At 38.3% G+C, this 144,179-nt stretch overlaps 7 protein-coding genes and 2 long non-coding RNA genes across 14 annotated transcripts; 5 read left to right on the forward strand and 4 right to left on the reverse strand.

Moving 5' to 3' along the window:
• Nucleotides 1-20,899: 20,899 nt before the first annotated feature.
• On the forward strand, nt 20,900-27,871 carry LOC136686625 (uncharacterized). Its single transcript, XR_010800339.1, has 3 exons — nt 20,900-20,950; nt 25,178-25,243; nt 27,291-27,871. It is a non-coding gene; the product is annotated as an uncharacterized lncRNA (long non-coding RNA).
• A 12,727-nt stretch (nt 27,872-40,598) lies between these two features.
• Nucleotides 40,599-53,917, forward strand: LOC136686621 (caspase b-like). Its single transcript, XM_066660522.1, has 3 exons — nt 40,599-40,876; nt 52,495-52,774; nt 53,487-53,917. The coding sequence occupies exons 2-3, from the start codon at nt 52,504-52,506 to the stop codon at nt 53,669-53,671; spliced, it is 456 nt and encodes a 151-aa protein (XP_066516619.1). The 5' UTR covers nt 40,599-40,876; nt 52,495-52,503; the 3' UTR covers nt 53,672-53,917.
• A 6,063-nt stretch (nt 53,918-59,980) lies between these two features.
• Nucleotides 59,981-78,640, forward strand: LOC136677340 (zinc finger protein 420-like). Its single transcript, XM_066654867.1, has 6 exons — nt 59,981-60,246; nt 60,919-61,282; nt 61,747-62,471; nt 70,382-70,567; nt 74,618-75,044; nt 75,532-78,640. Exons 1-6 carry the CDS (start codon nt 60,085-60,087, stop codon nt 77,040-77,042), a joined length of 3,375 nt encoding a protein of 1,124 aa, XP_066510964.1. The 5' UTR covers nt 59,981-60,084; the 3' UTR covers nt 77,043-78,640.
• Nucleotides 65,204-70,939, reverse strand: LOC136686618 (zinc finger protein 391-like). Of its 3 annotated transcripts, none has more exons than XM_066660512.1 (3): nt 70,801-70,939; nt 67,967-68,439; nt 65,204-67,488 (listed from the first exon to the last, which is right to left on the reverse strand). In XM_066660512.1, exons 2-3 carry the CDS (start codon nt 68,403-68,405, stop codon nt 66,776-66,778), a joined length of 1,152 nt encoding a protein of 383 aa, XP_066516609.1. In that variant the 5' UTR covers nt 68,406-68,439; nt 70,801-70,939; the 3' UTR covers nt 65,204-66,775. The 3 variants fall into 3 exon arrangements, with proteins under 3 accessions (XP_066516609.1, XP_066516610.1, XP_066516611.1); XM_066660513.1 differs by lacking the exon at nt 70,801-70,939 and adding an exon at nt 70,013-70,119; XM_066660514.1 differs by lacking the exon at nt 70,801-70,939 and adding an exon at nt 69,109-69,207.
• A 1,062-nt stretch (nt 78,641-79,702) lies between the features above and the next one.
• On the forward strand, nt 79,703-80,947 carry LOC136686627 (uncharacterized). Its single transcript, XR_010800341.1, has 3 exons — nt 79,703-79,801; nt 80,391-80,708; nt 80,868-80,947. It is a non-coding gene; the product is annotated as an uncharacterized lncRNA (long non-coding RNA).
• Nucleotides 80,948-94,068: 13,121 nt separating this feature from the next.
• On the reverse strand, nt 94,069-104,437 carry nlrp3 (NLR family pyrin domain containing 3). The gene is made up of 11 exons (XM_066660524.1): nt 104,380-104,437; nt 102,233-102,325; nt 101,874-102,101; nt 101,312-101,347; nt 99,277-101,077; nt 98,952-99,125; nt 98,688-98,861; nt 97,762-97,938; nt 95,881-96,051; nt 95,724-95,770; nt 94,069-95,532 (listed from the first exon to the last, which is right to left on the reverse strand). Exons 1-11 carry the CDS (start codon nt 104,390-104,392, stop codon nt 94,976-94,978), a joined length of 3,471 nt encoding a protein of 1,156 aa, XP_066516621.1. The 5' UTR covers nt 104,393-104,437; the 3' UTR covers nt 94,069-94,975.
• A 4,329-nt stretch (nt 104,438-108,766) lies between these two features.
• LOC136674633 (programmed cell death protein 1-like) lies at nt 108,767-113,619 on the reverse strand. The gene is made up of 6 exons (XM_066650736.1): nt 113,556-113,619; nt 111,757-112,086; nt 110,161-110,181; nt 109,962-110,066; nt 109,244-109,290; nt 108,767-109,086 (listed from the first exon to the last, which is right to left on the reverse strand). The coding sequence occupies exons 1-6, from the start codon at nt 113,569-113,571 to the stop codon at nt 108,904-108,906; spliced, it is 702 nt and encodes a 233-aa protein (XP_066506833.1). The 5' UTR covers nt 113,572-113,619; the 3' UTR covers nt 108,767-108,903.
• A 3,991-nt stretch (nt 113,620-117,610) lies between these two features.
• On the reverse strand, nt 117,611-127,394 carry LOC136687732 (CMRF35-like molecule 8). Of its 4 annotated transcripts, none has more exons than XM_066662270.1 (12): nt 127,315-127,394; nt 126,410-126,502; nt 125,954-126,283; nt 125,113-125,421; nt 124,617-124,910; nt 123,986-124,306; nt 121,676-121,728; nt 121,480-121,606; nt 120,106-120,213; nt 119,807-119,847; nt 119,627-119,723; nt 117,611-119,057 (listed from the first exon to the last, which is right to left on the reverse strand). In XM_066662270.1, exons 1-12 carry the CDS (start codon nt 127,355-127,357, stop codon nt 118,882-118,884), a joined length of 1,992 nt encoding a protein of 663 aa, XP_066518367.1. In that variant the 5' UTR covers nt 127,358-127,394; the 3' UTR covers nt 117,611-118,881. The 4 variants fall into 4 exon arrangements, with proteins under 4 accessions (XP_066518367.1, XP_066518366.1, XP_066518365.1 ...); XM_066662269.1 differs by lacking the exon at nt 127,315-127,394 and adding an exon at nt 127,060-127,185 and having other exon boundaries at nt 117,611-119,054; nt 126,410-126,688; XM_066662268.1 differs by lacking the exon at nt 127,315-127,394 and adding an exon at nt 127,060-127,185 and having other exon boundaries at nt 126,410-126,688.
• Nucleotides 127,395-129,373: 1,979 nt separating this feature from the next.
• On the forward strand, nt 129,374-137,908 carry LOC136687237 (sterile alpha motif domain-containing protein 3-like). Its single transcript, XM_066661563.1, has 8 exons — nt 129,374-129,489; nt 130,067-130,125; nt 130,937-131,009; nt 133,459-133,610; nt 134,002-135,018; nt 135,350-135,505; nt 135,910-136,002; nt 136,625-137,908. The coding sequence occupies exons 5-6, from the start codon at nt 134,008-134,010 to the stop codon at nt 135,470-135,472; spliced, it is 1,134 nt and encodes a 377-aa protein (XP_066517660.1). The 5' UTR covers nt 129,374-129,489; nt 130,067-130,125; nt 130,937-131,009; nt 133,459-133,610; nt 134,002-134,007; the 3' UTR covers nt 135,473-135,505; nt 135,910-136,002; nt 136,625-137,908.
• Nucleotides 137,909-144,179: the final 6,271 nt, after the last annotated feature.

Genomic DNA, 144,179 nt, shown 5'->3' on the forward strand with positions numbered 1-144,179 from the left:
GTGATGGATGCTATCTGTTTAAATATGGCTTCGCTAGATTCATCGGGGTTGCATAAAAATCTAGCAATCCACACTTAACACCGTCAGATGCATTAAATTACTGTGTATGGGAACAGCTGTGTATGGCCAGAACTGGACGCATCAGAACACACGGCAAAGTACATGGTACTGTACTTTACTCCCCCTGCTAATCTCTCTTTACTAAATGGTGCCAACACCTTCTCCGCTAATGCCTCACTTTTTGTTCTGCCACAGGACAACTAAGTTGCTATATTAGAATCACAGAATATTTTTGAACTGTTCTCACAGTCAGTGGACAGGTAGCTGTGGCCATGTCACACAACGTGATAAGTAGATGTTAATTCAGCGACAGCAATTTTGTCCCCCTCTGCCTATGTATTGTTATTGTCTAGATGTGTGAGCACAGGCTAACTGATATAGGTTCAGTGAGGGTTGTAGACAGTTAAGGTGTGTCGGAACCAAATCACTCAAAGCATTTAATAAAAATGGGTGTGTGCGCTTCAGCATGGCAGTCGTTCAGGAAGTTAGCCTAGAGTGTTTTGGCACTGGTACTATGGAGGTGGTTTTAAAGCATGTTGGTACAGTTGCTTGGACGAGGGACATGTTAAAGATGTTTGTAACGAATGAAAGAAACAATTCTGGAATTGGAGGCAGGTAGAATGAGATAATATCGTCTTCTCTGGAATCCCTGAATAAGCAGCGGACAACCCTGAAGATCAGATAAAGGATATTATGATTGAAAAACCTGAAGATCGCACTGGAATTAGCCACATCCATTTCACATCTAATGATTTGTAAAATGTATTACCACAAAAAAAAAGACTAACCAGTCCTTTGAACAGGGGCTGGAGGGTTGAAGTTAGGGCAATAGTCAAATAAATAAATAAATAATTAAAACAAACAAAAAATAATAAAATCAAGACAAATACATTTATCTGTTAATACTTCTTTAAGCTGCTTTCTCATATATGGGCAAATGTGATTTAACCTTTAACCATTTTGTTAATAAGACTATAAGTTAATAAGACTAATAAGACTATAAAATTATAAATAATAATTTTACAGTTATTAAAATATAAACAGAATTATATTATGAACTGGGCTGAACCCTGGACCTTTGCCTGCCCAGTTGAGGCACCTGAGTATGACTGGAAGCTGATTTTAAACCGTCCTGTTTTGTACATTCTCATTGAGACAAAATGACCACCGTCTCCACAGTGGTGTTGGACCCCTCAAACCAGTCGGAGGAGAGTGACTAAGGATTTAACAGCCCGACTCTGTTATTGTTCGTATTCAGAAAGTCATTTATAGTGAAAAATAAAGCTTTTATATAAGACGCTAGATACTGGCCAAAGTCAAAGCCACATCAGAAGTTTTATTTTCTCACTGAACATTAAAACCTGCAGGAGTGTGTCTCTAGACTATATTCTTTTAAACTGCCACGGGGCTATAGCCTCGTACAAATTTCACGGAATCAGAGACTGACTAAAAAAGTGGAAACTGGTATCAGACCAAACCTGACGAGAGCTATCGAGAGATCTCATTCATTTGTGGAGGGATCTGAGCTCAGTTAAAGGAATGAACTGGAAATATTTACCACAGTGTAGTGATGATCTTCTGGAACATGAGGAACACACTGTGGGTGTGAAACAATGATTAAACTCATGAATAAATTCTTCTGTCCTCCTATTTTCTCTTCTCTCACCTTCCATTGATTTTTCAGAGTGTAGACTCAAAAACAGTCTAATGTATAGATGTGTGTAATGACTGTTGTAATATAATGATATGAGGTTTATATGAGACTATAAAAGTGCACTGATACTAATCTCTTCAGGTATCACTCCGCAGAATACATGTAACCTAGCAACGACGCCAGCTCTCTGTCCACTTTGATACCCCACTGACTATAGGCCTCTGCTGGTCCACCATTGGTCCACTCAGATTACTGCCCTGTACAAGGTCTAACTTTAATCTCCTCAAAATGATTTTAACTTCACAGAGATTTTATTCTGGGAAAAAAAACTAATACAAATATTACCAGAAACTGTGAGAGATACAATCATGAGTAGGCCTCATAAAATAATGATGCTGAAAATGTTTAACATTGTGCTGACTGAATGTTATACTCATCTACTTTAAAGAAATGTTAAATATAAACATCTGTAAATTGGACTGTGAATGGAAAAGTGACAGAATGTGACATGTCGTCTAAAGCTCTGTTTAATCACTGGTGGTCCTCCGAGAAAGCGCTGTGCAAAACGCCAGTGGACCTACAAATTTGCCGGTGGACAGGACAGTGGAGCCATGATATTTTGCTACCAAGGAAAGGGTGGATGATGTGAGTGACTCTCTCAGGTAAAGCCCTGACTCGGGCCTCAGATGGGAATGTAAAGGTAGTGAGAAAGTGAAACTAGAAATGTAAAGAAGTGGAGGAAGTTTTACAGAAAGATTTCAGCCTCCAACAAGACCCTTTTGTTTCAGTGGTGAGTTTAAATGAATTCTCTTTCAGCTGAATTCAGTGAAATAAGATCATGATTGTGTGGTAAACAGGAATAGACTTGCAGTTAGCACTTCAAGTATTCATCTTTGTCCATGCCGAAATCCACCAATATTACAGCGTTTATTACACTACAACTTATAACTTCACCAGGTGAGCGCTCAGATTCTCACCAGGCTCACCATTCGTTTAACATTAATACAGGTTTAATTAATCATTTAACTAATTAATCAATTTGTCCCTCTTCCGTGGCCTGTACATCGCGAGCAACGAAAGTGAATCTGTTCAAACAATCGTGTATTAAACGTGATTATTTTCAGGTGATTTTCAATACAAATGCCACCCAAAACCCATTAAAATGTTGTTTAAATACAAACCTGATTCCAAAAAAGTTGGGACACTAAACAAATTGTGACTAAAAACTGAATGCAATGATGTGGAGGTGCCAACATCTAATATTTTATATAGGGAATAGAAATGCAGGGTCTTCCCTGAAAGAGATGACGTCTAGATGGGAGCATTTACTCATATTAAACATTTGATCTGTCATCTATGTTCTATTACGAATAAAATATTGATATTTGCCATCTCCATATTATTGCATTCAGTTTTACTTGACAATTTGTTTAGATTTTTGGAATCCGGTTTGTACATAAAGCTTGATTTGTGAACACTTTAAGTAGTACATCTACATTCAGGGCAAGTATACTGCATTCATTCATATAACTTTAATAACTGACCAACACAAAAGCAGACTCAAACTAAATTTTCCAGATGTGACATATTCCACAAATATATTTTGTATTAAAGTGAGATTAAAACTGTTGTGCAGAGGGACTTTGACTCCACTGGCGCAACACTAAATGATGGACAGCCAACTCTGGCTGCTGATTGGCTAAATAAGTAATGATTGATGAGAAGCACATGCTCTCGTGCTGTGGAATATTAGCCCCTCCCTCTGGCTGAGGGAGAGCTGTGGAGCTGCATCATTAACATTTTCACTTCAGGAAAATGTAAAAATACCTGGGGCACAGCAGCCAGGGCCTAGGCATGCCCCTGACCCTATTGTTACCAATCACTGCACTTTATTTACTGTCAGTTAACACACACTTATTTGTCCTCTCACAGTGAGCATCCTCAGAAAAATGCAAAAGACAAATCTTGCCGAGAAGCTGGAGGAGAAACTCAGGAAAGGTAACTGTATGTGCTGTGGTTGGTGGTGAAGCCCTAAAATTGACTGAATGTCCAGTTTACACTTAGCAACCATTATTTTTCTCAATGGATACAATTTACTGAAAGAGTTCTACATTTCTGTTTTTTTCTGTGAAGATGGGGTGGTGAGTGTACATTAATAAGAAATAAAACTACTTTTTTGATTTTAGCAAATGGCTGCAATGAAACAATGAGTGAAACATTTAAAGGGGTCTGAATACATTCCGTACCCACTGTAAAGCTATTTCACAAAATCAGAGACTGTGAAAATAATGGAAAAGAATCATAGACTGTGAAAATTATGGAAGTGTTGCAGTCACACGACTCCAGGGACCTGGAGGATGTGGGTTTGAGTTCCATTCTGGGTGACTGCCTGTGAGGAGTTTGGTGTGTTCTCCACGTGTCTGCGTGGGTTTTCTCTGGGTGCTCTGGTTTCCTCCCACGGTGGATTGGCGACTCAAAATGTGTCCGTGTGTGCCCACCTTGCGCCCAGTGATTCCGGATAGGCTCCGGACCCACCATGACCCTGAATTGGATAAGCGGTTTTAGACAATGAATGAATGAATGAATGAATGAAAACGATGGAAACTTATTTCAGATCCAACTTGACAAGAGCTATTCAGAGATCTTATTTCTTTGTGGAGGGATCTGAGCTCAGTTACAAGAATCAAATGGAAATAATTTACCAAGTGATGCTCTTCTGCGTAAACTCATGAATTAATTAAGATATGGTTCAGATTTCATAGTGCAGCTTTAACCTGTGCCCCAAATGATTCTATCTTCTCTTCTCCTCTTCAAACAGTTTCCAAGGGGTCATAGTATGAAGCACACCTGCCTTAGCTTTGATCTGAGCTGAGTTTAAGAGCAAAGATCTGGAGCTGAACTCTGGAGGAGAGGGTGTGGGTGACACAGAGAAGTACCTGCAGTTCTTCTGGGATTAGTCCATCACTGTTGCTGCTGAGTTTATTTACAGATGTTTGAGTAAGGAATCCCCTGATGTTTCACACCCAGATTCCAACAAAGCAAGAAATGGCTGCGTTTACACTATTGGATCTGTCCAACATGGACCTGAGCTTCTGTCAACAGAAGTCAACAGAAGAGCATTAGCCTTAGCTCGCCACACACAGTGGCAAGGGTGGCCTACAGGGGTATAGCATATGGAGCTTTTCCACTTCATGGAATCTACTCGACTCAGCTCCACTCTACTTGACTCTTTTGCTTCTTCACCAGGTAAACCTGGGACTGGTTCTGGAAGCAGGGTCTTGTTTAGTCGGTGTTTTGTCGTAGTTCAGAGCGAGCCGAGTACGGACTAAACCATGTGTGTAAACCTTGCAGAGCGCTGATTGTTCAGAGAGAGTCGTCACTCTACGCCACGCAACGCAGACGTCCAGCACGAACTCTCCATCTGTAAAATCTCCAGCTGCAGAAGAGATCACATTTGTTGGCGTAATTTTTCACGACGGCAGCTCATAAAATTACGCCATGGTCTTTTGTAGAGGTTCAAACGCTCCGTGGATCGGTGGCCGACGAAAGAATCCAGCGAGAGCTGGATGCTGCAACAAGGAAGGAACAGACTCTACTGATCTGTCTGAACTGATGATGGAGCTGTGTTCAGTCCCAAACAACCACAACACACCATGAGTAAACCCAGCTTAACATTTACTCTGCTGTTGTTGTGGTTTCCAAAGCCTGCTGTTCCCGGGATTTTGAGTCGACATCCGATACATTTCCCGGGGTGGGATGTGGGGAACTGTGCTAATTAAAAATCTATGAGGTACCAGGTCCCAAAAAATATATAGAGCCAGGTACCATGCAGTACAAATATACCAATTGTTTGTGGCACAGTAAAACCGAACCTTATATAGTTTAACACCTTCACTGCCAGATTGTTGTGTATTTAATTTTGTGTGTGTTTTCTCAGAGAGTTGGGGCTGATGTTCGAGGTGGAAGACCTGCCCACCATGGTGGTCCTGCATCCAGACTGCTCCGTCCTCTCGCAGAACACCGTGACAGAGATCACTACGCTCAAGCCGACTCCATGTTGCATGCGTAATTCTTCTCTTTTCTCAGCCCAAGTTCTGACAGAATGTGTTGGCAGTGCTTTCTTTCTCCACTCCAGCTCAGGCTCAAGCTCCAGCTCCAGGTCAAGCTGCAGCTCAGGCTCAAGCTCCTGGAGTGATACAGAACATCTCGGCTGATGATGGCAGCAGTGTTAAAGCCCCTGTTATCACCAAATCCACATTTAATGACCAAGTGACCTCTGGTGGACACTGATACATAAGAAAATTGCTCTCATTAAACAATAATAAGCTCTACATCACTGTGAACTGCCCTAGCTCTCCTGGATATCACAGCACAATAAAGCTAAAGCCTCCTGCATCTTTTACACAGTGATATGTAACACAGAGTACCACACTGAAGGCTCTGGCTCTTTGAGAACAGACGCTGATATTGACTTCTTGAGCAGATAATTTTAAGGGCTTTAAGAGGTCATACTGTAATCCTCACAATGTTTCGCCAGCAAGATGTTCGGTTCTATTGGTTACCACATTAAATAAGTTACAATATGTATGTACTGCAACTGAAACAATTCCTTTACTGTCCAGTCCAATTAAACTTTAAGAAACGTTTTTAAAGTCACACCTTTTGCTTCTGGGCACTCTGACAGAGGAGATCCATGTCCAGCCAGGCAATAAATATCTCAGTGAGTGTCTCTCATGCCTAAAAGTGAACAATCCAGTAAATATAGGCTATGTGCTATGTACATATATAATAGACATTTGTTTGATAAAACTTTCAGCAAAGACACAGATTCATGTTTGTAAAGTGATTGAAACACTTGTTGAATATCTAGTTTAGAAAAATGTAGATTTGTGTGTGAACCTTTTAGATTTTATCAATACATTGTGATTTTGAATAAAACAGTCAAGCAAACAAATCTGAGAGTCATTATTTTCAACAATGTTGTCTATAAACACATCAAATCTTATGAGATTGGTTTATTACACACTGTCTAATTCTGGTCCATTAGGCGGTAAAAATTGTTGGAAACGGGGTATTTTAGAGAATACAGTATTGCGTCTATCTGATCAATAGATAAATAGATCAAAACAGACTGGTTAGCTGGAGAGGATGGATACACATTCCACAAACTCATACACATAATTACAAAAGAAACAGGGTTATTCAACAAATATGCAAGCTAGATTGTTAAAAAATAGGTCAGGTTTGGAAGTCTCAAAGGTATTTGGGACCATATTAGAAGAAGGCAGAGTTCCTCAAAAGTTACAGACTCACAGGGGTTCAACAATCATTTTCAAAATTTAGTATCAAAAACCAAAATTACACATTTTGCTACAGGTACTCAGCTAAAAGCTGGTGTCATAGAATGATTTAATAGAACAATTTAATACAACAATAATTACCACTCTAGCATCAAAACCATGTCTGCTGATGTGACGAAAGAAAATGAATGCAATGTTTTTAAAACGCTGTATGGTGTGAGAAACAAACTAGACAAGAAAACTGCATTTAAGTACAAGACTGGTGACGTTGTGCATATTTCTAGTCAGGGGTCCATTTACAAAGGGGTATGAGGAGAACTATACACAGGAGTTTTTCACTATAACAGACTATATCCAAAGACAACCGCCCGTTTATAGATTGAACGATTATGATGGCGACATTATACATGGCAGTTTCTATGAAGAAGGGTTGCAAAAATTCTGTCTGCAGATAAAGCATTCAAATTTGAAAAAAAAATTAGATAAAAAAAACAAACAATGGATTTAGTGAAATGATTAAGTTGACCATCAAAATGTAACAGCTGGGTTCTTTAAAATGATGTAGTGGACATACAAAGGCCTTAAAATGTTTAGTATTTTGTGAACTTGTGAACTCTATGTCAGTGTACACTGATAATCAAATTTCTAATTATAGAACAAAACCAGCAAAACCCAATCGATCTAAAAGGTGAATGGGAAGCAGGGGTGATAGAGTTTCAATACCCGTGATCATGGACAACCTTTTGTGAGCTAGATGCTACATTTAGCATAACTGATAAAAAATTGGACAAAACAACACAAATAACGCTACCTACCGGGTATTATAACCATATACCAGCATTGGTTGCTGAGATTAATATTCATCTAGTAGACCATTCAATATGTCTTTTTTATGACAAAATAAGTCGCAGGCTATTTATTAAAACATTGTCTGATATTGGTTTGATATTTAATGGCAAACTAGTCATCATCTTGGGTTTTAAACCAGGTGTGATACTTAAGTGTTTTTAAAACAAATGACTCAGATGTTGTGCAGAAACAGTACACGCTGCACCCAGTCGAAATCTATGGAGGTTTCTACTCAATGTTTGTTTACACAGACATTGTTGATTATCAATTAATTGGAGACAACTTTGTACCACTGTTAAGATGTGTACATGTATCAGGGAACAACCATGATATTGTCACAGTTAGATACAGCAAGCCACACTATTTGTTGACAACAAAGTCGCAAATAAACAATATCGCTATAGAAGTGAAAACTGATCAGAACCAGCACGTACATTTTTCCAGTGGGAAAGTGGTTGTAAAGCTGAACTTTTTGTTCCTGTAAAACATGGAATTAGGTTTTGAAATGGAATCTTTCAACAGACTGGCCATGGATCCTGAACATTATGTTCCTTACTATTAAAATCAGGCCGGAGGTTACATGCCTGGCTATACAGGCAGCCCAAAAATGTATGGTGCAGGATTTTGTGGGATGTTTAGAATGTATTCAGAATGGCTATACCGTTGTTCAAGAAGGGGTTTAATATAGCCAAACGACATTTAAAACAGCTGCTAAAACATTGTAAGAGATGTTGTCAGTAATGGTCTGATGCGTATGATGGCACACAATCAAGACGGGTCGGGCATGTTGGTGATGGCTTGAAAATCTGTGAAATGACCTCCTAGTAAGTGGCGTGGCCGTCTTGCTAAGAAAACCAAACGTGAGATAAAAAAAAAAAATAGTGTCAAAAAGAAAGATTAAGGGGAAGCAGACGCCAACCCCAACCTGTAGAAAACCTGTTAATACCATATTCTGATCATGGCTCTACTTCATCGCATGTCTGAGGAGTGGATTAAATCAGAACTGGACTTGTTTATAGTACGTTTAACACAAACCGCTATTGAGAAAAACACGTCGAAATTCAGCCGCTGTGAGCAATATCTGACACAGACCCACTGGAGGGGATTTTTCATAGCCGGCCATGGTGAAGATTATATGGATCTAAATAACACATTGTTGTACCTTCGTCTTAAAATAACAAAACTTGACGGAGCCGCTGTGGGGTTGATAAACTATCCTGGAGCTACAATATTTTCACAGGTCGACGAGTCCCTAGGAGACAGGCTGGTATCGCAGAGTTCAAGTACCTACCCATACCGTAGCATAATAGAATGTCTCACCAACTATGGTCGGGACACCCTGGAAACTGTGTTCTCTGAAGGACTCTTATCTGGACACTGTAGGGCATATGGATGAAACAAACCCCGTAAAGAACAACCTCTGCTTGGCAAAGAGGGCTGCATTTACAAATGCTAGTAATGTGTTAGAACTGCTGACGCCGATTCATAGCGACATATTGTTGGGAAGTAATTGATGCTTAACGGCATTGATGTAAAAATTTGCATGAAACATAGTAAGGATGATTTCTGTCTAATGTGATGCATTGGCATACAAAGTAAATATTCTCTCTGCATCATTATTTGTCAAAAAAGTATCTGTGTCACCTGCTGTAAGGCTAGGTCATGTTCAGGCATTGTTGTTAACAACCACTAAATATCCTATTATGTATGTCTAAAATAGTCTAAAAATTTATATATGTCTAAAAATAAATTTCCATACCCTCTGGAACACACGTTTCTAGCCAAGAAAATATTTGTTCTTGGGGACTCTACCTAAGTCTATGATAATAGTGATAGTTGATAATGATGCTTTCACAGACGTCTGTAATAAAAACCCTTTCGCATGTAAACCTTACAACTTGGAGTTTTTTGCGGTCTATTTAGATGGCCAACAATTTCCTGTTAAACCACACCAGCCTGATTTCCATTCCAGCTTTGCTGTGCGCAAATTCTTCCAGTTAGCGCTTTAATCTGGAAGACATCAGAAAAAACAGGCATTGCCTATTGATAGACAGGATTTCCTATAATCATCAATTTCCTACTCATCCCTGATCTCTGATCGACATGTCTGTTAAATTCTAAGGCTTTTCACACACCATCATTTTCATAGTAATCGTCCACATAATATGCACCAAACTTCATTTGTCCGTGAGTTAAACCATGGTGCACATCAACATCTCTTACATGCTTAACAAACTCAAATCATTCAACAGCGACATTAGAGAATGTCTTGTGCTGGTTAATGTATGTGTTGTTGTGTGGCAGTGCCAGCGTGTCTTTTGGTAGAAAATGTACTTTGTATTTTACATTGCGCCACCTGATGTTGTTGTTGTTCGTGATCTTGATTGGATTTTATTTAATCCATAGCAGAGTCCCTAGGTTCGATCAAGGCGTCATTTAGTCCATCATTCGGCACAACAGCAACAGCGTTGTCCTCCATTACTGTAAAACTGGTATCATTCCATGTTTTCATTAACTCATGCGTCCAGCGGTTCAGCAGCTGCAGAGGTTCCAGGAACAACTTCAAACCTAGGCTGTATTAAGAGATTTGTTGCTACAACTAAACATATCAGCCCTACTACAGAGAACATATAAATTACACAGTATTATGCCACACAATCCAAATATAACACAACCATGAGTTATAAGACAAATTAAATAACTTACCAAGAGGATTCAAATGCCCTGTTGTGTCCACTGTTTCTGAAGAAATAATCTGATGAATAACAAGTAAAAAACAAAAGATGACCATATCAGGATACCCTGTACTGACCTGTCACCTAGGCCATAAATCAGGGGTCATAAATCAATCACAAAGGTATTTGACAGAAGGTGTAAGATACATACTACTAATGTGGACAAAGATATGCAAAAGAAGTATGGAGAAGCTTCCTTGAAGTATATGGAAATATGGGTCTATTGTTAGGGGTTTCCTGAGTTGGGAACATTAAGTGTAAAAAGGATGCATGCCTTTAAAAATAAATTTACAGAGACCCCTGAGGATAAGAAAACCAGGAAGTTATGGGAAAAGTGTAAAAATGAAATGTTGGGTATATGGTTAATTGAAGCCTACTACAGAGAAGAGAAAAATAAAACAGATAGAAGCAAAGAAGGGGGAGCTGATACCAATTAGACCTCTCAGTGTGTCTCTCTTAAGGCGGCCGATCCCAGTTTCGATGTAGTGGAGATGATTATGTTTTAATAATTTCTAATAAGAAATTTGACTTTTTGGGACTAAGTTTCCTAAGTTAACCTGGTGAACAAGTTGCATATGTTTACGACTGTGTGAAATGAATTCCATTTAGACAATCAAAACGGCTGGAATTAATTTACATCTATTTAAAATCACCTTTTTATAAGAACTTGTGTAGGAACCAAGGTAGCCACATACTTTGTGTGTCATTTGGTTAAGAATTATGTAAAACATGGTTTTTGTCTGAATGATATTACTTTGTGTTAACCTATAATCTTTTATATTGCAAAAGCATGATTCAGAGCTCTTGGATATTCATTCAACAGGAACCCTCCTTAAGTCGTTTGTCTTCTCAAGTGTCATAAATTAGGTACAGGAAACACCCAATCAGGAGCAAAAGATGCTCCAATCCTCAATTGCTGAGGACCAATCAGGCATTCAAGATGGGTTTCCGAAAATCTGGTTAAAACCCAGGGGCGCGAAACACTCACTCAGAGCAGAACAGAAAGGCAGAACTAAGAACAGAAAAAGAACAAGAGAAGAACAGAAAGAAAATGTAGGGAGACAAGAACAGAAGAGAGTAGAACAAGAACAGCAGAACAAGAAAGATGGAGAAGTTTTTTTCAGTCAGTTAGAGTTAAAGGAGAGCCCTGGCTCTCTCTAAAGCACTCAGTTCAGCTGTTCAGGCTTCTTCTGAAGCTTTCCAGACTCTCTTATTACTCTCTCTTAAAAAGTCTTGGGCTCCTCAAGCTGGGTCCAGATAGAACAAACCCAGAACTTCCAACCAGAATTTTATTTTTTTATTTCTAGTAGAAAACTATAGCTTAAGAAAAGCTATAGTTTAACTTCAGAAAAGCTCAATGCCATGCCAAGAGCATGAAGAAGACCTCAGACCTCTGATTCTCAAAGTGTTGACAAGAGCTTCAGGATGAGCGACGAAGAAGAAGGTCCCTCAGAATGATCTGAGCAAAGGTCCCAAAGAGACCTGCATGGACGTGTCTCTCACAAGGAGGCAGAAAACCGATGACTGAGAATCCCCACAGAGACCTTCAGAATGCCACCAGCTCAGACGGAGTGGTCGCCGTGTCTCTGGCCAAAAGGGAGAAGAGGAACAGTCGCTGCTGCAGTGCTCCAGGAAGCCTGCACCATGTGTCGGTGACATACTCCCAGCTATGTCCTGTGAGGAGCATAGTGAGGAATTGGAAGACCACAGGCACAGTTCTAGTTAAGGCCCGAAGTGACAGGCCAAGAAAAATCTCAGATAAGTAGAGGCAAAGGAGTGTGAGAACAGTCATAGTCAACCCACAGACCAGCTGCAAAGACTTACAACATCATCTTGCTGCAGATGGTGTCACTGTGCATCGTTCAACTATTCAGCGCACTTTGCACAAGGAGAGGCTGTATGGGAGAGTAAAGCAGAAGAAGCATTTTCTGCGCACACACCACAAACAGTTACTTGAGATACGCTAAAGCACATTTGAGCAAGCCAGCTTCATTTTGGAATAAGGTGCTGTGGACTGATGAATCTAAAACTGAGATATTTGGACATAAGGTCCATATTTGTATGTTATGCATGGCAGAAAAAAGAACACAGCATTCCAAGACAAACACTTGCTACCCACAGTAAAATTTGGTGGCACTTCCATTATGCTGTGGGGCTGTGTGGCCAGTGCAAGTACTGGGAATGTTGTTAAAGTTGAGGGTCACATGGATTCCAGTCAATATCAGCAGATTCTTGAGAACAATGTGCAAGAATTAGTGACAAAGTTGCGCCGGGGCTGGATATTTCAACAAGACAGCGACCCTAAACACTGCTCAAAATCTACTAAGTCATTCATGCAGAGGAACAAGTACAACATTCTGGAATGACCATCTCAGTCCCCTGAACTGAATATTATTGAAAATCTGTGGAGTGATTTAAAATGGTCTGTCCATGCTCAGAAACCATCAAACCTGACTGAACTAGAGATGTTTTGTCATGTCATGTCATATTTATTTATATAGCACATTTAAAAGACAGTGAATATCAGCCAAAGTGCTGCACAATAAAAATCAACTAACAAACATTCATTCATTCATTCATTCATTATCTCTAACCGCTTATCTAATTCAGGTGGGTCAAGAATCATGGAATCATTGGGCGCAAGGCGGGAATACACCCTGGAGGGTGCGCCAGTCCTTCACAGGGCAACACAGACACACACACACACATTCACTCACACATTCACACCTACGGACACTTTTGAGTCGCCAATCCACCTACCAACGTGTGTTTTTTTGGACTGTGGGAGGAAACCGGAGCAACTAACAAACAAACCAGATAAAATTTTAAAACATACATATAAAAGAATAAAAATAAATAAAAGAATCTAACAATTAAACATTGTGGATAAAATACTGATGGCAAGACAACATAAACCAAGGCAGAATAAATGGCTAAAACAATTTAGGACCCAAACACCAGAGAAAGTAAATAGGTTTTCAAATTAGACTTAAAAGTCACTATTGTAGGGGATTTCTTTATGAAGAGTGGGAGACCTTCTCCAAGACTTTTGACAAGAAAGGTAGCTTAGGGATTGGTCTAAAGTTTTTGAGGACTGATGGATCTAGGCCACACAGCTCAGGTTGTGGGTTCAATTCCCGCTCCAGGTGACTGTCTGTGAGGAGTTTAGTGTGTTCTCCCCATGTCTGCGTGGGTTTCCTCCCACAGTTCAAATACACACGTTTGTAGGTGGATTGGCGACACAAAAGTGTCCGTAGGTATGAATGTGTGAGTGTGTGTGTTGCTCTGTGAAGGACTGGCACCCCTCCAGGGTGTATTCCCACCTTGCGCCCAATGATCTCATCTCCCACCTCCTATCCTCACCACTTTTTACAGAGGAGTCATCGAGAGCATCATGACCAGCTGCATCACTGTCTGGTTTGGGAACTGCACTGTGGCAAATCGCAAGTCCCTCCAGTGGATCGTGAGGACAGCTGAGAAGATTATTGGTGTGTCTCTTCCCTACATCACAGACATTTACACCACTCACTGCACCCGCAAAGCACTCAGCATTGTGGGAGATCACACACACCCTTCACACACACTCTTCAACCTACTGCAGTCTGGAAAAAGGTATCGAAGCATTCGAGCCCTCACATCCAGACTCCATAACAGCTTCTTCCCACATGCTGTCAGACTCCTAAACACCTAGAGACTGAGACTGGACTGAAGAAGCGCACCCACACACCTTCACAAAACACTGGTTTGTTGGACTGAAAATGATATACGGAAAACGAGTTTACACATATCCTGTTTACATCCAGTTACCGTTTACAACACAACCCCCCCCCCCCCACACACACACACACACACACACTTATGGTATTGTATTGTATTGTATGGATATTGTTTTGTATTTTCTTAACCATGTCTTTTGCACTTTAATGTGTGTGCACTGTTTTATGTTTGCACTAGCTTTACACTAGTTGCACTTTAATGTTGTGTATTGTTTTATGTCTTTTGCACTTTAATGCGTGTGCACTGTTTTATGTTTGCACTAGTTGCACTTTAATGTTGTGTATTGTTATATGTAGCACGTTGGTCCTGGAGGAACGCTATTTCGTTTCACTGTGTACTGTAAACACTGTATACTGCTGAAATGAAAATAAACTTCTTGAACTTGATTCCAGGTAGGCTCTGGACCCACTGTGACCCTGAACTGGATAAGCGGATACAGATCATGGATGGATGAATGGATCCAGGCCAGACTTTTTTTTTTTAAATTAAGTGTCAGGAAACTGTTGTTTTTGGAAATGAAAAACCTCATAAATTTATCACATAGTTCTGAGTTTGCTTCAAGCGTGGGTGAAGCCAGAGGGTGCAATATCATTTTAATTGTATTAAAAAGAACTTTAGGACGGTGTGAATGCTTGGCAATGATATTGAAAAAGTATTTAGCTCTGGCTGCTTTTACCACATGCATACCACATAATTAGTCAGACATTCATTAAGAAGTTGATAGGAGATTGGGAGTCTATGTTTCTTAAATTTCCGTTCAGAAGTCACATTCTGAAGGGAAACACTCATACACTGGTTGTAGACAGGACATCAGCAATTGCAAAAACTCCCAAGCCACGAACCAAAAAACAACTGTTGTCTTTCCTAGGTACATGCTCCTACTGCAGATCATTCATTCTCTCGTATGCAGAATTGGAAACCACCCTGAGGGACATAATCCCAACCAAACAAGGTTCCACTACACACCTAGAGTGGACTCCTGAAGCCAAGGAGATGTTTCTGCAGCTTAAACAGGCCCTACAACAGGTCCCAAAACCTAAAAGTCTTTCATCCAAACAGTAGACAAACAGGAGGTTGCATGACCTCTGTGCTATGTCAGAAGCGTGGCGACAGATTGAGACCAGTGGCATGTTTTTTCAGCAAAATTACACACAGTAGTACGAGGCCTCCGTCTGTGCCTCAGAGCAGTAGCAGTGGCTGAAAAGACTGTGGTAGCATCATGACATGTAGTTGCATATGCACCGCTTACCCTAATGGTCCCACATGCCATACACAACATACTCCAGGACCAAAAAGTATTACATTTGTCGACCCAACGGTGGTTGAGATGTCACACCACCCAGCATCACTATTAAACGGTGCACCACACTAAACCTAGCCACTCTCTTTCCCATTGAGGGAGAGGGAGAACCATGATTGCGTGGCAACAATCACTGAGGTCTGTTCACCAGGGCCTGACCTCCCTGATGAACCCCTCCCCAACCAAGATGTTGTCTACTATGTGACTTTTAGCCATCTGTGAATGTGACGCACACACCAGAAAACAGGATGTGGTAAGCAGGGGAAATGAGAGAGCTGAAAAAAAAAAAAAAACTAAGCTACACCCAGCAGAAATTCAATCCACTAAACCACATGAAAAAGCAGTGTGGGCTAAAGATAACTGTGTCCATAAAGATGGGGTAAACAAACCCTGCTTGCCAGAATCCTACATGAAGGGCCTAATAAAGATTGCTCATAGACATAGCCACATGAGCAAAGGGGAATGGTGGAAACATCACACACATACATATACATATATATACACGCACACACTTTGGAACCTCTACCTACGAACTTGATCCGTTCCGTAACCCGTAACACTGATATATGTTTACAAAACTCTCAAATTAGTAAAAAAAAAATACATGTAACATTACTAAAAATAAAAAAGAATAATAGTAATAAAAAAGAAATAATACATTTTTAAGTGGTTACATATCGCTACCTTAAACATGTGACGACTGGCTGGAGGAGTAACACAGGCACTGGCTGTGTGACGGGAGGTGGGGGGTGGGTGGAACAACAGAGAGTAGGCGGGTGAATGTGGGGAGACGAAGTGTAGATACGGCTTAACTTAGCACGCAAATTTCGATGTCTGCTATTTACACTAATGCTAAATTGCTAAAACTACAATTTGCTAATCTTAAAAGCTCACTCAAGTCTGGGCGCGCTGGGAGACTCGCCTATTGGGGTCAGTGGCTATTTCCAGCAGCCGGCTCGGCAGAGGCTCGGGTTCGTTTCTAGAGTCATGGTTCATTGGTGGAGGCAAAAAATATTCAAATGCCCGGTTCGTATCTTGGAAAGTTCATTAGTATAGGCGTTCTTTAGTAGAACTGTTTTTGCAGTAATTTTTTCTGCTTGTGCCCAGTTTTCATCAGGGAGGCTACTATCCACTAAACTCTTCCAACAATCTTTTCTATAAACAGTGCTACAGGGCCTTGCATAGTGTCATAAACATATACCCCGCTCTAACATTGCCTCTGATCTCTAATTCTTCTCTTTTTTTAGCCCAAAATCAGACTAGTGACTTTGATGGCATTGTCTCCTCACACTCTCCTGGAAGCTTCTCATCTGACACATTAGATTTACGCTGATAACAGCAGCAAAGTTAATGTTACTTCTGGTGCCACACTCACTAACCCAGTGAACTGAACTCTCAATTCACAAAGAAATTATATAGAAATAAATGACCAAAATTAATCCTGAGCCCAGACTGAAAATAACTTCCAATGGAAGTCCATCAATGACAGTCCAGTGTTTTAAACTTGAACAACACAAACACAATGAAAGACTCCTTTATGAATCCCAGCATTGTATCACTCTGTAAGTCATGAAGTGTATCTCAGAGTTAGTCATTTTGTGAAACACCAGAAAGAATTGTAAATAAATAAAAGCAGCTTTATGTGCAGAATTTTTTTTAAATATATTTTACACAATTGAAAATTACAATAAAACTACAATAAAACTCGATTCACAAAATGTTTGTGAATCGGGCTTTTATTTATTTATTTATTTATTTTGACCTGGTGAAAACCCTCATTTGTAAAAACTGAATTTAGGTATTTATTATCCACAGTCCACTTTATCTTTGCACACTGTCTTTACAGTTTCAAAATGGTGTAAACTGATATCAAACCCAACCTGATGAGAGCTATTTAGATACCTTTACTGTTTGTGGAGAGATTCAAGCTAATTTAAATACACTGTGGGTGTCAATCATTGATTAAGCTCATTAATTAATTATGACAGACATGGTGCAGCTTTAATTTATTAACTTGGCTTGTCAGAGCCAAATTCCTGTTCTACGTATATTATCTTATTATTATACTTACGGATTCGAAATTCCTAAGTGGGAATTCTTCCTATAGGAATGCGTTGACCAAAATTTCAACCTGCTTTAACTTGGTCTATTCTCAAGTTATGACCACAAGTTTTCACATGGTGAGACCGTCACCTCAAATATCAGACCGATCACACTCATCCGTCTCATTTTATCCCTCCTTAAATATTTCTCAATTCATTTGAATGAGGACAACTGGAATGGATGATGTTATAATCCACTCTATCTTATGGTGTCTTTATGGATAGGCCTAAACGTTTTCTTCTTAAATCCTTATACTTTGTAGTGAAATAATTATGCCCCACGTTGTGGTGGCATAAATACTACATAGTGGAGTCAATGATAATTAATTATTATTTTAATTATATTATTATATAATAGATAATGATATTATTATTAATTAATTAATTCATTTTATTAAACTCCAGGTTTGGAAGTCATTAAATAATACGTAATGCCTTTACCTGTCCAATTTTAGCTTGGACATGAAGGTCATCATGTTGACTTTACATATTATATAGCAGAATTAGCTAGAATAAATTATTATTAATGAATTATTCTCATTGACCCGCTGTAGTTTCTTGGCTTCATTAATTGAACTGCCTTGTAACACTCTAGAAACCCCTAAAGATGCTACATCCATCAGTTAGCAACCACCTAGCAACACCTGTGAGTTATTAAAGCCACACATCCCTAATGATATTTATTCAGGAAATGCTCTTTGTAATTTGTAATATGTTATAAAAAAAAATATATATATATATATATATATATATATATATATAAGCCCAAAATATAACATTTGCTGAACCCAGTTTTCATGTATGCTGCTAGAGTTCATTAAACAGTGCCACTGGGCCTTCCACAGTGATCAAAATATTTAACACAAATCTCTCACACTGCCTCTGATGTCTAATTCTTCTCTTTTCTCAGCCCAAGGTCTGTCAGAAGATGTTGACAGTGCTGTCTCCACTCCAGCTCAGGCTCAAGATCAAGCTCAGGCTCCTGGAGTGATACAGAACATCTCGGCTGATAATAGCAGCAGTGTTAAAGCCCGTTATCATCAATGCCACATTTAATGATACAGTGACCTTTAATTAATAGAGAAATGAAACACAAAGAGCAGGTTTTCTGGAACCAAAATTCATTCTACGCCCAAACAAACTAACTTTAATCAAGGATTCATCAACCTCTGTCCAGATTGGTTCAAAACCAGGTTTAATCTGGGTCTGAGAAACCATCCACAGCATTTATCAGGACCATTTTTCATTCATTCATTATCTGTAACCGCTTATCCAGTTCAGGGTCACGGTGGGTCCAGAGCCTACCTGGAATCATTGGGCGCAAGGTGGGAATAAACCCTGGAGGGGGTGCCAGTCCTTCACAGGGCAACACACACACACACACACACATTCACTCACACCTACGGACGCTTTTGAGTCGCCAATCCACCTACCAACGTGTGCTTTTTGGACTGTGGGAGGAAACCGGAGCACCCGGAGGAAACCCACACAGACACGGGGAGAACACACCAACTCCTCACAGACAGTCACCCGGAGCGGGAATTGAACCCACAACCTCCAGGTCCCTGGAGCTGTGTGACTGTGACCAGATGAATCTAAATATATTAATGTACTATGATATTTTATACATTGCAATGTGTGGTCAGTGTTATTGGTTTAATCTGCTTTCTACAATCTTACCCCTGACTGCCCTCTGTTTCTGTAGTCTTTGTTGTAGCAGTGAAGCAGACTGACCTCCAGATTCTAGGGATTTCTTTCAACTTGAACAGCCCAAACCACAGTGAAAGACTCCCTTGTGAATTCCAGCACTGTATCACTCTGTGAATCCTGAAGTGTATCTCAGTCAGTCAGTCGTTCTGTGAAAAGGTCAGTCATTATCACCAGAAAGAACCGCACAGAAACAGAAGCAGCTTTATCTTTTAGTTTTACATTTCACACAGTTTAGTTTTATATTTGACACAATTGAAAATCACAATAAAACTTTGCCAAGCTGCTTGTGAAGTGGGATTTATTATTGATCTGGTGTGTATTTGTTTTATAAATGAATGAGTGAGTGATAGTTTCACTTCTAGAGCTTTTCTAAAGCACTTTAGATTTCAGCCTCCACCTGGACGATCAGCTCCTGTCCCCTCACCACACACCAGCTGTTAGAGAGAGAGGAGACGAGAGAGGGACAGAGCTGCTTTAGTGGAGATGGGGACAATCGGGAGGACTGGAGAGCGCCAACACAGGGCAGATTCAGCTGGATCAGGGTCACAGCCCGACTCTGTTATTGTTCATATTCAGAAAGTCGTTTATAATGAAAAATAAAGCTTTTATATAAGAAGTTAGATACTGACCAAAGCCACATTTGAAGTTTTATTTTCTCAATGAACATTAAAACCTGCAGGAGTGTGTCTCTGTAGACTATATTCTGTTAAACTGCTGTGGGGCTGTAGCCTCGTACATATGATCCATTGTGGTCGACCTGACATTCAGGGTTAACTCCAACTGAGGATAAAGTTAACGGGCTAATGAGAAAAACCTGAGCTAAGAGTCTGTCCTATCCACCCAGAAGCTCGAGCCAAGGTTTGGACCACTGCCCCACTCAGGAGCACAAGTGGCACTTGTTGAGGTCACATTTGTATTTACTTAGTTTTTAAATAATATTTGTGTCACTCTTATAAAAGTATATAATTTATTTACAAAATACAGTCACAGGAGTGTGTGTGTGTGTGTGTGTGTGTGTGTGTGTGAGTGAGTGACTGGGTGAGTGTGTGAAACATTCCACAGGTGTGAGTGTTATTTCTGGAGGGTTACATATATGTTCCAGCACACTGTAATTATTAAGCATCCTCTTCTGCAATATGATAAATGTTCCCTCAGATATTGATGGGAATCACTGAAAATCTCTAAGCAGTAATAAAATATGAATATTTTGGAGGTATCTCCAACCCTGATAAAGTGCAGCTATGATCTGTCTTGCACTTATCTTTATCAGTTGTATCTTTCACTTCTATTATATTTGTATTTAACGTGACTCCATTTTATATTACATGGGATTTTTTTTAAAACAATGTCCACAAAGGAAGTGTGGTTAACTGAAAATGAAAGTATCACTAAAGAATATTAAGGAAGTGGAGGGGCGTTTTACAGAAAGACTTCAGCTTGCAACAAGACGCTCTGTTTCCAGGGTGAGTTTAAATGACTAATTTCTGGTTTTGTGGCAAATAAAGGCCATTAATTCATTTAACTTTGAGAAATGATCATCTTTTGACATAAAAGCAGAGCCAGTCTCATTTTCCTGATTTGTGAAATATTTCACAAATATGTATTGTTCTGATGGCCTGTTTTTAGATATCTGTGGCACAAATATTTGGAATTTGTCTGTGAATTGAGTTCAGAGTTGAAAATTCATTTGGTTGAGGCATTATCTGATTGTGAAAACTTTCACAAAAACACTTCTAGAGCTTTTCTAAAGCACTTTAGATTTCAGCCTCCACCTAGAAAATCAGCCCTTGTCCCCTCACCACACACCAGCTGTTAGAGAGAGAGGAGACGAGAGAGGGACAGAGCTGCTTTAGTGGAGAGGGGGTGATCAGGAGGATGGAGAGAGTGACCATTAGACAACTATGTTTGATAAAAAACCTGGACACTGACATACTGACAGCTGATGGATTATACAAGCAAAAACACATGTCCATAAGGCCTATGTAACAGAATCAGAGAAGGTTTTGTGCTTTCTGAAGTAGGCTTGTTCATAGCACTGAATATGTTAAACATTTACAGCATCATTATGAGAATAAACAACTGCTTACCTGACATTTTCCGTGTCAGTAGCACCACACACAAATGACCAGACAATACTTTGGTAGTCGTCATATCCAAGGGATACAAAATAAGACTTTGAGACTAACACTCTAAAATCCTCTGGATTACAGCGTGTGGGCACATGCCTCAGAGTCTCCTTGTATTTTGTTGAAGTGAATTCACAGAACTCCTTAAGAGTTTTAACTTTTTTTGCAGGACAACAAAACACTTGAGTTTCTGAAAAATAACGGGTTGTGCCGATCATAATTTACTAATACCTTATCTGTGCCACATGAATGTAGTTGATTGAAAGTCAGTTGTTTTCAGTGATGGATGCTATCTGTTTAAATATGGCTTCGCTAGATTCATCAGGGTTGTCGTAAACATCTAGCAATCCATACTTCACACACTCAGATGCATTAAATTACTGTGTATGGGAACAGCTGTGTATGGCCAGAACTGGACACATCAGAACACACGGCAAAGTACTGTACTTTGCTAACTCCCCTTCCTAATCTCTCTTTACTAAATGGTGCAAACATCTTCCACTAATGCCTCACATTTTGTTCTGCCACAGGACAACTTAGTTGCTATATTAGAATCACAGTATATTTTTGAACTGACCTTGTTCCCACAGTCAGTGGACAGGTAGCTGTGGCCATGTCACACAACGTGATAAGTATATGTTAATTCAGCGACAGCAGTTTTGTCTTTTTTGATCAAGAACGATGAAATTTCTTTGGTTGTTTGTGTGATTTGCACACGATTCTGGCTTTTTTTTTTTTAGCTTTAGCATGGTCATAGCATGATCAACTGGGCAGAGTGTACACACAGCAGAAAGTTGGTAACCTGGGGTTGTCTCTAGCCATGCAGTGTAATATTAATTTTTAATTCAAATACGTTGAATGTTTCATTTTCTATTTAACATGGTTATCTAACCCTGTATGCATCTCATCATTGTCCTCTGTTTCATCATCCAAATAAAATTATCTAGCCTAAAATTAGGATAGGTGGCAACACCAGAGACCACTGGGACAGATTCAGCCGGCTCAGTGTCACAGCCCGACTCTGTTATTGTTCGTTTTCTCTAAGTCATATATAGTGGGGAAAAAAGGCTTTTATATAAGACAGTGGTTAAAGCCACATTTGAAGTTTCTTTTTCTCACTGAACATTAAAACCTACAGGTGTGTCTCTGTAGACTTTATTCTGTTAAACAGCTGTGGGGCTGTAACCTTGTACAAATTATACATTGTGGTTGACTTGACATTCAGGGTTAACTCCAACTTTTAAACTGCCACGGGGCTATAGCCTTGTACAAATTTCACGGAATCAGAGACTGACTAAAAAAGTGGAAACTGGTATCAGACCAAACCTGACGAGAGCTATCGAGAGATCTCATTCATTTGTGGAGGGATCTGAGCTCAATTAAAGGAATGAACTGGAAATATTTACCAGTGTAGTGATGATCTTCTGGAACACAAGGAACACACTGTGGGTGTGAAACAATGATTAAACTCATGCATAAATTCTTCTCTCCACTTTCCATTTATTTTTCAGTGTAGACTCAAAAACAGTCTGTGTGCGTAATGACTGCTGTAATATATTGATATGAGGTTTTTATGAGACTACAAAAGTGCCCTTATAATGCCCTTCACAGGTCATTAACTTTAATTGTACCACAGTTAGTTCTGACCCTGCAATGTGATTGGCTGAGAGACCTTCTAGGCGTGTCAATATACCATAACGGCACTCTGACCGAATCTCTTAAGGTATCACTCCACAGAATACATGTAACTTAGCAACGACGCCAGCTCTCTGTCCACTTTGATACCCCACTGACTATAGGCCTCTGCTGGTCCACCATTGGTCCACTCAGATTACTGCCCTGTACAAGGTCTAACTTTAATCTCCTCAAAATGATTTTAACTTCACAGAGACTTTTATTCTGGGAAACAAACTAATACAAATATTACCAGAAACTGTGAGAGATACAATCATGAGTAGGCCTCATAAAATAATGATGCTGAAAATGTTTAACATTGTGCTGACTGAAAGTTATACTCATCTACTTTAAAGAAATGTTAAATATAAACATCTGTAAATTGGACTGTGAATGAAAAAGTGACATGTCGTCTAAAGCTCGGTTTAATCACCGGTGGTCCTCCCAGAAAACGCTGTGCAAAACGCCAGTGGACCTCCAACTTTGCCCTCGGTGAACAGATCATGGCTCCACTGTCATTTTGCTACCAAGGAAAGGGTGGATGATGTGAGTGACTCTCTCGGGTAAAGCCCTGACTCGGGCCTCAGATGGGAATGTAAAGGGAGTGAGAAAGTAAAAGTAGAAATGTAAAGAAGTGGGGGAAGTTTTGCAGAAAGATTTCAGACTCCAGCAAGACCCTTTTGTTTCAGTGGTGAGTTTAAATGAATTCTCTTTCAGCTGAATTCAGTGAAATAAGATCATGATTGTGTGGTAAACAGGAATAGACTTGCAGTTAGCATTTCAAGTATTCATCTTTGTCCATGCCGAAATCCACCAATATTACAGCGTTTATTACACTACAACTTATAACTTCACCAGGTGAGCGCTCAGATTCTCACCAGACTCACCATTCGTTTAACATTAATACAGGTTTAATTAATCAATTAACTAATTAATTAATCAATTTGTCCCTCCTCCGTGGCCTGTATATCGCGAGCAACGAAAGTGAATCTGTTCAAACAATCGTGTATTAAACGTGATTATTTTCAGGTGATTTTCAATACAAATGCCACACAAAACTCAAAATTAAAATGTTGTTTAAATAGCTAGAGCTCGATTTGTGAACACTTTAAGTAGTACATCTACATTCAGGGCAAATATACTGCATTAATTCATATAACTTTAATAACTGACCAACACAAAAGCAGACTCAAACTAAATTTTCCAGATGTGACATATTCCACAAATATATTTTGTTCTGTCAGTGATTGATTGATCTGTTTTCACCCTAAAAGATGATCTGGAGGAACTAGTTCTGAAATGAAGGCAGCAGCAGGTAGTGTCTCTGTCACAGCTCCAGGGACCTGGAGGTTGTGAGTCCCGCTCTGGGTGACTGTCTGTGAGGAGCTGGGTGTGGTCTCCCCAGACCAGGATCATCAAATTATATGTCCATGGGCAGAGATGTGAAGTTGGCCCCAAGTAGCTTAATTTTTAATGATGTGGGTGTTTTTGTGGAATAGCTCATGTAAATTGTTACTGGAAGTCTTTCTATTTTCTCTCAAAGAACATTGGTTATTAAAGTGAAATTAAAACTGTTTCAGTGCATTTTATCTAGGAGGGACTTTGACTCCACTAGCTGCAGCACTAAATGATGGACAGCTAACTCTGGCTGCTGACTGGCTAAATAAATGGGGATCGATGGGAAGCACTCTTGTGCTGTAGAGTATTAGCCCCTCCCTCTGACTGAGGGAGAGCTGTGGAGCTGCATCATTTTAACATTTTCTCTTCAGGAAAATGTAAAAATACCTGGGGCACAGCAGCCAGGGCCTAGGCATGCCCCTGACCCTATTGTTACCAATCATTGCACTTTATTTACTGTCAGTTAACACACGCTTATTTGTCCTCTCACAGTGAGCATCCTCAGAAAAATGCAAAAGACAAATCTTGCCGAGAAGCTGGAGGAGAAACTCAGGAAAGGTAACTGTGCTGTGGTTGGTGGTGAAGCCCTAAAATTGACCAAATGTCCAGTTTACACTTAGCAACCATTATTTTTCTCAATGGATACAATTTACTGAGAGTGGCAAGCACAAACATACAGTCCACAAAACGGAATGTTGAATGAACAGTTTTGTAGCACTTAGTTTGACGTGGCCTACCTCCTACCCATTAAATCACCAAACCCTAATGGTCATTAGAGGGATAATACCCACTAACAGAATGGGATTATTTATTATATATATACACACACACACTGATTATAGTCTGACTACGCTACCTGAGGAATTTCACCTCAGGAAATAAGACTAGTAAAACTAGCCAGTCAACCCAGGTTTGTTTGATGGAGACAGAGACCAGTTGTCCACACAATTTTATTTTCACAATAAGAATTTAATACACATTCAAACATTGACCTAAAACACTATTAATCATTCATTAAAAATCATTCAAAATTACTATATTTTAAATGTCAACGAGCTGCCACAACTAGAGAGAAAGAGAGCGAGAGAAGGGCTCTAACAGAAAAAACAAAAAAACAACAAATTGACAAACTCAAGAAATAACCAATTACAACAAAAACAAACAAATGAAAATCAATAAGGACAGTATACACTTAAAGACCACACGAAAAATGATAAGAAAAGTAAATGAGCAAACCCAAAATTGAAATATAACCAGCTAACTAAACCCAAAAATTGACACATATCTAACAAAATAGAACGGAAACGTAACACAAGAGAATAGCAACAATTACAAAAAAAACAAACAAAAAAAAAAAAAAAACAGAACTGCGCCTTGAAAACCAAACAAAAAGAAAATAACCAAAAACAAACAAACAAAACGATTTAACAGACCCGCAAATGATACGAATCTATAACAGCGCAGCAGCACGACTTTGCCAAGACACGGAGAAAACAGCAGCACCACGAGAGGAGGAGCAGCTAGGGGAATGTTTAAACTCCGTTTAAAAAGGAGTCTCTCTCTCTCTGTCGACACTGAGGTGCGACAACCGATAGAAGAGAAGGAGCAGCTGGCAGCGTGACGCTTCTAACGAAACATAGAATGTAAATACAAAAGACGACGGGAAATAGAGAGAGGGAGCACGCCTACCTGGAATGAAGCTGTGAAGCAGCAAGATAGTGAAGGTGCAAAGCAGAGCAGCAACGATGTGAAACAGAGAATGAATGAAGGCCTCAGACCACGGCACAACACCCAGAGCAATCACTACTAAATACACACAAATCACCCCATTACTCCACACATTGTAAACCCACACAAATAGGAAAAATATATACCGACACCCATGGATAAGCGGTTACAGATAATGGATGGATGGAAATCATTGCAGTTGTGCCTGAATCCACCACGCCAAACCAGCGACAGGAAGGTCAAGTTCACCGGAAAAGGGGGAGGGGGGAGCCAAGCAGGGCAAACGAATCATTAAGTCCTCCTACTCCCCCTTCTTATAGGGCTACAGTGACATCCCCCAATTAACCCTTAACATTACCCTTACATGAGTATTAACTGAAAATAAATAAAACACAATCTGCCATTAGCAAACACTGAACACCATATCACCACACAAGAAGATCCTCGCAGTCACCACAAATACAGTAAGCCACACCTTAATAACCACCTCAGGAGAGTGTAGCATTAATGTGGGACACCATAGCAGCCAACAAATATAGCAGAGCAACTGTTCACCAAAGCCCTAGCAACTGCCTTGTAACACTCTAGCAACCCCTAAAGATGCTACATCAACCAGTTAGCAACCACCTAGCAACACCTGTGAGTTATTAAAGCCACACATTCCTAACGATATATATTCAGGAAATGCTCTTTGTAATTTGTAATATATTGTAAAAATAAATAAATAAATAAAAACCAAAATATAACATTTGCTGAACCCAGTTTTCATGTATGCTGCTAGAGTTTACTAACACAGTGCCACTGGGCCACAGTGATCTAAACAGTTTACACCCATCTCTCACACTGCCTCTGATGTCTAATTCTTCTCTTTTCTCAGCCCAAGGTCTGTCAGATGATGTTGACAGTACTGTCTCCACTCCAGCTCAGGCTCAAGATCAAGCTCAGGCTCCTGGAGTGATACAGAACATCTCGGCTGATAATAGCAGCAGTGTTAAAGCCCCTGTTATCACCAAATCCACATTTAATGACACAGTGACCTTTAATTTATAGAGAAATGAAACACCAACAGCAGATTTTCTGGAACCAAAATTCAAAATATAATAATGTACTATGATATTTTATACATTGCAATGTGTGGTCCGTCTTATTGGTTTAATCTCCTTTTTACAATCTTACCCCTGACTGCCCTCTGTTTCTGTAGTCTTTGTTGTAGCAGTGAAGCAGACTGACCTCCAGATTCTAGGGATTTCTTTCAACTTGAACAACCCAAACCACAGTGAAAGAATGAATTCCAGCACTGTATCACTCTGTGAATCCTGAAGTGCATCTCAGTCAGTCGTTCTGTGAAAAGGTGCAGTCATTATCACCAGAAAGAACCGTACAGAAACAGAAGCAGCTTTATCTGCAGAAAAAAAAATGTTTTATATTTGACACAGTTGAAAATCACAATAAAACTTTGCCGAGCTGCTTGTGAAGTGGGATTTATTATTGATCTGGTGTGTATTTGTTTTATAAATGAATGAATGAGTGATAGTTTCACTTCTAGAGCTTTTCTAAAGCACTTTAGATTTCAGTCTCCACCTGGAGGATCAGCTCCAGTCTCCTCACCACACACCAGCTGTTAGAGAGAGAGGAGACGAGAGAGGGACAGAGCTGCTTTAGTGGAGATGGGGACAATCGGGAGGACTGGAGAGAGCCAACACAGGGCAGATTCAGCTGGATCAGGGTCACAGCACGACTCCGTTCATATTCAGAAAGTCGTTTATAGTGAAAAAATAAATCTTTTATATAAGAAGTTAGTAGTTAGATGTGGCCAAAGCCACATTTGAAATTTTATTTTCTCAATGAACATTAAAACCTACAGGAGTGTGTCTCTGTAGACTATATTCTGTTAAACTGCTGTGGGGCTGTAGCCTCGTACATATGATACATTGTGGTCGACCTGACATTCAGGGTCAACTCCAACTGAGGTTAGAAGTTAGAAGTTAACCGGCTAATGAGAAAACCCTGAGCTAAAAGTCTGTCCTATCCACCCAGAGGGTGGGGCAAACGCTTGGGCCGCTGCCCCACTCAGGAGCACAACAGACGGGCTTCAGCTCCAGCTTAGAATCTACAGTGGGTACGGGAATTAGTCATTATTTGTTACTGCTTATCCAGTTCAGGGTCGCGGGGGGTCCAGAGCCTACCTGGAATCAAATTTATTAAAAAGAGAAAAACTGGAATTTCACATGATCACAAGTATTCAGACCCTTTGCTCAGTATTGAGTTGAATCACCTTTATGAGCTACTATAGCCATAGGCCTTCTTAAGTCTTCTTGGGAATTATGCAACAAGTTTTTCACACCTGGATTTGGGGATCCTCTGCCATTCTTTCTTGCGGATTGTTCTGTCTTGCAACCAGTTCTGTCAGGTTGGAGGGTGGACATTGGTGGACAGCCATTTTCAGGTCTCGACAGAAATGCTCAATTGGGTTTAGGTCAGGGCTCTGGCTGGGCCAGTCAAGAATGGTCACAGAGTTGTTCTGAAGCCACTCCTTTGTTATTTTAGCTGTGTGCTTATGGTCACTGTCTTGTTGGAAAGTGAACCTTCGGCCCAGTCTGAGGTCCAGAGCACTTTGAAAGAGGTTTTCTTCGAGGATATCTCTGTACTTGGCCGCATTCATCGTTCCTTCAATTGCAACTAGTCGTCCTGTCCCTGCAGCTGAAAAACACCCCCATAGCATGATGCTGCCACCAAGTCTGGGAGTCCTTTATGTGTTTTTTGGCAAACTCTATGCGATCTTTCATGTTTTGCACTGAGAAGAGGCTTTTGTCGGGCTGCAGTGATAGTTGACTTTGTGGAACTTTCTCTCACTTTCTCTTTTGTAACTTTGGCCAGATCTGTGCCTTGCCACAATTCTGTCTCTGAGCTCCTTAAGCAGTTCCTTTGACCTCATGATCCTCATTTGCACTGTGAGCTGTGAGGTCTTATTTAGACAGGTGTGTGCTTTTTCCTAATCAAGTACAATCAGTATAATTAAACACAGCTGGACTCCAATGAAGGAGTAGAACCATCTCAAGGAGGATCAGAAGAAATAGACAGCATGTGGGTTAAATATGAGTGTCAGAGCAAAAGGTCTGAATACTTATGATCATGTGAAATTTCAGTTTTTCTATTTTAATAAATTTCAGCATTTCTGTTTTTTCTGTCAGGATGGGGTGGTGAGTGTACATTAATAAGAAATAAAATGAACTTTTTTGATTTTAGCAAATGGCTGCAATGAAACAATGAGTGAAACATTTAAAGGGGTCTGAATACATTCCGTACCCACTGTAAAGCTATTTCACAGAATCAAAGACAGGATCAAGGGTCAGTGTCAGGATTAAGACAGTGGTCAGTGAAAAAAAAAAAAAAACATGATTCAAATGATGAGAGTTTAGCCAGTCTAGATCTTCCACAGCAGAATTAAAATATAGGAATAAAATCATATACTGGAATAAATCATATAGAGGACCTGTGTGAATGGCACTTGTTGAGGTCACATTTGTATTTACTTAGTTTTTAAATAATATTTTTTGCCACTCTTTTAAAAGAGAAAAACCTTAGTTATAGTTTATTTTCAAAATACAGTCACAGGAGTGTGTGTGTGTGTGTGTGTGAGAGAGAGAGAGAGAGAGAGAGAGAGAGAGAGAGAGAGAGTGACTAGGAGTGAGTTTGTGAACCTATTCACAGTGAGTGTTATTTCTGGAGGATTACATATATGTTCCAGTACGCTGTAATTATTAAACATGCTCTTCCTGAATATAATAAATGTGCCCTCAGATACTGGTGGGAGTCACTGAAGATCTCAAATCAATTAAATATGAACATGAATTTACATAAACATAAATAATAAACATAAATTAGCCTTTTCCATGCAGGTTCTTATGCACATTTTCATCATTTGCAAAAACTCAGAGAATGGAAAACACATAGCATCTTTCTACAGTGACGTAGCATGTAAAAATAAACACATAGAAATAATCCACTCTCCCGCAGTCAAGTTTGTGTTTAGCAGAGTTTAAATAGACAAAAAAAAAGATGGTCCCTGGAGCTGTGTGACAGTGACACTAACTGTCGCACCACGGTGCCGCCCGTATATAAATATAAATATCTAATTATAAAGCGTATATTGTTTTGGCTTTAATATACACGTTTTTTAAAAAAACATACTAACCATATTCATGCAGATCAAGGGTGTAGAATTAGCATGGACGGAGGGGACTTGTCTCCACCAATATCCAGAGATTATTGAATCACCAATAATTTGGTGCCCTCCAAAAACAAACACCACTGGTGCAGTTACAGTAGCTGTGTGTGTCCCAGACAGCGAGCATATATCGGTCCACTGGCATAAAAAGGCTGGCACACCACTGAGAGACACACCACTGAGAGGCACACCACTGTAGACCAGTGCTGTCCTGTACAGGATATAACTAATTATTAATCTCCTCAAACAGATTTTAAATTTACAGAGACTTTTATTCTAACAAACTAATAAAAATATTACCAACAACTATGAGAGATATAATAACGAGTATAAGACTGATATAAAATGATTAAATGCTAAAAATGTTGACACTGTGCTGGATTAAAATTATTTACTGATCTTATTTATAAAGAATAACAAAATAACGTAATGAAGGAGAAAAATTGTAAATTGGACTCTGAGTGGAAAAGTGCTAAAATGTGGCATTTTGTCTAAAATTCTGTTTAATCACCAGTGGTCCGCCCAGAAAACACTGTACAAAACACTAGTGGACCTCCAACTTTGCCCTCAGTGGGCCAACAGTGGTGCACCGTCTCCTTGTTCTCAGGGGTGGCCTAAGTAATGTCATGATTCCCGGCCGGATCAATGAGAAGGGTATCTCTGCAGGCCGGAGGCAGCTCCAAGTGGGTGGTACAGCTCCAAGTGAGCGCAGAAGAACATTTTAATCACGACTTAAGCACTTTGTTGGCTACGAGAAATGTAGTTGTCATAAAGGCTCTGAAGATGACCCAGAGGCTAAAGAACGCTTTTTATTTGTTTTTGAAAACAACTGTGATATGGAGCTGTTTCTAAAAGCTTGTGTTGATGAGCAGGGTCTCAGGGTCAATGCGATGTTTGCGGTTACACCATTCCCCCCACCCCAGAATTTTTAAGGCATGGAAACTGGACTGTAGGGCCCTCACCTCAATTCTTAAGGCACAGATACTAGACTGCAGGGCACCTTATACACCACAGTTCAGACAATGTGTATAGTGTGACACTTTTAGAAACCTAGGCTGTCTGGTTAACTGTGATGCCCTGCTTTGCATAAAATGCCCTTCCACAAAATAGGTATACTAGTTATTTTCTTTCTTCTAACAAAGTTCTATAACTAATGCAGCTCAGATTGCTCTGTTTGAGCATTGTTTGGAAGTTTAAGAGAATGTCAGTGTGTTCTTTGGGATATTGTTAGATTATTGTGTATTTTGTAGTACAGCTGTATGACCATGTAATAACTGTTTTGTTTTCAGTATTAACATTGTACCTTATAAACATTGAGTACATTATATGGGGTACATTTTCAGCATTATGTGATTTTCAGACTTGTTTGTGGTTGGATTAATTTGTGAAATTCTCGCAATAAATAAAGAGAATAACCATTTAACTGAGACCACATGTGCTGAGAATGATAATGTTTGCTTACATATAGGCTACTACTCACTTCCTAACAAAAGACATGACAGTAAATATGGGTTCATCAGCACAGCCCAGTGCTGGGGTGCTATATATTCTTCGCCTGGCATTAGGTTCATGTTTCTCTACTCCAGAGAATCCAGTTCTATTGTCAGTATTTCTCTACAGGGATCAGAGAGGCAGTGTGTGCACATCTGTGTTAGTAACGGTTGCAACTTAATGTAGAATATATTCACTACAAATCTGTCCTCAAATATTTGTACATATGGTGTATTTCTTAAATAAATGAAACTGAATAAATGAACTATATTTAAATAAATTGATTGCCTTTCGGGCTGCACGGTGGTGTGGCAGGTAGTGATGCAGTCACACAGCTCCAGGTTGTGGGTTTGAGCCACACTCCATGTGACTGTCTGTGAGGAGTTGGTAGGTGGATTGGCGACTCAGTGTGAGTGAATGTGTGTGTGTGTGTGTGTGTGACCCTGTGAGGGACTGGTGTGTTCCTGCCTTGCACCCACTGATTCCGGTTAGGCGCCAGACTGGACACACCTCGACCCTGAATTAGATAAGCAGTTTCAGACAATGAATGAATGAATGACAGTCCTTCCACATATTCACTTGCACAATCCAGGTAAGAAGAAAGGGAGGCTTTCTGACAGTCTAATCCAGTGTTATCCAATTCCGATCCTACTCTACCTGTTCAAACAAACTTGATTCAACTAGTTTTGTGAGTAGTTACACAAAGAGTAATACATAATACTCTAAAAAAAGCACATACTTCTATAAAGAATCATTTAAAACCACGCAAAGGAACTAGATGAAGTACAGTGAACATCTCTGAATGTATGTTTATATTCTTAGTTTTAAGTTGAGCCCAATTTCCTGAAAGGTTGCACCACTATCTTGGAATTCATTATACCATAACTACATTACAGTGAATTTCCATCTTATTAAGTTCACCTAACCTTTAGCTACATGCACTGACTATACTGTCATATACACCCTCTATGACTGAGTGCTCATGGTAGGTTTGCTGAATATTATGGTTATTTGCAAATTATTAGCACCATTTCTACCATGTCCATTAATGGAAAGGAGCTGCTATAAATATTTATTTGAATAGTTTATTTAGAACATTTAAACGGATTATAATCCAATACTGTGCTGAGTACAAAACAAATAATACAGTCCTATTATTCTGTAATCAAATTAAAAATAATGATTGTAGACATGAGAGACGCTGAGTGCATGTACTCAGTCGGAAAAGGAGAGAGGGAGGTCTGGGTTTCTTTGCTCCGACTGCTTCCCCCGCGACCCGGACCCGGATAAGCGGTGGATGATGGATGGATGGATGGAGAAGGGCTATGTATTTCGTTTTCACTGAAACCTAATATTTTAAACTATATAACTAGTAGAGGGTATCTAGTTCTGTTGGAGAGAAACTATGCCCTATTTTCAAATCACAAAGGCTGCTTTCCCTACATTCGCCTTCCCACAAAACACTGCAGGTTCCCCCACTTCCCCCACTTGCAGGTTTCCGCCCACCTGCGGGCCTCCGGCCTGCAGAGACATGTACTTGATCAACTGCCCCAGCAGCTTTGAGGCCTCGCGAGATAACGCCGTGGGTCATCATGACGTATAGCAGGCGCAGACACAAGTCGGAAGAAAAGTAACTAACCAGCACTGCACTGAACCAGACGGTGGTCTGCGCAGCGCCGAGAGAGGTCCCACTAGCCAATCAGCACAGAAGATTTTTCGCGCGCTTGTTTACTTGAGTGAGACGGCATGATGGCGGAACCGAAGGGAAACTGTTCTGGGAAACGGGTGAGTTACGTTCCCGTGTTAGAAATGGCAAACGAGGCTTCATGAATCAATGGGATTTTCCAGCCCAGAGATTCGTTAAAATGTTCATTACCCGAAGTTTCATTGAATCATTCTCACACCTTGCTGTGCAAAGGGATATATGACAGACTAACTTCCTGAGCCAGAGCATCCTGGAATGCTTATAAACACTGGAACTGGGAGTTCAAAAGTGTACTAAAGCTGTATCAGACTTTAATATATTAGTGCTTAATTTATACACTCAAAATAGCAAGCTGTAATCCAAAATGCCAACAAAAACATACAAGAACACAGGACATTTTCCCACATTCAGAAAAACTGCAGTACCATATATTTGTGCTAAATACTACAGATGACTATTCATCTGTTACTGCTTTAACAGGTATTTTCTGACAATTTACATGAGTCAACAGCGATAAAATATTTGTGTTTAGATCAAACATTTATTGTGTTTATTTTCTGTTATAAAATATTTTTACTCAATGTTCATGTAAAAATCCCCTCAAATTTCATTGTGGAAAAAAACGTGGTTCTGAGCAAAGCTAGAAATCAGTGGCAGAAACAGTCCTCCATTTTGGTTTTTCACAATTTCACACATGAGCTGGCTAAACAACTATTAAAACTACTGAAAACCCAGAACATGAGTATCATCTATACCCACCTCCCGACTGACTGTGTACAAAGACTCTCGCTTTTGGTGTATATTGTGTAAATGATCTCCTGTTTTCAAACCGCAACAATAGCACTTCCTGTTAGTGGGAGAAGGGTATCTCTGCTGGTCTGAGGCACCTCCAAATGAGAGAGAGAGAGAGAGAATATAACCACATACACAGGTCGATGTGCTGTAGAAATATTGCAAATCAATGCATTTATTGAAGACTAATGACCAAAAATGAGCAGTTTATCTCCCTGACTCTAAATTGGCCGCCTAGAGCTTCCTGGAACTATTTGGAGCCTGCATGAGTCACATAACCACCAAGCATTTTGGAATTTCCTATATGGCTCTGCTCCAAATCCAACCCTAACCTCCCGCTTGTCGATATCCGCCTACTTCCTGTGTATGTCCTGCACACTTGCTGGTCTCCGGCCTGCAGAAAAATGTAGTTGGTTAGAGGCAATTCTCATAGAAATGCAGTGAATTTCCCACATGAAAATTTGTGAACAAAAAAAGAAACAAAACTCTGTTTTCCCGGGGCTTCATTATGGAAGTGTATTACTGCCATGCATTATAAAATAATAAATCTCAGTGTGTTGTAATTATCAGATAAGCATCTTGTAATTATGAGAAAGTATGAGATATGTCTGTCTCCATCAGGTCAGTATTACCAATACTGTTTCAACACGAGTCACTGAGACATGATTTGACTGGTACAGGAAAATAAGCCCAAACATCTTAAGACATAGAAATGAATGTGTGAACATGGAAACCAAAGTAGACCAAAGTAGGCTCAGTGGCTCGTGTGTGGAAACAAGATACTTCCTCACAATTTCGAGATGCTTTTCTGATAATTACAACATGTTGAAGAATTGTTTTGATCAAACAGCAGTACACCTCTGTAGATATTCACCTACAGTCTGTGAATTTATTTGTGAAATTCATATTAAGCTCAAAATATTAACGATTATTTTTTTTTATCCTATAGAAGTTTTACAGAAAGACTTCAGTCTCCAAGATTCTCTGTTTTCGGGGTGAGTATAAATGAGTTAATTCTGATGTCACTTTCAGCTGAATTCAGTGAAATAAGATCATGTTTGAGTGTTTTCTCAGTGAAATTCAGTTTCCTGAGCGCTGTGGTGCGGAAAGAGGGAGATAAATGTGTTATATGTGTTTAAGCGGTTTATAAAGCAGTTTTAATGTTTCTGTTGTAGTTTTTAAACCACTCTGGTCCAGCAGTCTTTGAAAGTTTATTTATTTACACAAAGCTCAAGTTGTGAAGACGCTGTTTGCAAGGGCGTAGAATTAGCATGGACAAAGGTGACATGTCCCCACCAATATCCAGCTATTGTTTAATTATTCCCACCAATAATTTGATCCCCTTCAAAAAAAAATGTCTCATTAACCTAGAGGCGCAGAAAGGGTTAAATCCCGTTCTTTACTCTAGTCCTACCTCCCTATAACACATGGCCAGTGTGATTGGCTGTGCCTTTCCCTTCTGTCATGTGAGTAACGCCAAAACTAGAAGGAAAACTTTCCAGTCGTGAGTATTACTGTGCAAGACTCAGGTGCATCGTGGGTGACACATGGGGTCCAAAGTATGGCAGCAAAAAAGCATCAAAAAGATTTTGAGGTTGTAAAACAATACTCACAAATGTAACTGACTTTGTAACTGTGTTTGAGCAACGACATACAAGTAAAACTAAAACCCACAAATGTACTGGAATGCACAAATTTAAAACAACAACTACAATAATAATAACTTAAAATCACAGATGTGTAAAAAAGATTTGCATTTGTAAATCAAGTGTCGTGAATGTGTGAATCAGTACCTTCTCAAACAGCTTAAAATGTGCAAAAGCAAACCTTTTTAAGGTTCCAGATGTGACAGTGGGAGTTTTTGAATGAGGTGGAAAAAATCCACACATTCGCCTTCTCTGCTGCGTGTGCGAATCTCTTTTTGCAGTTGCGGTTTAAGACCCTGTTTTGACGGCCAATTGATGGACCAATAGGAAAGCTTTAGCTGGACCAACCAGATCACGAGGTTTGTTTAACCAATCAGAACACTGATTTGCTGCTGTCAGCCATAGTGCTTTTCCACCAAATGAACTCCGGTTCTTGAACTGGTTCGGTTCCTGATTCTTGGAACCTTGGTTCTTTCCAGTGAACCTTTTTTGACTCCATACAAAAGTAGGTGAGGATGGCAACAAAAAAAAGTGGACATACTGAGCAAATTTTTCTAAGAAATGTAAAAGTTACTTAAAGTCAAGTTCGCTAATAAAATAAGTCCATCACAATAACATGGAGATTCATAGGTCCCCACCAATGTCAGGAGCAAATCTATGCACTTGGCTGTTTGGTGTATTTGTATTTGAATAATTTTAAAATTTCTGCTCAATGGAAAAGAATAACCTTGCAGAGAAGCTGGAGGAGAAACCTAGAGAAGGTAACTCTGTGCTGCGGTTTGTAGTGAAGCCCTAAAATTAACAGAATGTCCAGCAAATGTAGCAGAGCAACTAGCAAATCCCTAGCAAACAACCTGCGATATCATAGCAACTGCCTTACAACCCTAAAGATCCTACGTCAACCAGTTAGCAACCACCTAGCAACACCTGTGTGTTATTAAAGCCACATATCCCTTATGATATTTCTTCAGGAAATGAAGGGTGTAATTTTTAAGAATTTGTAATATGTTGTAAAAATAGATGAGACAGATCATTTACTGAACCCAGGTTTCATGCTACAGTTCACTAAACAATCTTTTCTTAAACATTACCACTGCTCACAGTGATGTAAACATTTTATACCCATCTCTCACACTGCCTCTGATCTCTAATTCTTCTCTTTTCTCAGCCCAAGACCTGACAGAAGATGTTGAAAGCACTGTCTACACTCCAGCTCAGACTCATGCTGAACCTCCAGTTCAGACTCATGCTGAACCTCCAGCTCTGACTCATGCTGAACCTCCAGCTCAGACTCATGTTCCACCACCAGCTCAGACTCATGTTCCACCACTAGCTCAGACTCATGCTCCACCTCAGGCTCAAGCTCCAGCTCAGGGCCCTGGAGTGACACAGAATATATTCGCTGGAATCGGAAGCAGTGTTAACGCCCCTGTTATTTCTGCCACATTTTCTGGCCCAGTGAACTGGACGTTTAATTAATAGGGAAATAAAACAATGATAGCAGGTTTCCTAAACCCAAAATGAAGTGACACATGATATCTCTGTTGATAACGGCAGCAGTGTTAATGCCACTGTTATCACTACATCACTAATATCACAACACAGTGACCTGTAATTAATAGAGAAATGAAACACCAAGAGCAGATTTTCTGGAACCAAAATTCATTCTAAGCTCAAACAAATTAACTTCACTCAGTGATTCATCAACATCTGTCTAGTTTGGTTCAAAACCAGGTTTAATCCAGGTTTAATCCGGGTTGAACAACCCAATTGAAAGACTCCCTTGTGAATTCCAGCACTGTATCACTCTGTGAATCCTGAAGTGTATCTCAGTCAGTCGTTCTGCGAAAAGGTGCAGTCATTCTCACCAGAAAGAACCGTACAGAATGTGCGTATTTGTTTTATAAAAGAATGAATGAGTGATAGTTTCACTTCTAGAGATTTCTAAAGCACTTTAGATTTCAGCCTCCTCCTGGACGATCAGCTCCAGTCTCCTCACCACACCACACACCAGAGGAGACGAGAGAGGGACAGAGCTGCTTTAGTGGAGATGGGGATGATATGAGGTTTATATAAGACTACAAAAGTACACTAACACTGCCCTTCACAGATCATTAACTAAATATACCACAGTTAGTTCTGACCCTGTAATGTGATTGGCTGAGAGACCTTCTAGGAGTGTCAATATTACACCATAATGGCACAGAATCTCTTCAGGTATCACTCCGCAGAATACATGTAACCTAGCAACTATTTGTCCACTTTGATACCCCACTGACTATAGGCCTCTGCTGGTCCACCATTGGTCCACTCATTACTGCCCTGTACTAGTGATGTGTCGGTCGCGAACGAACCGGTTCAAAGAGCCGGCTCTTGTAAGTGAACGATGAGAGCCGGTTCCTGTCTAAGACCGAGCCATTTTTTTCTAAGGCTTGTCATTCAACCAATCAGAGAACAACAAGCAAGCTCCAGCCCTCCAACCCTCCAAGCTGAGACACTTGGTTTTCCTGAATGCCAATCTGCCTTCCAAAAAATAGTCGAAGAAAATGTTAAATCAGTTAAATGTTTGTTAACAGTTGTGGTTTTTTTAATCACTACCGTTGAATGCTGTGGTTTTGCACTTTGCAGAGTATTTGTTTATTTTATTACCCAGAAATGGATGATTATTTAATTTAATAAGCTATTTTCTAAAACCTACCTTTTGGGTTCCATTGGCTATATTTCAGAGTTTACAAGTGATTTTTTTATTAAGGTGTTTAAACAAAAATCCAGTTACTTATACAATTGAATGTGTGAATTCAATCAGTGAGTTATTACAAGACAGCCATAAAAACAATTGGCCATTGCAACACTATTTATTATTTTTAATATTGAACAATAATGTTTTGTCCATATAGTCATGTAAAATGTAGGCAATATTGTTCTGTACCAGTGGAAATAAGTGGTAAAACAAAGAGCCATGTAGGAGCCGAAAGAGCCGGCTCTTTATGAAGAGCCGAGCCAAAAGAGCCGACTCCCCCAAAAGAGCCGAAATTCCCATCACTACCCTGTACAAGGTCTAACTTTAATCTCCTCAAAATGATTTTAACTTCGCAGAGAGATTTATCCTGGGAAAAAAAACTAATACAAATATTATTAGAAACTGTGAGAGATACAATCATGAGTAGGCCTCGTATAAAATAATGATGCTGAAAATGTTTAACATTGTGCTGACTGAAAGTTACACTCATCTACTTTAAAGAAATATGAATATAAACATCTGTTAATAGGACTGTGAATGGAAAAGTGACAGAACATGACGTGTTGTCTAAAGCTCTGTTTAATAACAAGTGTATGGCATCAAAATATATTCTAAAATTCCGAGAACCAAATAAGAGAATCCATAACCAGTGAATTCAATTTTGTAATTGAGAAAACTCATGAATATTAAGTTATAAAAACAGGTTTATAAACAAAACATTTCTGTATATAATTGTCTATTTTGAGTTTAATATTCTTGAAAAATCCATTTTGGCTTTCATTTTGCCTTCTCCTTCACGCTTCTCAGTCTCGCTTTCACTTCCAGAAGTTTCTCACTTTTGACTTTGGATGGTGATGGGATCTAGACAATCATTGGCTGCTGAAGTTAAGCCCTGTCCACCCTGCCCATTCTGCACACCCTAACCCTAACCCTGACTCTAAGCCTCTATGACGAACTGTGAATTACCAAAAGACATAATCACTAATAAATATTTGATATGGCTTACTCCTTTGTGAATCCCAACTTTGTATCACTCTGTAAATCATGAAGTGTATCTCAGACAGTCAGTCATTCTGTGAAACACTAGAAAGAACCGCAAAGAAGCTTTATGTGCAGAAAAAAACCACTTTTTTAAAAAAATATACATTTTACACAACTGAACATCACAATAAGACTTTGCCAAACTGCTTGTGAATTGTGATTTATTTTTTGACCTGAAGAAAACCCTCATTTGTAAAAACTGAATCTAGGTATTAATTATCCACAGTCAACTTTATCTTTGCACACTGTCTTTACAGCTTCAAAATGATGGGAACTGATATCACCCCCAACCTGATGAGAGCTTTTTAGATACCTTTATTGTTTGTGGAGGGATTCGAGCTCGTTTAAATACACTGTGGGTGTGAATCATTGAATAATTATGACGGACATGGTGCAGCTTTAATTTAATATTATTTAATTTAATTGACGGACTGAATATTGTAAAATAATAAATCATTCTAAGACTGTCCACCAGGGGGAACCATAGATTTAAAAACAATTCTGTATGTTCAGTGTAATGCATAGATGTGTGTAATGTAATGAGCGGTCTAATATGTGAACAGGAGATCGATATTAAACTATAATTGAGCACTAATGCAGCTGTGAACTGCCCATTAACCGTGAGAACCTGTGAAACCCGTTTACAGTGAGTGAGCCTCTCTGGTAAAGCCCTGACCCTTGGCTCCAGTGGCCGGGGCACAGCTGAATGCAGAGGAAGTCAACCGTGAAAATGAAAGTATTAGCTACTAAAAAAGATTAAGGAAGCGGAGGACGTTTTAGAGAAAGACTTCAGCCTGCAACAAGACGCTCTGTGTTCAAGGTGAGTTTTAATTTGCTCAGTTCTGATATCAGTTTCAGCTCAAATCGGTGAAATGCGATAGTGTTTCAGTGTTTTCAAAGTGAAACAGTCTCGACCCAGACAGCGAGCATATAGCGGTCCACCCACAGCTAGGAAGGTACACCTGGGCCAATTCTGCCTCAGGCTCGTCACTGTCGGCTGGCTGCCGTCTCGGCGTGAATGTGGCACGACGCCTCTGGCCCAATTCCGGCTGCGCGTCGGCACTGTCGGCTGGCGAGGCGATTTCCATTGCAGTTAGAACACTACACTGATCAGATCATTTTGTTAAACACGGCGTATAATTAATTTTTTGTATTTGTCACATACAAAATTATAAAAGTACAAAATATCCCAGCAAACACAACTACGTATTCACAACGCGGTAAAAACCACTACATTAGTCATTTGGAAAGTTGTGTAAATATTGTCAGAAAGTCAAAATGAAACACTTTATAGGGTTTTTGTGCAACATTACACTACCATTCAGCAACAGACTTACAACATTCCAGAAGGCCCCTTTCATGTATTCTGCAACATTCTGACAACCTAAAATTTCATTACTCATTCGTAGTCACAAAGTAGACATAACGTTACATCACAACATTATGCAAATACTGTTCTATATTTCTCATAGTAACATAGTGTCAGTGCATTTTTCCTGATCCACATCATCAATCATTTTAGTCTGTTACAAAATATGGACATTACTGTGGCCAGAACAGAGGCACTTAAAAAACTAGATATCATAATTTAATCTGTCATCCATTTTGTTTTCATATTTCAGCATAATTACATGATAATGTACTTATGTCATACTTTTGTTTCCAAAATTACAATGATGCATAACGACAAGCATTACACAAACATAATAAATATCAGACAATCACAATAACATTCATAATGCAGTTTAATCAAAAATAACTTTACAAAAAGAGTATGCATGTTTATACACATTACAATTGGGACAGTTCACAAGTGATGAACATTGCTTGCATCCCTATAATTGTGCTACAATTGCCATATAAGGAGCACTGTGTAAGATTTAGTGACCTTCATTATCTGCAACCGCTTATCCAATTCAGGGACCCTGGAGGGGGCGCCAGTCCTTCACAGGGCAACACAGACACACACTCACACACTTTTGAGTCACCAATCCACCTACCAATGTGGGAGGAAACCGGAGCACCCGAAGGAAACCCACACGGACACGGGGAGAACACACCAACTCCTCACAGACAGTCACCAAGAGCGGGAATCAAACCCACAACCTCCAGGTCCCTGGAGCTGTGTGACACTACCTGCTGCGCCACTGTGCCGCCCCAGATTTAGTGACATGTAGCAGTGAATTGGAAAACCCCTCCCTTCTGGTGTACATGGCTCTCAGAACAATCCCCATCTTCTTTGCACCTATCCAAGTTTTTAGTGGGGCTTATTCTTTCGGGTTTTTTTTCTACTGCACAGATATAAGATATAAGTTTGGTGCATGTACTGAGAGCAAGGCCGGAAACGCATGTATCGAGCTGCAGCACCTGCATGGCCCAACATCATCATCTATGAAAATGATCACTGAATTCATGTTCTGTGAGCTTTTGGCAGAAAATAGACTCTTGAACATAACCATCTAACAAAGTTTTATCTTATTTTTTATTGCATTGGAGAGCGGCTCCTTGTTTGCACAGGGTCATGCACTGTGCAGTGTTTTTGCCTCCTTAAAGTATGTTTTAACTGTCAAACAACTGCTGAGACTTTGCAATGGGAAATGAGGAATGGGTTATTGACACATTATAATGACTAGATGTAATTTCTTGAACAAAGCTTGACAACAAAGTTTGAATACAGAGAAGCTGTGTTTCTGTTATTCCCCTAAGCACTATAACAACCTTACAGATGATCTAAGAGCACTAAATAATTTAGGCACTTTTAACTTTTTAGAATTTCTCTGATGTGGTGTAAGCTATTACACACATAAAACAGAAAATGTAGACAGTTGGAAATTATTTATGGTATGTGTGTGTGTAATGTGTGGTAATGTCTATAGCCTAATAATAATATAAGGTGCAGAGATGGCTGAAGAATAGTCCCCTCTTGCCATGTGTACAATTGTTTCAGAGTGTGGATCTAAAGCCTTCTAACTAACAGCTCTGAAAACAGAAAACGTACAAGAGCAAACATAAAAAAATTTAAAGACGGACCATTTTCATGTTTCTTACACTTTGCAAATATTTATGTTTTGATTTCAAAGGGAAAAAAAAGAAATATTGTTAATTTTTACATTATATGGATTTGGAATATGAAATGAAAATCAAATAACCACCCATTTTTCATTTTTTAATATCTGTTTTTAAAATGAAATTAGAATGACCAAAATGGACACGGGCCTGCAACTAATAAACTTAAAAGATAAAAAAAAAGTATAGAAATGTACAAATACTGAAGAAAAGGCTTATCCTATGACAAGCCACGATAAAAAGAATTTATCGTTGGTTGTGAATTTGCTTTAATTACAAAAACATAATATCCAAGATAGATTCTAATTATTGGTTATCGTATCGGCCCAAAAAAAAAAATCGGTGCATCCCTACTTCTAATACCTAATCATGCTTCTCATAATGCTTCTAGCACACAGATTTGTAGTTACAGGTGATTATACTCTAATGAGCATATGGTTTTGTACTCTATATTGCATTTCTGCTAATAAATCTCCTAAATCTTACACACTGCATGTTTCACTAGATTTTTACTTACATTCCCTTTTCATCGTGCAATCCCTGGTGCATGCTTCAGAGTTTCAGCTATGTGAGCCTCAATGTCTGCTGCATTTGATCCTGGTTGACTTCTCATCACTGCCTCTGCATAGATGAATACATTTTTAAACACAATCAACATTGCGTTTTTTCCATAAACATCTAAGCTCGCAAGTACACAGAAATACACTCACTCATTATTACTCTGTAAATGGTTAGATTCTGAAGTGAGATTTTCCCTTTCCTTCCTTTCAGATTAAATGAAGCCCATATTCTTGAGGATGCAATTGTGCGCATTGTACGTCTTACTGAATCTCCAAGGGAATGCCCACCTAAGGTGGCAAGATACCTGACCTATGAAGAGAATTGTATAGTTTACAGTTTTAATTTTCCTATTTATTGGAAATATTTCAACTTAAAAACAATGGATTGATGGTGCGTATGAGAGGGTTTGATGGTGTGTGTGAGAGAAAGTTTAATGGTGAGTGTGAGAGCATTTGATGGTGTGTGTGAGAAGTTCAATGGTGTGTATAAAAGGGTTTGATGGTGTGTCAGAGTTTGATGGTGAGTGTGAGAGCGTAAGATGGTGTGTGTGAGAGGTTTGATGGTGTGTATGAGAGGATTGACAGTGTGTGTTAGAGTTAAGTTTGAAATGGTTATTTAGTAATGAAAATGGTTTTATATTGACATTGATCAGTCAAAAAAAAAAAAAACCTTTTACAGATTAACGATTAAAGGGTTCTTTGCATCATGAAGGGGTTTTTCAGATTGATTGAAAATGTGCTATAGACGGGTTCGCATAAAAATAGAATATTACTTTTCTGAAAAGAACCATCTATAGCACATTCTCCATCAATCTGAAGAACCCCTTCATGATGCAAAGAACCATTTAATCATGCAAAAGGTTCTTCGAGTGTTCAGGGTTCTATACAGAACCATTTCCCTTAATAAAGAACCCTTATAAAACCATCAATTTTAACTGTGTAGTTGTCTATGCTGCATTTAATTAGAATATGTAATTATGAATTTATTTTATGTCATTGGATTAATTGAGCTTGTCACCATTTTTCTTTCTTCTTCTTCATCTTTCAGCTTAATTTCAAACTCATTAAAACCCTCCATATCATCCACAGTGACAAACTCCATATCCATTGGCACCTCACTTCTAGCATTAATCAGCTGTTTAAGGAGAAGGCTTTGTTCCTCCTGCTTCTGCAGTAGCTGGTCAAGTTTCATGAGGACATGCATTTGAAAATCTATGAAACAGAATTTTGTCAATATAATTTCCAAACATTATCAATAACATTAATCAATACTTACAAAGAAACTTACTGTCTCTTTCAGGAGGGCGCTCTGGTTGAATGGGTGGTCCTAACATAATTGCAGAAAACATTAATATTCTTAATATTCTGTTAAAATACCAACAGGCAAAGGCTGTGTAGTAATTTATTGTTTTACTGGTTGTTTTCCATATAAACAAACATCACTGTCTGAGGGCTAATGCTTCTCATAGTCACAATTTAGCAACTGTTGAAATGCAACAGAGCCATTTCCACAGTATTTGCTGTAATGTTTAAAAGTACAAACAATTTTTTTGTTTTTTCAGATAACCATCATACATCAGCAGCCTGCATTTCTTGTCATTCATGCATGTTCTAAACCATTCCAATCAATGCCCACTCTTAATTACTCTAACTAATGCTGCTCTGTGTGTGTGTGTATGTATGTGTGTTCACTGCACCTAATCCCTAGTATGAGAGTGTGTTCACTGCCATGAATGGGTTAAATGCAGTGGTCAAACATCGTTGTACTATTGTACAATAATCATAAAGCATGTAAGAAGAAGTAGTAAGACGTAATGATTCAATCAAATCAGCATTTCGGCTTCCAATATTATATTAAGATTCTTCACTGACAAATATAAAAGTCACATTAAAGCCTTAAAACTAGTCAAGTAAACTAGAAAGGGTACATGAAACAAGAGACTTCACGTAAAAAAAAAAATAATAATAATAAATAAAATAAATAAATAAATAACGATGTACGTTTTCCATACATACAAACCAATACCAAACCTGCATCACAGAAAATAAAACAAAATGTTTTCTCTGTAACTCACTTTGGGCCATTTCCAGTTCTCTACCCACAACCACAGGAATCTCGGACCCTATAAGTAACATAATAATGTCTACATTATTTCATTTATTTAAACATGCCAGATTTATTTCCCTTCTATTATTGTTTGTATGTATATGTGCATGTGGCTGTTCTCTTGCCATATCCAACCCTCTTTCCATATCTAACACAGGCAATATAAACATTACATATACATGAATGCATTCAGACATACAACAGTTTTAATATTGATCAAATAAATAATGCTTTACCTTGGTAGAGAGTCAGACAATCTAGGTGGAGATCTAGCTTGAACTTTAGGACCCTTGGTAGGTTGGAAACTATCATCTGCAGCACATTCTTAATATATTAAGAATTTGGTGTTCAATATATTACTGAACTGTAATATATTGAACACCAAATTCTTAATATATTAAGACACATTGTCCTTTAAAATACATGCATCATATTAAATATTTACCATCTTCACTGCCAGAGGTATAACACAAAAAGCGTGATGGTGGCCTCTTTTCCCTTAGCTTCTTCCCACTCCCATCTGACTCCTCTAAACAAGAGGTGTTCTCTGCCTTCCTCATTAGCTGATGAGCTGTTTTATAATCAACTTTGCAAAGAATTGGTGCCCAAGAGTTAAAATATTTCCTTCTTAACAATTAACAATAATGATTACAATGAGCCTTCAGAAATTGATACACACCTGATGCTTTAAAAACTCTGACTTCAAGTTTTTTCCACAATGCTTTGTCTGGCAAAGATCCCCGTTGAATCAATTGTTGTTTATTTTTAGGTGGCCAGTAGCAAACGTGTCCCTAAACATATAAGTGAAGTTGAATTACTTTGATGGGTCTCAACCTTTGTTTCGCAAACACTCATATTTGCTGCTTTCTAGATTTAATTAAGCAGCGATTTTCTACGTCATTCAAGTAAGTGGAAAACATCAAAATGTGCATGTAAGGGCTACTCTAAGGCCAGAACAGGAACCCATCAAATTTACTGGCATTTCTAAGATCATGTTACATACTTTCATTACTACTCTTGAAACACTGGACAAGCTTTACAGACTGGTGACAAAAATCCAATTTAACAAAACAGTAAATTGCAATACACATGTCTAAAAATGTAAGGAGTATTGTTAATTTCATATTAGTGTTATATATTGAATGATCATGGGATCAGGGACTACCTACCTTAAATCTACATTCACTGTTCTTTTATTAGCTCCACTGACCATACAGGAGCACTTTGTAGTTCTACAATTACAGACTATTTTTTTCTGCATACCCCCTTTCACCTTGTTCTTCAATGGACAGGACCCATACAGGACCCCCACAGAGGGTATGATTTGGGTGTTGGATCATTCTCAGTGCTGCAGTGATACTGACATTGTGGTGGTGTGTTAGTGTGTGTTGTGCTGGTATGAGTGGATCAGACACATCAGTGTTATCTGAGCTTTTAAAACCTATGAACACTCACTGTCCACTCTATTAGACACTCCTAACTTGTTAGTCCACCAGGTAGATGTAAAGTCAAAGACAGTAGCTGATCTGGTGCTGCAGAGTTTGTATAGGTTTTCCTCTAGTCCATCAGTGGACACAGGACGCAGCACACAGGACACTGTTGGCTGGATATTTTTGGTTGATGGACTATTCTGAGTACAGCAGTGACCCTGAGGGCTTTAAAAATTCAGCAGCTGTGTCTGACCACTTGTCTGACCACCAACACATCAGTGTCACTGCACTGTGCATCCTGTGGGAGTTCTGATCAATGAAAAACAGGGTGAAATCAGGATAAGAAAGTACGCAGAAATACAGATGACTGTAGTCTAAATGTAGAACTACAAAGTGTTCTGGTATTTTCAGTGGAGCTGATAAACTGGATGATGAGTATAGACACAAGGTAGGTTTTCCTAATTCAGTGTATAAATTGTTAATTACCTTAGTGTTTTAAACTGTAAGATGTAAACTCTAACAGTATTTTAATTGAAATGAGGTTTTGTCAGCATACTGTAAAGTTCCTACCTGTGTACAAACTTGCACATATTGCCTAAATAGGCACAGTATAGATAGGTCAATTGTCATAGGTTTTGTTATAAAAACTACAACAAACTGTGTACCAATCACATAATAATAGTATAGGAATTACATGCATTACATTAAAATAAAAATCTTACTTCAGATGTTCTCTCCACCCAGGAATTCGGGACAACAGCCACACTTCGCTCTTGTACAAATTCAAGAACTGAATACATACTGCTAACATATAAAACAACATATATAAGTTGGTTATCTGATATTCTATTACACGTCATCAACTTAACCTTGAATCCAGTTTCTGGTCCTGAATTTTAAATAATTATTTATGTTTTGTGCTGCCTACCAGTGTTTAGTCTAGTCATTTTAGAATTCAGGAGCAGTAAACTGATTCAGGATTTGGAGTCGAAGACCTGTGTGGTGTTATTTAATGATGCTGAATGACACGCAAATGTAAATGTGAGGTACCTTACTTTTTTCTTGCCCAGGAAATTTCACAATTCCATTTTACAATTATTGAATTCATTATTTATTCCTTGTTTGTTCATTTACATATATACATAGTTCTTGTTATTGCTGGGACTGCTAGTTACTGAATGCAGTTCATTCATTCACTTTTTATGAAGAAGGGTAAGGTACAAAATATGATTTCCTCTGTAAATTTTGATTGCCCTTTTCATGATTTTATTTTATGGCACCATCTTTATGGTCATGTCTCCACTGTGAAATGTATATGCTCCAATGAATGTGGAATCACATGGCTCCACAAACATTGGCATTGGTTAGCTATAAATGCGGCACAAATATCCATTCTTAGTGTCATCAACAATTTCACAACACTGTCCATCAACTGACAGAAAAGCATTATCTGGTGTGTGACAAGTGAACGTTTCTCCTCTTTTTTTGGTTTGCAATGCCATTCCTGTCTCACTCTCTCAAATTCTTTTTGCAATCTGCACTAGTGGGTTTTTAGGGGATCTAACCATTTTCTTCAGTGTCTGCATGTAGTTCTCAAAAGGAAATCCACAACAGTTATCCAGAGAATCATGAATGATTGCATCAGTTGCTATATGTAGCAAAGCATGTTGTATATTAAAAACTGAGATCCATAAGATCCCTGCCTTCAGCTACAAAGTACTCCAAAAGACTTTGTGCATACATCCCATATTGTTTCACGTGGTCAGGACTTAGCAAAATGCACAGTGCAACACTGAAACAAAGAAAATGCTCATAAAGGTCTTGTCTAAGTACACCAGGCAAAACAATTTTACCTGTATATAGCATAAACTGTCTAAGTTCAGTTGCCTTCCATCTGTCTAGGTGTTTCAGACTCCTGGGCCTTCGGGCAAAACATGTGGGAATGTTTTTCTGGAGATCTATGAGCCTTGTACTAACAATTTCAACCTATCCTGCAGACATCATTGTCTCCCTGCTTCGGCCTCTTTCTCCTCTTGTCTAGATGAGTAGTAATTTTTTCATGACACCAAGACAAGCCTGATGCATATAATCAATTTGAAAAGCTTTTACCATGTCAATTGGTAGTTCACAAAATGGTGTACCACCATGATGGTGTTCAGCTTGGCTCTGTGTACGGAATGTCCTATCTGTTCTGAGAAATAAGTGATCTATTTGTATGGTATGTAGTATGGCACAGTATTGTGCCAGGAGCCTCTCTGGTGACATCTATCACACCCATAGTAAGCAGAGTATTGCTTGGTGTTTTTAACCCTTGCACGTGCTGGTGCATCACAGACAACACATTTTATTTTGATTTTGATATTCCTCCTATGTCAAAACCTTTTCTAGTACATCTTTTAGATTAGAAATGGCATCTCCAAGAAAGGACAAGTCTGTTGGTCTATGGTTTCCTGAGGTTAGAGTGAGAGGGAAGACAAATAATGGATCTAAATGCACTGCACATAGCACTGGCCACAAGCAAGTTGCTGAGCTCTTAATTAGTGGCAGTCCATCAATATTTAGGGAAAGCTCCAGGTACTCTAATTATGCTATTTTGTCCTGTGTATAGCATTCCATTAGTTAAGCTTTGTTAATACTGTAATATTTTAGAAAATGTATGTAATGACTGAGACACGAAATGATTATGATAAACAGGGTTAATAAGGAGACAGTGCCGTGCTGAAGGGAGGAGATTGTTATTTGGGTTTTTGAAGACGATATGTTTTATATCTCCCAAATGTAGTTAACGTCGTAAATGTTATGTACATTATTCTATCAACTGCTATATGTTACATACGTAATATTGAACTTTTTTTCAAATTGAATTTTTTTCAAATGACAAACTTTAGCTAACCTGTTTAACTCTATCTAGCTCCTTTTTCCTCCTCTGACATAGAAACCATTTAAATGACATGACAATTGCTCATACATGAGTTATTTTAATTTGAGTAATAATGTGGTTTGACGGCATATTTTACAAGACGATGTGAGCATTTGTGTGGGTTTTTATGTCACACAGAACAGCATACCTAAGTATATGAAATAAAACTGCTTAAACACATTAAGAAGACAAAGTAATAAGTAGCTTAAAATATATTCTCAACCTCAGTGCTATACTACAAACATGTATGTCTCCCTCTGGAGACGAGAATGCAATGTACCTTTAAGGAACAAAACTGGACTTTTAAACACTTGTACCTTTTAGTGACCAATAATGTACTTTTTTCTGAGAGGGTAAGTTATTTAATAAAGCAGTAATTTCACCATGAACCTGATTCTATCCTTTTCTGAGGGAAGGGAGGGTGGTGGGGGTGGGTTGTGTGTGTGTGTGTGTGAGTGTGTGTGTTGGGCGGGGTATAGAAATAGACTATTACAACCGATAATGAGCCAGATCTGGGCTGAGTGGGGCCAGAACTATCGGCCCACTCTATGTACATCACGGCCGAGACAATGCCAACTCCGCGTGCCAGCATCGGGCAGGGTTTTTTTGTTCCGGCGTGCATGATTTGGTACAAGTGTGGGCAGATACATTTTTGCTAGCTGCTGGTCCACCATGGGGCCACTCAGATTACTGTCCTGTACAGGATATAAGTCATTATTAATCTCCTCAAACAGATTTTAAATTCACAGAAACTTTTATTCTGGAAAATAAACTAATACAAATGTTACCAACAACTGAGAGATATAATAACAAGTATAAGCCTGATATAAAATTATTATGCTAAAGATGTTGACACTGCTGGATTAAAATTATTTACTAATCTTATTTTTAAAGGATAATAAAAGAACGTAAGGAAGGAAAAAATGTGAAGTGTACTGTGAATGGAAAAGTGCTAAAATGTGCATTTTGTCTAAAAATCTGTTTAATCACCAGTGGTCCGCCCAGAAAACGCTGTGCAAAACACTAGTGGATCTCCAACTTTGCCCTCAGTGGGCCTACAGTGGTCTGCCATCTCCATGCTATCAAGGGAGCGCTGTGGGAACGGTCAGATGGAGATCATCGTGTTTTTATATGCGTTTACCATTACTACAGAAGGTTTTGAAGCCACTCTGCTCCAGCACATATTCTTCACAGAGACTTTTATTCTGGAAAACAAACTAATACAAATATTACCAACAACTATGAGAGATATAATAATGAGTATAAGCCTGATATAAAATGATTATGATAAATATGTTGATACTGTGCTGGAGTACATTTATTTACTAATCTTATTTATAAAGGATAACAAAATAACCCAAATTAAATGTAAATAACAACTAAAATGTAAATTGGACTGTGAATGGAAAAGTGCTAAAATGTGGCATTTTGTCTAAAATTCTGTTTAATCACCAGTGGTCCGTCCAGAAAAAATTGTGGCTGTCTTTATGCCTGACCTGACCAGCCAATCAGCACCAGGAACACTCATTAACCAATAAGAATGCTGCCCACTGATTAGTTGGAAGCAAAAGATTCCAGCACCTTCTGTTTGTCGATACAGCTTTTCAGCTTTGGTTTCTTTATATAAGTGCTTTAATGGAGAACTTGCTCCATTGCACATTCACAAACTTGAATTAGTGAGAATATAGATTTAATATATCATCATTATTCCAAGGAAAAACACGTATCTCCATTTTTATGGATCATTTGAAAACAGCAGCGGTCCTTCACACTGTTGGAAAATTTCAGCATGAATGGACAAATGGAAATGCTTCAAATTAATATGAATAAAATCTTTGTATTTGTATACTTTGAATTCCATTGAAAGTTAAGAATATTTTTTTCCTTATCCTGGAAAATTAATGTTTTGGAGATACATGTTTTTCATTGGACAGCAACAATATACACTTTCACACATTTAGAAATGTGTATTCATATTTTCATATGCACAAAAGGTGATATACAACTACAGACTGTGAGTGTATTTGTGAATATTATTACACAAGCTCATAATATTAATGACCACAATTTGATTCCACACAGATTATATTTGTTTTGAGTGGGCTCTGGATCCACTGCGCCCCTGAACCTGATATGTGGATAAAGACAATGAATGAATGAATATAACAAACCTGTTAGACTAAACCATTAATACTTTTGATTATCTCCACAACAATACAATAGAAAGACAAATATGGCAAAGCTCAATAAAGCGACCAGTATGACTAAGCCTGTAGACTGGTATGACAAGTTGTGACTGAGTTGACTGAGCTGATCTTGCCAATAGAAAGGCTAAACCATTCTGTCCTCCCACAGTGAGACAAAATGACCACCGTCTCCTCTGTGCTGCTGGCACACCTGGACGAGCTGCTGGCGGATGAGTTTCATCGGTTTAAATGGTATCTGACGGAGGGGAAACTGCAGGGCATTAACCCCATAGCTAAGAGTAAACTGGAGAATGCGAAGCAGACAGAAGTGGTCAGTCTGATGGTGAAGCAGTATGGCTCTTCAGATGCGGGGAAGATAGCTGTGAGGATCCTCAGAGAAATACAACAGATGAATCTTGCTGACCAGCTAAAAAAGAAGCTTGCAGAAGGTAACACTGTGTCCTGCAGTTGGTTGTTGGTGGTCAAACCGTAATACTGACATTGAAATGTCCAGTTTACACTTAGAAACCATGTTATTTTTCCATAAGTATGACTGGCAGAACGACAGGGGGAACAAACATTATCACACACACACACACACACACAAATAAATAAATAAATTTAAATAACACAAATTTGAGTTAACAGCTTAGCAACACTAGGACCTCCATATTGCCACATAGCAAGACCCTAGCAACCACCACAAATATTAGCAAAGAGCAACTGATCAGTAACGTCCTAACCAATACCTGGAATATCACAGCAAATGTTTACATTAGCAACCAATGTTTAATAACCTAGTAACTACCTGGGATACCAACCATATTAACTTTCCATAGCAGTGTGTGGTAGTAAAATCTGTGGTACACAAATCTCAGGAAACAAGTACATACATACATACATCTTCTTTTCCGCTTCTCCATTTCAGGCTCACGGTAGGAAACAAGTATATAATTTAAAATGATATTTAAGTTTGTAGTAGTTTTACACTGATTGAACCCAAAGTACATTGGTGCAGCTACAATACACTACAACATCCTCAGCACTCTTCCAAAGACTTTGCTGTTTTTAAAACAATGTTAAAGGGCCTTGCACAGTGGTGTAAACATCATATACTACCTCTCACACTGTCCCTGAAATCTGTTTCTTCATTGTTTTCAGCCCAAGATCAGGCAGAAGAAGTCAGCAGCTGTGTCTCCACTGTAGCTCAAGCTAAGGTTCCAGCTCAGGCTCCTGGAGCTAAGGGAGTCACACAGAGCATCTCGGCTGGTACCAGTGGCAGTGTTAAAGCCCCTGTTATTTCTGGTTCCACCTTTTCTGGCCCAGTGAACATGACATTTAATTAATAGAGAAATGAGACCATGATAGCACGTGTCCTAGACCCAAAATGAATTAAAATCCTAGGTATGATGTGCACAACCAGGTTTAATCTAGGTCTGGGGAACCTTCCAAAGAATTGATCAGGACCAAAAACTATTAATTGAAATATTAAACATGATATTTGTTTATTTTGTAATGTAAAGTCTATGTTTTAATCTACAGTTTATCCATTACTTGTACAGAAATAGAAGTTGAATTTTTCTATTTTATTTCTGAAAATGACAATTAAAATATTCAAAATTGCATATGAAGAGTCATCTGTATTTTGAACTGGTGTTGATTTGCTGTTATAAATGTTATAATATTTCCACTTTTTTAGACCACCAAAGTGCTTTATATTCTTAGAAACAGTCAACTCAACTGCAACATCATCATCTGGACAATCCAACAGCATCCTTTTCACACATCAGCTATTAGAAAGAGGGGAAATGAGAGGGAGTGACCATTTATTTTAAAATGGGGGGTATTAAGAAGATTTAGCAGGGCATGGGTAACTGACTCAGTTGAAGGACATACCCAAAGATCTTTGATAACCTCAGAAAGCCAGGACCTCCATTATATCTCATTCAGAGGAGGTATATGTTTTTGAGAGGCTGTTTGACCTGAATCAACTCCCACCAGAAGAAAAGAAACTACAAACACAATACAAGTGTGTTCCTCAGAAAGTGTGTTTGTTTCACTGTGAACTTACAGCTTTAAAGAAAAGTGAAAACAAATGTGACAATTTCTGTCCAGAACACATTTAAATTTTTATATTTATATAGTGTGTATCTGTTAAGGTGGGATGATAATGATTGGGTGATGATGATGATTCCATACTGAGTAAAACTTCAGTCTATTGTGTCTCAGGTGGTTTCCACTGAACTTTTCTCAATGTTTGACAATAAAGGGCTGGGGCCAGCTGCACAAAACACCTTCAGTTAAGATTTTTCTTAAAATCCAAGTTAATTTTTTTTTTATAAAATAAAATCAGTTGCACAAAATTTTCCTTAAAATGTTCATTTATGTATTTAAGGTTTTTTTAAACCTTCTTTGTCTTATACCTTAAGGAATACCTTAAAGTTTATTTGACAATCAATCCATGATTTGTTTAATCGTCTTGAGTTGGATCACACTATTTCCTGCAGCTGTGTTCATCCTGTTGCGATGCAGTTAATGAGTGCTCTCCAATTTTGTGTTATAGGACCCTCCCAGTCAGTAAAAGGCAAGATATCTCATGTCACTAAGTCAACAGTGTGCCACGTCAATCATTAATGCATTACCTTACGTAACACCCTGAAGTAAATCCCTCAGCTTCAGGAGAAATTAAGCCTTAAGTGTAATACTTAAGGGAAAAACTTAAGGTGTTTTGTGCGAAATTTCACTAAATTTAATACAAGATTCTTTCATTTTAATATGGAGTGAAAAATGATTCCTCATATCAGTACTAAAAAGAAAAGATATTTTAAAGTGGCAGATAATGTGGGCTCAAAACCACAGAGATCAAGAATGAAAAAGCATTTAATTTTGAAACTGACAGACCAAAGTCAACTGTTGGAAATACTCAACATCAGGAAATCCCACCTGTTTCTGAGTGATGCTGGTGGACAGCCGCAAACAGTGCAGTGATTACACAACATTTTTAAGACTGACATGGGTGGTGCCAAATGTTTCATCATTGGTTCTTCAGATTCTGAAGTGCTTTTTTCAGTCTGATGAATGAGATGAAGAGGCAGTAACTGTGGGGCTGAGTGTAGACCGCAACAATGCACCTCAGCGCTTTAGAGAAGCTCTCAGAGACAGAGATGAAGGTGCACCAGAGAGCGGTGGAAAACAACTAGACCATAATCACAACTGCAAACTACCACTGCAACCTCCACAACCACTGCCTTCTCTCTGTGCTAGTAAACATGGCCATCTGTCAGCTGATGTGACAGACCTGTAAGTTTGTGTTCTCCTGCAAGACATGAAGCCCATCAGTGGCATTAAGTTCACAGCAATTAAAAAAAGAAGTGGTGGAAATAGCAATGAATAAATTATGTGACAAATTAAGATTAAAATAAATAAAGTGTATTTGTTATTGTTCTTGTTGTCAGTTGCTGCAGAAGATCTGGATTCCAGACATTAGAAACATTCATACAGGTACTCTAAATGTGAAAAACACCTCGCTGCATGGCACATACATGTTCACATCGTAGAAAAATCAACCAGCCTGTGGTGGATAGCTGAAGAGATGGAGTAGAGGAAGAACAAGAGTCTTGCTGTCGCTGATGGACTAAAGGTGAAGCAGCAGAGGATGCCATCTAACATCTCCAGTGTTTCTCCATTTAACCTGAGTGTCATCCAGGACACGCTACAGAGAAATGAATCAGAAACCAGAGATGTTAAGAAGGGAACTACAGACATATTAAAGAGAGACTCTCAGATACAGCTTGAGTTCCTTTGTGTGTGAAAGTGAAACTGGTACCTGAGCGTGAGCGGTTTGTTTGGTGGCACATGCATATTTGCTGAAATTCAGGAAGTGGAGTAAACCATCTTTGGTTTCTCTGGGTTCTAAATTCCAAGACTTCACACAAACCAGGTGAGTTAGACATGAAAGACTGCTGAGTAATCTACACAAAGCAATTGGCAGAAGTGCTGTTACTCTGGTAAATGTAAAACTACAGGGAGTTTCAGTCCAAATGTCTGAGCTCTTTAATCATCTTGAGGCCTGAGAGAGTGAGCATTTGTCAGTGGATCTTCTCACAGCTTCTAGGACCATTCTGCGCCCCTCTTTCTGGATTAATCTGCTGTGAAATAAAGATCTGACCAAAGCTGACTCTCTCTTTAAGAGGCCATACATTGGTAGTTGTTTTCTGGGGAGTGTTTGAAGCACCTCTACTCACTTCTGCTCTTTAAGCCTTGCCAACAGGGTATTTTTAATAACTCAGATTTTCTATGTATTTTTGGCTTTCATCCACATCTAAACATGTTTTCAGTCTCTTAAAAAACCCTCCAGGGAGAAGATATTATTTAGAAACTCAGTGAGAAATTCACGTGTCATATTTAATATTTATTTCAGATGAGTAGTCAGAAGATACTGTGTACACTCAATGACTTCACAGACCAGACTTCACAGATAAGGACTTTAAGGTATTTAAATGGTATTTGAAACAAGTTGTCAAAGATGTCAAAGGGATCTGTAAGAGCCAGCTGTAAGATGCAGACAGATTGGATACTGTGGATGCGATGGTGGAAAAATATGGCAACCATGAAGCTATGGAGATCACAATAGCTATTCTGAGGAAGATAGACCAGAACCAATTGGCAGAGAGAAACTGTCTCTGATGTGGTGCCCTCAGGCGAATGTCTTCAGGGCTGTTAGTTTGGGAGAGAAATGTAACAAGTCCTTCTGCAGTTGTAAATGTTTAAGTCGATTTGATTACAGTCCACTGCAGCTCTAGACTTTTCCTTTAGATTCTCAGTTAAATAAAAGAAAATGTATTTAATGAAAGTGTAGTTATAAACTTTTCCTAATGTTCTGGAAAAGAGAACAGGTTTAACCCTTTATGTTTGACAACTGGACTTTTACTGCCTTCAGTGGCACTTGCCTCTCCAGGTCTATACTATACCTTAGACTGGCAGGAAAAATAGGGCATGGAGATTGAAGGAAGAGCTTCCTCCTCCCTCAACATCCATGGTTAAGGTACTCTTGAGCACGGTTCCTAACCCCCAACTTCTGCCAGGTGCTGGGATGGCTGCCTGCTGCTCTGGGTGTGGGTGACCATATTGTCACAAACGCTGAAAGGAATCACCCGACCGATTAGTGGAAATATGGAGTTAATCACAGTGCAATTAGTTTACAATGATTAAACTAAAACAACCCTAGCTCCTGTTATTCTTAAAACGGTCACTGGGCACCTTCCCACCTCACAAACTGCCTCTGATCTTTTATTCTCCTCTCATTTCTTAGCTAAAGATCAAACTGAACATGTTGATGGCGCTGTCTCCACTCCAGCACAGGCTCAAGCTCAGGCTCCTGGACCTTCTGGAGTGAAACAGAACATCTCGGCTGTTAAAAACAGCAATGTTAGAGCCCCTGTCATTACCGGTGCCACATTCAATGCTCCTGTGACTTTTAATTAGTAGAGAATTAAACACTTGGGTGGGTTCCTAGAACCAATGAATTTGAAGAATATTTTAACTAGCGCTGAGGTTTAATCTACAGTCTGGGACCTAGAGCATTCATCAGGAAAACTATGAAATCTGGTAATTTACTATTATGTACTTTGCACTGTATGGTCCATTTTATAGTTTTAATCAAATTTCACCCTCTTACATCTGACTGTTTCTGTATTTGTTTTTGTAGCAGTGATGCCAACTGTTCTCAAGATTCTAGCCATTTTTTTAACTAGTACAATCCAGACCTCCATTAATTAATGTCAGAACTCTACAGAAATAGATGTTTTTTTTTCCCTCAAACAATTGAAAATCACCATAAAGAATGCCAAAATTAGTATTAATTATAAGAATAATTGGTGTGCCTGCAGCCTTTTACAATGATACAGTCTGCACTCGCATGTTACTTGTAAAGTACATAGTGGAGTATTTTTGAGAACATGTGAAAGTTAACTTATTAATGTGCAAAGCTAGTTGGCGAATTTGCAGGCTTAATGATGTGCACTATGTGTGATACAATCGGGTAATGTTAGTTTTCATGGCATCAACACAAAGAAAAATATAAATGTGCATGTTTAAAAACATTGTGCACAAAGGCTCAGAGCAAAAACATACGAAACGGTAGACTCAGGCAGGTTAGAGAGCAAGGAAAGTCTGCTTATAAGTAGGTGACACATTTTGAAACTTTAATTTCTTATTATTCTGCTCTTACCAAACACAGTTTTGGTTGTTCATCATCCCTTTTATAAAAATATATAAAAAGTGAAGTAATCATTTAGAGTATGCCTTTAAATAAATATGCAATATACTACAGCTGTTAGGTGCTGGAAAAGCATGAAAATGGACCTTGAAAGTGCTTGAATTTGGCCTTAGAAAAACTGTATGAACCCTGCACCTGGATGATACAGCGGTAGCTGATCCTCACCAGCAAATTCAGCACACCAGCTACTGGACTGAGAGAAGACTAGAGGAAGTGACCAAGCCAGTGTTCTTGAATTTGGTGACAATAAGGAGCCAGGAGTCACCACAGTGGTCAGTTTAAGTGTCTAATCTATTACTCAGACGTCTTACATAAGTTGCAATTTTGACGTCTAAAAACTGATTCACTTTACTGAGGTCAGACACTGATGTTGATAATGTCCTGGATCAATGACACCACTCCAGTTTGTCCCAAAGTTACTCTTTCACAGCCCAGCACAGGGAGCTTTACACCTCTTTACACTCCTCTGGCTCATGGGCAGGAACATTTTTTAAAAAAAAACTCGATTTGAAGCTCTTCCTCCTCTCTCTATTTGAACCTCCAGCGAAGCCACCTCTCTCCTGAGCTCTCTATTCCCTGTGTCCATCACGGAGAGGTCAGTGCCCACAGGACCTCCTATTTCTGAGCTCCATGGGCATCTTTACACATCAACAACACCAAATACTGGAGATTATCCACCAAGAAAAAAAAAAAAAACATGAGCAGAAAGAACTGAAAATAATAATAATAATAATAATAATAATAATAATAATAATAATAATAAATTACACAATGCTATCACGTTTTGTTACCTTGTGTTTTTTTGTCATAGCTGTCATTGCCTAGCAACCAGCTATCCAAATCCTAGCTACCACCTGGGAATCGCTATTTTCTGCATCTCCAGGGTGTACATTTCATAGTGGTTTGGGGATAAAGCCTGTGAAAAAAAAGTCCTATCTAATAAAGAATCTTGAAGAAGAGAGAAGAGGAGTGAGAAACACAGACAGAAGAGAAGTGAAGAAGAATAGAGAACAGGGGAGGTAAATAAACAACAGAACAGAAGATAAAGATGAACTGGAGAGAAAACATGAGACAGTAGAGATTAAGTGATGAGAGTGAGAGAGAGAGAGAGAGACAGAGAGAGACTCTAACAAAGAGAGCTTGAATGTTATATATATTTTTAAACCCTTTGTACCGAAGTTTGAGTTTGAGAAAACTACACTATTGACTCATTTGAATCACTGAACCGAATCACGGATTCGAGCCTCCATGTGTATGAGCTGTTTTAGAGATTTATTTTTGCGGAGGCTGCAGCGCCCTCTGTCGGTGTGTGCGACCCTGTGCGTGTGAGAGTTAACTGCAGATGGCAGTAACACTCGGTCTGGGGCTCAGACTCAGACTCATGTAAACAGCCAGAAGAAGGAGTTCAGTTCTTCACGGTTGTGGGACTTCAATCCGTGTGTTAAGCAGGGTGCGCGCAGATGTCCTGCTGTGTATTATGAGATGTTAGGACCCTGGGGCTTGGTCAGAATGGCTTTATATGACCAGCGGGGCGAAGAGAAGACAGGGACAGTGGACAGCAATGAAGACACTGAAGAGCTTCTGCATCCAAACAGGACAAACATAAAGACTGAAGAAGAAGAAGAGGAGGAGGAGGATCTCCAGGTCTACACTTTCCTTCCTTCCTTCCTTCTTTTGTTTTCTCGTCCCTATTTTATTTACATATCCTCAGAGTGGGTGTTGTAGCAAAGTGGATATCAATAATGCTCTCTGTGTGGCAGGTTGGGGTTTGGGTCCTTAACAGGGCAAGTACAACACTCAGAGTCCCTGGGCAAGACACCTAACACTGCATCCGGCTACATCAGTAACAGGCTCAAACTTTAATTCCCTCGAGATGAGAACATCTGCCCAATGCCTTAAACACACATGTCACTCAGGCAACGATTAAGCCTAGTCTTAGGCTTTCCTCCAGTTTCAAGACAGAAAATCTCTGGGCATCATTTATTCACTCAGGATACACTTTCTACATAAAAACCATGATGCACACGCACAAACACAGGCTATCAAGACTAAACACCACACACACACACACATGCACTAACAGGATTAAAACTTACCACACACACACATACATAACCAGACTAAAAAGACTAAACACAACACACACTCTAAGGCAAAACACCACCTTATGCACTTGTGAACAAGGATGAACACCGTATTTACGTTCTAGACTTTTCCACCTTTATGTAGTTACCTGTGATGATTTTTCAGATTGTGATTAGTATTTTAATGTAAATAAATATTCTTTTATTTTGTTTTGTTTTTATATCATTACAGGCACCCAAAAATAACCGACTGTTGGTGGTTATTAAAGCAGAACCTGAAGAATTGAAGGTATCTTTAAACAGCGATGAAGATCAGCTCGTCCCCAGTGAAACTAAATGCTTTTCCAGTTTAGTGGTAATTAAGACAGAACCAGATCTCCAGACAATAAAGTCTGAGAATGAAAACCGGTCCGTACCTCAGCAAGAAGAACCTTCCCTCCCTCCCCTCTGGAAAACTGAACCCGACACTGTGGACACTCCTCAGCCACTTTACAGCACTGCTGATCAAAGGACTGAGATCAGGATTTGGTCAGTACAGCATGTGGACTGTAAACAAAAGCCAGTATCAATGAAAGACCATGAGCATTTCAGTACAAGTGAGTTATCTCTTTTAACCATGTGATTACAATTGCTCAGGCCTTTATGATTAATGAAAGGGTTCATTTAAAGGGGACGTCTATGATTGTGGGGAAACACACTTCTCTCTGCTTTGTTTACGTTCAGACACTTAGCGTCTTTTATGGTGGAACATGTCTGAAGTGTAACTTGTCTTTTAGTTTTTATTCACTGTATGATTTACCACAGAAACTTGTTTGCAACTCGAGTTGTTTAGTTTTGTAACACTGTTGCTAGTTATGGATCCCCTGTGATGGACCGTTCTAGACCTGTAGAGTTTGTGTTCTTGCCTTGCACACAATGATTCTGCGTAGCCTCCAGACACACTGCTACATGAAAGTCCATAATTTGTTAAACAAACTAAAATGAGTGTCAGGGTGACATTAAAACACCATGTGATCCAAAATGTGTTGTATCAGTGACGGTTATTTCCTTGATGTTCCAGATGAGGCTGGTCCTCCATCCTCAGCAAAAGGGAAGAACAAGAAACTTCCAGATAAAAAGACCCAGAAAACAGGAAAACATGGGAAATGTGTCAGTCACAAAAAATGTGGTAAAGAAGACAAACGAATAAAGTCGTACTCCTGCTCAGAATGTGGATATGTCTTCTCTAAAGCTTCCATCCTGTACAACCACATGTATATCCACACCGGAAAGAAGATCTACCAGTGCTCTCAGTGCGAGAAATCCTTCACAGAGAGGAGATCCTTCAAAACCCACCAGCGAATTCATACCGGAGAAGAGCCTTACAAGTGCACCCAGTGCGGCAAGACCTTCTCGCGGATGGACGCCCTTCAAACCCATCAGAGGATTCATACCGGAGAGAAGCCTTACCACTGCTCCCACTGCGGGAAGAGCTTCAACCGCCTGGACGTCTATCAGATTCACTGCAGAATTCATACCGGAGAGAAGCCGTACCAGTGCTCCCAGTGCGGCAAGGCTTTCATGCGTCTGGATGTCTATCAGAACCACCAGAGGATTCACACCGGAGAGAAGCCCTACCTGTGCTCCACCTGTGGTCGCCGGTTCTTGAACTTGTCGAACCTCAGAAACCATGAGAGGATACACACGAATGAAAGACCCTATCGATGCTCTCTGTGTGAAAAGTCATTCATTCAGTCGGGAGCTCTGAGCAAACATCTGAGAGCACACACCAGAAAAAGACTTAAATGAGAAGCAAGTTTTTTCTACTGATGAACAGTAGGAGATATTAATGAAAGTTGATATGTATTTCTGGGCAGAGTGATGGTGCTGCAGGGTCTCAGGGTCCTGGGTTTGAACTTCCTCTCAGGTTACTATTTGTGAGGAGTGTTTCCTCCGGGTGCTCAGGATTCCCTCCTACACTCCTAATGCTGTGTTGGAGTGGTGTTGTAAACTGGTAAATACCATTTTTTTCACAAATAAATTGCTCCTGAATGTCTGACAACGTTGTATTTACCGCAGGTCAACTCGGATTTGAGATGTGCCGTTTATCGCAACCCTTTACCTTGTCCCCTGGAGAAAAAGGCAAATATGTTTGTGAATCAGCTCAATGTGTATGTAAGCAAATGTTAAAATCAGATTTGTTATTATTCAGCAAAGAGTTTGGTTGTTATTTAATGACGAATCACATTGGTGGGAAGTTGCGAACAGTGAGCGGGTCTTCAGCCAAGCAACCAGACGGAGTGAAGGCCTTATTTACTAGTTAACCTGGTCTACACATCCTTACCATGAGCACCCGGAAGCAGCCAAACACAGACAGGCTGAGTTAAACAGCCCATATGTGTCAGTGTGAGTGTGTGATGCCCTGTGATGGGCTGTGGCCCTGTCCAGTGTATGCTCTGCCTTGAGCCCAGTGATTTTCTGTTGCCACCTGAACCTCTGCAAGCCTGATCAAGATGAAGCACTTGCTGAATATGAATAAATTAATTACATATATTTTTATATATTTTCATTCACATGACAAAGAATCTGATTGTTTGTCATCCCTGAGTGAACCATTGTATGGATCCCCCACAGGAGAAGGCCTGGGTGTAGTACAGAATCTCTGACACATCCAGGCCACTGAGAGTCAGAATAATCACTTCATAATGTGAGGGTCAGAGGAGAAAATATCACTGATTGCTACTCTAAAACAAAAAACACATTTTGGACAAAAATTTTAATTCTGTGGCCATCTGCTTTATTTTAAAGCTGACAGTTCCCAAAAATGTTTGTACAGATAAAATGTAATACTTGAGCTTTCAGCTTTAATTCACTGTGTGCCATTATTGGGCAGAAATAAATAATGTACATTCACAATCAATATCAGCCATAAATATTAAGGCAAGTCCTTGTTTTTTTACACTCACTGTGTATTTACCTGAACTCCTATGCAGTGCTACAGTTAGAGAGTACATCTGTTCCTCTGCTTATAATCAGCCCCTTTTCCCCCTGTCCTTCAGTGACAGCAGAGCAGTTAACATTTGGGGATGTATTTGGGGTAGAGATTATGCACATTGTGTGGCACTTTGTCTTTTTTTTTTTTATTTGTCTTATATTTTCTGGAAAACGCTGAGCTCTTGAAAAACTTTGCAGTAACCACTTTGAGAGCCTCCTATAGAAACACAGCCAACAATTACATTTTCATGAAAATGGTTTTCCTTAATATGGTTTCTAGACAGGGATTAAGCCTAGTCCTAGACTATGTCCCATTTTCATATCACTGTTTGTTGTACTGTATGATGTATTGTCTAATTACATTATTTTTATCTTAACATATATAGTATATATTTTTGTTTTATTCATATATTGCCATTTTATGGTTAAAATATTAATGTCCAACCAAAACTGTCCCTAATTAGGGATCTGCTGAGTGCAGCCTTAACTATAATAAGTGCATAGTGGCAGACAATGGACTGTTGTTCCAGTTTGGTTAAACGTTCAGAAATGCTTTTGACCCATTTTTAAAGGGCTTTATTGGGGAAATGTACAGTCAGGGCATATGCTATGTGAGTTTAACATATTGGAAATTTACAGGACCAGAAAGAATTCTGGTTTCGATCCCCTCCTCAGATCAGGGGACAAGTGTGAGTGACTGGCTGAGTAGGTGTAACTTGGTATGGAACTGTCCACAGGAGTGTGTGAGAGTGTGTGATGCTGTGATGGACTGTTCGTACAGACTTGTGCCCAATGTAGGCTCCGGACTTACTGTGACCCATATCAAGATTGAGCTGGTTACAGAAAATGAATTAATGATTTTTGTCGTTTTTTTAATGTGTAGGATTTTGGTCTCTGTAGATGTGTTATTTTCAAATTTCACGTTTACAATTTCCGAAACTCACTAAATTAAAAATTCTATTTTTTAAATTTCACTTCACTACATCAGCAAATGGGTATATTTGAATGGGGGTGTCCAAATATTGCCAACACATTAATGTGGAAATTTCCACACATTTATGTATTAATATTTATAACACATATGCTGATAGACTGGGGCAGCCAATCCAACTATGTATTAACTTGTATTAATGAAATGGTTTCACTTTGGAGACATCTTATGACTGAGTACTTTGTATACTGTTTTATTACAGTTATTATTAAAGATTTCTTGTCATTTTGCTATTTTTAGCCCACTTTTCAAAATGGCTGTCCTTTTTATCCTTCTAATATACACACAGCCATCTGTATCTTTGTCTTTTAACAGACCAGCAATAAACAGGTATCAAAAGAGATATGGAGTGTTATGGCATTCACTGACCTTTATTATATATAAACATAACTGTACTGATTTCACTTTACAACTGTCAGTCATTATAGAGAACAGTAGCTTTAAAAGGTAAAAACATGAGGCAACAGTGATGTAAATATGATGCAAAAAGAAGCCAAGATCAAGAACCAGATCTTTATTTAAAACATTATTTTTACAAAAGTATAATGCATTGTGAAAGCAAGTATATTAAAATGTCTCCAGGATTTTATGTACAAAAAAAGGGCATAAGACATGTCAGTTAATTTCCTTATGAAACACAGTGCTTTACAAAGCATGAAAATATTGTATTGTTATCATACTGAATTAATAACATTTTAAATATTAAAGATCAAACAAATCTGCAGGTTAAGCGTCTCTGCAGTTATAGCTAAGGACGCTCATAGCTAGTTTTTCCCTGATCACTTACAGCACCTCTCTTCATCTCTAGAAATAAACAGACAGATTCTTTTATTCTTTTAAGGTATGAAATGGTATGACAATATTGTACTGACACCTTGTGGCCTGGGTGTTTCAGACATTCTGTACCTACAGCGGTGTGAAAAAGTGCCCCCTTCATGAGTTATTTTTTTGCAGGTTTGTCACTCTTAAATGTTTCAGATTATCAAACAAATTTAAATCTTAGTCAAAGACAACACAAGTAAACACACAAAAAAAAAACAAAGTTGGCCAGCCACTACTGGGAAGGTTCACAACTGTGCCACGTTTTCACCCTTTGTGGATAATGGCCTTCACTGTGGCTTTCTAACTTTTTCCAGACTGATAGATCTCAATTTTTTTAATCTTGGCATGATGTCTAGCTTTTGAGGATCTTTGGGTCTACTTGGCTTTGTCAGGCTGGTTCTGGAGCACCTGGAGCAGGTGTGGCAGTAATCAGGCGTTAACTGCATGTGTTATGTGTTAACTGCAGGGGCAAACACTTTTTTACACAGGGCTATGTAGGTTTTTTTCTTCTTTATAATAAAAACCTTTATTTAAATGTGCATTTTGTGTTTATTTGTGTAGTCTTTGACTAATATTTAAATTTGTTTGATGATCAGAAACATTTAAGAGTGACAAACATGCAAAAAATAAGAAATCATGAAGGGGGCATACACTTTTTCACACCACTATTTTGAAACCCAACTCATGAGATGCTCTTTATAGAAGCAAATTTAACAACAATAAATAATCATTTAATAAATAGTTAATATTTTAACATTTTCAGAGTTGAAATGACTGATTGCGACTTGAAGACATAAAAATAAATTAATTACAATAAAACAGATAAAACATGATCTTAGTGCAGTTTTGAATAATAGATATCTCATCAAACAGGTGTATAACACGATAAGATAATTAACAATGGATTAACCATCCATCCATCCATCCATTATCTGTAACCGCTTATCCAATTTAGGGTCGCGGGGGGTCCAGAGCCTACCTGGAATCATCGGGCGCAAGGCGGGAATACACCCTGGAGGGGACGCCAGTCCTTCACAGGGCAACACACACACACACACACTCACGCCTACGGACACTTTCGAGTCGCCAATCCACCTGCAACGTGTGTTTTTGGACTGTGGGAGGAAACCGGAGCACCCGGAGGAAACCCACGCGGACACAGGGAGAACACACCAACTCCTTACAGACAGTCACCCGGAGCGGGAATCGAACCCACAACCTCCAGGCCCCTGGAGCTGTGTGACTGACAAATTAAATCTTTATTATATGTCATTAGTGTATGGAAGAGGGAAGCATTCAGAGCCTAATAATGGTGTTTCCTCAGATGCCACAGAAGCGTGGATGACGCACTGTACCTCTTCCCACAGAGGGAACAATGGTAAGGTTTTTCTCCAGTGTGAATCCTCCGGTGGCCTGTAAGGTGTGCTAACTGGCTGAAAGACTTATTACACTCAGAGCAGCTGTAAGGCCTTTCTTTCGTGTGGGTCCTCTGGTGATTTCTGAGATTCGAGAGATTCCCAAACTGCTTTCCACAGGCCGGACACTCGTAGGGCCTCTCCCCAGTGTGTGTTCTCTGATGAACCTGAAACCCACACAACCTGGTGAACGTCTTACTGCAGTGGGAGCACTGATATGGCTTCTCTCCAGTATGTGTCCTCTCGTGGTTCTGAAGGATGTGTGAACGCGTGAAGGTCTTTGGACAGTGGGAGCACTTGTACGGTCTCTCTCCGGTATGAGTTTTCTGATGGTTCTTCAGGTTATCTATGCGCCTGAAGGCCTTGCCGCATTCCAAGCACTGATATGGCCTTTCTCCGGTATGAATCCTCTGATGGATCTTGAACGAACTCGACTGGATGAAAGTCTTATTGCACAGAGAACACTGGTAAGGCCTCTCTCCAGTGTGTATCTTCATGTGTCTGTAAAAACATGATGATTTAGGGAAGGTTTTTCCACACTCTGAACAGGAATATGGCATCAGACCTTTGGGTCCTTCTCCAGACGGATGGCTGCACTCACCTTGAATGGGAAATGTTAGGAAATACAATCATTAAAAACACTGCTTTTGTTTGTTCTATATTAGTGTTATTATCAAAGTTTAAAGCAGCACTGTGTAAGTTTTGGGGATTCAGAGACCGCTGTGGTGAACATATGTAACTGTATGCGACATTTTGCAGGTGACTCTCATGATTACAGTCAAAACCTGACGCACAATGTGTCTTCAGAGGTCCAAGTAAAAGATTTACAGTTGCGATAAGATCTACATCAGTATTACATGTTTTTTTAAGGTAAATGACCTATTTCTATAATAATTTTGTGTTTGAGACCCTCACTGATTCTCACATACACAGCCCATCATCCAGACCTTTATGACGTCTTCTTTAATGTAAAGGTACACTAAATGTTCTGAAAAACTCCCACCAAATCCCACCTCACACCTCTGACTCCTGATTATACACAACCCACTTTTGGGAAATGTTACTAATTAAGTATTTACCTGAGGTATTAATATCCTTGTCATTATCCTCTCTTTCACTGTTTTCATCGCTCTGAGGAGAATAAAGTGTTCCCACAGAGTTTAGATCTGTTTTATAGACAGTTTGCAGGCTGGACACTTCCTTCAGATCATGAAGGAAGTGGTGGTGACCACTGGAACTCTGTTCCTGTTCATCTGGCTCCATTTTAATAGAGACCAGTGAACTGAGAACATCCTCTTTGAGTGGGTGTTTGTACTGCCAGGTCTCTTTAGGGAATGACAGTGGTTCGTAGGTAAATGAGTAAATACTGGACACATCCTGCTGCAGAAAATGCTGGTCTTCATCATGGTTTGCAAAGGAAAGTATTTCATCTGGATGCTTTTCCTCTGTTTTAATATTAACTAAGAATGAGCTGTCCTCCTGGTCTCCATCATCATCTTGGTGTTGCACTTGTTCCATTTCCTTAAAGACAGGGCTTTAAGGGCTGAGCATCCTGTTACAAAACATGAAGAACCCACACTCATTAAAAATGAATAATCTTTGTGTTTATTCAAACAGCCGTTATACTGACATTTCTACCTTAAAACTACAGTTTCAAAATCATTGTGATGTTCCACTGAGCTGTGTTAAGGAGAATGGGGCCTCTGTCACAGCTACTCTGTGCTCAGCACTGCAAAAACTACATTATGTAGCTTTTGGAGGAGGTAGGATAACAGGGCATGAGTAAAATGAAACAGACAGATAAGAACCATGCACAGAGCCCATGCCCATCTTGAGACCAGCCAACCACTGTGGCCACACTGTAGTCTGCTGGCTTGGCAAAGTTCCTCACGCCTTTAAAATGAATTTAAAATGGATGTCAGTTACCCATCTTTGGGTTAGAAGCTCACCATGAGCCCAAACAATTATTTTAAGCCACTGTTTACAAAGAACAGCTCTTTTAAAACGAGATGTTTAATGTCTGAACACATTTCTACAGAATATTTTCTGAGGTTCATTGCTGAAAAATAAAGCAATATAAGAGTACAGAGTATTTTAAGGGTTTTAACAGAGTGAACTCCTCTTCTCATCCTCCAAACACACCAGATTTGGAGATACGAGACGAAACAACAGACAAAAACACGAGCATCACACATTAATGTCAATTCTGAATAGCAATTACCTCAAAAATCGATGATATCTTTATGAAAAACTAGTTTATAAACACAATATTTAGACGCAGCATTGTGTACAATTTCCAGTTTTCAGCTGTACACGACTCATATTCACTTTCATTTTTTTCTTGGGTGCACTCAGAATTACTCTTCAAACACTATATAGTGCATTACACGGGCCTGGAAATCTCGTCTAACAATGCACTAAAGCTTAGAGCAAGAGTCGTGAAGCTTATAACCTGAAATTTGTGCCTTCATTTTTGCAAATAACGCACCATTTAGGTGTAAAAATCCTTTTTTCCTAACCTACGTAGTGCGCTGAATAGGGAGCTCAGAGACGTTTGGAACTGACCCTCCAGCGCCTTCTGTTGTTACACAGTAACAAGCCTCCCACATCTGATTGGTTAAGTCACTTGTCAATCAAAGTACGTGGGTCAAACTGGCTTCTCATTGGCTGAGGTCGCTGCGGGCTGCTGCCTACACTGAAGGCCAGCCGTAAATGCCTACTCCCTACGTAGGGCGCTATAAAGAGCACAAAACAACACAGTTCATCACACAAACAGTGCACTGCATCTCAAATAGAAGGCAGTTTATAATCATATACAATAAAAACACGATTCACCTAGTGCCACGTAGGGCGTGAGCGATTTGAGATGAAGCCTTACAACCTTAGGAAAAAGTTTGTGCACTCTTGATCACGATCCCTACAGGACACCCACACTCCTGCACATTTTAGCATAGTGATTTATTCGCTAAATTACACTCACTGAGGGAAAATAAAACAAAAACACATGCGCAAAATATATATCACATTAAATATTTTACAATGAAAGAATTACTTAATTTATAAACCGTACCAATGTGATCATCTTAATTAGTGAGAACAACTTAATAAAATATCATATGCCATACCTATGTTTTATCCCGGTAGTTGTGTGTGTGTGTGTGTGTGTATCTTGTTTCCAATATGCAGCCGTCCTTCATCTATTATGCATTATCAGTGAGTGTGTGAGTGTAAAGTACTCTACTATTAAAAAAAAAACTGTGTAGAGTCGAGTTCGGAAGATTGAGAGTCGACTCTGTCCTCGTATGCGTTGAATCAGTTAATGAACTGAGTCATTTTAGAGATTCACTCCCATTCCAAAATCTCGCGTGTTTTCGACTTGAGAACCACGAGTATCCTGTAAACAAATCGGCGTGGTGTATTTGAGCCGTGTTTCCGGACTCTGAGATTTTCTAGGAGCAGGATTTCAGAGTCCGCATTTGAGGTTTTAAAATTATCCAGATCCAGTGCAACAGGTCCAGTTTCCCCCAATGCCCCGCAGTAAAAGGGTGAACACTGACCTCTCGATGAGAGACATCTCCAATCTGGAGGATGTACACAAACAGCTCACTGAGCTCAGGAGCAGAGTGAGGACTTTAGAGGAAAGAGTGCGGAGAAAAGAGGAGTGTGAGGGTCACACAGAGGTCAGTTTTGCCTGGTGTTTTTATTTTTGAAAAAAAAAAAATACAAAAGAATAAAAAAAAACCTATTTTGATTAAAAAATTCCTAAAAAAAAGTCCCCCATTGGTTATCGAACGAACCCCTAAGCACACGTCTCTCTTCATAATTACAGATGTAGCAGATATTTCCAAAATGAAATCCCCCCCATTGCCTGATTTTCATTACTTGCAAATCTGAATATGGCATTAGTACTAACCTTGCTGCCTCGAAATCTCCGTCCACATGACAGGATTGGTTCTTTAGGTTTGTGATGCCAGAAATCATGTCTGCTTGAGTCTGTTTCTGAGACTGCAGTTTGAAAGCAGGAATGCTCAATGACGCTAACACAACTACACCATAAACACCAGCACACACACATACACTAACATGAAACACACCTTATGTGCTCTCTCTCTCTCTCTCTCTCTCTCTCTCACTCTCTCTCTCTCTCTCTCTCTCTCGCCAACACTAAATACCCCACACACACAGATACATGCTAACAATATACACCACACACACACACACAGAAGCAAAGCTAATCACCACCAAATGCTAACAAGATTATACAACATTTACACACACGCTAACACGTCTAAACAGAGATAGAGGGTATTTTTCCTACATCAGATACTGATGGGTCTTAGCACAAAGCCCAGTGCAAATTCTCTATTTGTCTCTCTCTCATTGTCTCCACTCACTCTTGTCCTCTTGTTTTAAATATAATCATTTACTTTACCATTATATTGTATTGTAACTTTTGTGTAAATGCCATTTTAATACCATGTAACTGTTAATATCAAATGACATAATAGTTAATATTTGAGTTTTGAATTACAATGGTATGCCACACAAAAACACTTTGAAACGTAACTGTACACCTAATATATAGACTGTGCATTAGGGAGACTGAGGGACATTCCAAGGAAGTCTTGCAGCAGTGGGATGTCTGGGTGAAGACAGCAAGCCGTAATAATAATGAAACCATAGCCATGATCAAGATAAGAGCACTTAACTCTAAAGCAGTCATTATACATGAAATAATAATGGATCAGAAATTTGATGTTTTATGCCTTAGTAAAACTTGGGTCAGAAATTATGAATATTTAGCGCTAAAGCAAGCCACTCCTACAGGCTATAAATATGTACACAGCCCCAGACTGATGGGCAAAGGGGGTGGATTATGTATAATTTACAAAAATAAATTTAAATAAAATAAAAAATTTAATTATTAACCATAAACATGGTTACAACTTTACTTCCTTTGAAATAATGTACATTAACATAATTAACCCAGCCACAAATAAGAACACAATCTCCTTATTAAACATTTATAGACCACCAGGGCCCTATTCAGAATTTATAAAAAATTTGGTGAACTAGCTGCTAATTTAGCAGTGTCCTGTGATAAGTTAATAATTGTAGGAGACTTTAACATTCATTTTGAGAAAAGTGATGATCCCTTAAAAAAGGCATTCACATCAATCATAGATTCTGTTCACACAAAATGTATCAGGTCCTACTCATTATTGTAATCACACACTAGACTTGGTTTTGACCCTGGGCACGAACATAAAAAACCTAAATATTCTCCCTCAGTCTTCCACAGTCTCAGACCACTATCTAATTTCATATGAACTGAGTTTAGATATTAAAAAATGTACATGCACACATTACTATATAAAGCGCTCTCTAACCCCATCTACAGCCCCTAAATTTACTGAAAACATCACCGATTTATTGACCTCAGTCAGTAGACCAGCAGACCCACTGGAGCTGGACAGACTAACGGACTACTTAGATAACACACATCGATCAACTTTAGATAGTGTAGCACCACTTAAGCGTAAAAAGCTACGGCAGAAAAAACTCGCTTCCTGGTATAATGAAGAAACACTCACCGTAAGAAAATTAGAGCGGAAATGGCGATCGACTAAACTGGAAGTATTTCACTGTGCCTGGAAAGACAGCCTTATCGAATATAGAAGGGCGCTCGTCAATGCACGTTCAGCACATCTGTCCTCACTGACTGAAAATAATAAAGACAATCCTAGAGCACTCTTTAATATAATCTCTAAACTTACAAACAATCGGGCAGCTACTGATCCACAGATCCCAGCCATTCACACCAGCAATGCTTTTATGAACTTTTTTAACAATAAGATTGAGAATATTAGTCAAACTATAAATACCATATTACTAAATCCAGCCTGTCTGTCATCTGGTGTGGATGATATAGAACAAAACATAGAAGAAAGACTAGAGGATTCTGACCCACTACCACAGCTAGAATTGGAGAAAATCATCTACTCGTCAAATTGTACGACCTGCACACTTGATGCAATAACAACAAAACTATTTAAAGAAGTATTACCAGTCATAATCAATCCCCTTTTAACAATCATAAATTCGTCCCTTAGACTGGGTCACATACCCAAAGCATTTAAACTAGCAGTTATTAAACCCCTGATTAAGAAACCGAATCTTGATCCTAGTGTACTATCCAATTACAGACCTATCTCTAACCTTCCCTTCATATCTAAGATCTTAAGATTAAAAAACATGGTTGGAATAACAGGAACAGCCCTATCATGGTTTAAGTCTTACCTCACAGATCGCTATCAGTTTGTAAAAGTAAATAATGTTTCTTCTACTCATACAAAAATGAGATTTGGAGTTCCCCAAGGCTCCATTTTAGGACCTTTACTATTCATATTATACATGCTGCCACTGGGCAGAGTTATTAGCAGGCATGGCATTACCTTCCACAGTTACGCAGATGAAACACAGTTATACATATCAGCCAAACCAGGCGACAAACCTACACTAAAGAAAATGGAGGACTGTGTTAAAGAAGTGAAGCATTGGATGTCATACAATTTCCTTCTGCTAAACAGCGACAAAACCGAGGTTCTCCTTCTAGGTCCAAAACCTGCTATAAATAAGGTATCAGACTTAATACATAATTTTGACTTCCCTGTTCTCCCTAGCTCATCAGCTAAAAATCTGGGTGTTATAATTGACTCAGATCTATCGTTTGATCAGCATAGGTAACATTACAAAAACAGCTTTCCTACATATTCGAAACCTCGCTAAGTTAAGAAATTCCTTATCCCTCCCAGATGTGGAAAAATTAGTTCACGATTTTATTTCATCAAGATTAGATTATTGCAATGCACTTTTATCAGGATGTTCCAGCAGAAACTTGAGTAAACTCCAGTTAATTCAAAATGCTGCAGCCAGGGTCCTAGAAAATTTGATCATATCAGCCCAGTCTTATCGGCCCTTCACTGGCTTCCAGTTAAATTCCGTATTGATTACAAAATTCTTTTACTCACGTATAAATCCCTACACGGTCTTGCCCCTGAATACCTGCAAGACCTCATCACACACTATGAACCACCAAGATTCCCTTTACTGTTTTCTGAGAAAATGGTGGCCCACTGATGGAAGACTGTTTGCTGGATTCTCCTGCGGCCCAGACCAGACCAGCTGCTCACCTTATTATTATTATTATTATTATTATTATTATTATTATTATGTAGCATAATGACACTTCATTGGTGATCATTTAAAATTCAATCTATAGTTTGATCAGAGGAGGATGGGTCCCCTGTGTGAGTCTTGGTTCCTCCCAAGGTTTCTTCCTCCAGCCTCGAGGGAGTTTTTCCTTGCCACTGTCGCCTTCGGCTTGCTCGCATTGGGCTTTGATTTAAATGTTCTGTTCTGAAATTGTGAAGCTGCTTTGTGACAACGTCAGTTGTAAAAGGCGCTATACAAATACATTTGATTTGATTTGATTTGATCATGTTTTTAATTATGAGACATTCTAACCTTCAAACAAAATAAATAGTTTATATGTTTTTGCCCTCATAGTTGTTTTAATTACATGTTAAATGTGGTAATGGGGAAAATTGACTATATTTTTATTTTATTGTTTCTGGTTTTGTTAATCTGTTAATCTGATCTAATGAATTTGTGGAAGTTGAGAATTGATATAATAAATTGTATTGTGTGTTTTTTTGTATTATTTTCAGCTTGAATCTGAGCAAACACAAAGGCACAAAGACCAAGATGGAACACAGGATCTTCCACAGGATGTGGCCAGCCTCTCATCTGTTTTCAAAAATGAGCCAAGCTTAAGAGAGATAACCGGTAGCGGACAGAGAAGTGGAGACCTGTCCGTTCTGCAGGATTCAGGGGATGTTGCCAGTTTGGTTCCAGTTGGTCAAGATGGACAACCCACCACAGAGACCAGAGAAGGTGATGAAAACCAAATGCAGCAAATCTCTCAGGACCTGGAGGGAGGATCTCTGCAGTGTGAACAGGAGCCAGGCACGTTTCTGAAATTGTGCACTGTGTTCAGCGGTGGAGACCCACAGACCCTGATGCAGATGTGTATGTTGAATCTGGTGGACTGTGGCAAACTGCAAAACCCTGACAATGAAGAAGAACCTTCTACAGGTGAGTGCTTTTCCTATATTAGCACCAGACAGTGACAAAACCAAACCAACAGACAGTGACAAAACCAAACCATCTAATCCACTATAATCAACACTACAGTTTAGTTGGCAGCTTAAACAAAAACCCCATTCCACACCATTCCACTGTAAATGCTGACTTGGTGAGTGTGTGAAACGGTTTACAGCAGTGTGTATGACTGGGTGAGTTTGTGAGGACTTGTGACAGACTGGTGCCATGTCCAGGATGTGCTCATGCCTTGCCCCCTGTGGTTCCATATTAATTCTGGACCCACCACAAGTTTACAGAAGATAAATAAGTGAATAGATCAGATATATTTGTCACCGCAGAGTGTAAATTAAGTGTATTAAGTCTGTTTTATGTGTGAAATATAATGAAAAAAATCTCCTGCTATAGCCCTCCTCTCTCTATTTTATTACTGAATTATTTTTTGGTTCTGATTATTGATTCCAATCGTGTTATTACACAGGTGAAATTACAGGAGAGCCAAGCCAGTTTTCTTGCAATGGAAGAGAATATCCATCTGGAGAAACAGTTGTGAACAAAAAGAAGAGCAAAGAAATAAACCCTCAGAATCCCCCTTCCACTTCATGTCACAAAAACCCACCTAAGAAAAACAAGAGACTCAAAAAGTCTTTTTTCTGCTCGGAGTGTGGGACAGCTTCATCTTCATTAGCATCGCTCAAAGTTCACATGAGAATACACACAGGAGAGAGGCCTTATAGGTGCTCTTATTGTGACAAGACTTTCATCCAGGCGGGATACCTGAAAATCCACGAGCGAATTCATACCGGAGAGAAGCCTTACCGGTGCACTCAGTGTGATCAGGCTTTCCGGTGTTCAGGTAGCCTAACAGTACACCTGAGAACTCATACTCGAGTGAAACCGTACCAGTGTTCCAAGTGCAATAAGGCTTTTATCTGTTCTTCTGATCTTAACAACCATCAGAGAATTCATACCGGACTGAAGCCTTATCAGTGTCTCATTTGTGATAAACAGTTCTCCTGCTCATCAGGCCTCAGAGGCCATCAGGAGATACACAACAGACAGCTTTACCAGTGCTCCCAGTGTAGCAAGACCTTCACTATACTAGCTAGGCTTAAAAAACATCAGAGGAGTCATAACGGAGAGAAGCCTTACAAGTGCCTTCAGTGTGGAAAGACCTTCATCCACTCAGGAAGTCTTACCAACCATCGGAAGCTGCATGCCTCAGAGGGACCTTTCCAGTGCTCCCAATGTGATAAAATGTTCATGTCCCCAGTGTACCTTAGGAATCATCAGCGAATTCATACTGGAGAGAAGCCATTCCAGTGCACTGTGTGTAAGAAAAGGTTTGCTAGATCATCCATGCTGACAACACACAGTAGAACACATACTGGAGTGAAACCTTACAAGTGCTTGACCTGTGGCAAACACTTCTCCAGCTCAGCGTCACATATAAGCCACCAACATATTCATACCGGGTGGAAGCCTCACCAATGCCCCACATGTGGGATGAAATTTTCATACCCTTCTTTGCTCAGGAAGCACCAGAGGATCCATATGAATGAAAAGCCATTCCACTGTTCCCAATGTGGTAAGACCTTTGCTCAGCCATCTGGGCTCCGAGCTCATCAGAGAATACACACCGGAGAAAAGCCTTACCAGTGCTCCATCTGCAAGATGAAGTTTTCAAACTCTTCTATATTAGTAAGGCATCAAAGCATCCACACTGGAGAGAAACCCTATGAATGTTCCTCATGCGGAAGATGCTTCCCAAGGTTGTCCAATCTCAAAGTCCATCAGAGAATTCATACCAGGGAAAAGCCTTACCAGTGTTCTCAGTGTGGGAAGACCTTCTCTCACTCACAAAGTCTTACAGTCCACCAGAGAATTCACACTGGAGAAAAGCCGTACAGTTGCGATGAGTGTGGGAAGACCTTCACCCAGACCCACCACCTTCGAAGCCATCAGAAACAACATATTCCCAGGAAGACTTAAGTGTGTAGTGTGTACATGCAAAGATCTACCAGTCTTCTCTGCGATGTCAGGCACAGTGGATGTAGATTAGTTGAAGCAGTTGAGGTTTATAAACCTGGTGGAGGTGACAGGGCAGGTCAATGTTAAAATATATTGTTCGGGCCTGACTCTTGGCAACAGTTCAGACACACTTTGTTTGCAGTTTGCTGATTTGTTCTGCTATTTCATTTCTCCCCTGAAGTTCACTTATGATATTAGTTGGTTCAGGTAGCTTTTTGATATAAGTTGATTTTTCTGACATTACCAAAACCGTGAATTCACATGGACTGGGGAGCAAGTTACGAGTCCTTGGCTGTTTCAAATATGTGTAAACAGATAATTTGGTCCAAAACCAGCTTTGACTCAGACAGCATTTTTTTGAGATGTCCATAAATAAGTAGGACAAAACAAATATTTTCAAGGTTTTTAGAGCCCCTGTCCACTCAGCTATGAATCTACAAAAAGGTATTTTATTTTTCAAGAGGTGCCATGGAATAAGCTTTTCCTCATATTATATCCTATATGTGTTTATAGAGTAAAGTAGTTAAGGGTAGTGCTCCACAAATTGCCACTGTGACCTAAAGAACCCTATATCAGTAGCTATGTTAAGCGATATTGCTAAAAACATGATAAACATATCACTAAATCTGATTGGTTCTCTGATGTCATGTGGTCCAGATTTACTCCCCTCAGCTAAAATCCAAAATAATAAAAGTGCAGCAAATCTTTTTAAAAATCTGTCAAGGGAAAATGCCTAAATCCTTCTTTTGGTATTACCTTCAGAGCAAAATGATCACAAAACATATAGAGATTTTTTTAGAATATAATTACAATGAAATAAAATTAATTGACAGGGGCTTCAAATTCATTTTGAGGCTTGCGCTGGGTACAAATATTGATTAATTGATAAATATTGATTATTCCTGAATGATGCTTTTTTTTTTTTTTTTTGGACTGCAGTGGACAGCAGGATTATGAAGACGTCCTGACTTTTTTCATGATAATGAACAAAAACAGCCTTATTCTGGTACTTGTTTTCAGTAATTCGCTCATAAAATTTACATTGGAAATTGACAGGCATTCACCAAAACTTACATACATCAAATAAGAATGTTGTTATTCACAGGCCCAAAACTAGTGTCGTATCTTATTTCTGTTTATTTGGTGTCCTGAATGCATTTCTGATCAGGACCTGTTATGGGATACTGTGTGGTTTTGTTTACTGCTTAACTTATGTATTCCAATGTTAAATCTGTTTTAATAAAACTGATTCTGTCATAAAATTTGGGATTTGCTCTAATCTGTGGTCACCACTAGATGGCAGTCTTTTTAATTCTGATCAGTTTGGACATTAGGTTGTAGTTAGGGGGACTGAAAATTCATACCATAGGAAACAAACACTGAATTGTACTGGGTTATCGGCAGAGACGGAGGAAGAACTTCACTTCTGTTTTCAGAGAAAAACCAGGCAATGCCACATTGCACTGTTCTCAGATGGAGGATCTTCATTTTCGGCCTTTATCTAATAACAGGTTAGAAATTATTCTTATACTTTAACAAGGAAAACATGAAATTCAAAATGAATTTAAAACTCTTCAATACAGATGATCTTTAAAACCTTTCCCATTAAAACATAGTTGTCAGAATATTAAAAATCTGTTAAAACATTTTCATGAATAATGTTGCAAAAGATGTTTTCAGTGAATATGTTTATAGCATCATTACTGTAATTTTGGCAACCATAATTTTTTGCAAAAATGTTGACATTTTTATTTGATAAAACCATTGTAAATTAGAAGTGGTTGCAGACAATGAATGAATGAATGAAAAAAAATGTTCTAAATGTATAGCATTCTTACAACCATCTCAAATTGAGGAATACAAGAAATAAAATGCCTTTAATGAATACTGTGTCATTTCTTACAGTGTATATTTGCTGTAATTTTTCTTGTTTCCTGATGTTTCAGGTGGGGCCTTTTGTTATGATGTTAGTGGTTGCTATAATGGAAATTTAATCATCAGAGTTAAATACAGGTGGTGGATTTTTAGTGACTCAGAGAAACAATTCTGTAGATCAGAAGAATGTGAAAGTATATCTAACAGTACGGTTACATATGATGGAAGAATTTCTGTGTGCGACAACAATACACAGTACGTATTCACAATGTACATAAGAGAACTGACATCAGAACATGCCATGAATTACTGGTATGGAGTAACTACCTCATGGTACAGCATTGACTTAAAAGTGAAAAAAGGTAAGATTTGCCCCCAAACCTTATTACTGAGTTATATAGTTGAAGATATTTAACAGGTTTTTTTTCTCAAGTTCTTGTACAACACTGTGATCGGGATGTAAAATAAATAACTAATTTACAGGAAAGAGCCTTTCTTCTGTTAGTTAAATTGACTTTCTCTTTCAGATGCATATTGTGGCACTTTGATCACAAAGAAGAGCTTTTCAGGAGGAACAGTGGATTTAATCTGCAGATATTCCACCAATGTTAAAGAAAACCTCAAAGCCATATTCAAAGCAGAAGATGGTTTAACTGTCCCAAAGAAGCTGAGCTCTCAGTCGAGGAGGTTTATTAAGGGAGACATGTCAAAGGCTAGTCAATTAAGTGTGAGCATCAGGGATGTGAAAGAAGGAGATGGGGGGGTTTATTTCTGTGGAGTGGTGATTAGCGGTTATCCAGTGGAATATACTTCCCTCGTGTCAAGGATAGAGCTTCATGTTTTTGGTGAGATACTTGATAAATAATATAAACATATAATTTACAAAAAAAACACACTCCTGTACATCTTAATACAGCATGATGGCGCAAAAATATTGTCGCAAACACAGTTCCAGGATCCTTGGGTTGTGGTTGTAGACCCCACCTCAGGTCCGTGACTGTGAGGACTGTGGTGTGTTTTCCTCCGGATTGCCCAGGTCCCTCCCATTATCAAAAAAAAAAAAAAAATGCTGATAGTTGGATTGGTTATTCAATGTTTTATATAGGTGTGAATGTGTGAGTTTGTGAGTGAGTGAATGTATGAGTGTGGGATGCTCTGTCATAGAGGGTTGCCAAATAAAGGGTATGTTCTGGATATATATATAGGATAGGAGGGGGAACAACAATGGAGAGGTAGGCAGGGATTTGGGGGGTTACATACCATGTACAGGTGGGTATGTTTGTATGGGTGTTTAATGAATATGTAATTAAATACATAAAATCATTCTGAAAATCTAGCACATGATCCCAGACTCTTAATGCATATAAGATATCTCTCCATATTGTCTTGAACAATCTTCTGATATCATTCCCTCTTTCACATTTCAATCCACAGACAAACTGAGTTCTAAACGAGTGGTTGCATATTTGGGAGGACGTGTCCTGATTCACTTCAGCCCTCTCAACAACAAAGCTGGCCTGAGATTCTTCTGCAAGGAAAAAGAAAATAAATGCAATACCATCAGAACCCCAATCAGGCCTAATGAGTGGATAGCAGATGGAGGGTTCTATCTATATGATGAGCCCAGGGAAGGGTCATTAAAACTGCTCATCAGAGAACTGACTTCTGAGAATAGGGGAAGGTACATGTGTGGAGTGAATGTATCTCCGTATGTAGTGAGGTACTCTGAGATCAATTTGGATGTGAAAAGAGGTAAGAACTTAACTATATGTGATATTGAGATTAACAAATATGGTATGAGTTGAGCAGTGAGGGATAAAATGACAACATTCACTACTCAAAATAAAGCACATGTTCATAATCTGATTAAATAAATACATGCAAAATGTAACTGTACATCATTTTGAACAGGCCCTTGTTGTGGGAAAACCCAGTCAGAAATTGTCTACGTGGGTAAGAATGTCAGCATTAACTGCACAGCGCCTGATGATCACAGAGTCATTCACATTTTTTTCTGCAAAGAAATGGATGATTACATCTGTGAGGACTTATTAGCTAATTCTTTAGGACGAGTTTCTATGTCAGAACAAAATCAAGCTGGATTCTTCGAAGTGACCATCACTAATTTGACCCTCAATGACACTGGAGTTTACTGGTGTGGATCAGAGGTCACACAAGAGGATTTCACCTTCAGGATTATGAATGTGAAGATAACTCTTAACGTGACCTGTAAGTTACTATAAATTATATCCAAAATATGTTATCCCTTACACTGAGTAAATTAATCTAATTTAAGCGTTTCCCATTGTGGACACAGTTTCTATAATCTCACAGAACAGCATGAAATAGGATGTTCTGGAGCAAATGCACATGAGCCAAAATTCATAAAATTCAAATACAGAGCTTTAGCTAGAGAGGTATACAGTCTCCCTGCCTGTAGAAATACTTTCTCCAAAGTGATACAACTCCATCCTGGACTTTTGGGATAAGCTAGAGTGGAGGTTATGATCCAGAGCTAATCCAACATCAGTACTTGACCTAACTAGTAATTCTGTGCAGGAGAATCATCACAGCTATGTTCTAGTAGCTCTTCTCTCTTTCCCAAGAGAGTAGAATATATTACCCCCTGCTAATGCCATTCATTTCAGAATGTAATATAATGTTAATAAAGCAAATTTGTCAGCCACTCTAAAATTTTAAAGCCAACATTAAGGTTTCGGTTTTTCTCTTAAAAGCAAAAACACTTTTGCAAAAGCATGTAGGTGCAAAGCACACTGTGCCACATGTGTAAAGACAGGAAGTTTATTTCAATACTTGCTCAAAACCACAATGCTAGCCTAAGACTAGTGTGCAGAAATAACTGCAGCTGTCCATGTGAGATTCATGTGACATTTACAGTCACTGCAAAATATGACCTCATTTATGTCAAAATCTCAACACTAGTCCGTGTAGATTATAGGTCTCATGATGAGATTGATTTTTTTTTTCATTTGTTTGTATTAGTTTTAATAAACAATCTGTTTTAATGCTGATAAAAAGCCTTAATTTATTGGCATATGGTTTAACTAAGTTATATGCATCATTTCCTGAAAAAATGAAATGATTTTCAAAAAAAAATTAAAATCCCTTAAAAGAAGTACAACCATCTAAAATTGTTTTAAAAGTCCAAATAAAAATCTTATAGCAGTCTCATGATGAAAAATATTAGAAATATCGACTAGAGTAATGTGTGTTTTCAATATGTGACTGCAGATTTAATTATTTATAATAAATCATTTCTGTCTCAAAATTCAGCACTAACATCACCTACAACAGATGTTTCACCTCCCTCTTCACCATCAACTTATACAAGTCTTTGGAAGGAAATTCTCTTTGGTAAGTTTTTAGACATTTGGTTTTAGGGATATACACTGATATTGTAATTAAGAATTAAGTTACAGTGTTCATGTAGAATGAGTATAAATACAACGCACAAAAAAAAAAAAATAGTCGTAGTACTCATAGCATCAAATATTTATGAACAGAAACATCCAGTGTATGTCTATGGCCAGCTGGAACAAGTAAAAGAAAGAGTAAGTGCCTGTAGTAATAACAGAATTTACAACAAAAATTTCAAATTAACTATCACAAAACCTAACATGTCAAAATGTAATTTACAGAGCTGTGAATAAGTGGAAATCCTTATCCTTCTCACTGCTTAAAATTAAAGGTAAAAACATGTCTAAAAATTATTAAAAGTACTATCAAATGAAAATAAAAAAAAATTGGGTAAATGGCCCCATGGAGGCTGGAACAGGGCTGTGTTCTGGTTTCAAGAGTGTAGACATTTAGCAAAAAAATAAAAAATAAATTTAAAATATTCCTTATGTGATTTTTGTATTTCAAATAGCCTTTTCTACAGTTATTGTTATTTATGTATTAATTTTTTAACTTTTAAATATTGTTCTAATGAACATTTTCATTTTTGTGTTTGCCTTGGACACCAGGTGGAATAGCAGCTATTGAAATAGTAGCTAATGGAGATCCAAAAAATAGACAAATATACTCTGTTTTAGAACAGTTTATTTGTTTATTAATAAACATAGCACATTTGTGGTAGAAGTTTGAAGAAGCAAGACATATTGGCAATTTAACAATTTATTCATTTAACAAACCAAATTAACAAATTTGGCAAATTTTTCATGGGCGCAAACCACATACTTAACTTTACTTCTCATCCCACAAATGCATGTTCCTTACAAATGTGACACCATTTAAAAGGGAAATTAACAGGCTTCCCAACATTATAAGATTCATTCCCAAGGAGCATTGTTACAAAAAAGAAATAATCTACCAAACACAGATTTCCTTACTTTTTGTGCTATGTGTATTTTAAGTGTCCCCAATTTCCCAATGAAGTGATACAAAGAAAATAGACATACAATAGCATAAAGGAAATAGAAAAAACACAACATAAATGTGTGAGCTAGTGGCACTCAGTATGTAAACAAATTGATGTGTAAATGGAAGCTTTTTATTGGTAACAGACTGTAGAGTGTGTACTTGCTTTCCAGACAGTGCAGGTTTGATTAGTTTGCCAGCTCGCTGGTAAAAAACATTTTTTGAATCTGGTGGTTCTGGCTTGGTGGTTGGGGTACATATTTTGAAATGACAGAGGTTGAAAGAGAAAGTGGCTGGTGTGTGTGGAGTCTGGGCAGATTTTACCACCCTCTGCAGGGCCTTGTGCTCAGTGGAAGCAGCGGTGGCAGTGGAAATTTTAAATATGAACTTCAGATGAATATATTGACTGATTGTTATGGGAAATCCAGATCCACTTATCCAAGCCTGTATAACACGACACCCTTTGGTGGCTTGCGGTTTAAATCCTGGGTGAATTGAAACAGCTAGCCAGTGAGTCATGTTTGTGACATCACAACACAAGTGATTGTTTGCATGCTGAATGCTGGAAATAATAGATAAAAATATTCTGGTTGTTTCTTAATTTCCAGGATCATTTATCACTGTCGGCACATGTGTATTTGTGGCTCTGTTGTTTTTTGGAGGACACAAAATGAGACTCAAGATCCAAGGTACTGCATACACTTCATACCCAACTTCCACAACTTAAAAAAATCAAAATTACTGCAAATTAATTGTACTACTAGAAATATTCCAGAATATCTCATGATTTTTTTTGATTAAGAAAATAAATTAGATTAACCAGATTAATAGATTAATCATCTTACAATGCTCAGGTACATTTACCTATTTATTTTTCATGCATTTTCCTTTTGTGCTTCACAGGCTCCACCCAGTCTCCAGTCAGAAGGGACAGTGAGCTTTATGAAGAGGTAAGTTCTTGCAGTATTATATTTGTCTTTATGGTTGTTGATATAGTGTAATATATATTGGATTTATGCCTCCAGTGAAGCTATCTCATGTCAGATTTATTTTGTGAAAAAAGCCACATTTTAACTTTAACTGTCTGTTTCTTTTGAGAGGGTTTTATATTGTTAGTGTTTTGAAGTTTTAATTTCTACCACATTATATTCTGTTTGTTTCTCTCTCAGGTTGTCCACACAGTGTGTGACTATGAGGACATTATAAACATGAAACATCATCCAGACTCTGACAGTCAGGTGAATACTAACAATTATCCAGGCCTTATCTCTTCAGACCAAGATAATTCCAAACAGGAGGGATACCAAATACAGGACCCCACTTATTGTACTGTTACTTTCCTGAAGAAAAAACCCTCTCCTTATAGTTCTCCCAACTCTGAAATTGAATGTGTTGAATATGCCACTGTCAAATACCAAGCAAAATAGTACTAACTGTTTGAACATCTTTGAATGAAAGCATAGCAAAATGTAAATATTTCTATTTCAGTGAAAATAAGAACATTTGACACAAACCCATTCTCTGCCTATATCATATTACCTCTCTCCTGTTGGGCTAGCTATGATAGAAATATTAAACTGATGTCGGGTGATGGTGTTCTGATCCTCACTTTCGGGTAAAATCAGAGTGTCTCTTGAATCTATTGATATCTGGCTGGGTGAAGAATTTACAAATTATGAATCAATGAATGGATGAAAGGATGAAAGAAAAAAAAATCCTAATATTATGTTTGCCATGTGCCTTTTTTATGGCATTTTTCATTTTTAAAATCTCTATAAACTAGATCATGCTTTTGTGTAAAAATTGATCAAATGTTTTATGTTGGGAATTTTTGCTTATTTATGCGATTAAAAAAGTGTCCAGCTCTAAAATTCAGAAATTATTACATTAGCACCACTAAAAATATTTAAAATTTTAGAAAGTGATCCTTGGATAATTCCTGATGGGTCATCTTGACTCTTTCCTGTTACCTTTAAATGCAAAATTGCACCAAAACACTTAATCTCATAGACGTTTAAAAATATTGTGAATGTGGTCAGTACTGAATATTGGGCGGTGGTGTTCATTTATATATTTAATTATTTTTATATAACTTGTAAAATAAAATGAAATATAAAACCATAACAAAATCACAGCGTTTGTAAATTGCTTTATTTAATTTGGATAAATTAATCCATCTCACATAAAGACAAAGAGCCAGAATCCACATAGAATAGAGTAGAGGCTTCTTGAAGGCAGGTTTGTACGTGTGTAGGTGGAATAGTGTCTGAGAATCAGGAGAGACTCTGTAGAAAGACAGAATGCCAGCTGGCCAGTCCAGAAACACTCAGATTCTATCTGACTGACAAACAGGATGTCCATAAATGTCTGTAAAATCTGAATTATAGCAAGCATGATAACGGCTGAGACTCCAGGACATTTAATTCATCCCTAATAGGGCTGTATTATTATATAAACCTAAATGATCTTCTTTCCTCTGGATTTCTGGATAGGTCACACCTATTTTAGGGTCATAATCTGTAATCTCCACCTCTCAGTAACAGCGATTTGAGAGACTCTCTTTAAAAAGCACTTGATCAAACACATCAAATCTGTCTGGATGATCTGTGTAATCTTGTCTCTTGTTCATTCTTGTAAACTTTCTGTTATCTTCTGACAGAAAGAAAAGATGTTTGTATGCTGTGTTTCGGTATATTGGCAGTCACCAATCGGCTAGTCAGATACTCTGATCAATAACCATGTCTTAATGCTATTAAATAAACATACAATGGAGTATTTTCTATACTTTGCAAAAAATGTACCTAAAATTACAGATAGTCTTAAAAAGTAGATGAAGAGAAACAAATCAGACAAATTATACAAATATATTAGATTTGTTCATTTATATACTGCGGTAAATGCAATATCACATTCCTATGTGTAGCAGTTACATTGCATTCAGTATCTGATGTGAACCAATTTTTTGCAGAAATCTTTTAAACGTGGGGAAAGCCAATTTATGTTTAATATCCTTCAATTTCAGCCTTGGGTGATCACAAATTTTTGACCATGTCCTTAGACAGATAGATATATAGAAAGCTAAAAAAATGAGAAGTGAACTTACACTTTTTAATCCCTAGTTTGATGAAGGGTTCACCTTTTGGGTCCATCCTAAATTTAGGAATGAGGAATAATATTTAGTTAAAAGCACAGGCAATTTTCTCCAACATTGTTAGTAAGGATACATGAAAATGTACAATTCACTCACCTCTGTATAACTTTAAAATGTGAATCCTCCAGGCTTGCAGACAGAAGCTTCTCTCCTGATTCTCCTGGGTGATTATAGCTTAGATCCAGTTCTCTGAGGTGAGAACAGTTTGATTTCACAGCTGAGGCCAGAGCAGAATAGCCTTCCTCTGTGATCATACAACCAGACAATCTGCAACCATAAAATAGAATTGATATTTAAAAAAAGAATAATTATAAGTGAAGGGATTTAAACTTATTTCAATTTTATATTTACAGAACCAGACAAAAAAAATATATATGCACTTGTTTACCATCATTTATAGCTACAATACCAGCAATTTCATCAATTTTTTTCTAATAGCATGTTGTTTTGATGGAAAGTAAACTGTATATTTTATTTAATGTCTTATGGTACTGGGTGCGGCCTCAGACTCACCGTGAGTCTAACAGACTGTATGCTGATTTCCCATACACCAGCCGTGGTGCTGGGGAATCTGGAACTGGGGCAATGGTACTGCAGAGTACTGGCTTAAGATCTTTAATAAGGGCAGCACAACAGATAGTGACTCTGTCACAGAGCTCCAGGGACCTGGATGCTGTGTGTTGAAGTCCCGCTCCAGGTGACTGCCTGTGAGGAGTTTGGTGTGTTTGCATGGGTTTCATCCGGGTGCTCCTGTTTCCTCCCATGGTGCAAAAGTATCTGGATTTACATTTGAGTACATATTGAATAGTTAATTATTTATTCTGTCATCACTGCAACTTCAAAACTTAGCCCAACCAGTCAGTGGCTGTGTGTTAAGAAGTGATAGCTAGAGATTTTACAACTGATCACAGAAATCCAGAACTAGACTCCAGCAATGATACTGAGGGCCCCAGAAACAGAAGTTCCTTTGAAGAGGACACACTCTGAGATTCGACTGAATTCAAAAGAGGAACTAAACCCTATCTAGTCTGGACTTGATGTTGTGTTATAGGCACAGCTATTTGAGATGATTATATGGTCAAACCTTGATAAGATGTTTCCATACTGAAACCTACACTGGCAAATTGAAGTTACTAGAAAGGTATTTGCAATAAGGTGGCCAATAAATGTATGCAGGGGATAATGTCCATACGTGGAAGAGGTACAACACAATTAAACACCACATTGTTTGGTTTGATAATGCATTTTGTGCTTTTATAAGGTTTTTTGACTGGTTGTAAATTATCCACACCAACTGTATATTATCCAAACTGAAACACATTTGTATTACTAGTCCAAAAGCAATGCTATTTTTCCCCATTGGGCATTCATTGTGTGCAGAGGTTTGTCACAGTTGTGATGGAAATTTGTTTATTGAAATGATTCGTAATCAATAGAGATATTTAATATTGTTTTATTCCTAATTCTCTGTGTGAAACAGCAGACTTATGTGTGTATGTGTGTTTCAAATAACAGCACATCGACACCTTCCGTTCAATCAACTCCTTTTGTCTCCAGACCAGAGAGGGGAGACAACCCAGACCAACTGAATAGAGGGGGTGCACAGAGCATGTCTGGAAAGGTGTTAGAAATACAAAAGAGAGTAAAAACAAATGGTAAAAGACTTGGAGTCATATTGGGAGCAGGATACATTGAAAAGTGATTGAAATGTAAAAGAGCAAACAGATGGTAACTTCAAAAGGAGTTCCAGGTATAAGAGACGCTAGTTGAGAAACAGCCAGACAGAGAGGTGCGCGAAGCATCCTCTCTCAGTTAATAAATTGTTCTTTTACTTGAAGCCGACTCAGAGACTCATGTCATAATTTTCCACCACACAGTGATACACATACATTTGTAACACGCAACCAATACCATCTGGTATCAAAGCAACCACCTAGCTACCCTTTAGCAACCACAGTTGCACCTTAGCCATCATAAGGATATACTGTAACAACAAACAATAAACACGTCTAATAGCAAATGTGTAGCAATCACCTGGAAATGTAAAAACCACCTGAAATAACCACCATAGCCACATAATAGCCACTGTTTAAATACCATAGTAACCAGAATGATTTTGAATGAATTTTGATTTTGTGGTTGTTTAACAGCAGCCTAGCAACCATCTCTAATGCTCAAGTGATTCTATGCTTGCACATAAGCTGAAAAAAATGACTGATTATCTTCAGGAAATTTTTGGCACGCAAAACCGACCTTAGTATACAAAACAATAAAAAATTGTGTTATTTAAGGTAGTTTTATAGAATGTTTCATTAAAAATAGGGATAAAATATTTGATCTAAAGTATTCATATAGGTTGCTCATTTAGTTGCAGTTTGAAACAATACAAATATAATTAAAGGTTATGGTAAAGTGCATTTTAAATATTTACATTTATCCTACATTTTATTTATGCTTTGTTGGAATTAAAACAGGCAGCACGGCAGTCACTACTGTGGCTTCAAGCCTGAGTTTGGTGTGTTCTCCCTGTGTGGGTTTCCTCCGGGTTCTCCGGTCCAAAAAACGTTGGAAAAAAACACGTTGGTAGGTGGATTTTCTAATCAAACATGTCTGTAGGTGTGAGTGAATGTGTGTGTGTGTGTGTGTGTGCGTTGCCCTATGAGGGGCTGGCGCTACCTCCAGTGTGTGTTCCTGCCTTGTGCCCAGTGATTCCGGGAAAGCTCCAAACCAACTGCAACCCTGACCTTGATGGGAGGTTACAGACAAAAAATGAATGAATGGAATTAAAACATGAAAAGAAAAGAGATAACAGAGGATGACACAAAATAAGCCATGCCTATTTTTGCAGTACTGGTATCAAGAACAAACTTCTGGACAAAAGTTTTTAGACACCCCCTTCCCCCAGGAATTTGTCTGAAATTAAGATTATTAAACTTTTGTGATTTAACAGCAAACTCCATTATTCCACAGAACACAAATAAAATTTTCCACAGCCTAAATGAGCCAGCTCTCAATCATGAAAATTAGCATGTTCTACACTTACACTGAAAGCACATGTTCTGTAAATATGTCATTTTGGTTTAATAAACAACGCTGACCACTAGAACAAAGCCCACTCTTCTACAGTTCACATCCCAAAATAGAGCTGCAGTAAAGCGGGTCACAGCAGAAATAGGTAAAACTGTTCTGGACCTCCTCTCACAGCCACCCAAGAAAACACACATCTTTCATTCATTCATTCATTATCTGTAACCGCTTATCCAATTCTGGGTCCAGAGTCTACCTGGAATCATTGGGCGCAAGGCGGGAATACACCCTGGAGGGGGCGCCAGTCCTTCACAGGTCAAAACACACATCTTCCTTTCTTTGTGATTTCTGCATCTGTTTTCTATTCAGAAAAATTCTTATTCTGTATCGACACCCCAGTAATGAGTTGCTTCCTATTTTCTATCTTCCTGTTTCAAAATGAAAAGTGAATGGCAAAAATACATATAAACATTTTTCCTTTCTACTCACTGTCACTAATCATTGTCCTGAAAGATTACAGCCCAACGACCAAAATAGTCTCAAGTGTCTCGCAACACAGTGCTCCCATTTTGACTTCAGGCTTCCTGTTTACACTTTGACCATTTAGTGTGTGCGTGTGTGTGTGTGTGTTGGGGGTTGGGGGTGGGTGGCTGGATGTGCTCATGTGTGAAAATGAGCAAAACCCATACATATACCATGGTGGCAGTAGGAATCTCATTCTTTTACCTCTTCATTTACATGCCTGTGTCATTTCAGCATATTTTGCAAGTCAGGAATGAGTTGGACATTGTGGCGTAGTGTTCAAGGACTAATGATTTAACCATTCATTCCACCATTCACTTAATAACTAATACATTTGTTAATTCAAAAAGCACACCGAATCCTCCTCAACCTACATATGGCTTTCTTGCATTTAAACATATGAAGTACATATATGTATATGTCCTTAAATACAGTTTTGATGGATTTGTGTTCAAATCTTAATATTTTACCATCTAAGTTTTTGTGACTAACTAAAAGTACTTTTTGCTCAATTCCAGTGTAAGGATTTAGCAGATTCCTTTTGCTACGAGTTGCACTGGAGCTTTACAGAATAGTGATGGCTTGCCGTCACTGCAAAATCAGTGTTCCACAGCTTCAAAAGCTGGGTGAACAATGACACTCTAGTCAAAATCTGGCATTCAGCATGTCAAGCTAATTTATGGTTGCTCCACACCTGAGTGTCCAAGTCCATTTCTTGGCTTTTAATAACACACAAAAAAAAATCCATAAATGGCTTCCTCTGTCTGCAAAGAGTGCATACCTAAAATTGTCCATACATGTCTGATATACAGTGCAGGATCTAAAACTGAGCAGCCCATGACAGAGACACTGTTGTTGCACAGCAATAATGTCACTGCTCAGTCCCTCACTACAAGTAACCAGTGTTCACTTCACTCAGATCACATTGGATGACATTGACATTGATGTTTTATTTTCATAGATTTATTAAATATTTTTATAAATCTTGGTATGTTCATAAAACAATAATATACAGGGCTCTGATCTCCATGAATGGTTAAACCAGAGCATTTCCTCATTTCAAGTTGACCCTTTCCCAGCTAATATAGAGAGGATATTCTGTATATTAATTAATTAATTCATTCATTCATGGTCTGTACCTGCTTATCCAGTCCAAAGTTGTGGCTGGTCCAGAGCCTACCTGTGGGAACGCACCCTGGTTGGGGCACCATGTCCTTCAAAGGGCGACACACACAGTCACACATTCACTCACAGACCTACACCTATGGACACTTTTGATTAGCCAATTCACCTACTAACATATATTTTGCATGCTTGGGAGGAAACTGGAGCACCCGGAGGAAACACATGCTGACATGGGGAGAACACACCAAATTCCTTGCAGACAGTCATCGAAGGCAGGGCTCAAACCCACAGCCCCAGGGGCCTGGAGCTGTGTGACAGCAACACCACCTGCAGCGCCATCGTACATTTTAAAAAAATATTAGAAAATATTCCAAATAATTGTCATGTTATATCTTGAAAGTTGATGAAGTTTTTATAGTAATAATATCGTAAATCCATGTGACCTTTATTTTTACTCTCTGCTACCGTACATTTGAAAATGGAAAACGTAAGACAATTGAAATCATAATTTGTTCTGATGTTTCATAAATATATTCTCATAAAAAATTGCACCCAAAAGGAAGTGTCATATTACAATGATATCTGGAAAGAAGATAAAGTGGTAATCACTTTATTTTAAGGTCTGCCACTTAACTGTTTATTAACTTTAACAAGTGATTAATTAATGATTAACAAACAGTTAATAGTCACTTACTTAAGATTAACATATTTGTAAGAAAGCTTACAAACATGTTATAAATATATTTATACAATATGTTGAATACTGGCAACTAAACAGACATTCGGAATAACCACTGCAGGACATATCACTATTACTGTAGATATCAAGGATCATGGTGTTTGTTTACAGCAGTTTTTTTTAATATCGTCATGTACAAATGACATACCATTAGGAAGTGCTTATTACTGATATAGTTCATAGCAAAAATACAGTAATGTTGTTGCATACTGACTGGTCATTGTAAATGTATTGTTCATTCATAGTGACTTCTGATCAACAGGACACCCAAATACAATGCACACATATTGAAAGTGAGTAACTACCATATTAGACCAGTCAGGATTTACATATTTTTAACCCATTTATATTCTAGGGTCAGCATGCCGTTTAAAAACATTTGAGGTCTGTTTGCAACTGAGTATTAAAATGCATGAATATTTAGTACTATAGTGGAAATAGCATGCACATGTTGCGATGGCATAATCACTTCATAGCGGAGTCAATGATAATTAATTATTATTTTATTAATAATTAATTATTTAATTCATTTTGATAAGCTTTGATAATGTTTGGGAGTCATTAAATAATATGTAGTGTCTTTACCTGTCCAGTTTTAGCTTAGACAATAGGTCATCATGTTAGATTACATATTATATAGCAGAATCAGGTAGAATTATTATTAATGAATTATGCTCATTGACCCGCCGTAGATTATTGGCTCTGAAAGTGAATCTGAACTAGAAGTAATAATTCTATACAAGAAAGGTGCACACACAAATAACCAAGGATTGGTTTTATCACACAACTGGTTTATTAATGATAATATTGAATAATGAATATTGATTATACATTCATATTATGAAATTGATTACATTGATACATAAGGGAACTGGGAGATTAATATATGAGGGAATTTCTCTATGATAATTACCCTAAATTCTAGAACGGCTATGTTTATCCCAGCAAGTATTCAGCACCACTCCTGAGTAATAAAATAAATGAAACCATGTGACCTTACATATCCCAGGAGATACTGGAGACTGGAGACAGTTGGGATCATGTCGCTGACGCGCTGTGCTTTCCGACGCGGGATTTGCTTCGTGGGCCTTGTAGAGTTGCAGTCATGGGCATTCCTTTTCTCCCCTTTTTCAGACACGGCGACCCCTCTGTTCTCTGTGGGGTTTCTCTGTCATCGCTGATCTGCCGCCTTGTGGGAGACACTTCCCTGCCGGTCTCTCCTGGGCAGGTTTCTCCTCATCTCAGAAGGTCATTATGAGGGGGTGTGTGGCCATCTTCTTCGTTGCTGGTCCGGAAGCTTTGTCGCCCTTTTGAGGTCTAAGGTTTCCTTCATGCTCTGGGTGTGGTGTTGGATTTTTGCTAGATTTAAACTATAGCTTTTCTTAATCTATAGTTTTCTACAAGAGATAAAATTAAAATAGAACTGTTCTATCTGGACCACACCTGAAGGGCCCAAGACTGTTTAAGGAAGCCATGGGTCTGACACCTGCAGAGGCGCCTGCCATGAAAAAGGATTAAAAGAGAGGAAAATGTGAAGTGAAGAGAGCCAAGGAGAAAGCCAAGAAGACAAGATGAGAAGGTGTGTGTCATTTGGTGCCACTGGGTTTAAACCAGAGTTTAGAAGACCTGCCTTAAAGACCCGATTGGTCCTAAGGGATGAGGATAGGATAGGATTGGAGCCTCTCTTGCTCCTGATTGGCTTTTGATTGTTCAAATGGAATTAATTTCAAACAATTGTGTACATAGGCAACTTGTTCATCAGGTAAGCCAAGGAATTAAGGAATGTGATTATTTTGTTTAATAATCTTTCAAAATGTGTGAGAAGACAGTTTTAATCAAGGTTGAGTCTGTATTCTGAATTCTGCATTTCAGAAGAGTTGCATGATCCTCCAAAGACCCTTTCGTAAACTTTCCTTAAAAGGGCCTATAGTGTCAGTTTTATGACTCTCTGACACAGACCTTCAGACACCAATTTGGGGCCAGTTCTTGCTGAAAAGCCTCAAATTCCAATCTTGGCTTGGTGTGGCTTGGGGATGTCTCTGGGTATTTAAAATCACATCTCAGAAAGTCAAATTTCTTATTAGAAATTAATATTCATCATATCACACTACAGTACAATAAGTACATTAGTAAATAAACAGTTAATAACCTATTTAAACAATCTTAAAATTATGTTAAATAAATGCATTGTATTTTGCAAAGTTGTAAGAACTTATAACTGATATTTTACTATTAAATAAGTAATTGTTAATTATTTGTTAATTGTCAATTAAATGCTTGCTTAAAGTAATTAACAATTAAGAAGCTGACCCTAAACATAAAGTGTTACCAATAAAGTTTACCAGGAACAATAAACCCTAAAATATTTAAACTGAAGTGGGCCATATTTATTGTATATATTGTATTGTATATGTATATATCTCAACACTGTCCAGTTAAAAACATGTATCTACATTTTTTTTGTGGAATTATAATTTACTACATTATTTGTCTTTTTACATTCACTTCCACTGACCACTGAAAGATATTTTTTTCTCTACTTCTGTAAAGTTATTAATTTGGTATATATATATATATATATAGTGTTGAAGGCATCCATATATATGCATATATCTGACTCTTCAAAGCAATCAAGCTCTTGAGATGACATTAGTACATCAGTATGTGGGAAAGTGTAGTCCTACAGGAATTGCACACCAGAGTGTGTTTGTGTTCAGAAAAGGTGGGGCCACTGGTTACAGGACTTCATTAATCTTCATTAATAATAATTCTGTTAAAGTGAAGGTAAAGGTGATCTGGAATAGTATGACAACCACACCATGAAACCAGGCTTTCTGTAGATGGAACACATGACAAAAATCCATTCATCCATTTGATGAATGTCTTCCTCTGTAAAATCTGTGTAGGTCTCCATGTTACTTGCATGGCCTAGTGTGAACCCTGAATCATTCTGATGTCTTATGATGTCAAACCACCCTCCAAGTGTCATTCCTGACAGTGAATTATATTTGAGTGCAACTATTTATTTGACAATGAGTGTATTATATTTATCAATAAAATATTATATTAGGTGTGTTAATCCAATTCACATAAAGTCAAGGAGCCATAATCCACACAGAAACCTGGAAACAGAGGCTTCTTGAAGACAGTTTTGAAGGTGTGCACATGGGAAACTGTCTTACAATCAGGAGAGACTCTGTAGAAAGACAAAATGCCAGCCGGCCAGTCCAGAAACACTCCAATTCTGTCTGACTTCGTGCAAGGAGGTCCATAAATGTCTGTGTACTCTGAATCATAACGAGCATAATAATGAGTCTTACTTCTGCCAAGACTCCAGGACACTACATTCATTCCAAGCTGGGCTGAAGCTTCATGCACTGCAAGGTCATCTTCCTTCCTAAGGATCTCTGCATAAGTCAGACCTATTTCAGGTTCTGAATCTGTGATCTCCACCTCCCAATAACAGCGGTCTGAGAGAGACTCCCTACAAAGCACTTGAGCAAACACGTCAAATCTCTCTGGATGATCTGGATAACCCTGGTTCTCATTCACTCTTGTTACCTTCCTGTTATCTTCAGACAGAAAGAGATGTTTGTATGCAGTGTTTCTGTCCAAAGTGAGCCTACAGGAGTCTGTAGGGGAGAAATATATAGGGGAATTGAGAACAATTTATGTCAGCATATTTGTAGGCAACTCTTTTAATGAGCAGTCCTTTCAGCAGTTTTAAATGACCATATATTCAACTTAACAGTTTTCATTAGAAACAAAGCAATGCTCCAAAAGCTGAGTAAGCAGGTGACTTAATATGACAGACAGAACGTACATTTTTTAATCCCTGGCTTGATAAATTGTTCACCTTTTGGCTCCATTCTGAAAAACATATCAAAATTTTAATTATTTCCGGAATTTACATATTAGCAATAACAGATAATGTCTGTAACTACAGTTATCTTGAATAGACACACTAGACACACACTAACCTCAGCAAAACATTACAATGTGTATCCTCTAGTCTAGCAGACAGGAGCTTCTCTCCAGATTCTCCTGGGTGATTATAGCTCAGATCCAGCTCTTTCAGATAAGAGGGATTTGATTCAAGGGCTGAGGCCAGAGCAGAAAAGCCTTGTTCTGTGATCATACAGCCAGATAATCTACAAACAAAAACAACATTGGTTATTTAAAAGTATAAATATAAGTTTACTTAATAATACATTTAATTTTTATAGCACCTTTCTAGTGCCCAAGGCCAGTTTAAAATACAGAGAGTACAGAAAAAACACCAAAGCCCTACAGAGATTACAGAGTGATAAGAAAAGCCAGAAATGAGCACAGAAACAGAGAACCAAAACAGGCTTCTACTATTGGAGTTTAAGGAAATACCAGCTCTAATGTCACTTGCTGAAAATAATGTCCCCTTGGTCAAATGTCCCAGCCCCAACATCAGCAGCTAAAAAAAAATCAACATTAACAGCAGCATTCGCAGCCATTATCCACATGAGAAGCCAAAAGGCTCCTTCAGTCAAACGTCCCAGCTGACAATGCAGCACAAACAAGCCGACTGCAGCAAAAAGAGTTGCAGAAATGTGGCTTCTAATGAACAGCAGGCCTGGTTGTTAGCATCAGTGATAACGGGCAGGCAAATGCCAAGTGAATCTGAAGAATCAGCAAACAGTTGCAGAGAAGGAGAATGGATACTTTGCACATAAATACAAAATAAACTGAAACAACTGAAAAATAAACAGAACATGATTTAACTATGAGTTACACGTGACAAAAAGTCTCAGGCAAATATCTGAAATGAGCATGTTCTTGGCCAGAACTGATGTCAGAAATTCATTTAAAAGAGAATTCCCTTGAAAAAAAATGTTTAAATATATACTTACAAAACCTAATGAAGCTAATGATGCATATACAGTACCCACAAGTCCAATGCCATTTTTTTCTAATATAATGTTGTTTAATTATTCTAATTATTCCTAATAAATAACCCTTATTCTAAATGCTGAAAATGCCCCATTGTAATTAATTACAACAAACGCTCAAAACAAATGAACAAACCTGCTTTAGTAGTGTTACGGCAATTGCTCTAAAACTGCAAGGGAAGCTCAGCTTCCCCTAAAATGTAAAAAAATAAGTGATCAAATATATTCTGTTGTGTGTACATGTCAGTGAATAAATATGCACTACAACGCGCTCAACTTTTCTTCAGAATCAGCTTCTTATCACTGGTAAAGACGCGGCTTTCCTCTCAAAGTGCTTTAAACAGTGAGAACGCTGAGTGTCCACAGAGTTCAATAGCGAAGCAGCGAAGTACAGCGAAACGAGACGAGTCATTGGATAAATGCTGGGCTTTGTCCCGCCCATCGGACGCTCAGTGTCTCTGGGGGTCTATGGGGCAGTGGACTGGCCTCGGCTGGCCCGGACGCTCAGCTTCTGCATGATGATTGGATGATCTGTCTGAGGCTGAATCCCTTTTTGATTGACACCGGAATGAGAGAATCAGTGATCCTTTGGTGTAAAGATTCGTGGGAGCACAGGCGGACACACTTCACATGGGCCAAGGCCGTTTAAGCAGCCTAGCTCTGCTGGCCATTGAGAGGACACTAGTCAAGTCCCTGGAAAAGACACCTTGTTGGTACGACAGGGTCACAGATCATTTTCTTGAAAAGGAACAGAGGGTAGAATTTACGTTAAATAAACCGACACATTTTATGATGTAGGCCGAAATTGAGCTTCCCCTCCTTGAAAGACCAGCATCTGCCACTGATCCTTTTAACTACGTGAATTTCTTTGGAAGATTGTAATGAGATTTACAGTTACATCACCCCTTATTGAAATCAGAACATTTTTACAACACTGACCTCAGGATCTCCAGTCTCCACTTTGGGTCCTCCAATGTGGAAGAGAGCAGTTTTATTCCAGAGTTCTGCAAGTCATTGTTACTCAGGTCCAGTTCTCTGAGATGTGACTTGGAGCCAGTGTTGAGAAATGACGTGAGGGCTTCACAGCTCTTCTCTGTTAGGTTACACCAGGCAAGTCTACATCGGACATATGGTCAAAAATCACACATATTTCAACATCCCAGGTAAAAATGTAGTATTAATAATGTAGTAGGATTAAAAATTAATAAATAAAAATTAATTTAGGGCATATTTACAATCTAAACTATATAGAATGGAGACATTTTGATTGAATAATTAATACATTTTCTATGTTTTATTAGTATATCAATAGCTCTGAAAGGTGGATTCAGATATACTCCAAGTTGAAAAAAGTCTCTTTTTGAAAAATACAGATTTAGTAGAAAAAAAGATACTTAGGTATAAAGATAGTACATGTTTTATTAAGTGTATTTTAATGGTGTCTTAAAATAATACCATTGGTACTATTAATTACATTTAAGTATATTTCTAATAGCACAAATAATATATAACTAAAATACCAAATAGGTAGTCCACTAAAATTAGCATACTTTTAGTAGATTAACCATGATTGCATGTACATATATTAAGTATACTTAAATTAGTATACTTCATAGTAAATTATTTTTCCTCTGGGATATTACCACAGCCAGAAATGCATAAAATTTACAAAAATAAATAGGCAATGAACCATAAACTATCAAATATCTGTAATTCTCTGGTTTGGTTCATTCAGCACCTTCTCGTATCAAGACAATTGCTAAGAAGTAACTTTGATTTAACGAATAACCAATACAGCATAAGCTTGTGGATATATGAACCAGACAAATATATTTCTAATGATACACAAATATATTAATTCTTGCCTCAGACTTTGTAGTTTGCAGCATGATTTCTCCATTCCAGTTAGGAGTAGACTGAGTCCTGTATCATGCAGGTCGTTGTTGCTGAGGTCTAGTGCTTTCAAATATATTGAAATTGAGCAGAGAGCAGAGACCAGTTCTGCACAGCTATTTGAAGTAAAGTGACATCTGGCCAACCTGAAAATGTGATAACAATAAATTACACTACATGAAAATGACAGCTCTAAGCTTGACTGAGTTGTATGTGGCTTTTAATTTCAAACTGACCTCAGTATCTCCAGTTTACAGTGCAGACTTTTAAAGCCATCGGACAGCAGTTTTGCTGCCTTTTCAAGTGAATAGTTATCACTCAGGTCAAGTTCTCTCAATGGGCAGTTTTCTGATTGCAGAGCTGCAGTTATATATTCACAGCTACTCTCAGGAAGTTCACAGCCAGCCAAACTAAAATAGAAGTATGTGAAATATTCAAAATAGAAAACATTAAAAATGAAAAATACAGTAATATAATGACTATTAAAGTTTAATTTAGTGTTTCAAAGATTTTTTTTAAATCCTACACTAATTTTAAAGGATAATAAATACTATAACTTACACAGCTTTTCTGCAGCACCTCACAGCTGGAATCAGTCTTTGGCAAGCTGCATTTAATGTGTTATATTTCTTTGGATGGAGTTCGTCCAGTACCACATCAGACATTAAGAGCATGTAGGCCATAGCCGAGCAGTTGGACAAGGAAAGACATCTGTCTGGGAGTGATTCTACATTCAAATATTTATTGATTTGCTTGTACAATGAGTTGTCTTTCAGTTCAAGCAAGCAAAAGTAGTGATTGATGGATTTTTCAGGGGAAAGCACTCTGGCATTGTTCTGCATTTGCCTGATGTGTTGGATTACTTTGCTGAGACTCTTTTTGGTGTTCTCTGTGTGTGGCAATATTCCTCTCAGGAATTTTTGATTGGATTCATGTGAGATGCCCAGCAGAAAGCGCAGAAAAAGATCTAGATGTCCTTTGTCACTATCTTTGGCCTTGTCAACTGCATTCTTTAGTAAGACATCCAAGGTAAGATTACCAGGAAGTTGATCATCAAAGAAAAACTTCAGGTCTTCCATGTTCTTGTTCATGTAAGCGTAGAACACATGGAGAGCAGCTAGGAACTCTTGAAGACTCAAATGTATAAAGCAGTAAACCTTCTTCTCATGAAGGACAGACTCCTGTTTGAAGATCTCAGCACACATCCCACTGTATTCTGTTTCTTCACTGATATCAATACCACACTCTTTCAAGTCACTTTCATAAAACATAATGTTTCCCTTTTTCAGCTGTTCAAATGCCAGCTTGGCCAACTTCAAGATCAGTTCTCTGTTTGATTCCATAAGTATTGTCATGTCTCGTTGCATTTTTTTGGCATATTTCTGGTCTTTAATGTTCATCTGTATCAACAGAAAGTGGGTGTACATTTCGGTTAGTGTGATAGCCTCTCCTTTGTTCTCAATCTGAATTTCCTGAAGGACACTAGCTGTGATCCAACAAAACACAGGAATGTGGCACATGATGTAGAGACTGCGTGAAAACTTTATATGGGAGATGATTTTTGAGGCTTCAGCTTCATCTGTTATTTTCTTTTTGAAGTATTCCTCCTTCTGTTGGTCAGTGAAGCCTCGTACTTCTGTGAACATGCTCACGTGCTCTGAAGGAACTTGGTTGGCTGCTGCTGGTCGAGATGTTATCCATATCAGGGCAGAGGGAAGCAAATTTCCCATAATGAGACTTGTAATTAATGAATCTACAGATGCTTTCCTGTGAATACTTCTTACCACCCTGCCATTGAAATCCAGTGGAAGACGGCTCTCATCAAGCCCATCAAAAATGAACGCAAGCTTTAGAGCTTCATAAGTTTTTGTTTCCTTTACTTCTTCAAGTTTAGGATGAAATTCTAGCAATAATTCATGAAGACTGTACTCTGTATCTTGAATCAAGTTAAGCTCTCTGAATGGAAGAAGGAATATGCAGTCTATATGCTGGTTGGCATCTCCCTCTGCCCAGTCAAGGATGAACTTCTGAACAGATACTGTTTTTCCAATGCCAGCTATACCTTTGGTCAACACAGTTTTAGTATAGTCTTCATTTTCCCACGCTTGACTGAAAATTTCATTGCAGCTGATAGCTTTTTCCTGAGATTTGTGAACCCTGAATGCTTTGTCTTTCATAATTTTCAGAATTTCGTGTTCATTATTAACATTTTTAAGTTCTCCTTCTGTGATAAAAAGCTGTGTATAAATCTTCTTCAGTTGTATTTTATTTTTAAAATCCCTTTTCCCCTCAAAAATACACTCTGTTTTCTTTCTCATGGTGTTTTTGTGACTCTCCAGGAAATTCTTCAGGGCTGATTCATCTGTTTCATACAAAATAAAAGTGGTGTTTATTCTAAGGAAAACATAAAAAAAAATCATATCTGAACAACCAACCAAAATCAACAATGTCTTCATATAAGCCAAAGATGAAAAAACTGAAACCTACAACAAATGTCCAATTAAATAAGTGGTCAAGTTGATCTAATGTTTATTATAATGTTTTGGCAATACTAAGCTCAGTGCTATAGTAAATATGCCAAATATTAGAACGATACCTGAGTGTATCCCTGCAGATTCTGTTCCTTCAGGTTCTGAAAGAAACGAAAGACAATGAAATAACCAAAGCCCCAGACAGCATACAATTGCTGGTGCAGTTGCTTAAGGACTATGTATCAACTGTAGCAATATTTATTGCAGATTATATGATGACAATTATTACCTGTCACTAACAAGCTCTGTGTTAAATTTTGTTGTTAAATTCATGCTTAAGATCAAACTTTAGTGAATAATTTTCTGTTAAATTTCATGATGTAAATGTTTTTTAAATAATAAAATGAACTCTTTTCAAGAGTTAGCTAACAATACCCACTGCTGCCCTCTTGATGTAATATAGCAGTCAGAATATTTGCTGGTTTCATGAAAATTGCAATTAGATTTATTTATTAAGCATTTCAGTTGTATTGTTGGAAATGTCAATTCACTATGTCAAGTAAGTATGGGCTTGTGAAAAAAGAAATCGGTAGAAATTAATATTTGTTCTGATGACTGCGTAATGACGGTGAGAGCTCCTAAAAATTGTGTTTCATCTTAATTGGATATCAAGGACAATTTACATACCATTCCCAGCTGTGATAATTCTGAGGACCGCCGGGCCATTGAAATGGTTGGCATTGAATGTTGGGACATTTACCACACTGCCATTGCTAGCATTAACCACAACAGAGCAAACATCTGAAGGAACAGCAGGACTCTGGACTGGAGCTGTCTGTAATGAACTGGAACCCACATCTGGATGATTTGAATATTGATGGTCCTCTGATGTTATTGACAATGTCCTCTGAGCATCTGGAGGACAGAAATAATTTTTCTTTATTTAAAATATCCACTCTGTAGGATGTTGTAATGCCCCAATAATATTACAGTGGTTATACAAGCAGCAAAACAAAACTTCTGGACAAATCTATACCCCATCTTACCTTGAGATAGTTGGCAATATCTCCTTCTCCAGAACCAAATGGACAGAACTATCACCAGGCATGCCAGCAGCAGCTCTGGACAACTTTCACTCACTGAGGAAAGAGAAATGAAATGCTCTCATTAGTGGAGTTCTAAAATGTAGTTTTCAGGACCCCAGAATCTGTAGTGTCACCGTGGCATGTTCTACCCTTTAGAAGTACTATAAATATATGGTAGAAATATTGGCTTACAATATTGACCCATATGTTAAGGGTATTGATGGGTATTAATTTTGTCAAAACAAAATAAAAACAGTAATGTTTAAATTTTAAGAGGTGTACTGCATTCAGTACATCTCCTCCACTCCTATAGTTCTGGTTAAAAATATACATACAGCCTTTGTCTATGTGGTTACAGCACTATTATTACAGCACATTATTTTTGCAGCTGTTCTATTTTGTGGCAGGTTGATTGGACAAAAACCTTTACACATGTGGTGCACAAACTTTAATTTATATTGAGTTTCCTAAAAAAATTGACATAAATTTACATGCACCTACCTAAAAATAATTGCAGCTGTGCCAAATCATCTCCTAAAATTTTTACCACAACTGAACATTTTAGCACCATTATTCTCATTGCCTTATGGAAAATACTTGTGTTTCTATACTAAGCCTGGGGGAAAGGTCAGTGATTCTACATTCATTCATTATCTGTAACCACCTATCCAGTTCAGGGTTGCAGTGGGTCCAGAGCCTACCTGGAATCATTGGGCACAAGGTGGGAATACACCCTGGAGAGGGCGCCAGTCACATTCACTCCCACACTTACACCTACGGACACTTTGGGGTCACCAATCCACCTACCAACGTGTGTTTTTGGATCGTGGGAGGAAAACAGGACACCCGGAGGAAACCCACACAGACACAGAGAGAACACACCAAACTCCTCACAGACAGTCACCCAGAGCAGGAATCGAGCCCACAACCTCCAGGTCCCTGGAGCTGTGTGATTGCGATGCTGCATTGAATGTGCAAGTAAATTGTTCGTATATCACTTTGAAAATATCTGGGTTCATCAAAATGTTTGTAGGTTCACACAAAATTTACACCTCCCCTTGTTAATGTGTAAACTTTACATAATATCTGAAAGTGTCATCTGACTGAGCTTTAAATAAAAGTAATAAAAAAATTGATTAAAGTTCACAAACAAAATAATCTAACAATTAATAAATAAATAATCAAACAAAACTTTACAAAACAGTCTTCATCTTAACAGCCTGTTATTCAGAGCCATTCAGAGCTAAGGGACGATTGTTTGCTGAATTATTTTCTTACTCATATGGTTAGAGAGTTACTTAATGTGGATTATTTCAGTATAAACGATTTTAGGGCCTGCAACTTGTGTAATCAGCTGAGGTTGTGCTGCTGTTGTATTTAACAGATAGCTCTGCACAGAGAACTTTAATGTATTTGGAGAGGATGTGGTTTATGGTTTATTAGCTGAGAGTGAGGACTCACAGGTTAGTGAACTATCGAGGTACATTCTTTTGTCTGTTAACTGAAAGCTTCCCAAACAGGAAGCTATAAGATGAAACACAGATCTTGAGAGGAAATAATCCCCTCTGGTCTGCACTGGACATGATCTCACAATTGTATTTTAACGGCACAGTTGAGAAATATTTAGATAGAAAATGACTTGAGTTGAGTCTCTAAGTTTACACAAGTAACATGGAGCTGTACGTAGTGGAAATCCAATATTACTCCTTTTAAAAGAAATGTCTACAAAGGTTTGGACGTTTTGTGTAAAAGAGTGTGCAGTTGTCCTCCAATATATCAAGAGGTTGTATAAACATTTACAACGGTGGACAGTTTTCTATCAACAAGCACCACTACTGAGCAGCTCCTGTACCTTGTGATCACAAGCACAGAAGCAGCTTATTCCTCATTTGCTTTTAGAACATTTGTAAAAAGTTGCTGTGAATTTTTACTTAGTTAATAAGCTAAACAGCAATAAACACCAGAATAAGCAAAGCCTTATCTATAGCTCATGTACAGAGATAAAACTGCAGTAATTCAAGTCACAAGGAGCATGATACAAAGACTTCTAAACGTGAACAGATCTGACTGTAAACTGTTTTATTCCATTGAGTTTAATTTCTACTCACAGTTAGAAAACATTTTCCTGAGAGATTACATCCCAAACTCCAAGAATTTTCAGCTTCTCTTCACAGACGACAGGCTACTACCTTCTCAATTTTACTTTCGTTTTCAATGTGAGCATGTGTGTGAGTGCGTGTACCAGGTAAATATAACGTTTTGGGGACCAACATTTTTACACACGATGTGGTCCTCACAATATAAATCTGTACACTTTAATGTGAAGAAAGGTTTTAAGCTTTACTTAAGGTTGGTTAAAGTTAGGGTAAGGCTAATAGCATTTATTGAAAAGTTAAAGATATGTCTCCACAAAATAAAACAAGTACATAATGTTATCACAATGCAGACTGGGTGTGTGTGTGTGTGGGCGCGGGCTCAAAGAGTAAATAATGAGAGGAAGTGAACTGCAGCAGAAAATACAAGTCCCCATTTATTTGCATCTATTTATAGAAAATAAAGGCCATATATATTTAAAAGATATTTGTTTGCCCCAATTAGATGTGAACAGTTTTAAAAAACTGTGTCCACTCACTGTCCACTCTGTAAAACACTTTTACCTCGTTGGTCCACCTTGTGGAGATGTGAAGGCAGAGATAGTAGCTCATCTGTTTCTGCAAAGTGTGTGTCCTCTAGTCCTTCATCAGTGACACAGGACACTGTTTGCCCAGTCCAGCAGTGACACTTGGGGCTTTAAAAACTCCAGAGTCTCATCCATTCATACCAGCACAACACACACTAACACACCACCACCACCACTTAAGTGTCACTGCAACACTGAGAATGATCCACCGCCAATAGTCAGCAATAACGTAGTGAATGTAATTCTTAGAACCATTGTGAATTAACACAATTAATGAAATGGACAGCCATAGCTTAGTGGTTAGAAGAGAGGGCTTAGGATTGAAAGGTTATTGGTTCAACAAATAAATACCCTGCATTAGTTTGAGAGTGCTGAGAGTTTGTGATTTGTCTGCAATATCTCCTTCTCCAGAACCAAATGGACAGAACTATCACCAGGCATGCCAGCAGCAGCTCTGGACAACTTTCCCTCACTGAGGAAAGAGAAATGACATGCTGTCTTTAATGAGAGTTCTCGGTTCTAGTTCTAGGACCCCAGAGACTGTACAATGACACAGTGTCATGTTCTGCCCTTTAGAAGTATTATATATATGACCCGTATGTTATGCCAATGGATTTTAAAAGCACAAACAGCTACATCAGGTGTTGTGAAGTGCCAGTTGTCACGCCCTCGTCTCGTTTAGTCTGTTTTCCTTTCTTTGCCCATGGCTTTGTTTTGTTGTTGTTCCTGTCTCCGCCCCAGTCCCACCTTAGTCCTGCCTCTGTCTCATTATTGTCTTCAGGTGTTCCTCGTTTGCCTTCCTATATAGTCCCTTTGTTTCAGTGCTCCCTTGTCTGGTGTTGTGTGCGCAGATGTGTGTTACTCCCTTTTGTGTGTCTCACATGTCTACCCCAGTTCATGGCTGTCTACTTTCTGTCTCTGGTTAATTCACAGTTTAGTCTTATCTAGTTTCTGTGTATCTACCCGTGTTTATTTTGAGTCTATCTATGTTTAATAAAACTTCCTTGCGTTTACGTCCGTCTCCTCGTCCTCCCTGCATGGCCATGACACCAGTCAGGTGTTGTGAAGTTTTACAGTTGTAATATATTTTTCTTCTTCTTCTTCTACTCCTGGAATAATGAGACTGTAAGGGTCCGATTTTAAGAGGTGTGCTACATACATTACATCCCCTCCACACCTATAGGTTTGGTTAAAGATTTACATACAGATGTGTTAACAGCACTCTGTGGTTACATCATTTCTGCAGCTGTTCTCTTTCTGTGGCAGGTTGATTGGACAAAAACAAATGTTGTGCACAAATTTTACTTTATTGTGAGTTTCCTGAAAATTACACTGCGAAAATTTATACATACACCTACCTAAATGCCAAAACATTATCTGAAGTTTTAACCACAACTGAGCCTTATAGAAAATACTCCCTGGATTGTTAACGTTTAGTTAATCATTTATCATAAGCTAAACATTGCTTGCGTTTGTATACTAAGCTGAGGGGAAAGGTCAGTGATTCTACAGATTAAAAGGACACTACAGTTGTTCATTCAACCAACCTGAAAATCCAGCTGCAAATCTTAATGAAGAATCTTTTCTGAACTATGCAGCCAGACAGTTCAGTGTCATCCTCAGAAAATATGCATGGCAGAAAAGGGGTCATCTAACAGACTTGACCTAAGGCAAAATGTATGTGGATTTAGCACCCTCAAAACCCACACGAATTCTACACAATTATTCCTTCCTCTTTTTTCATTAGAAATGGCCACTATGAACAATGTGTACCTTTTAAATTTTGTGGAAGTTGTTGAGGTTTGATGGGGTGGCACCATGGTGCAGCAGGTAGTGTCACAGTCACACAGCTAGGTTGTGGGTTGTGGGTTCAAGTCCCGCTCCGGGTGAGTTGGGCGTGTTCCTGCATAAAAAAAAATGCTTGCACAAAGTGTGTTCAGGGAGAGTCAGTGAAGCAAAGGGTAAAAAAAGGACAAAAAGGAAAACTTGTACAATACAGCATTTAGCAATGGACCAAAACCACAGAATGTCAGTTTACTCAACACCTGCTGATTTCATCTCAGAAAAGGAAACGCAGCAGAAGTAAACTTATTTGGATAGATAAAGGCTACAAATGCCTTCACAATTAAATGATTGAAACTAAAGTTAAAACAGGAAAGCTAACAACACACAACACACTAACACAGACAGAAACAACAAAGACATAAACACATACACAGTTATGCAGGTTACAAAGGATCGCAACTCACGCAAATTAACAGCAGCTTAAGTCATTTTTTTAAAAAGAGGCAGTGGAATCAAAGTCTAACATCAAGGAGACCTGGTCCAGAGCAGTCTCCTGGTCACTCTACTTTAGTTCTTGGAACAACAACTAATACTTAATTAGTGGAACTTACATCATGGGACCTAACAATTCATGAATGTATTTAGGAACTGCACATTGTAAAGGAATAGAACTTATAAATAAAGTCTAATTTTCACTGGCACCCACTCAAAAGGGCTAACTGAAGTCAAGCCAGAGTCCAACCTTTGACTAAACACTTGGTGTCGCTGGAGCACAACTCCTGGGCTTCTAGGTCCTGGTTGGGATCCTCTCCTTGGTTCACTGTATGTGGAGTCATGTTGTGCTCTCCCAGCTTTCAGCATGGGCTTCCAGAAGTTGGTCTGATTTACTCCCACAGTTCAACAAACAAAAGATGTTGGATGTTGGTATGTGTAGTGGTTGGGTGAAATTGTCTATAGGTGTGTGTGAATGTGTGTGTGTTAGAGAGAAATTGTCCACAGGATTGAATGTGTGAATGACAGGTGAGCCTGTGAGGCCCTGACATTGACAGTGACCTGTCCAGGGTTTGTTCATGTTTGATTTTCCCTTGTAGAAATTCAGAACACTTTATTCAATTTCTAGAACAATATGTTTATTAACATTTCTAGTGTCCTTTACAAAACATGTTAACAAATCCATTGAAATTGAAGAGAAAATTATTTATCTGCCAGTCTCTATCCTTGTATCCATGTACAGTGTCTCTCCCCTGATGGGAAATTAGAAGAGGAGGAGGAGAGAGCCACTCAGTGGAGGGATGCAAAGAAGACAGTACTGTGGACCATGGGACTCTGGTCCAGCTTCAGAGACCACTGTGAGTCCCAGCTGCTGTGGATTGTTATCATTATGACACTAATATAAGAGGAACAGGATGTGAGGCCTATGCTGCACTGGACTTTCACAGAGCAGCACCCTCAGCCTAGATAGGCCATGCTTGGCTACAGCTGTTCAGCTTTGGCACAAGGCTAATAAAAATAAGCAACATTTAATTTCTGCATCAGTGTTATGCTTGCACCTCACCCCAAACATGCATATTTCCAATAAATAGAAGGGGCACAAAGAATGCATGTGTGATAAATGATGCAAACTAAAGCACCCCATCACATGAGAGAAAACTCTGATATGTTAATCACATCCAAATCTAAGTACCTCCTTAAAAGAGCATTCATGCATTTTCTACAGTGATTAATCTTCATAACGTACTGAATCCAAGTGGCCTGAATATGTCAGATATTCTGCACCAAACCTATTTACAAACATGGCCGCCCACGTGGGAGACCCACTCTATGGAGCACAAACAATTTCAAGACAGTAATTGTCTTGAAAACAATCTTTCATCAGAATTCTTTGCCATCTTTCAGTGGTAATAATTACTTTTATAATTTGTTTAAAATTTGACCAGAGGAGGACCGGTCCCCAGACTTTCCTCCAAAAGTTTCTTCCTCCAGCTTTGAGGGAGTTTTTCTTGCCACTGTCGCCTTTGGCTTGCTCCCCCTGGGGTTAATCATTTCGTATTTTTTTAATTTTCAGTGTCTGTAAAGCTGCTTTGTGAAAGCATCAGGTTGAAAGGGCACTTTACAAATACATTTGACTTGAGTTGATTGATTGTCCATTATCAGGACAAAATGTTGTTTATATTGGGTGTATAGGGTGGTTCACTGTGGCATATACTGTAGCGGTTTCTGGCGCACGTTCAGCCATGGAGTAGAAATCTGGGGGTGGTGTATTTCTGTCGAACTTGGCTTTCTGGGTGGGGACATAAACTCCAGTTGTCATTTTATCTGGGATTTCCTCATAAAAAGGGATATGGTTTACCTGAGTGGACACAAACAGATTAAATAGACATTACTTACTGATGTAATACCTTTAAAAGATTATTCACTATAGAGTCACCAGTTAAAGAATTTCAATCTCACTCACACGCACACACAAACACACACACACACACACACACACACACACACACACCTACCTCATCACTGTTAACTGTGTTTCTTCTGGCTAAAGAAGAGGCAGAGTCTAAAAGACAAAACAGCAAGTGTAAAAGTTAATTCAACAATATTTTATGACTATATTTTTAAATAAATGTTATGTATTTTTCTTTTTTGTTGTTATTTTTCATTCTGCTTTTGATTGATTGGATGAATCACTCGATGTATAGAGTTAGACAAACTGATGTGTTGTTGTAAAGAGAATGTAGAAAACAAAATAACAGTGTGTTAAATACACACTATGTAGTATTTTTACCCTAATATTACAGTTTAAACATCAAGGCGATGTTCCCCTGAGCTGTAATAGAGGGAACAGAGTCTCTGTCATTGCCATCCTGGGCTTAGCTCTGCAGGAAATGCACTATGTAATTTTAGGGTGAGAGGAGGGAAACCACCTCTTCCTTCTCCTCCCCCTTGGGAACAATGCTGTAAAAGTGAGTTACACTCTGTGACCGTAGGGGCAGCCCAGGAGCCAAAATAATAAAACTTACCTAATTTTGCTTTAAACACTGCTACAGAGTGATATACTTGTCTCCATCCTGTTCCCATTTCTGATCTATAGTGAACTAACTATGTTATTTGAAACCCAACACGCCAGTAATGCTATCACCATGGCAACATTTACAAAGCTACATGACCCAGTCAGTCAAGTACTGTGGCTGTTTACACCAGTTCTGCTGTGAGGCACAGAAACCTTACTTTGTGTCTTATACTGTCTCAGCTTGTAGATCAGTGTCAGTCCTCCAATCAGCAGTAGAGTGCCCCCCAAACACGCAGTGATGATGATGATGATGATCATGGAATCTGAAAACAGACAAACACAGGTTAGGAAAAACAGTCTGGAGAGATGAACAGTAATGACCAATGAACAGGATCAGTGTGTAAACTGGGATCTTACCTGAGGGTTTTTCTGCTGGGTCTTGTCAGAGTCAGCGGAGAAGTCATGAGAGAAACAAATAAAATGGATTAACCTTTAGGAATAAATACAAAAACCTGAGCAGGAGGGAATACATATATAAAAACAGACTGCAATGATTTATGATTTCTTTATGATTTATAATTAGTTGGAATCAAAATGTACTGCTATTTCAGCTTAGGTGTCTTGCTTTTTTGGTTTATGTAATATGCTAAATTTGTTGCCTGACAAAAAAAAATGGTAACACGCAGCAAAAGATCTCAAGATGGCAGCCTGTTGATCCAAAACATCATGCTATTCCACTGCGTGTTAATAATGCCTTTAAAGATACGAGGCTAGTGTCACACTCTGCCTTGTGTTTCCTGTTCACATGTTTTTCTGTGTCCATGTGCATATGTTTGTGCATTTGTGCATTGTCCTCCTGTTTCTTTCCTTTATTACACCCTGTCCCCAATTTAACTGGGAGCTGTCAGTCATGTCCAAAGGCCTGACAAATTGTTTGTGAGTGTTAAAATATATGAAGAGTTTCCGACTAGTATCCACGTGCTTTGATGTGTTTTGGTCTGTTTTTGTTCCTTTTTCAGATTTGTTATGTCTCAGGTGGCTTTCAGTTATGTTATTTTCATAGTTTATTTTTCAGTTCTGTATTCTGTGTTGCCTGTTTGGAAACAAACTGTGCCTGATGTAATGTGAGAGTTTCCCACTTACAAACCCACAAACCATAACATGCCCTGGATTTTGATCTACACTCATAAAATTCAGGATGATATTTTTCCTCTGGCTGGAAAACAGTGTCCATTGTTTCCAAAACAGTTTCAGATTGACTCATTAGTGAAGAGCAAACATTTCCAGTGTGTGTCTATCTATATATGTGCTTTAGTCTAGATGTTAGTGGCACTACTGGATTTTGGTACATGGCTAAGTGTGCATTATTGTGTATTTCCCTCCCTCACTCCACAAATTCTTATCTGTACCAGTCTTTCTTGTTTTGAAAGTGTTATATTCATGAAAATACACCTGAATAGAAACTGTCAAGTCAATCATTTTTTTGTTTGTGCTGTTTCTAACTCAGTCACACAGCTCCAGGGGCCTGGAGGTTGTGGGTTCGATTCCCGCTCCGGGTGACTGTCTGTGAGGAGTTGGTGTGTTCTCCCCGTGTCCGCGTGGGTTTCCTCCGGGTGCTCCGGTTTCCTCCCACAGTCCAAAAACACACGTTGCAGGTGGATTGGCGACTCGAAAGTGTCCGTAGGTGTGAGTGAATGTGTGTGTGTCTGTGTTGCCCTGTGAAGGACTGGCGTCCCCTCCAGGGTGTATTCCCGCCTTGCGCCCGATGATTCCAGGTAGGCTCTGGACCCACCACGGCCCTAAATTGGATAAGCGGTTACAGATAATGGATGGATGGATGGATGTTTCTAACTCAATTCATGTAAGCTTTTAGCAATCACTGCTACATGTTTCTGTTTGCTCTTCACCTCTGGCCCCAACATTTCTGTACTTTGTAGGATAGTGCCTGGGGTTTATATGCTGTGTGTCATGTAAAATATATGAACTCAATGATAAAGAGTCATAGGTTCTCACCTGTAACATGAAGCTGTATTTCACTGAAGAAGGAGAAAACGGTAGGTCCACCAACTTGTTCCTGAACTCCACAAAGATATACTCCTCCATCCTCCTTCATCATGTCCCTGATGCTCACAGTGAAGTGTTTTTTTTGGGAATAGTCAGAAAATAAAAACCTCCCTCTCTGAGCTGGGTCTTGACGAGGATGAATGACTGCACTGAGGCTGTGATTAGTCTCTCTGTGCAGGAACTTCATGAGGTCTTTATACTTGTCTGGATAAGTGCAGGTGAAGGTAAGATTCTCTCCTGGATGAGCTGTGTGAGTCTGTGTCTGTCCAAATCGAGGATCTGCCAGGAAAAATAAACCAGCCACTTAGTTATTGTTCATTGATTCTTTCATACATTCATTGTTGTTAAGCCCTTCAGTGCAGGGTCACGGTGGGTCCCGAGCCTACCTGGAATCACAGGACACAACGTGGAAACACAGCCTGAAGGGGTCGCCAGTCCTTCACACACACTCACACATTCACTAACACCTACGGACACTTTTGAGTCGCCAATTCACCTACCAACATGTGTTTTTGGACCGTGGGAGGAAACCGAATCACTTGGAGGAAACCCACACAGACACGGGGAGAACACTCTTTAAGAACAGTCCTATGTTTTTACTGGGTTGAAAGCAAGTAGAAAGACATAAACAACATGTTAAAACACATTCCTCACAAGTGAATTTTACTTCTTGGTTTAAGATCATATCCTACCCCCAAGAATCAACTTAATCATCACAGAGAAACCCTCACAGACAGAGACAATATGCAATAAGACCATCTATCTATCTTCTATCTGTTATGCACATTTGAATTTAGTAAGCAGCAAATCAGACCAGAGCAGTTGCAATGTGTCTGTGACATCTGAGCAAATAATTGATTTTGTCACACAGCAGATAAACTCATGGCATTAGAAGACATTTGTTTACATGCTGATCAACATTTCCTACAATACAGTGATGGTGCTGAAAACCAGGGTAAATCTGCTTTGGAAACATGCTGAACAGTGCTAATATTTTTTATCCAGAAACATTGTTTTATTGACTGATAATGTAAAGCATTGTTGTGGTAATTGCAAAGACCCATACATCATCTAAAGTAAATCTAAAGGGAAAAAAGCAGAGCTGTTTTCCTAAATGTAGGAACTGCTGCACATCTTGGATGTGTTCTGCTTTGCCAAAAATGCATTATGTTGAGGATGATGTTCCTAACTTACTGAGAGTAATAAATCCATTCTGATGTTGTGTATGTGTTGCTCGTCTGTTTTTAACTAATCACGTTGACGTACTCAATTTAACAGGAACATAAGTCTTAAATATATATAAATATATTACACACTGATCAGCCCAAACATTAAAATGACTTTCTTGCCTGTACACTCACTGTCAATTTTTCAGCTCCACTGACTATATGGGTGGACTTCATAGTTCTACAATTACAGACTGTAGTCCACTTGTACCAGCACAACAGACATTAACACCCCAACACCACGTCACTGTCACTGCAGCGCTGAGAATGATCCACCTCCACATCACACCTGCTCTGTGGGGTTCCGACCACTGAAAAATAGGGTGATAGGGGGCTAGAGAAGTATGAAGAGCAAACTACACTCTGTAATTGTAGAACGACAAAATGCTCCTGTGTGGTCAGTGGAGTTATGAGAATGGAGAATGAGCGTAGCAATATGGAGGTGCTTATAATATTCTAATATAACCGTACGTTTGTGTGTGTGTGTGTGTATTTAGTGAAATTCAAACTGGAGTCTCTCACCTTCTTCTACTTCCATAGAGATGTCAGTAGGCTTAACTTCATTGGGTTCTACTCCATAACTGTAGGTTCCTTTATCCTGCGCATTTACATGCCTAATGACCACACTGTCCAGTCCTAGCTGTTCTGTCTTCATAAAGATGAGTCTTCCTTTATCAAGTCTTATGTCCGATGCCTTCAGCAGGATCTTGTCATTGCATTTCCTGTTATCATTTAATCTGCAGAAGAACCTGGTGTGTTTATTGTACTTTGATGGATCATATTTATAGTTGATTAGAACAGTTCCTCCTGTATATACAGACACGTCAGCACTCAGAACTGGACCTGGTCATGACCAGAAAAAAAAAAAGAAAAAGAAATGCTGTTTTATTGTCATAACTATCACATCACTTATCAAACATTTTGTCTCAACACCTTCAACCCAGTGTATTAACATTATTTTATAAATAAGTTGTAACTGTGTTATTACTATGATGTTACTAGTGTAAATCTATAATCTGCAAGCTTTGAAGGCAATTGAATTAAGCATATTGAGTCTTAACTTCTTGACACTTGTCTGTTGTTATAGGTTAATTATTCGGTCAATCAATACTATGACTTCTTCTAAAAGATTTATTTACTGTCTTGTACAATATAAGCTGTCAGTTATAAGGGCTGCTAAAATGTAGTACCTGGTATTTAAGAGGTTTTAATCACCTATGGTCTCCTTACTGGACTTGCCAAGTCCACAGTTAGTCAGCTGCAGCTCATCCAAAATGCAGCAGCTAGAACTCTTACCAAAGCCAAGAGAACTGAGCATATCACTCCTGTCCTCAGGTCACTGCACTGGCCCCCAGTTAAACACATGATTGATTTTAAAGTGCTATTAATTGTTTAATATACTACATTATATTACTACCTTCAAATCTAGACTAAAGACCTTCCTGTTCTCCTGTGTCTTTGAGTACCACTGCACTTAGATTGAATTGAAAATGTAGATCTATTTATTTTATTTCTAGTACTATTTTAATAACTGTCCTTTTTTATTACTCTGTTTTATTGTCTTTTATTTTAAGTTGTTTTACTGAATAGTCTTTTAATCATTTTTATTTTATTATGTATTCTGTTTTAGGGCGGCACGGTGGCGCAGCAGGTAGTGTCGCAGTCACACAGCTCCAGGGACCTGGAGGTTGTGGGTTCGATTCCCGCTCCGGGTGACTGTCTGTGAGGAGTTGGTGTGTTCTCCCCGTGTTCGCGTGGGTTTCCTCCGGGTGCTCCGGTTTCCTCCCACAGTCCAAAAACACATGTTGGTAGGTGAATTGGCGACTCAAAATTGAGAATGTGCAAGTGTGTGTCTGTGTTGCCCTGTGAAGGACTGGTGCCCCCTCCAGGGTGTATTCCCGCCTTGCGCCCGATGATTCCAGGTAGGTTCTGGACCCACCGCAACCCTGAACTGGATAAGTGGTTACAGATAATGAATGAATGAATTTATTCTGTTTTAATTCTATTTTAATACTTTGTTTTTAATTTCTTTTACTTTTCAAATTCTTCTACTGTAATATTTCTGTATCACTTTGTAAAGCTATTTGAATTGCCATTGTGTATGAAAGGTGCTTTATAAATAAACTTGCCTTGCCTAAACCCTATAGGATTATTACAATTAATTATTATTAATCGTTTATTTTAAAAATACTTTTGACCCATGCCACACACTTTTAACCCTGTAAGAAAGGGATCAAATAATGTAACATTAAATATTTTACCACATTAAACAGAGGGATTATGATGATGATGATGATGATGATGATGATGATGATCACACATGCAATCAGCAATGTCAAACACTCACTGACTCAAACACAACAGTGGACAGTGTCACACAGCCTATAACAACTGACAGGAGCTCCTAGAGGAAACCCACTCTGACACAGGGAGAACCCACCACACTCCTCACAGACAGACTCCTCACAAATCTATGATTCCGTACACATTTTGTTAAAGAAGCAAATGAATCAAGCCACCTATTTTTAAAAAAGCGAGAAAGAAAGAGACCAAAATCATGAATATCTGACCTGTGATGTGGTAGAGGGGGAAGATGAGGAGCAGGATCTTCATTTTTTTTTATTATATTTACTGGTTCTCTGCTCTTGCTAATGAATTTGTTCACTTCCAAAGTCTTCTTTCTCTCTGTTGTTAAAACACAGAATCACTTCCTTCCTCATTGACACCCCCCCCCCCCCTTGTGTGTGAGTGTGATTCACAGTTGTAATCTTCTATATTTAATCCCACTTCAGCTACATTTTCCTGTCACTAACTTCCAACTCTTAAGGCTTATAGGCCTCTGAGCTGAACACAAGACATGAAGGTTTTTGTGGAGAATATTTAAGCACAAGTATGAAATTCCCTTTTGTAGTTTTGTAACTTGAATATTTTGTGTACAGGACATTAAAAATCGCATTGTTGATATGTAAATCATTATATACTTTAAACTTTACATATCCCATACTTACTGACATTAAGTGTTTAATTACTTGTAAGCATTCAACACTGATATAGTAAATATATTCACTTGTTTATATTGTGTATATCTAACAGAACTGGACCTTTTCATATATTTACATGACAAGCTCATATTCTGTGTTGTTAAAAATACTGAACTGCAACTCTTTCTCTCTCTCTCTCTCTCTCTCTCTCTCTCTCTCTCTCTCTCTCTCTGTGTGTGTGTGTGTGTGTGCGTGTGTGTGTGTGAGAGAGCGAGGTCCTAAGTTGTAAGAACCAAAACCTGTATTCATATGTGAAGTCAGGGCACTTCACTTTCTTACTTTCACAGTGAGTAATATATAGTTTTGAAGTGAAGATCTGGTTTAATATTAGGATACTGTTAGTGTTACAGAGGTTTAGGTTTAAGGTTAAGGCTATGTTTAATGTGAGGGGGATTAAAGCAAGGGGTAAATTTTAGGTTTAGGACTAGACTAGGGTTAGGGTTAAGCTAGTAGCATTTTTTTGTGTTGAAATATACCATTAATTCATTCATAAGTTTATGTAAAGTTCCTACAATGCATGGCATGAATTTGTGTGTGTGTGTGTGTTTGATAGGCCTATTTTTTACTTTTTCTCCCATTAAATATACACATCCCTCTGCTGGTGTAAAATTATCAGGACTATCATTGTAAGATTTGAATTTTAGGATTAAAATATACAAATCTTACAGGTGGGGCAACATGGTGGTGCAGCATGTAGTGTCACAGCTCCAGAGACCTGGTGGTTGTAGGTTCATGTCCCGCTCCGGGTGACTGTCTGTGAGGAGTTGGTGTGTTCTCCCTGTGTCCACGTGGGTTTCCTCCGGGTGCTCTGGTTTCCTCCCACGGTCCAAAAACACACGTTGTTGGTAGGTGGATTGGAGACTCTAAAGTGTCCGTAGGTGTGAGTGTGTGAATGAATGTGTGTGGGTGTGTCGCCCTGCAAAGGACTGGCGCCCCCTCCAGGTGTATTCCCGCCTTGTGCCCAGTGATTCAGGGCTCTGGACCCTGTTTACTGACAATGAATGAATTAATGAATACTTTTTGGATTAATATAACCTAATTAGGGCGGCACGGTGGCACGGGCCTGGAGGTTTTGGGTTCGATTCCCGCTCCGGGTGACTGTCTGTGAGGAGTTGGTGTGTTCTCCCCGTGTCCGTGTGGGTTTCCTCCGGGTGCTCTGGTTTCCTCCCACAGTCCAAAAAACACACGTTGTTGGTAGGTGGATTGGAGACTCAAAAGTGTCCGTAGGTGTGAGTGTGTGAGTGAATGTGTGTGTGTGTCTGTGTTGCCCTGTGAAGGACTGGTGCCCCCTCCAGGGTGCGCCCAATGATTTCAGGTAGGCTCTGGACCCACTGCGACCCTGAACTGGATAAGCGCTTACAGATAATGAATGAATGAATGAATGAATGAATAACCTAATTAACACAAGTTAGAACTACTGCTAAAATTAACAAGACTGACATCCTGCTTCATGAGGTAGGCCCCAGATGATAAACACAAAACACTGTGATACACAGACATATATTTAATATTAAAATAAATTAAAATTTAAGGCAGTTCAGGTTTTAATTTTAGGAGAATCACATATTAAACATAATAATTAACAATCAAATGAACAATAATCAGTTTCACCAACAAAAATATGAAAACAATATTTATAAAAATATTTTTTTATTTAAATAAGTGAAAACTGTCCATAGGTGTGAGTGTGTGAGTGTGTGTCGCCCTGTGAAGGACTGGCGCCCCCACCAGGGTGTGTTCCTGCCTTGCGCTCAGTGATTCCGGGTAGGCTCCGGACCTACTGTGACCCTGAATTGGATCAGCGGTTTCAGACGATGATGATGATAATGTTTTGCGCATATTACATTACATCCACTAAAACATCTATAAATTCCTGTGAGCAGAAAGAACGTTGCATCCTTGATTACACTTCAGAGATTCACTCAAAGATCAGGATTAATCTTAATCTAAATCTCCAAACCCCACCCCCTTTAAACTCTCTGTCTGAGGCACAGCCTGAGAATGTGGCTTTGCAGAAAATTACAGAGTAGTACTTATAGATAATATAAGGAAACCTCTACACAAACTAAATGAAATGTTATCTAATGTCCCTACAATGTATGTGTGTGTGTGTTTGACAGGCACATTTTTTGTTGCCATTTCCGCAACCAAACTCTGAGCAGTAAGGGTTCAGCTTTAAGAAATGAGACAGCTCCCTCTGTTGGCCTAAACATGTCAGTAAAACAGTGCAGTAGAAACAATAGATTGGAATTTCATTAAATTACCTTAAAAGATAATTTTTTTTTAAGTTTTAAGTTTGAGGGAATATTTAACTACAATTAGAACTGGAGCTAGAACTGTGTGAGACATAGGAACGTTCTGTTTATTTATTAGTTAATGTTGAAACCAGTGTTAATTTGATTGTAGTTAAAACTCAATTTAACTGTATCTAATACTAATGATTACCATGAAATTAGTTCTATAATATGAAAACTTACTAGACAAGTCTTTAAAGATCCATAGTGGATATTTAAATGCACTGCTGTACATCTGATTGCCCGTTGTACCTGTTTGTTTGTGTGGTTTTTTTGTGATGGTATGCAATGTGCTTTTACCAATCAACAGGTCATCACAGTCATGTTTATTACTTTATTTACAGATTTACCATGAACAGATTTAATTAATCTGAAAGTTATCAGATAAAACAAGATATCCTTCATGAGACAGCACACAGATTACTTTTAAAAAAGGTCTTTCTTTACTATGGATGGGTTCATGAAATTCCATGGGTGTACCTGAATCCATAATAAAGGGTTTTTAGCTGAAGTTTATTCCAGTCTTGGGTGGAGATTAACTGTGGCGTACTCAGTAAAGTCCTCATTAACGTAAGTGACAGTGCTATATGTTGGAGAACCTGGATTCCTATGGAAGCTCACAGAGGCGTAAACAGGGCACTCATTATTGGGCCGTCTTACAGTAGAGTACATGCTGGCTGCTGCTGCTGCTGCATAAAATTTGTAGATGCAAAAAAAAAAATAAATAAAAAAATAGAGGAACATGAGGGACAGTTACAATGATTCAGAGACACATGGAGGTACATACCCAGTGTGAAAATGTAGCCTGAATTCTGCACTTAACTCTAACCAAAACTAATACACCCATTTCTGTAACTCTTCTTCAGGTAAATAGGATTTAGTGAAACAGCGCCACTAGTGGACAGGAGCATGTGCGATGATTGTAAAGTAACAAGCAATTATAATAAATTTGCGTTTGATTTGGTCGAGATTGGAAACTACATTTTGAGAGGTCCAAACCAGAGAGGTCTAACTTAGACATTTTAAGAGGTCTAAGTTTGAAATCCTATGCATTCATCTCAATAAAGAAAATAAGAACAACATCCAGTAGATTTCTACTAGACGTTAATCACACAGGACCAGCTCTTCAGACCCAGACTACGCTTATGCCCAGATTATAAAACCTTTTCTATGGTGAATCACCACTGTCTCTTCAATTTAGTCCAAGACTTTATCCTTTCTGTATATAGTGGATAAAACACAGCATTATGAAAATTACCTCTGTTTCCCTGTGAGCTGTTAAAGTGTGATATATTATTCCTGTCTGACCCTGGATTCTGAACCTCCACATAGTCACGAGGGGCACCAGGAGAAACCTGAGAAGGAACAAGACTGAAAAGATCTGCACAACAAAAAAGCCTGATCACAAAAATGTACACAGAAACCACAAAGAACTCACTTCATAATGGTTTATCTCTGCCCTGGGTGAAGGGCTGGAAGCTGTGGAAGTGCATGTAAAAGTCAGATCACAGTCAGATATTATGCCGAGCTGTGTGTGAGTGAGAGAATCAGAGAGATGCACGTGTGCCTGCTCTGTGTTATTAATATGTTTCTTATGTATTTACAGTTGTTATTTACAACAGTTTGGATGCATTTTTGTGTGTGTGTGAGAGAGAGAGAAAGAGAGAGAGAGAGAGAGAAAGAAAGAGAGAGAGAGAGAGAGAGAGAGAGAGAGAGAGAGAGAGAGAAAGAGAAAACCTGGTGTTGAGAAAAGGTTCTTGTATCTCCGTCTGTAGAAGATTAGAAGTGATCCTCCAATCAGCAGCAGAATCACACACACAGAGATGGTGACAGACGAGCCAGAAGCTGGAAAAACACAGACCAGAAAAACAGGGTCTAAACCAGAATAGGCTCAAGTTAGCAACAGTAACTGAAAATGACACAACTTTTTTTTTAATTCATTAAAAACTCATGTAAAAATATTTAAAATGTTTAGGATTAGTTTAATTTGTTTTTATTTAAATTGCACAGAAATTAATTTATGGAACTGCTATGACACCATTGTTTAATGATTAATGAAACAAGCTGCCATTTTCTCCCATGATACTTCTTCATGTTATAAAACAGCCGAGATCCTGACACCTAGTGGCCTGGATGTATTAGAGAAGCCCATGAGGGCATTAATGTATTTGCTATATTTTATTAGTAAAATAATGATGGATTGCTCTTCTAAAGATGTATTAAAGTTTTAACATTAAACATCTATTAGTGGAAATCTGGGAAACTTTGCCCTATGAAGAGGAAGAGTGTCTGTTTAAGTGATTTCTCTGGGTTTGATTGAGGTCAGACATTAGGGCAGAGGTCAGACAGTCTGTTAGTTGTATTATTATTATTTTTTAAAGTTTTGGATGTGCAATATCAGCAAATATTGTTTTGTTTAAGAAGTAGGAAAGAAGAAGAAGAAAAATGTAGAAGAACTGATACTTATCATTAATTCCCTTTGGGGAAATTGAGACTCTGTATTAACCCACCCATGGCAGTGAAAACACACCACACACACATACAAAGCTATTGTTGCATAAATTAATGCACTATGAAGAGTGAGCACACCCACGTACACACACACACATATATTAATTGCAATATTTCTCCTACCACCACATAGTGAGATGACTTCCTGTGAGTTTTTTTTAAGAGATCAGTTTACACTCTCTCTCTGCCTGACCCTGAAGTAAACCTTAAGTAGAAGGGAGAACATATCACTGTTCTTCTGAAGTCCATGACGTTTTAGTGTTCTCCAGTCAACGCTGGCCGTTGCTTTGACTTGGTTATTGTGATGGACACATGTCCACTTTCTCTCTCTCTCTCTGTGACTGTTACTGTTTTGTTATGGAAAGTAGGCAAACAGTCTGCTGCCATTTCAGTCAGAGGCAGGGAAGGTTCTGTTGCTCGTGCCCGCTCGGTTAAACACTGTGAGGGACATATCTAAATTGGGAGTTTCATAACTGTAAAATGCTTCAAGCATAAATTTACCTCCTACAGAACAGAAACTACTTTGTGTAGAGAATACTATGTAAAAGAGAGCGGAGCTACTCCAGAATGATTCTGCTTTGACTGATATTTGTTTCTTACCTGCAGGTTGGACTTGTTGGAGAAAAATGGTTGTTTCTATTAAATCCGTGGTGGATGGGTGAATGGTTGACTGGTGAAAGCTTGGATGGTGAGTCTCCTCGTAGTCACCAGTGGTACTAGGAGAAACCTGAGGAAGAACAAGACTGAAAAGATCTGCAAAACAAAAGCCATTTCACACAGACACACCAGAACTCACAGAGAAGGACTCGTCATATTTTGTTATCTTCGTGGTATGTGAAGTTGTGGAGCCTGTAAAAGAGGAGATATATGTCACATGACCAAACAATGAAATAAACCAAAGAAACATGTTAAAATGTTAAAGAAGAAATTATTCATTCATTAGTTCATTGTTTGTAAGTGCTTGTCCAGTTCAGGGTGGTGATGGGTCTAGAGCCTACCCGGAATCACTGGGCGACAGGTGGGAACACACCCTGTAGGGGGCGCCAGTCCTTTACAGGGTGACAAATGCTCACACATTCACTCACACACATGGAAACTTTTGAGTCACCAATCCACATATCAACGTGTGTTTTGGACCGTGGGACAGGGCTCTCTGAGCGTGAGACACACATTTCAACAAGTTCACACACCACACATGGCATTTCTCGTGCTGAGACTTCGCCACACAGAAATGAATCCTACAAAAGAGTCAAAAGCAGATAACTCTGCGGTCCTACAGCTGTCTTGAATTAGTGACCTATCGGCCAATCAGGAATTACCACAAATATCGAACACCAAAGTACCATTCTCCACTGTCTAAACAGCCCTGTTCAGCGCGTGTTCCTTTAAATGATTATGTGCCACTTGCTGTTCACCCTGACCCCGAACGCACAGTGAAGAGTGAGGAGCAGAAGCTATGGTTTATAGCCGTTTTCCCTCAATTCTCGTTCTTCTCCATTCTTGTTTTGTCTGTTTTAGTGCCTTTATCCTCGTCATTGCATTCTCACATCAACAGGGTTCCAGAACTGTGATAGGACAGACTCAGTTGAGAGGGCAGGGAAATGCTAAAGTCTCTGCACTTGACGTCAGAAGCGGAGCAGAATCAAACTTTCTCTCTTTTTATTTAATTTTTTTTTTCAGGCAACTGGGTGATTTTGTTTCACATCGTGTTGGTGGGTAGACCCCAGACTAACAATATATCTGCTTTAAAGCCTGATCTAGACAGGGCAATGACAGGAGCCCATGAATTTGGACACATCTGAATGATTATTTCCTCAGGTTGTCTCTCACTTCTCTGTTTGACATGAATAACGTCAAGCCATGCTCTGCTAATCCTGTGCTAATTTTATTTGTCACTTTGCATGTGGTTGTTCTAATTTTAAACAATTTCTCTTTGTGAATGTTCTCTTACCATAGGGAAACAGCAACAGCCCAGGTCCTAGACCCAGGTTAAGAAAGACAAGAAAATGGACCACAATACAATTTGCTGAGCACCAGATACTATTAGGTGGGCACAACTAAGTATCAGCTACACAATTAACAGTACTGGGTGCTCACTTGATAGTGTAGAGTGATCACTTTTAGTATCATAGTGTCTATGTGCTGGGAATCAGATATTTTAATGTGAGCATAAGATAATAATAGATGAGCACAATATACTTACAGTTAGTATTTGGTGCCCACCTAATAGTAACCTATGCTCACATATTTGGCTTCATCTCCAAATAGACAGAGTTATTTGTGGTGGTGGATACCAGATACTACTAAGTGAGCACAAGATAGCGTTAATGCCTGGGAATCAAACAAATGCATATTGTGCTCACTTGTGATTGTCAGGTGCTAATTTGAGAGTATCTAGTGCTCACATTTAATAGCTGGTGCTCACTTGATAGTTTCTGGTTGCCACCTGGTAGTATCTGACATTCATCAACACACTTAATAGTATCTAAGTTGTGGGAACCAAATACTATTTGGTGAGCATAAATTACTATTACTATTAACTAGGCACAGGATATTGATATTTATATTAACTGGTGCTCACTTGTTAGTAACTGGTGCTTACATGACTGTGTCTAAATGCCTCCTTCTAGTATCTAGGGTTCACCACCACGTACACAGCAACTTCACCAGTGTTAAATCTACACTAATAGTGATAACTTAACACTGAGAGTGTTAAATTATTACACTAACAGTGTTGATTTAACACTGGTGAAGTTGCTGTGTATAGTAGCATTTATTTTGTGAGACAGAAATATTATTAGGTGAGCGCAAGTTATTATACCATGAGCAAAACCTACAAATAGTGTCTGGTACTCACTTGATGGTATCCTGTGCTCACTGGATAGTGTCACATTTGAGTATTTGGCCCTCACCACCATATGTAATAGTATCTAATTGATGAGAACCAAATTAATTTATGTGGGCAATATATACTAGCAGTACATGGCACACACCACCATACCTAATATTATTTGGTACTCCCCAAATACTATCTTGTGCTCACGTGATAGTATCTTGTGCTCTTGTGATTTCATTCTTATAAAGACACCTAATCCTCCTTTCCCACCTTCTTTGGTGATGACCTGTAGCCGAGTGGACAGATAATACATCAGTGTTTCTTCAGTCCTCACGCCACACCAGTATTTCCCAGCATCCTCAGGAGTCACGCCAGTGATAGTGACAGTAAAAACACTAGACATGATGTCATCATTCACTGAGACTCTCTCCGCTTTTCTAAGAGGTTGAGAATGAAGTGCCATTCGTTCAGTGAGACACTCATCCTCCTCTTCCTCATCTTTACAGAAATGCTTTGAACTCTGTCTGTATTTTGTCTCGTAAGGACATCTGACCTCTACAGTGTCACCTTCAGAACCAGTCACTGACTCGGCTGAAATCAAGGAGAAAGGGAGGATATAAGAGGCTGTGAAATTAGATGATGTAGGAATTCAATTATACTTTGAAGGTACTGATAATACATACTTGTAACCAGAAACTGAACTGGACTAGATTTTATAAAATAAATAATGAATTCATGAAGATGTTACACTAAATGAGTAAGCATTCATTTTTAAAGTCATTATACTGAGACCTAGTAGCCTGTATGTATCGAAAACCCTGGAGAATAACCTGCTTCTTTCAGGGGCAACAAACCTACTTAGTACTTGATTTTGTACTAAAACTAAATGAGATCCACTTACAGTGAAGACTGATTTGCACTTTTGTAGTCAGGGTCATGTAGCTGATATCCTTATCTCTGGTCTCTGCTCCACACCAGTAAACTCCAGTGTCACTGAGTGCAAGGCTGTTGATGGTCACTGTGAAGGCTCCTGTTTGATCGTGGTCAGATGTGAAGTGTTTTTGACAGATTTGTTTGTCTTTCTCTTTGCAGAAGAATTTTGAACTGGTTTTGAATATCAGTGGGTATGAACATGTGATCGTGATAGTTTCCCACATATGTCCAGACACTGAGATGGTCATAACATAAAAAGGATCTGGATGATACAAACAGACGTACAATGTTTTCAAAATTTACACATTTACACACACAGTGTTCTTACCACATGATCTGTTTGGCTGAGCAGCATTCGTTGTGGTGATTTACAATGATGTTACTCAACAATGTCAAATGAAAAGTTATATAACAATTAGATTTATGATGATTTATCTACTTAAAACTATTATAACATTCCTCACCTTGTATCAACTCCATTTTCACCTCTGTGTACTGCTCTGTAAACTGTGATACATCCACTCCACACCTGTATGTCCCCGTGGAGAGCTGTCTGAAGAAAACCATTAAGGACTCATCATTGGTGTCCTCATACAGAGAATATCCCTCCTTTCTTTCCCAGCTGTTTGGGACGGTAGTGTAAGTTTTCTCAGGACACTCCTCTTGCGATTCCTTACAGATGAACTTTTTATATTTTCCCTTACTAACGGGTTGGAACTTCATTGCGATGTTTCCCCAAACAAAACCCGCAACTGTGACTGAACCCACTTTTTCTGAAGATGAAAACAGATTTTGTCACAACAGTAAACTCTTAATAAAATGTTTATGAACCAATTTATTAGTTTTATACCATGTTTTAAAAAGTCTGTTTTTGCACTTAAGGATAAAATAGCAATTGCAATCAGTATATATGAGTCACTAATACTTTCAATAGACACCAGACTACGCATTTATGTCATCATTTGATATCTTTATGTATTTCATATTTTTAGATCAAATAAGCAGTTTACGTTTTGGAAATTTCAGTTTAGTTTCACTTAAGTCAGAAATTTGTAATTTTGACATATGAGAAATTTGAGAATTGTCAATTTTATGGCTTATTACTGAGAAATAATGTGATGACATTAGTTTTACATTTTACCTTGTTTTTTTTTTTTTTTTGTTTTTTTTGTAAGATTAAGGTAACTTACCTATATCTAAACATTCACATTTGTAGGACACTGTGATAGTTTGTAGCAGTATTTACTGAAAAAAGTAAAAAATATGAGGCAAAATTTAGCAATGTATGTAGAACATGGCACTTACCAGTAATGTGTAGGTTTACTGTTTTGATTGTAGAGCTGACCTTGATTGAATCTATGGTCTGAACTCCACAGAAATAAGTTCCCAAATCGTCATTGCTCACACCAGTGATGGTTACAGTAAAAATGTTTGAATGTGTATTATCCTCAATAGTAAATCTTTTCATTTGGTAATTTTTACCAGGAAGACAAGAAACAACCCCAACAATCAGGTGACCTTTCATTCTGTACAAATATTTATATTTTTCTTTGTGCTCTTCGGGATAATCACATTTAATAATAGCATTCCCATTCAGGAGTCCAGTCACGTCTATCGTATTCACACAACAAGCATCTGTCAATCGTAACACAGGTCATTAAATACAGGTTATTAAATATGTATATGCACACTGCAAAAATGGTGTGAAGTGAGATCTTAGAACTAGCCAATGTACAGAGATTGTTGAAAAATTTCACTCACCATACTTTATTATTAGCTTTACCTGCAGCTCCCCATCCCCGGATCCAATTTCATATATCCCACCATCCTGTGGTTTCAGCTCTCTCATCACCACTGTGTTTTTATACATTGAAAGCCTTTCTTCATAAATAATTTCATTTTCATTATAGGAATATTTTTTATTTTTGCAGCTACCTGACACTTTCTTACAAATATATATTTGTTCGTTCTGCTTTCTATCAATGTTTATAATGAGATTTCCTCTGAAGTAGCCAATCACATCAAAGCAGCTCACTAGACCTGTCAATCAAAATGAAATGTATGTAAGTTTGCTTTACATTACAAATATTACAAATTTATATAGCTCATATATTACAGCATTTGTAATTGTTAGTGTTTAATAAAACTATAAAAATAGTGATAATAATAAATGTAGGAAGGAGATAATATTTCTAATCTAAATAAAAAACTGTGAAATTTCAAAATAGGAATAAAAAAGAACAATCAAACTTAAATAATACAGTGTTAAAATGTTAGTGTTTTGAGGTGTTAAAACTATTATAAAAACCAAAGAATATAAAAAAACTTACAATGACAATTATTAACATTAAGAGTTTCTGAAAAATGCAATAAAAATAAATTCAAAACAGACCATATTGATTTAAACTGACCTGAAATTAGGCACAAGCTGAGGATGAAAATTTTCATTCTGAACTGAAGTTAAGTTCAACTGATGCTCTTCAAATCACTCTTGTTTATCTTAAAACAAAACAAAGCACTTTTCTTCTCTCTCTCACTGTCTTGTTCCTCTTTTCGACAGATGTTTTTCCTTAAATGACCCACCCACAATCAATCTACACTAACAATGAATAAACAGCCCCCTCTATTGGGTTAAACTGATTTAAAGAGCAGTCACTCATACTCACTCATTGAAGACTCAAACTGCTTTGTTATCCCTGAATGAAACATATTATGCTCCAGAGTGGGACCACATTGTTGTTTTATTTTGGAACTAGCTGTGTTTGTACCTCTTAAAGGTGCTGCTACTGTGAGACCGATATTGAGTTGAGATGTTTGCATGTACAAATGTTTAAAGAGGACAAACATCTGCACACATACTAATACACTCCATTTAGGAAGAAAAAATGGACCTCGTGGTCAAATACTTTTGGCTATTCCTCAAGAACATTATCCCTTTACCCATGTGTAAGCTTCAGAATAAATACCAACAACAAAGAAAAGTGCACTACATCCAACAGTGTTAGTAGGGGATTTGAAATGAATGACTTTTAATAGATTCCTATCCACATTAAACACACATGACAGTTTAAAATTGTGACTTATACCGTGAAGTGCACTGAAAAAAAATGAACTTAATCTGTTGTTGCTTTTATTTAAGTTTTTTTCATTGTAATTAATTAACAAATGTGTGTTATTGTGTGAAAATTGAGTCAGTTTGGTTATTGGTTTGAAAAACAGTTGAGTTGTCAGTTTTAATTGATAAGTGCATGTTTGATCAATGCAACGCTGTTAAATAAACTCAGCAGACTTCATTAATCTCTACATCCGGGATATTCGTGTTTGCCTGTGAACTCTGCAGTAGCGCCATTTTTTTCTTGGAGAGGAGTGGAATGCGGTGAGTATTAGTTATGGTTCTTTATGGGGCTGTAGCCTAAGCCATGTTCTATTTGTGTGTGATATTTGTTAAGAATATCCTCCCTTTTACAACATATTTTTACTCTGCCAGTTAGTGCAAAATCAGCTCTGTTAATCTTTTGCTTTTAATAATTTCAGTCGTTCTTTTAACGACTTTGTAAATCTAACGTTCTTTTTAGTCGTTCTTTTGCATCTAAACTTAACTTGTCAGTAGATAGTAACTTCTGTCCTTCATTTGGTTACTAAATTTGACAGCCAACAGATTACACATCATTATTACTTAATGAAGATAACACATCGTTAAGCATTTTCTTAGATTTGGTTAATGGTTAAATCATGCTCTCCACAATACAGTTATATTATGTAACTTAAATAACAACCAATATACAGTTGCTAATGAAAAATAATTTTGGAAGGTTTTTTAAGGTTTAGATTACTTTAGATTTACTCATACAACACAAGGATGCAAGATGTCGAATAAGTGCCTAGTGTCCAGTTTGAACGTAGGTCACTTAAACAGAAGACTTGTTAAAGCGGCACAATCTGCTTGATTTAAAACAACGCAACAGTGCTGAGTGAGTCGCGGGAGTTCCTGTAGAACAGGCGTTGCGCATGCTCAGAAGCTCAGTCTGTGGACGTGGAACGACAGTGAGGCGCGAGCACATTGAAATGAGGTGAAATCATAAATCGAAAAACATCTGAGTAATTATCGTAATATGTATGTTTTTCTAATGTAGTCTGTGAAGATATTTTTAAGTTAACAACACTGTTGCTGTTATTAAACTTTTTTCACAAAACAAGGATGATATCTCAGCATATAATAGCTAGCTAACGGACATCAGTAAGCTAGCCAGTTGACTAGCGATAGCTAGAAGAATCATACTGGAGTATGGTTCATACCCCGGTTTAAGACACTGAAAACTGAGCTTTTAAAAAACGTTTCAGTATTGTATACAGGTAAAGCCGTTATAAGGCAAAGACAGCTAAGTGAACCCGCGTGTGTGCCGTTCCTGGCTGTATCGCAAATCAGTCGTTACTCACTATAATCAGGGAACAACAAATGTCTTAACATTTAAGGTATAGTGCCGTCCGACATATGACACAATGCATTCTTCTTGTTCTATTAGATGAATACAATGCACTATTTAGAGGGAAGTATCCGTATTTACATGTCTAGGACAGTGCACTACATAAGGAGTGAATTGATTTGGAATTCAGCCACTAGTTTGCGCCATCGTGTTTTTTTTCCTGGGGTGGCATGGTCGTGCGAACAGTTCGTTTTGAAAACTAGTGGGGGAAATTTTTAAAAACCGATTTAATAGTAACCCGCATCATTTGTACACCCATAAATGGGGGGATGGGGGGCTTACAAAATACGCATTGTATGCACTTAAAATATGTCGACGTAGCCGTTGTATCAAACTACTTATCAGTATTACTTTAAGGTAAGGTATACTGTGAGAAATTTTATGACTACTGAACGGTTGAACTGGGCTATGTCTCCATAAACCCAGATTAATTTTAGAAGTTTTATTGTGTGTTTAAATAATGACAAAATAACCCAGGGTGCCATTTTAAGTTGGAATGTAAAATCCCTAAACTGCCAAAACAAGGAATAAAGAGATGTGTGATTTTAATAAGAACTCCTTTGAGTGTAGTCTAAAGGATATTGTGACCAGCCCAACATATTTATTATTTACTTAATTTTCACTCTTTAATTGTAGAACAGCATTAACTCACCTCTGTATGTATACAAGTTGTAATTTTATCATTCATAAATATCAACATGGTTGGGCTGGCAGTACATGAAATTGTATTTAAAAACCCAATTGTTATTTATCATTAGAACTTTTACCAGAGAAACCTGTTTTGTTGCAAACCCTGTGCTAAACCCTGAGTTTGGAATGTTGTCAGTGGTGCTTCATCGTCATGTTTTAATGGAATAAGAAGTGTAAAACTAAAAGTAAGTTGATTTTGTATATTTTATGTTTTCTAACCATGGGTCTGGTGAATTTGTTACAGGATGTCTCAGGAAACGTGAAGGCTGAGCGGTCTACATTTATTTGTGGGGTTTAGTAGTGGTAAGTACATTGATCATCTAAATCACTAGAAGCATTGAACATGATGAGGGGTCAGTGTTGATCTTAAAAATTAGTTACAAGAGACACATCTTAATGCACTACATGATGACAGCTTCAGTGATCTGAATTTACAATGGAATTATTAAAATCAATTTATTGCACCCTGTCATATACAAACATTCCAAATTGGATATGTTATTTTTTCTTCTATATATATTATATATATATATATATATATATATATACCTGGCAAAAAATAATAACCACACATAAATGATCTTTAGACAGGGTTTTATTTATTTAATTATTTTTAAGAAAAAAATGAAAATAAAAGATAGCAATGAACAATTTTTATTTAATAGCTGAAAATACTGGCTTCATGAAAAATTATATAAATTGTAGTTAATGGCCTTTTCAAGATGGACAGGAACAATTAGGGAATCAAAAAGTGTTGTACACATAAACTGTAAAATATATATATATATATAAACTTAATTACACTAAGTAAAATCTCTCTGAATGTCCTTTGACTGGATCCTAAATTTTGAGTTTTTTTATGAATTAAAGGTGAGAATGTTACATGCAGCACTAACACTGCAGTGTAGTGAATCGACATCACACTTTTGCCAAATATGCTGGTTAAGTTAATTTGGCAATATATGTAATGCATGGTGTTCCATAATAGTACTGATTTTGACTTGCTTTCATGCAGTGTTTTAATGAGTGGACTATTGATTGCTTTTAGCACAGAGTATGTAGCGGGCTATATACATTTATAGGATGTCAACTTTTGTTTTCTTTTCTTTTTCAGTAAAACTAATGTGGAAATGTAAAGAGTGTGCTGCTGAAGAAAGTACAAGATCCCAGTTATTGAAGCACTACAGGTTAAAACATGGCCACTTTGGTCGCAGACACCCTTATCCATGCACATATGCAAAGTGCCCATGTGCATTTAAGTCTTGGAATGCACTTAGAAGCCACCTATGTAGATCACATTTTGATCAGACATCTCAAAGATCGGTGAATTGTACAACATTTAGTTGCCATCATTGTGCCTGTAATGACATTTCCTCCTTGAGAGATTTTGTTAACAGCCATCTAAAAAGACACGAAACTGTTTGTTGTATGTTTGATAATTGTTCCTTTCAAACAAATATTTATGGAACATATCAGACCCACAAGAACAGAAAGCACAAACCATATACACTGAATGATTTCAAAGCTGGAATTGTGAAAAATGACACATCAGATTTTCAAAATTGTACTGTGGGAAATACATGTTTGAGAGAGGGTGAGGAGTTCCTTGTTGATTCTGAACTTAATGATGTTGCAGTGGTTCAAGAAGCAGACAACTTTCTACAAATTATAGAAGAGAAATTGGCATTTCTATTATTGAAATTGGAGAATTGTTTCCATGTACCAAGCTCTGCTATTGATGAGCTGTTAAATGAGTTGCAGTATTTGATTAGTTCTACACTGGTGCCTGTATCTAACAACATTCTTGCTGGTTTCTTCAATAAACATAAACTGCAAGTTGACCAGCTGCTTGTCCAAGAGTTAGGCTGTACACTTTATTCATCTAACCCTCTGTTGAAAGCCTTAAGAAAGGATGGACCGTTAACCACTGCATTTAAGCGGAATCAATATTACAAAGATCATTTTAATATAGTTGATCCAGTTCATTATATCCTTGATGCAAAAAACAAAAGAAGTTTTCAGTATGTTCCATTGCTAAAGGTATTAGATCAGCTTCTTAATGACAAAGATGTGCTCAGTAAGGTTTTTGAAAAGAGAAGACAGCAACAGACAGTGTGTGACAAAGTACATTATAGATTTTTTGAAGATGGCCAAAACTTTAAAAACAATGTTTTTTTGTCAGGTGAGGAATTGAGAATCTCTGTCTGTCTATACGTAGATGATTTTGAACTCTGCAACCCCCTCGGTACATCACGAAAAACACACAAACTCTGTGCTGTTTATTGGATTTTGGGAAATTTGCCTCCTGGCAGCCATTCTTCTTTGGCCTCTATATACCTGGCTCTTTTATGTAAGAGTGAGGATGTGAAGACTTATGGCTATCGCAAAATATTTGAGCCACTACTCCAAGATCTTGTTACCCTGGAGCAGCAAGGTGTGTTTGTCTTACAGCTGGGTACATTTTTGAAGGGGACACTTCAGTGTGTTATGTCTGACAATCTCGCGGCACATGGACTAGCTGGATTCGTGGAAAGTTTCTCAGGTCAGTATTTCTGTAGGTTTTGCACAGCTCAGCGGGCAGAAACTCAGGTTAAAGAGGTAAAATCAGGTTCATTTACCCTCAGAAACAAGGAGCTTCATCAAGTCCATGTCAATACTGCTCAGGTAAAAGGAGGTAGCTTTTTGGGTGTGAAAAATGCATGCGTTTTTACACAGAGTCTTGCCCACTTTAATGTCACATCAGGGTATCCCCCTGATGCTGTCCATGATCTTTTTGAGGGCATAGTCCCAGTTGAGCTTGCACAGTGCTTTGGTGTGCTTATTTCCAAGAAGTTGATTAGTCTTGATGATCTTAACAAGCGCATTACAAACTTCCAATACAAGTGGGGAGACAGAAAAAATAGGCCTCATTTGGTGCCCCGTAATTTTGGATGTCGTAAAACTATCGGTGGCAACGCTCACGAAAATTGGTGTTTGTTAAGATTGTTACCCTTTATAATTGGACAGTTGATTCCTGAGGATGAGCCAGCTTGGAAGGTGATTTTAGACTTGAAAGATATTGTAGAACTTGTTGTTGCGCCTGTCCACTGTGAGGAGTCTGTGGCATATTTAGAGTTTAAAATCTCAGAGCACAGACAGAGAAACAAAGAAGCATTTTCAGATCAGGGATTTCTGCCAAAACATCACTTTCTGGAGCATTATCCAGAAATGATAAAGATGTTCAGCCCCATTGTGATGTTTTGGACTATGTGTTTTGAGGCCAAGCACAGTTTTTTTAAACAGGTTGTCAGGCACACTAAGTGTTTCAAGAATATTCCACTGTCCTTGGCAAAAAAGCACCAGCTGATGATTGGCTATCACATGCATACAAGGAGTTATGACAGACCAGGCTTTGATGTGACACATGTCTCCACAGTTCCAGTAGACATCATGAAAGAAGATAAGCCAGAAATACCCCAATCTCACAACTGTTACACTAGCACAGGCCATTTTTAGCAATGGCATAGAATACAGAAATGGAATGATTATTGTGCATGGATCAGTAGGTGGACTGCCTGAATTTGCAGAAATACTTCAAATGTGTATATTTGAAAACACATTGACCTTCATATGCAACAAACTATCTTCATGGTATAGGGAGCACTACAGAGCATTTGAACTCCAGTCATCTTCAGCAAGAGAAATTGTGTTGACCGAATTAAGTGAACTGACTGACATCTACCCCTTGGTTGACTACAAGTGTGGAACCTTACGGATGGTCACCCTTAAAAGATACATACACATTTCTGGTATTACCTCTTAATTTTTTATTTGAATTTTAGTGCTTTTGCTAATGGTGTTTAAAATAAGGTACCAAAGAGGGTACACTCTTATTGTTACCCATAGTGGTAAAGTCATTGTGGCTCCAGGCTGAAGTGATAATACCGAGGTTAAACCCACTTCGGTTGGGACTAAAGCATAGTAGCTGAAAAATAAATCTGGGAGTGTGGATTTAGAAATAAAGTGAGTTTGTATAAAGTGTTAACTTAAAGAAACACTTGCTAGTAAATTAAGATTTAATAGTGCTCTCAATAAAACTCTATATTTGATGTTTGTATGGCAGTTTGAGGAATACTTATCCATGTGTTTTTTATTTTTTTTTTATTTTTTATTTTTTATTTTTTTTTTGCTTTTCTTCAGAATAACATGTTGACCAATATGGCTGCTTCAGCTGTGCTTCGTGTCATCCTAGGAGAAAATGACTCTTCAAAAGTAACCCTGCCTTTTGGAATACCAGACTCTGTTGAGGAACTTAAAAATGAGATACAGAGACAATGTGAGGTTTCAGGAGACTTTAGATTGCAATACAAGGACACTGATTTTGATGAGTTTATAAACCTGACCTCCACCTCAGACATTCAAAACAAGGCTACATTTAAAGTGATTTACCTACCAAGTGCCATATCTACAAGTAGCTCTTGTCTGTCTTCACGGGCATCCAGCCAGGATGAGATCAGATCCATGTCATCTGACACAAACATTCTCTCCTCTTCTGAGTCGTCATCACCGTTGTCTTCCCTCAGATGTGAGCCATGGCCAGACATCTTTTCTGTGCCAAAGTTTGTATATGATGTAGAGATCCAGCTGCAGCGTGCAAATGGTGACTTTGAAAGCAGTAGTACCCTCTTCAGTCCAAGTCCAAAAATGAAGTCTGACATTCTTGAAAGTTTGGCATCACAAATCATCAAATTTAAAGCTTATCCCTCAGATTCAGAATTTGATGCAGTAGCTGAAGCACTAGTGAAGATGCACCCATGTTTAAGAGAGCAAGGTTCTGTTACAGGCTTCTTTGGGTGGAAAATTAGTTTGAAATATAAAATGGCAAATTACCGCACTAAGCTGCGAAACATTGGTTGTTCAGAGCTTAATGTCAATTCTCTCAAGCGCAGTGGACAACGCACCTCTCCGAATCAAGTTAAGAAAGCTAGAAGAGCAGAGGTGAACTACTATCCAGACTATCCTGCAGGACAAACCAAAGAGAGCCTAGAGCAGGAAAGGCTTTCACTCTTGTCTGAAGTAAAAAAGAAAAACAATGAACAGATGATTAAGGAGAAAATGGAAAAGACATTTGCTTACAGGCGGCAAGAGGTGATTGAAAACAAGCCTTTCATTGCAGATTTCAAAAGAAGGTGGCCAGCTCTCTTTTCTGAACGTGAGGTAAGTCATATGTTGTGTTGATAGATAAATGGTATGGTGGTAGTATTTGAAAAGAATGTTGACCCCAAAATGATAATTGTCTGTCAAATTAAGTCAGAAATGCAAATTTGTCCAATGTCTGCCCATTGGAACTGGGTAAGGAAATTATATCAGGAAATGACTACAGGTTCCATGAAAATTAATTAATTAAAGAGGGTGACCTCACCCTGAAAAAGTGACACTATTTATTTGCAGTGTAGAATGACAAACACTACTTATATTTAACCATTGTTAGACTGTATTAACCCCTTTTTTTTTTTTTTTTTTTTTTTTTTTAAACTGTTAATTGTAGGTTGAAGCAGAGTTTACTCGTATCACCACTGTCCCACTAAGATCGAAGTTCATGCAGCAGCTAGACCATCACTCCTCCCAGTTGCTGAAAGTCTTTGTAAGAAAAGGAGGAGCTGCTGGATGAAAAATAAAGGCAACCTTGGCAGACTTGGATAAGGTGTGTTTTTCTTACAAATGTCTGTTCATCATTAATTGTTATGCTAATTTGATTCATTTACTATATTGCTGCTGAATTGTACATGCAACAAAATAATAAATGTTATCTTGTTGGGTAGAATTTTAAGACTGCTTTTTACACTGCATCTTAAAAGTACTCTTGGTCATCTTTTTTAATTAGTGCACCTTGCAACATAATTACTACATGTCTTGTAAGTTTATTTTTGTTAGTGCAAATTGACGTCATATTCCACAAACAATAAGTGTACTGTTATCTTGCTATAGCATTTACAGAATACTTTGCGAAATACAATAAATAATGCTTTCATTAAATACTACTTTTTGTATTAGTACCTCCAAAAAACTAAGCACAAGTTTCCTTATTTCTCTTGTTCTTTGTTACAGAATGATGCCATTGAAGCAAGAAGAGCATGCGTACTGAAAGCACTAATTGTTTACCTCAATGAAGACCCTGAACACCTTGTAAGGGAGTATCTTGTAAGTATATTGCCCTTTGCTTTTCACAGTATTGCTTTCTGGGTACTCTGGCTGTTTGTACTTTTCGGAGATGTTTCTTAACTAATATAATCAAATTCTTCACTTAAAAATGAACATCACTCAGTAGAGCTCTAACTCATTGACTTGCTTTAAATAAATGTTGAACACTATTTCTGTACCATTTAAATAGAAAACAATCACACTTTGGAGACACGTTAATTGTTAGATCAGTACATGTTTGGTTTGGTTCAAGACATAAGATATGTTGAAAATAAAGCATTCTTTAACTCAGAATTCTTTAACTCTTTCTGCAGACAGAAAAATATCTGCCACATCTGCATAGTAAAACATCCCTCCTTGTGTACCTTTTTAAGAGCAGTTGGTGGACTGCTGATTAAATGTACAGTTTGGGGATGGTTCAAAGGCATATTGTAAAAACCCTTGTCATATTTGCACTGGACAACAGACGCACAGCTATCAGCAGCAGATAATTTCAAAGCTAGTCTGCATGGTTATAATCCAGGAGCTGGATAGGTGTTACTTGGCAAAAGAGATTGTGTGTGGTTGATGAGTGTGTTTTTGATGTGTATATATTTTGGCTGAAGGTTTGTTCTGTTTTTAGGATGTTGATGACAATCAGGAGATGGAGCAAACAATCCTGGGAATTTTTGCAATAAAGATGGAAGGTGCAGAACCCACAGATGATCTGGAAGATGTTGGAATAATTATTGAAGGTGTTGAGGTGCTTCACAACCTAGGTAACATTGCAAATGCCCTCGCCATTTTGTTTGGCCTTATGTACTCCTTGGACTTGAGCTACCCAACAAACCTCAGGTACACATTTGAGGTACTACAAAAAGTTGTGATGGAACTGGATAGCAGACACCTCTCAAGAAAGGCTCAAGTGCTAAAAAACAAACTCTTTGAAGGGACAATGTAGTCAAGATGGCAGCTGAATGGTGCAACAAACACATTATATTGGATCTCTGACTTGGCACAAAGGAAAGCTTGTAACTGAGGTATTGTCCATAATCTTGTCATGTTTTTTCTGCAAAGTCAAAATCCAACACCTATTTGCCCTCACTTCAAAAGGTGCTCTTTCGGGAAGAATAAAGCTGAATGTTTTAAATTGTGCCAAATTGTTAAGCGAAGAGACAGAGAATTAGTGTACCAATTAAAAACTTTGCAAGAGGTTGAATTTGGTCTGTGTTTAAGGAATAAAAGACTAGTTTAGAATGGAAAGAATGTGTTCAAGCATGGCACAAAATTCACAGGTACAACATTAAATTTTACAGTACTGAACTGGTAGGTAGTGAAGTAATAAAATTTATTCACACTGCTAGAGGGTTTTTGAGCAATTTGAATACACCTTCATTGGACATTTATTTTTGTTGACAATTAGAAATCAAACAGATTTGTGGAAATAGCACTTGATTTATTAAAAAAAATAAAATGTTCATTTAGAAATGGATGTGGTTTTCTCAGGTTTCCTCTTCTTGAGTTAATTCTTATGTACCATTTTAGTGTCGAGCAAGTTCAAGGTTTGAGGTTTTAAACATCTCAGTGTTTATCTTTGAGTTTTAAACGTTGAGTTTGTTAGAGTTAAGGATTATTGCTTATGTCTCTAAAGCCTGATGGATTATTCCCATCCAGAGGTGGCACATTGTTGTTGGGTGGATATTTTAACAGGACTTAATAAAAACACAAAGTCACCAGCTATAGGTCAGATTTAGCAAGATGAGATATCTGTGTAATAATGAATTGGGCTTTTTTATGTTTCATTTTTAAAATTATTATTATTATTTTATTTAATTGGAATACATTTTGTGTGCAATATTAAACTCTGAAGGGCATGTTTATAACATGGAAACTGTTTAGTGGTATGGTGACACAAATCCAACTCTGGAACCTGACCTGTTGTTTATTTGATATAATAAATGTATTCTTTCACAGAAACAAGTAGTGTGACTTGAATTTGTCAGTGTCCACACTGTACTTTCACAAAATTTGTTTACTTAAATTTACAACAAATGTTTAATTCAGTGACGTTAGAAATACTAAGTATAGTTTAGTTGGTCTTAATAAATACAGTACAGTAACCAGTTCCAACAGTTAATTTACACTTATATAAGTGAGTGAATTTATTACAATTAAATATATTTATGCTGGTATTATATAAAAGAGCTAATTGAAGCAAAAGGCATTTTGTTGCTTTTATGTTAGTAAGATTAGTTAGATGGACTAAATCCTATTAATTAAATCCAACTTAACCATAATTTACAGTCTTGTTGGCTTTATAAAATACAGCAATGTTGGTTCTACATAATATTGTCATGTTGGATGACAATAATACAATAATGTAGCCTTTACATAAGGTGGTTACTTCCATCTTAATAATAATATTTAATTATGTATAAAACAACTTGGTTATGTGGAAATTGTTGACATAACAGAATTAAGTAAATACAACAAATTATTTTTTTGAGTGTGCTTAAAAATAATTTGATATGAGTAAAAGCTGATTCATGCATAACAGAAAAAAAGATGTTTCATTCAATATAAAATTTAAAAAGTGGTTTAATACAGTAAATAAACTGAATGTAAAATGAACCTTAGCAGATCAAGAAATAATTTCTGACTGTCACAAAAAGGATTTTTGTTCCTCTGTTTTTGTTACATCAAGATTTTGTGTATGTGTGCGTGTGTGTGTTAAAAATGTCACTCTCCCAGACAGTGAATATATCTGTCCACTGGTTTAAAATGTTCGGCACCCCTCCGAGTGTAGGCCTCTGCTGATCCACCATGGGAACACTCTGATTACTGTGCTGTACTAGATTTAATCTCCTCAAACTGATTAGAAACACACAGAGACTTTTATTGTGGAAAAAAAACTTGTACAATTATTACCAACAACTATGAGAGATATAATAATGAGAATGCCTGATATAAAGTGATTCAGTTGAAAATGTTCACACTGCTGGATTAAAATTATTTACTAATCTAAATTATGAAGAAAAGTGGCACGGTGGCACAGCAGGTAGTGTCGCAGTCATACAGCTCCGTGGAGGTTGTGGGTTCGATTCCCGCTCCGGGTGACTGTCTGTGAGGGAGTTGGTGTGTTCTCCCCGTGTCCGCGTGGGTTTCCTCCGGGTGCTCTGGTTTCCTCCCAGTCAAAAAACACACGTTGATAGGTGGATTGGCGACTCAAAATTGTCTGTCTGTAGGTGTGAGTGAATGTGTGTCTGTGTTGCCCTGTGAAGGACTGGCGCCCCCTCCAGGGTGTATTCCCACTTTGTGCCCAATGATTCCAGGTAGGCTCTTGACCCACCGCGACCCTGAACTGGATAAGAAGTTACAGATAATGAATGAATGAATTATGAAGAATATTGAGAAAATATGATAAAGAAAACTGGACTGTGAATTGAAAAATTATAAAAAGTAATATTTTGTCTAAAAATATGTTAAACAACTAATGGTCCACCCAGAAAATGCTGAGAAAAATGTCAATGAACCTCCAGCTTTGTGACCAACCATGATCCGCTGTGTTCTTGCTTTCAGGGAAGTTGCTTGAAAAATTTGTCTTTCTTCTCAGTACAGAAACGATGTAACTACACTTTTCTAACTGCTGATTTATTTTCTTCCCTTTTCATGGGTTCACGTAGGGGGAGCACTATGAGGAAATGAGGAAACTTTTTTTTAATCCGCCCCCTGGAAGCTGAAAGACCAAAAAAGGTAAAAAGAAGTGTGTAAGGAAAATAAATGTTGTGTTTTTGATGGCTAAAATTGTAGTTGATCCTAGAAATATTTTTTCATCTGTTTTGGTGTGTATAACGGGCAGAAAAAAAAATGTGGAACTTAGTCTCAGGAACATACATACATTGTTTTATTCAACTTACTTTCAGGGCTTTCATATGGAGCTTTTAGGGTAAAATATTAATTAACACACTTCTTCTCACAGTTGTGAAATATATTCTGAAACACTGTTCCCGAGTACCCCAGTAGGCTGGGCAGTGCCTAGGTCACAAACTAATGACCTGATGGAAAAATAGAAGATTAGATTATATATATTTGTTTCCTGAATATAACACTGATGAAATAAAGGCTTGTGTTATATATCTTCTTAATTTTAAGAGAACAAAATTGAAATAGTTCATTTAAATATGCCAAAATTACAATATGTCATTTTTTCCTTGCAGTAGAAGGTCACATATTTTCAGACAGGATTGGATTGAGGAGACAGGACACTGCTCCCTACAGACAGGTGCATAACTGTGGTTGGTGCTGGAATCTTGTCTGATAGGTGGGGGTTGAACTTACACTGTGGCAGACTGAATCCGATTGATTCATGCTGGGGTTTACACCCTGTGGGCTGAATCTGATTGATTGGTGTTTGGGTTTAGACTCTGGTAGGCTGAATCTGATTGGTTGGTGTTGGGATCTAGACCCTGGTAGACTGAATCTGATTGGTTGGTGTTTGGATCTAGACCCTGGTAGACTGAATCTGATTGGTTGGTGTTGGGATCTAGACCCTGGTAGACTGAATCTGATTGGTTGGTATTTTCGCTTGATTGAAGAGAGACAAGAGCTGGGTCTTTGGGTTTATTCCTGTTAGGCTGAAACAAGGACAAACATTAGATCTTAACTACTGTGTAGTTTATTTTATGAAAGCACTGATGGAACAAATCACATGTGAAGTTTTCTTATGTAACTTTGCCATGCACACACCTCTCTGGAAGGGCTTGTCTCAGGAGCAACTGAAAAGCATGGAAACAAATGAAAAACGCACACACACACATACATATATATATATATATAATAACTTTCAATTATATCTTGTGTCTTACTCTTTCTCAGCTTATAGTAAATCAGTGCCAGTCCTCCAATCAGCATCAGAGTGCCCCCCACACAAACAGTGATGATGATGATGGAGGATTCTGAAAACAGACAAACACAGGTCAGTAAAAACTGTCTGGAGAGATGAAAGGTAATGACAAATGAACATAATCCATGTGTAAACTGAGATTTTACCTGAGGGTTTTTCTGCTGGGTCTTGACAGAGTCAGCGGAGGAGTCATGAGGAGAGAAAACAAAACAAATTGACATGAAAGAAACAAGTAGCACAAACTTGCTTCATTTAGTTCAGGAGACAGATCTCGACTCGACAGCTTCACTACGTCATCTTGCTCCTCCGCGCTGGTTCATTCCTGCTGATCCCCATATTCGGAGCCGTGTTCTGCCATTATCAAGCCCACCGAGCCTCCTGTTTTAAACTTGCTCCCACCTCCAACCCGTATCCACCCTTTTCTCGTATTCATTTATCCAATGAGGTGGTCCAGCTTCATATGCCACCCTGAACTCCTCCCCAAAGACTTCTGAGTTCACCTCCCGGATTCAGCCTTTACTAGCGTGGTCTGTACTAGCAAATCTTTTCTTTGTGCTGTTTCAAATTAAATACATAATCTTTATTGATCACTGCTATCTTTTTCTATTTGCTTGTCACCTTCTGTCACAACATTTCTGGACTTTGTAGGATAGTGCCTGGGGTTTATATGCTGTGTATCATGTAAAATATATGAACTCAATGATAAAGAGTCATAGGTTCTCACCTGTAACATGAAGCTGTATTTCACTGAAGAAGGAGAAAACGGTAGGTCCACCAACTTGTTCCTGAACTCCACAAAGATATACTCCTCCATCCTCCTTCATCATGTCCCTGATGCTCACAGTGAAGTGTTTTTTTGGGAATATTCAGAAAATAAAAACCTCCCTCTCTGAGCTGGGTCTTGACGAGGATGAATGACTGCACTGAGGCTGTGATTAGTCTCTCTGTGCAGGAACTTCAGGAGGTCTTTATACTTGTCTGGATAAGTGCAGGTGAAGGTAAGATTCTCTCCTGGATGAGCTGTGTGAGTCTGTGTCTGTCCAAAACGAGGATCTGCCAGGAAAAACAAACCAGCCACTTAGTTATTGTTCATTCATTCTTTCATACATTCATTGTTGTTAAGCCCTTCAGTGCAGGGTCACGGTGGGTCACGAGCCTACCTGGAATCACAGGACACAACGTGGAAACACAACCTGAAGGGGTCGCCAGTCCTTCACACACACTCACACATTCACTAACACCTACGGACACTTTTGAGTCTCCAATTCACCTACCAACATGTGTTTTTGGACCGTGGGAGGAAACCGAATCACTTGGAGGAAACCCACACAGACACAGGGAGAACACTCTTTAAGAACAGTCCTATGTTTTTACTGAGTTGAAAGCAAGTACAAAGACATGTCATAAACAACATGTTAAAACACATTCCTCACAAGTGAATTTTACTTCTTGGTTTAAGATCATATCCTACCCCCAAGAATCAACTTAATCATCACAGAGAAACCCTCACAGACAGAGACAATATGCAATAAGACCAATCCCTGTTTGCTTCTATCTGTTATGCACATTTGAATTTAGTAAGCAGCAAATCAGACCAGAGCAGTTGCAATGTGTCTGTGACATCTGAGCAAACAATTGATTTTGTCACACAGCAGATAAACTCATGGCATTAGAAGACATTTGTTTACATGGTGATCAACATTTCCTACAATACAGTTATGGTGCTGAAAACCAGGGTAAATCTGCTTTGGAAACATGCTGAACAATGCTAATATTTTTTATCCAGAAACATTGTTTTATTGAATGATAATGTAAAGCATTGTTGTGGTAATTGCAAAGACCCATACATCATCTAAAGTAACTCTAAAGGGAAAAAAGGAGAGCTGTTTTCCTAAATGTAGGAACTGCTGCACATCTTGGATGTGTTCTGCTTTGCCAAAAATGCATTATGTTGAGGATGATGTTCCTAACTTACTGAGAGTAATAAATCCATTCTGATGTTGTGTATGTGTTGCTTGTCTGTCTTTAACTAATCACGTTGACATACTCAATTTAACAGGAACATAAGTCTTAAATATATATAAATATATTACACACTGATCAGCCCAAACATTAAAATGACTTTCTTGCCTGTACACTCACTGTCAATTTTTCAGCTCCACTGACTATATGGGTGGACTTCATAGTTCTACAATTACAGACTGTAGTCCACTTGTACCAGCACAACAGACATTAACACCCCAACACCACGTCACTGTCACTGCAGCGCTGAGAATGATCCACCTCCACATCAAACCTGCCCTGTGGGGTTCCGACCACTGAAAAATAGGGTGATAGGGGGCTAGAAAAGTATGAAGAGCAACCGATGGACTACAGTCTGTAATTGTAGAACTACAAAATGCTCCTGTGTGGTCAGTGGAGCTGTGAGAATGGACAATGAGCGTAGCAATATGGAGGTGGTTATAATTTTCTAATATAACCGTACGTTTGTGTGTGTGTGTATTTAGTGAAATTCAAACTGGAGTCTCTCACCTTCTTCTACTTCCATAGAGATGTCAGTAAGCTTAACTTCATTGGGTTCTACTCCATAACTGTAGGTTCCTTTATCCTGGGCATTTACATGCCTAATGACCACACTGTCCAGTCCTAGCTGTTCTGTCTTCATAAAGATGAGTCTTCCTTTATCAAGTCTTATGTCCGATGCCTTCAGCATGATCTTGTCATTGCATTTCCTGTTATCATTTAATCTGCAGAAGAACCTGGTGTGTTTATTGTACTTTGATGGATCATATTTATAGTTGATTTGAACAGTTCCTCCTGTGTATACAGACACGTCAGCACTCAGAACTGGACCTGGTCATGACCAGAAAAAAAAAAAAAAGAAATGCTGTTTTATTGTCATAATTATCACATCACTTATCAAACATTTTGTCTCAGCACCTTCAACCCAGTGTATTAACATTATTTTATAAATAAGTTATAACTGTGTTATTACTATGATGTTACTAGTGTAAATCTATAATCTGCAAGCTTTGAAGGCAATTGAATTAAGCATATTGAGTCTTAACTTCTTGACACTTGTCTGTTGTTATAGGTTAATTATTCGGTCAATCAATACTATGACTTCCTCTAAAAGTTTTATTTACTGTCTTGTACAATATAAGCTGTCAGTTATAAGGGCTGCTAAAATGTAGTACCTGGTATTTAAAAGGTTTTAATCACCTATGGTTTCCTTACTGGACTTGCCAAGTCCACAGTTAGTCAGCTGCAGCTCATCCAAAATGCAGCAGCTAGA

This window comes from Hoplias malabaricus, chromosome 2 (assembly GCF_029633855.1).
Source record: "Hoplias malabaricus isolate fHopMal1 chromosome 2, fHopMal1.hap1, whole genome shotgun sequence".
Taxonomy (NCBI): domain Eukaryota; kingdom Metazoa; phylum Chordata; class Actinopteri; order Characiformes; family Erythrinidae; genus Hoplias; species Hoplias malabaricus.

Bases quoted from the DNA above. Each gene is read 5' to 3' on its own strand.
- LOC136686621 (XM_066660522.1), top strand. From the start codon at position 52,504: ATGACCACCGTCTCCTCTGTGCTGCTGGCACACCTGGACGAGCTGCTG. The intron at 52,775-53,486 runs GTAACACTGTGT...CATTGTTTTCAG, and splicing joins AAAAAAGAAGCTTGCAGAAG to CCCAAGATCAGGCAGAAGAA.
- LOC136677340 (XM_066654867.1), top strand. From the start codon at position 60,085: ATGTTAGGACCCTGGGGCTTGGTCAGAATGGCTTTATATGACCAGCGG. The intron at 60,247-60,918 runs GTCTACACTTTC...ATATCATTACAG, and splicing joins AGGAGGAGGAGGATCTCCAG to GCACCCAAAAATAACCGACT. The intron at 75,045-75,531 runs GTGAGTGCTTTT...GTTATTACACAG, and splicing joins TGAAGAAGAACCTTCTACAG to GTGAAATTACAGGAGAGCCA.
- LOC136686618 (XM_066660512.1), bottom strand. From the start codon at position 68,405: ATGGAACAAGTGCAACACCAAGATGATGATGGAGACCAGGAGGACAGC. The intron at 67,489-67,966 runs GTAAATACTTAA...TTCCCATTCAAG, and splicing joins CAAGGATATTAATACCTCAG to GTGAGTGCAGCCATCCGTCT.
- nlrp3 (XM_066660524.1), bottom strand. The intron at 97,939-98,687 runs GCAAGAATTAAT...TGTCCGATGTAG, and splicing joins TGCAAACTACAAAGTCTGAG to ACTTGCCTGGTGTAACCTAA. The intron at 95,533-95,723 runs GTACGTTCTGTC...TCTCCCCTACAG, and splicing joins CAAGCCAGGGATTAAAAAAT to ACTCCTGTAGGCTCACTTTG.
- LOC136674633 (XM_066650736.1), bottom strand. The intron at 110,067-110,160 runs GTAAGATCCCAG...GTCTGTTTTCAG, and splicing joins CCCAGCAGAAAAACCCTCAG to ATTCCATGATCATCATCATC. The intron at 109,291-109,961 runs GTAAGGTTTCTG...TTTGTCTTTTAG, and splicing joins GAGACAGTATAAGACACAAA to ACTCTGCCTCTTCTTTAGCC.
- LOC136687732 (XM_066662268.1), bottom strand. From the start codon at position 127,096: ATGAAAATTTTCATCCTCAGCTTGTGCCTAATTTCAG. The intron at 121,607-121,675 runs GTGAGTTCTGGT...GTTCTTCCTCAG, and splicing joins AATATGACGAGTCCTTCTCT to GTTTCTCCTAGTACCACTGG. The intron at 120,214-121,479 runs GTAAGAAACAAA...GTGTTTTTCCAG, and splicing joins CCAACAAGTCCAACCTGCAG to CTTCTGGCTCGTCTGTCACC.
- LOC136687237 (XM_066661563.1), top strand. From the start codon at position 134,008: ATGTTGACCAATATGGCTGCTTCAGCTGTGCTTCGTGTCATCCTAGGA. The intron at 135,019-135,349 runs GTAAGTCATATG...TGTTAATTGTAG, and splicing joins CTCTCTTTTCTGAACGTGAG to GTTGAAGCAGAGTTTACTCG.